This window comes from Neophocaena asiaeorientalis, unplaced genomic scaffold (assembly GCF_003031525.2).
Source record: "Neophocaena asiaeorientalis asiaeorientalis breed wild unplaced genomic scaffold, Neophocaena_asiaeorientalis_V1.1 scaffold389, whole genome shotgun sequence".
Classification (NCBI taxonomy): domain Eukaryota; kingdom Metazoa; phylum Chordata; class Mammalia; order Artiodactyla; family Phocoenidae; genus Neophocaena; species Neophocaena asiaeorientalis.
Genome location: NW_020172821.1, coordinates 1 through 110,052, shown reverse-complemented (window position 1 = coordinate 110,052; position 110,052 = coordinate 1). Strand labels below are relative to the sequence as shown.

Sequence of the window (110,052 nt, the reverse complement as noted above, 5' to 3'; positions counted from 1 at the left end):
ATCAGCTCGGTGTTTTGTGACCGCCTGAAGGGGTGGGATAGGGAGGGTGGGAGGGAGGTAGACGCAAGAGGGAAGAGATATGGGAACATATGTATATGTATAACTGATTCACTTTGTTATAGAGCAGAAACTAACACATCATTGTAAAGCAATTATACCCCAATAAAGATGTTAAAAATAAATAAATAAATAAAACAACAGCCCCATGACTATACTTGGTAGAGGAAAATACTAATGAGGCCTTTGCCTCACTTCCACCTTTAAATCATAATAAATGCATCTAATTTGTGGAACTTATGTCACAGCAATGACATAAATACAAGAGAGTCCTAAAGTGCGGTTTATAGATTTTCAGACTCAAAGTATAGGAAGAGAAAGTAGAAGGAGTTGGAAATGGAGGCTGAATTATTGTTTCCCATAATTCAGCTCTTTGGCTACTCAATATCCATGCACACTTCTACTTCTGCTTAAACTTCTAAACAATGTCAAGAGCAAAACCAGCCTGCTCCTGTCTAACATAATGCAATTATCCTTATTAATAAAAAGACATGCAAAATCTCTCACAAGAAAAGTACATCCAAATTCTCAAGAATCACTGCATCCATTCCTGGGTGATGTTCATTCCTCTTCTTGTTTAGTCACAATCCTGCCATCATATACTATAACCAGTGGACTAAATTATGAAGTTAACCACCAACAAGACACCCTACAAAGATAACGGAAGAGGGGAAGATAAAGGAAATTGGTTCAAGTAGTTAAATATAATACCCAAGACAAGGACTTGAGTGCCCATATTTATTTGGGAGGTGACCCCACAAAGGAGGAATAAAAGAATGGGGTGATTTAGACAGGAAAGATAGAAAGACAACAAAACCTCTATTACTGAGCCGGCACAGTTATCACTGTAGGCAACTGGGGCTGACCTCACTGGGAATCCTGAGGAAGAGATTGAATGCAATTATGAATTGCTCCTCATGGGTGGAGGTGGGCATTGATTCAACAACATCAATCCCTGATGGTAGAGAATTGCTCCTGGGCAATAACTCCTCTTCGTTTCTAGGCTGCCCTTTGCCTGGGATGAACAGATCCCCACAACTTCAGAGAAAGCCCTGAGCAGGAAAACAGAGAAACCCTTGAAGTCAGACACAGCATGCAAAGGAATCGTCCACCAGGGGAACTACTCAAAATAACTGCAACTAAAATCAGATTCAGCACCAAAGATGTCTGCTATAATATATAACACAGACAGGAAAAATATCTGAGTTGTTACTGCAGGTCTCATTTCTGCTACTAGTCATAAAACCATATTGATATTTATAATTTCCCTCTTCATTACACATTCTATGTTCCCTTTGCTCTCAGTTAGCACCTTAACTGATTTGGACTTTACCTGATAGGATGATCCGAACTAAGAACTAGTAAAATGCAGTTATTACGAGCATGGCTCTGGAATTATGTTACCTGGGTTTGAAGCCCAGCTCTGCCACTTATTAACTCTGTGAACTTTAGTCAAGTTATTTTAATCTCTCTGTGCCTCAGTACGCTCATCTGTAAAACAGAGATAATGAAAGTGTCCACACCATAGGATTATTGTGAGAATTAGATGAGTTGATATACGTGAAATGTGAAATGCTTAGAACAGTATATGACACATAGTTGATACTATGTAAGCACAAGCTGTTGTTTACTTCCCGAAAAGTCCTGCCTGTACTGGGTAGCTTAGTTTTCCATTAACCTTTATCACTGGCTTGGCACATAAGAGGCAACCCAGAGGATACCTTAGATTCCAGAAAAACTCTTTTGTTTTTTTTTTTTTTGGTCTCCTTGTACAGCAGCAACGCGATTTCTCCTTGATGATTGAGATCAATCATTCCAGTAATGTAGTGACACTTTATTTGCCAATAGTGAACAACTGGATACTGGATTGCTGTTGAAGATAAACCCAGTCTTCACTGCTCATGCCTAACAGCAGAAGAAACAGACATATGGCCTCTACCTCACCTCTACCTCTCAAATCTTGACCACACACATCTTGCAAGAACCAAGCTGTTTTTGATGTTTTCTTAAATATACTTATCAGTTAGCAATGACTTCTGAAATGTTTACAGGTACAAATATGTGATATCTTAGTTTTTTTTTTAATTTCAACAACAAAAAAAAGTGGAAGGGAATAGGTGAAACAAGACTGGCAAAATGCTGGTAATTGTTGAAGCTGAATGATGGATAGGTATGCATGGTTCACTCTACTAGTCTTTCTATTTTTGTAAATGTTTTAAAATGTCCATACGAAAAGTTTTATTTTAAACACATAGCCACAAAAAAAGGCTGAGAAATCTAATGTTTACCTTTCCAGGCTTTGCAAACCAGGAAGATACACTGGGAGGAAATCAAGTGTTAGGAAGGATGGAGATCAAGTGCTAAGCCATGCATGATGTTACCACATAAGTGAAACAAAAAAGAGTTGATACATAAATTAGAAAGCCCTTGTCCCACAATAGATTCCATCTGTCCAGTAACTGGAGGAATTATATCTGTGAAATAAATACAATGTCTCTCTACCTTGGATAGTGCTTAAGGTTATAACTTTTCCAGCACTAGCACAGTGTTTATTAGTAATAAACACAGGTGGTATCCATTGCAGGAGTTAAATTAAGCATTGATTCTTCTTGGTTTTGCTTTCAAAACCAATAAACTTTGGGAATGCCTTACTGTAGCCCTCTTTATATTAACCTCACTCTCATTGAGGAATAATAAGGAGTCTGTATTGAAAATGTCAAAAGGAAAAAATTAAGGGGAAAATTGCATAAGGAAGCTAGGTTTATTACCTACAGTTGTTCCATGTAAAATCTACATTGTATATTATTGCATTATTGTTCAAATACTGAAGTGCTTTTGAAAATTCTCCAAGCAGAAGTAAAAACAGAAGAGGTTGGACATTTAGGATGTAATGGACATCATTTAAAAGTGCTGTTGCTAAAAAGTAAGTAGATAAGTTCTTGAGAAATTTGGGCATATAGCATTAAGTGAATATAAAGATGATATTCTAAGCTCAAGAATGAATTAAAAGTCTCACTGAACTGCTGACAGTTTTGAAAAATATTGAAAAACTGTAGTAGCACAAAGACTTAAAAAGACAATTGATACAGTATCATCCTGTATCACACTGCATAAGCACTGTACCCTAATGTTTCTTACAACTATCCTCAGAGGCTCAACCCACTCGTCAGCAAAAATTAAATGGCAGAGTTATGGTGATATTATTACTGCTGCCTAGTTTTACAAAACACTCTTCAAGACATTTACTAATGCACTACCATGTGTTTTTATAAATAATTAAAAATCAAATAAATTCAGAACAGCTAAATAATTTAAACACTTGTCAAAATAAATCAGCTAAGAATATTCTGAGGTTTAATATATTTGATTTTCATACTTTGATTTATTTGTGTTCTCACTAAATCAGATAAAATAAAATAAAAAACAGTTAAACTTTCCATTCATATGTGCCAAATAACATTGCCTTTACTGTCCTGCAAAATGTATTTTTTGGAAAACCAATTTAAATGCATCAACAAAAAGGACTTTTAAAATTTGGGTGTATTTTCCATAAGTCTTGAGTGCCCCAAATTCAAATAGCAGCCCTATCTCTCCATTAGTACTGTCACATTTTCACAGACCATATGTCCTAATTTTGTCCTTGGAATCAAGACGTTAATATATGTATTAATACATATATGTATCCTTGGCATCAAGAAATTTGTAATTTATTGGAAAAACAAAGCATGCACATTAAAAGTTAAGCTCCAGGCTCAATCAGAAAAGACTTCCTGAAAAAAAAAAACCTCTTTTTCTGAGCTTTAAATTATGGTTAGGACTTTGGATAGGTGATGAGTAAGAAAGCATTTGAAATCAAGGTAAAAAATGGAGTATTATGTATAATCATGGAAGAATAAGCAGAAGGCCTTGCTGAAAGAGGGGATTTCATGATAAGGAACAAGATAAGAAAAGGAAAAAAAAGGTAGGTTGGGACCAAACTGTAAAAGGCCTTGAATTTAAGTCAAGTAGTTTCAGTTTCATTCTATAGATAGTTATTAAGAGGCTTTTTGAGCAGTAGGTTACCAAGAAGACTGCTCATGTAAGAATCCGTTAGAAAGAAAGAAAGGATTCTGAATGTAGCAGAGCCATTAGAAGGTAATTATTGTAGCACCACATTCAGTAACAAGCTCCACTTGAGTAGTGGTGGAAAGAATACAAAAGAAGGAACCAAAACAAGGCTCATGTCTAAAGAATCTATAGAACTTGGTGATTGCTTAGCAAGGAAGAGGAAGAGATAAAAGATGACCAGAAGGTTCTGAGAATGACTGAGAGAATGATGGTACTATTGACAGAGAAAGAGAAATCTGGACAAGTCAGTTTGTGAAGTAGACAATGAGTTTGATTTTCAAGCATGTTGTACTTCAAGGAACAGCTAAGTTTCCAGGGAGTCATATCTAGGCTGTTTAAGATACACAGAAAAGACAATACTGGAGAAATATTCTTATGCCTAGAAGTGGTAGCTGAAACAATTAAGCTAAATGAAATTCCCTGAAGATGACAATGTATATAGAGAAAAACAGAACTAACCTAGCAAATGCCCTCACTTAGGGGATGGAAAGAGGGAGAGAGGTCATTTGTGGAGACCATTTGTGACATTTAATGGATGTCAGTGCAGGAAACCAAAATATGTAACATAAATGAGGATAATGATTAGTATTTTGGAAGTTCATCTCTCAGTATTATTCAAGCAAATATAAGATATTGAAAATGTACTAAAGAATAATGAAAAGGCAAGAATGACACCAAAGCTCATTTTCATAAACTTTGCCAATAGAAATTATATCGAGACAAATATTGCAATGTTTTCAAATTAAATGTATATTGCTTATTTAAGTGAGGTGAAGGTTAATAACGTATTTGTATACAAATATTGAATAAATAAAATAATGAATACAAAATTTCTAGAAAGGAAAAGATGAAATTACCCATAGTAATGAGATATTGATGTTTAGGAAATAAATCACCTGTACTAGCTACTTGAGTCAATTAACTAATTGGGTTTTTTAAAAAATAAATTGACCATGTTGATTGAATTCATATATTTGGCTAATTGTTTTAGAATCATGTGGTCCGGAGGTGGAGTCAAGGTGGTGGTGTAGGAAGACATGGATTTAACGTCTTCCCACAACTAGGGCGCCTGCTGGGCACTGGTGGGGGACTCTGATGCCCAAGGGGACAGGAGGAACCCCAAAGTGAACCAGTAGGATGTAGGGGGACTGAGGGGGGCGGAGAAGTGGAAGCCAGACAGGATTGGTGCCCCTGAGGCCAGGGAGATCAGGAGCAACAGGCGGGAGAGACTCTCTGGGAAGAGCAGGAGAGGAGCAGAGGACAATCGCCTGGCCCAGTTGGGCTGGGAAGACTGCTGAACTCCCAAGCCAGTTACTCCCCTCCAAAGCCCCATCCAGGCCACATGGGTCCTGGGGGCATAGGAGGGAGGTTGGAGAGATTGGGAGAGGCAGGCAGGAGGAGCCATGCAGGAGGAGCAGGAGAGGAGAGGAGGGATCACAGGTGAGGTGCCCTGCCCAATCAGACCAGGGGTAGGGGGCACACCTGGGTCACTTCTGTTCCTTGAGCCTAAGTCCCACCCCCCACAACCCCCAGGACCCTTTCAAGAACTGTGGGTCCTGAGCATTGGCCCCACCCACCACCCAAACCTCACCCTCGCTTAAGCCCCGTCCTCCACAGCCAAGGCCTCCGCCACCCCCCCCTTTTTTTACTATTGCTATACTAATGTACATTCCGGTTGTTGGTTCGTCTATATTTTTATTTTTATATTCTTCCTAACATATCTGTTAGTTTCCTAGTCTAATTTTATTTTTTACTGTGTTATTGTTCTTTTTTTTTTCTTTCTTTTTTTGCCACCACAGGCAGTTTGTGGGATCTTGATTCATAAGCCAGGGGTCAGGCAGAAGCTCCTGCAGTGGGAGCTCACAGTCCGAACCACTGGACTAACAGAGAACCTCAGACCCCAGGGAATATTCATCAGAGTAGGATCTCACAGAGTTCCTCATCTCAGCACCAAGACCCAACTCTACCCAGTAGCCTACAAACTCCAGCGTTAGAAGCCTCAGACCAAACAACCAGTAAGACAGAAACACAATCCCACTCATAAAAATAAAAAGAGAAATGGTAGTTAAAAAATGGGCATAAGGCCTAAATAGACATTTCACCAAGGAAGACATACAGATGGCCAAGAGGCACATGAAAAGATGCTCAACATCACTAATTATTAGAGAAATGCAAATCAAAACTAAAATGAAGTATCACCTCACAGTTGCAGAATGGCCGTTATCAAAAAATCTAGAAACCATAAATGCTGGAAAGGGTGTGGTGAAAAGTGAACCCTCTTGCACTCTTGGTGGGAATGTAAATTGTTACAAGCACTATGGAAAACAGTATGGAGGTTCCTTAAAATACTAAAAATAGAACTAACCACATGACTCAGCAAACCCACTATTGGGCATCTACCCTGAGAAGACCATAATTCAAGAAGAGACATGTACTACAATGTTCATTGCAGCACTATTTAGAATAGCCAGGACATGGAACCAACCTAAATGTCCATCGACAGATGAATGGATAAAGAAGATGTGGCACATATATACAATGGAATATTACTCAGCCATAAAAAGAAACGAAATTGAGTTATTTGTAGTGAGTTGGATGGACCTAGAGTCTGTCATACAGAATGAAGTAAGTCAGAAAGAGAAAAACAAATACTGTATGCTAATGGATATATATAGAATCTAAAAAACAAAGAAAAAAATGGTACTGATGAACCTAGTTGCAGGGCAGGAATAAAGAGGTAAACATAGAAAATGGACTTGAGGACATGGGGTGTGAGGGCAAAGCTAGGGCGAAGTGAGAATAGCATTGACATATATACACTACCAAATGTAAAATAATTGGCTGGTGGGAAGCAGCAGCATAGCACAGGGAGATCAGCTTGGTGCTTTGTGACCACTTAGAGGTGTGGGATAGACAGGATGGAAGGGAGGCTCAAGAAGGAGAGGTTATGGGCACATGTGTATGCATATGGCTGATTCACTTTGTTATGCAACAGAAACTAACCCAGTATTGTGAAGAAATTATACTCCAATAAAAATCTATTAAAAAAAAAAGAATCATGAGGTCCTGTGGGCAAAGTCAAATATATTCAAATAAATGCTTAAATCCTAATTATTCACTGACACTTTAGAGATAATCCTCAAACCTACTCAGCTGTGGGTCCCTGAATTCCAACTGGGTTGATCTTATTTAGACTTTATGTCAAGCAATAAAGTAATGTTAAGAAATAATTACCTTGTAAAAGCATAAGACTATTGTTGATAAATTTTTATGGAAGCACCAAATTATTGGAAGAATTTAGAGAGGTTGATATTAAAACCAGGAAGCAGTTTGGCAAAATTGTATGAATTTAGGAGTCAGGCAAACTTAGATCCAGACAGAGTATTTGGAGGATTATGTGAATAGGTATACTTACATTAAAAGTGCTTAGTGTTGTTACTGAACTCAGGTCCAGCTGCTCACCACTCAAAAATCAATACTTGAGAGGCAAGTGTTCGTAGAAACAGAAAACATTGCTTTTAATCAGAAAGCCAACAATCTGGGGAGAAGGTAGACTTGTGCCCCAAACCAACTCCGAAGATTCTGCTCGGCTATGTAAGTTTTTAAAGGGGAAAGAGGAAGTAATCTCAGTTAATCACTGAGATAGTGAATCAGACTGGTCACTATCTCCCACTGTGTGCAGGCTTGCCAACTCTTTGTGATCTTTCTTAGATGCTGTCTTATTCACACAGTTTGTTCACAAGATTATTGAAGGGGAAGCTGGGGAAGAGATCTCGTCAAATGCTAATTACTTATTCTTCATTTCTATTTCTTTGATCTAAGGAAAGAAACAACAGGTTAGGTAAGGTATTATGTGATCAAAAGATTTGAGAGGTATGCTTAGGCCGGAGATGAGTAGTGTGTGGCAGTGCCTGATTTAAGGTTACTTACAATACAGCTTTGTTAAAGTGATAAGACAAAAGGGGCATCCTGCAGAGAGCTCTTTCCTGCAAAGAGCTCTTTCCTGCAAAGAGCTCTTTCCTACCCAAAGCTGCTTACATTATTGAATGATCAGTTAAGGAAATTCTGACTTCGATGCTCATAGGCAACAGAAGATACCAGATATATAAATCACCAATTAAAATAAAGTAAAATAAGTGATTACCATGTGTCAGAAACTGAGACCTAGAGAGGTATATAAATTTCCCAGTATCACACAGTTAACAAGTGATACACTCAAACCCAGATTTGCTGACTCCAGAATTTGAGCTCTTAAGGATAGATGTATACAGTCTCAAGATAGACTTGAATGGTGTTATAGAAGTAGAAAGGAAAAGGTTCTCAATGTAGGAAGGCAAGAGACCACACTACGAGGGTGAAAAGGGTTTGGGAATGACATTATTACAAAGAAGGTGATATAGGCAGCTTTTTAAAAAGTAAGAGTAGTCAAACAAGGAAATGGGGAGGACATTACAGGCAAAAAAAGAAGACAAACTGTGAACACACAAGGTGTGCCTAGCTCATAGAAGGCATGTGGAAACCCCAAGTCAAAAATGTCTAACACCTCTCATCAACCATCAACTTGGAGAAGGGTTTGTCTTCCCCAAAAGCACAATCCTAAATAAGGAGAAATCTAGGAAATGAAACAGGTCACCTACATTTTAATTAATTTATTTAATAGTTAAAGACTGAGTGCTTACTCTGTGCCAGGCACTTTCTAGTTATTGCATGTAAACAGCATGGAAGATGGAGTGGGGAAGTGAATAAATAAATAAATAAATTAGTTAAATAATAATACATAGGAAGAATATCAGACAGTTATAAGTGCAAGAGGTAGGAGAGAAGAAATGGGAAAGCAGGAATTGGTAATAACCTTAAACCTGAAATCAGAACTAAGTGTTAGCTTGGCTTTGCCACAGACTTGTGTTTTGTTCTTGGCTAAGCTACTCTCTCCTCTGGATCTTAGCTCTCATCAAATGAAAGTCATTTTGAAACATAGTGTATTGAACATATATGTTTTTTCTTGTTCTTCTTCAAAACTTCAGTGAGTGATATAGTAAAGAGGTTAACCACAAAAACAATGAAAAAACTTAAACCCACAAAGACAAAGAAAACAGAAGAAAAGACAACAGCAGACAAGGCTGCCAACCAAATATTTCAAGAAAAAAGTATTTCAACAAGTGGTAACTGACTTAACAGAATTCAGGAAGCTGCAAACTCAGTGTGGAAAGTCAGAGACCAAAATAAGTCACCAGGGAAAATAAAATGAAGGCAAAGGAAACAGGCTAAGCAGAGACCAAAAGAAAACTTTAAAAATAATAATGTCATCATAAAGATAATGAAATAATACATTCATAAAACAAGAACAGTATGCTGTAAAAAGGAAATAATCAGAAAGCAACAATAGCAAAAACCTCTTGGAAATTGAAGTATGAAAGCAAATTTTTTTAATTCAATAGAAAGACTGAAATATAAAGTTGAAGAAATCTACTAAGATGTAAAACAAAAATACACATCTCTGCAGCTGGCTGATCTCCCTATTGTACACATTCTCCCTAGGTGCAGTTTCGGGTAATCTTTCCTGGTCATGTTCTCCCTTGTTCTGGGGGCTTCCCCTGAGGGAGTTTTCTCTGAGGATTGGCTTGACCAGCACTGGAGAGTGGGTTTGGTTCCTAATGTGGTAGTCTCGCTGTGGAAGTCTTTGCTGATAGCTGGTCTAGGTACCATCTGATGTGTCTCAGGGGGGCCTGGTGTATTTCACAGGTATAATGCACAGCACTAGCAAGCAGTAGGGTCACCTGGCCTTCCTGTGGTTCGTGGGTTACTTGCCCTTTTGTGACATTTCTCTTCACCCTCACCACTTCCCCCCTAGATAGACAACCAAATACTTTTGCCTGGGTACTTGTAATAGCCTTCTAATAGCTATTCCTATTTCCATTTTGACTCCTGGTTTAGTCTCAACATAGTATAGCTCTAATAGACTTTAGTTTTTAGAGCACTATTAGATTTACAGAAAAATTAAGTAGAGGGAATTCCCAGTGGTTAGGAATTTGTGCTTCCCTTGCAGAAGCACGGGTTTGATCCCAGGTCAGGGAGCTAGGATCCCACAAGGTGCATGGTGTGGCCAAAAAACAAAAAAGCAAATCCACAAAATACAAAGAGATAGAAAATGGGAGATAAAAAATAAGAAATTCAGAAGATATATCCAAAAGATCTTATATCCAACCTATATGCATTTCAGGAAGAGAACAAAGAAATGGAGTGAAGGAAATTCTCAAAGAAAAAACAATTCCAAAAATAATCCTACCATTGAAAAGTGAGTATTCATAATGAAAGAGCCCACAGTGAAAGAAAAAGTCACATCACTGTAAAGTTTTATGAAATCAGACATAAAGAAAGGATCTGAAAACCTTCAGACAGGAAAAAAGCAAGTAGTTTCAAGACAAACAGTTAGGAATGAAAATGGCTTTAGACTTCTCAACTACAACTCTGGAATCTAGGAGACGATGCAAAAGTGTTTTCAAAATTCTGATGGAAAATTATTTCCAGCCATAAAGCACAATATCCAGGCAAACTATTAAGTAAATGTGAGGGTAAAATAAAAGCGTTTTTAGACTTGAAAGTTCTCAAAAATTTTTCTTGCTTTGCATCCTTTTTTGGGAAGCTGTTGGAGATTGTGATCCACCAAATCAAAAAGTTTATCAAGAAAGAAATAGAGGGACTTCCCTGGTGGCCCAGTCGTTAAGACTCTCCACTCCCAATGCAAGCAGCCCGGGTTCAATCCCTGGCCAGGGAAATAAATCCCGCATGCCACAACTAAGAGCCCCCCTGCCGCAGCCAAAAGAGCCCACACGCTGCAACGAAGATCCCGTCTGCCACAACTAAGACCTGGCACAGCCAAATAAATAAATAAATATAAAACAAACAAATAAGTAAACAATAGCATCACAGCCAATAAGAATTCAAAGAAAAATAGCAGCTCTCAGTTGCCTTAAAAAGAAAAAACAAAAGAGAAAGAAAGAGAGATATGGTATGGCTGACACAGTCGATTGGCTCACTAAATAACTTTTATAACCTCTTCCTAGTGTGCCTCTCTGGTTATATAGAAGTTAGAAAGCTAAAAATTACATTTACCCAATTCTCTTATAGCTAAGACTTTGGTTTTGTTCATCAGATGTATGCACAAAAGACTTGAATTTAGATCTGAGGGGAGAATAAGTATATAATATGTATGGCATCTGTTTTTGCTCGTGTGGATGTAGCAAGAGAGACAAGACTCTGAAGCCAACAGTTGTGGTGGCAGCAGCATCCTGATTCCTGGGTCGAAGCTAAGAATGTATGTTCCTGGGGACAACAGTTGTAGCCTGGCTTTCTGATTCCCCAGCATCTTGATTAGGACAGAATTGGCAGCACTCCAGTAGCCATCTTGTTCTGTGAGTCATCCTTTGGAAGTCCCACCTAGAGCTTGCTCCTCTAGCCCTCCGGGCAATTATTTTCACCCCTGAATTCCTGCATTAAATCATTTTCTGCTTAAAATAGCTGAGTGATTTCCATTACCTACCTGTACCCAAAAATACTGTAGGCAATAGACATTCAAGGATAGGAATCTGGGATCATATGACCTGAATTTATTAGAAAGGAGTTGGGGATGTGTTACAATTTGAAGATAGGATACTGAAAATCCAATCAGTGGCATGTTACTTAAATGATCACCTGTTGAACTGAAAGGAAGTATTTTTTGTAAGCACAGCTTTGGTGGAATGAGTCGCAAAAGCTATAACACAGTGTGATGTACATAATGAATACAAGAACTGAGAGGTTCAGGTTATTTTTGCTTCCCTGGGTCCCTTTAAATCCACTCTGTGGCACTAATTTCTGCCCCCGCAACTCTAGGTAAAACTCAGGCCAGTGCTTGGACTTTTCAGGCCATTCTTAGGTAATAAGAAGTCATTTTAGTCCCTTCAAGTCATACAACAACACTCAATTCAATAATAAAAATCTCCTGTCCCATGATTCAAAATTGTGACTTCTCCCCTACCCCCACCTCTGGCCTGTTGCCGTGAGAAGCCTGCAACTAAGGAAGAGAGAAAGGTAGTTTCTTCCCTCTACATTACCTAGTGTTTCTCCTCTTCTCTCATCTTGCCAAGCCTGGTTTTGGGTCACTCTAGGGTCTGAGGAAGAGGAATGGGAAACAGAAAAATTCATACCATTCTGTCATGGTGATGTGGTGTCACACTCCTTGGTCTCAGAGAAGGTCTTAAACCAACTCTTTTCTTCCCAGCACTTTGGTAGATTTTGGGGGTTCTTCATAAATCCCATATCACTAGAAAACTCACTTACAAGTCTTGTCATGGCTGCATGCACCTGTATTCTGACTGGTTGTTTGTTATTCCTTCTGTAGTCCACAGGCATCAAGTGGTACACATCCAAGGAGTCCTCTTGGATGGAATCTAAGACACTTCCATGCTGACCCTCACATATGCATGATTTCCTTCTTCTGGTCCATAGATAATTCATCCTTTTCCCCAGTGAAGTAGAGAAATGCAGGTTAGTCCCAACATATGAGCAACCTCTCCTTCACTCCTTCATTGGAACAGATAGCCAGCAAGGCCTTCACTCTTTAGATTTCTCATGTGGAGTTAAACATCTCCCTAAACTGTTAGGGGCACATACTGAACTCTATGAGTGGTCCTGCTCAGGCTCTTTCACTTGAGATGAGAGGCAGGCCTCCTTGGGGAGGGAAGAAGGAACTCACAGAATACTACCAGCTGTCCCCAAAATTCTGCTCTCAACTCCAGCAACCTATGACTTTTTGTGTTCTCTCTATAAGCAGAGGTTTATGAGTTGAACAACCAGTTTTGGGGGGTCTCTCAATTGAAATTTTTGTATTTTGGTCTGATGACTTACTTTGGAATATGTTCTCTGTTATACAGGGAACTCATTTGAAACTTCCATCGTATCTTGTTATACTTTGGCAAAAATAAAAATTTAAATGATGGGCTTTCACTAGACTAGATAATTCCTAAGGTCTCTTTTGACTCTAAAAACTGTATTTGTGTGGGTGGTGGGAGGAATATTTGAAGAGAAGAAGGAAATGCTAATGGGGATGGCACTGAGAAGAGGGGGAAAGGTGTGGTGCGATGTGGTCAGAGATGGGTGTAGCAACAGTATTTCCTGTTGACTCTCTCTGGAAGCCTTGGAGGACGAGGCTGAAAGGATGACCACATAAGAACAGTAGTTCAAAGAACTACTGGCCAGACACCATCAACTGAAGGGACCTGAAGAAGATCGTTTAGAAAGAGAAAAACCTTTCTTCTCCATTTTGAGATCCATACAATGTTACGGAAATACCGTTCAATATATTTTACTCTAGAGAGGATTATAATAGTGACTTTTCAATAATATACCAGATTTCTCTATCTTTAATAAAACTAAATGAGCACTCTTTTGCAGTAATTCCATGAGTGTATTATTGAAGAATGCAGGCTACATTCAGGTTGCCTATTCCTAATGAAATATTGCTTGATAGAAAATGTAGTAAAAGCTATATAATGTCTTAAGGAATAATCAAAGCCCAAGCATTTAGCTCTGATGAGGTGAATAGAGCCTGAACACTCTTTGGTAGACTTCCAATCAGAAATAACTGACATCTGAAAAGGCTTAGACTTGGAAGAGAGCCAATTATTTCTCCTTCTTCTCCCTCAATAATATTGAGTTCTGAGCATCGTAAAGCAAAATTTTCTAAATGCTTTAGGCTTGGGATTAGAGGAAAACATATTTCTATTCCCACAGTGCAGAAATTCCAATCAAATTGCTTTCTTTAATGATCTTGAAATTCTTTGTGATGATTTATACCCTGATCTTTGGGTCATTTAATTTCCAGTGATGGGAAAAGTGAGGTAAGGTAAAACTAGAGTGATCGATCATCAAGTTAGTCACTCTCAGCAAAATTGTCAATTTGAAGTTAAAATTGCATATCATTTATTTTTTTTAATTATTTATTTATTTATTTTTGGCTGCTTTGGGTCTGTTGCTGCGTGCAAGCCGTCTCTAGTTGCTGAGAGCGGGGGCTAGTCTTTGTTGCAGTGCACGGGCTTCTCATTGCAGTAGCTTGTTTTGAGGTGGAGCACGGGCTGTAGGTGCATGGGCTTCGGTAGTTGTGGAACATGGGCTCAGTAGTTGTGGCACGCAGGCTTAGTTGTTCTGCAGCGTGTGGGATCTTCCCAGATGAGGGCTCGAACCCGTGTCCCCTGCATTGGCAGGCGAATTCTTAACCACTGCACCACCAGGGAAGTCTGCATATCATTGATTTAATTTGCAACTCTTTGACTGCGGGTGAGGTTGGGTATTTTTTCAGTGCTTAACAGCCATTTATATCTCTTCATTTTTGAATTACCCATTCATTGGTAGAACTGGTCTTTTGATAAATCAGATAACAATTTCCAGTAGACAGCTATGTTCCTGTCCCTCTCTTTTTTTAATTTGTACTTTAATGATATACTGCTCTTGGATGAATAGATTATAGGCCCCTAGCCGTAAAACAAAACAAAACAAAAAGCTAACCTTCATCTTAAATGTGAATCACTTTTAGCTGTTTCTGATGTAACTGTTCTATTTTCAGACAAGAAATTCTTCTAAAAAGTCAACTGTTGTAAAAATATATTCTTACCTTTAAAAGACAGATGCCAGTGTTTTACTTGCTGATCAATTATAAACTTATACAAGTTAACTCATTGGATTGCCTCCATGTATATTCACTTTGAAAGGCTGAGAGAGGCGTTTAGTTTCATTTGATTTAAAATTTTTTTCAGGTTAAGTTCCTAAAGTCATGCTCCATTATACTGAACTTTGGGGCCTTGAAGACCCTGTCATCTATGTGCTAGAGTGAATTCCAAACAACTTCCTGAGGAGAATCTAGGCTCTATCCAAGAGTATTCCCCTGGTTTACCTCCATGCCTTCTAAGACTTTTCTGCTTTCAAAAGAGGTTGTCAATCCTATTTCCAGCCCAGTTGACTGTTAATATTTATGGCTCTAACTTTAACTACACTTTAGGTACCTGGTATTGAGAATAACACTGAATTCACAATACTTTTCCAAAGTGAGACAAATAATATTTATGGAAGATTGACTGAATTGTCTATTCCTCTAGTTTATGCTAAGATCTACCCCTAGGAAAGACCAAACTAGAAGAGAGCTGGATCTCAGCCTCTCATCATCTGTTCTTGCTGAATTAAGCTCAGACATGATGTCATTGGCCTACACCGAGTGTATTTATATAAAATAATCAAACTCACTGGCCTCTCAGTTCCTTGACCTCCTCATCTCCATTGACATTTTTCATCCACACCATAACCTGAGGTACCACTTTCCAAAGTCACATCCTGGATGTCATCACAAGAAACTGTACCACTTCCCAATTCACAAATTGAACATCTCAACCTCTTTGCTGTCCACCTAGCTCCTTTACTCAAGTAGCACACCACCACACTTTTCATCTCCTTAAGAGCACTTATCCATTGACACCACCACCACCACCACCATTTTCAATCTATCAAGGTTTTCTTGTCTTCACTTTCTTCCTTATGCACCTTAGGTACCATGGCCTAGGTTTATAATCACTCGTGTAATTTAAAAACACAAGGGCACATCTTTCTTTAGCTATAGCTTGATGCTGGAGATCAAACAATGACAAAAGAACTGTGTCCTTTCTGGGTTTAAGAGTCTCTGCCTCCTCCAGGTTTGTTCTACTCTCAGGCAGGCTCTCTACTCATGATGGCAAGGAGGCTGTACTCAATAGCTTCAAAACTCCAAATCTAACTGAAAAAGAGATTCTCTTTATTAATAGCTTTCACTAAAGTCCTGGGATTCACTAAGATTCACTCAGAGGATGCACATTCCACCCCTCCCTCTTCTGGCTTGCTACAATTTGGATATGATGGCTGGTGCTTAAGCCATTTTGGAGGTTAAAGCCAAATGTAGAGCATGGCAGTATAGCAATATAGACAGAATCTGGGTCCTTACTTTTGTAAAGCTGACCTAATAGTCCTGGACAGCCCAACTATATACTTCTTTTACACAAAAGAGAAATAAATTTCCACCATATTTAAGTCATTGTTATTTTGTTATTTTTCTTTTTTATGTCACTCACAGACTAATCTAATCCTCATCCATGCAAAGTGTATGGTGTTGAAATAGACCATGACATTTTAGGAGCCACATATAGTATAATAATGTAAGAGCAAATACAAAGAAGTAGGAAGTGAAGGACAATCCAATGGTGATCAAAGTATGTAATTTATATCATCCAAATAAATTTTAAATTTATTCTTTAAACAGTGTGTGTGTGTGTGTGTGTGTGTGTGTGTGTGTGTGTGTGTGTACATACAGAGGGGATATGAAATAGTTTGAGCTAGGCATAATATGATTAGATTATTGTATATGTTAGAAAGATTCTTTAAGTGATATGATGGACATTTTGGACATGGGCAAGATCAGAGGAATAGAACTTGTAGCAACTCTAGTGAGAGATAAGGATCAAACTCGGGGTAACAACATTGAGGATGGCAAAGAGGAGACAGATTTGAAAAATATATACAAGGCAGAATTGACCAAATTTGGTCAACCTGAATGACTTCTGAAGCATTAAAGGCAAATAAGCACTATTATAAGACTACAACCAGCTGATATAAGAGGTTCAAAATGAGCATTCCAGAGACATGGCATGAAAAAAAGCAGCTCTTCATATAGATTTTTCATTCGCCTCTCATGTATTTACTACTCACAAAAGTCCTGAGATTCACATGCATGTTGTGTCTGAATGAATGTGCCTAGTTTATTGAAGTGCACACATATTTAAATCGCTATTACATGTCAGTTATTATTTGGATCAGTTCTTCCTCTTTTAGCAGACAAGATGCCTTCAGTCTACTGCCTCAGGCATGCAAATGAACGATAACTTTGTCTTTCTACAACTCAACTTAGTCTTTATCTTGAGCTCCCATTCCACCTAATAGCCTAATGTAGTTATTTAGGATTTTTTTCCCCAGCCATTACAGATTTAAACTCTTGTCAATTCAGGATTTTTTTCTCCCTCCTCATTTTAGTTGAGGTCATTTAAACTCCTGGAGGTTTATATGAGCTCTTTGTATTGTAGGTGGGGATTGGAATTGGTCATTGGTCTAACTGAGAGACAACAAAGGTCTTCACTAATGCAATGACTGTAGTCTGATCTTTTAAGTATAAAGTAGTACATAGAGGAAATTCTACCACTCGGATGCCCTTCACTGCAAATATAACAAAATTAAAATAATGCCAAAAGCTAGAAAATTATTATTTTCTAAAAGTTAGAAAATTATGATTACATTTTAAAAGTGTAAATTGACTTCTGATTCACTTTATTTATTATTTATTTATTTATTTATTTTTGGCTGCGTTGAGTCTTCGTTGCTGCGTGGTGGCTTTCTCTAGCTGCAGCCAGCGGAGGCTACTCTTCATTGCGGTGCCTGGGCTTCTCATTGCAGTGGCTTCTCTTGTTGCAGAGCACGGGTTCTAGGCATGAGGGCTTCAGTAGTTGTGGCTTGCGGGCTCTAGGGCGCGGGCTCAGTAGTTGTGGTGCACGGGCTTAGTTGTTCGGCAGCACGTGGGATCTTCCCAGCCCAGGGCTCGAACCCATGTCACCTGCATTGGCAGGCGGATTCTTAACCACTGCGCCACCAGGGAAGCCCCCTAATTCACTTTAGATGGACTGTCTTATTCAGAAAATAATTGTAAAGACAAAATAATTTTTTTAAAGTGTTGAGAATGGCAGGAACATACTTTCCAAGGAGACTTCTAATTTTATGCAATTATTCCTATCCACTCTATTCATATTCTGGAAAAGCTCTATTTGACTCAAGCAGTCTCTTTAGATAGTTAAAGGAGAGTTAAATGAGACTAGTTAACCAGTTCAAATCAGAACTTTAGTTCCAGTTTAATCAGTCCCTGATTGTGAGGATCAGGATATTGAGGATACTGAAGATCTTAATCACTTCATATGTACTCCTCAGTAGTCTATCTCATGACTTCCTAGTGGAACCACTAGGAAAATATCAAGTTTTGACATCAAATTTAATCATTTATCAAATTAATCCTTGGAAAAGATTATGAAACATTCAATTCATAAATACAAAATTGTAACTGGTAACACTCTGTCTCTACTCTCCATACCTAGAACTTTTTTCTTTAATTCCCATCCAAAGCCTTCTATCTTCATGTCTGAAATCAAATATCATTATCTATTTAAAGGTCCTTTTCAGTTATCCTGATTTTGTCATTTTGAAACCTTAAATTTATTAACAGGTATGTATCAACTGTCTACTATATTCATGGTACTGTGCCAGGCACTGGGATACTGCTGTGAATAAAACAATCCCCACCCCCAAAATCCCTATACTCATGGAGCTTGCATTCTTTTGTGAGATGCAGACAAGATAAATAATTCCATATTATGTTACAAGGTGATAAGTACTATGGAGAAAAATAAAGCAGACAGGTAGTTTTACGTATTGGAGGGAAGGAAAGCTTCATGGAAATATTTTAGTGAAAATTGAATGAAGTAAAGGAGCAAGCCATTCAAGGCAAAGGCGAAGAGCTGTTCCAGAGGGAATAGCAAGTGCAAAGGCTCTGCGGTGGCAGCCTGCCTTGCATGTTTGAGAAATACCAAGGAAGCCAGTATGTTTGTTGTGGAGGTATTAAAAGGATGGTAGAAGATAAGGGCTAAGAGGTAAGGAAAGACCAAGGACTTCGATGTTTGCTGTGAGTTAAGAAGCCATTTAGAGGTTCTTGAGCAAAGAAGTTACATGATCTGACTTAAATTTTTACAAGATCATTCTAGCTGCTAGGTTAAAAATAGCCATGGCAAGCCCTAGTTAGACACTATTATAATAATCCAGACAAGATATAATGGTAGTTTGGATCATGGTGGCAGAAGTGGAGGTGGTGAGAGATGGTTAGAATCTGAATATATTTTGAATATACAGCCTATCGAATTTGCTAGTGGAATACCTATGGGGGAAATAAGAAAGAGTGGAATCAGACTGAGATTTTTGAACTGAGCAACTAAAAGAATGATGCTTCCATTTACTTAGGTGGTGAAGACTGAGGGAGGAACAAAATTTTTGTTGTTGTTTTCTCACTTGTAAATCATAGCACCCATATATAGGTTTAATGTAGCAAACACAAAGACTGCATGGAGAATTTCTGAGCATTTTAAGAGAATCTTGAAGCCAGAAGATGATTAAAGATCACCTAGCTTTTGAAATTTTTTACTTTGATCCAAAAGAAAGAAATTTTACATCTTGACCCAGCGCACACAAGTATGAACACACACACACACATATCACTGAAAGTAAATTTCATGAAACAAACATCCTTAATATGTATGATGTACTCTGGTGTTTTGTTTTGTTTTGAATTCTGGTAGTTTCCCACCAAATTGATTTTACAACCCCTAGCTTGAAAAACACTGATGCAGCTCAACCCTTCTAGTGTCCAGATGAGGAAACAGAGACCCAGAGAGAGTAAGTGATTTATAAAAAGTCCCCCAAAATTAGTGGCAACACTGGGACCAGAACACAGGTCTCTTGACTCCTGGTTAATAAGCAACAGAGTGCCTCCTTTCCAGCACTTCCCATATTCTCTCTTTAAAAATATATATATATAAGCAGAATGTCCTGAGTAGCAACTTAAGTAGCTTTCTTAAACTAAATGTGCCCTACCTACCTGCCTTATTTTCTAAGCTTAAACTTCTACAAATACAAACATAACAAAGTATTTTTATTAAAGTATTAAATTATTTGTATTCAGCTTACATAATTCAAATATACTTGAAATTAAAGTTATTCAGGGATTATTCAAAGGCAAATTTTAGTAATGATAAAATTAATCAATTCTAGTTCATCATGAAGCTCATCAGATTGTGTGCACACTACATATGTATAGAAGTTCAAGTTCATGAGAATTATGGTTAACAATTAATTTTCACTCAATGAGCATTTATAGAGTACTACTATGTGCTAGTTGTGTGGGTGCTGGGGAAATAACAATGAATTAATAAGTCCCTCTGGTCTTAAGGAACTTACAATCTAGCAAGAAATAGTCAAACCAATAGCCATAATTCAATGAGATATTTTATAGAAGATATGAGATATCATACAAATACAGAGTATGCTTTGTGTACCTGCTTTAGGAACACAGATGAGAAAGAAACTGATTCTCTTGAAGGCATAAAAGGTTTAGAAAGACTACAAAGGTGCCTTGCTCTGGGCCTTGGAAGATAAATAGAAATTTGCTGACCATATTTTCATGTAGTGAAAAAAGATATAAGGAGAGGAGAGAATAGCATGAAAAAAAACAACTAGTATAACATGAATAGCATGTCATGTAGAGATTATGATTGTTCATACATGACATGATTAGGTATTTAGACTTTATCCTAGGATGAACGAGTCATCGAAGGTGTTTAATACAGTAATTTTGGAAGCAATGTAGACACAAAATAGGAGACTGCTGTGGGTTGAATTGTATCCCCCCTCCAAAAGATAAGTTGTGAAGTCCTAACTTCCAGTACTTTAGAAGTGCCTTATTTGAAAGCAGTCTTTGCAGATGATCAAATTAAGATGAGGCCATTCAGGTGGGCTCTAATTCAATATGACTAGTGTCCTCATAAAAAAGGAGAAATTTGGACACAGGCACAGACATGTACAGAGGGAAGACTATGTGAAGAGACACAGGAAAAATGCCATGTGAAGGTGGATAACTGGAGTGATACATCTATAGTCCAAGTAACTCCAAGGATTGCCAGTAAACCACCAGAATCTAAGAAAGAAGCATGGAACACAGTCTTGCTCACAGACCTCAGAAGGAACCAACCCTACTGATACCTTGATTTTGGACTTCTAGCCTCCAGAATTATAAGCCAATAAATTTCTGTTATTTTAGGCCACTCCTTTTGTGGTACATTTTTACAGCAGGCCTAGGAAACTAATACAGAGGCTATTGAGTAGTATAGTCTAAAGTGATAAGAGAATGAACAAAGACAGTGATAGTGGGAAATCAGAAATGTCATAAATCTACAAGATATTGTTGAAGTAAAAGCCACAAGATTTAATGATTGGCAGAATACGCCAAAGGGGAAGGAAGAGTCCAAGCTGGATGAAGCTTTTATTGGGTCTTTTTTTTTTAATTTATTTATTTAATTTATTTATTTTTGGCTGCGTTGGGTCTTCGTTGCTGCGCACAGGCTTTCTCTAGTTGCGGCGAGCGGGGGCTACTGTTTGTTGTGGTGCGCAGGCTTCTCATTGCAGTGGCTTCTCTTGTTGCAGAGCACGGGCTCTAGGTGCACAGGCTTCAGTAGTTGTGGCTCACAGGCTCTAGAGCCCAGGCTCAGTAGTTGTGGCACACGGGCTTAGTTGCTCCGCGGCATGTGGGATCTTCCTGGACCAGGGTTCAAACCCATGTCCCCAGCATTGGCAGGCAGATTCTCAACCACTGCGCCACCAGGGAATCCCTTTTATTGGGTCTTAATCAACTGAATGTAGTGTCTAAACTTCCTTAGTGTCCTCATTAGATCTCTCCTGAGGTCAGGGACCTTATAAAAAGTCCCATGCCTTTTCCCTTGGCTAATGATATCTAACCAAGCCTTACTTCTGACCTCTCATTCACATCTTTCTTTGGGATGGATTCTGCAGTTTTCATTCTGTTACCTTATAGCTATATCTGCTCCTCTACTCATTTCTTTTAAGAGGCTTCAGTTGACCTTCCTAAGTTCTTTTCCATTTTAGTTTTGCTCTGGATACTATCTCTTAGATTATCATTAGTTCTCTATTCTGCCACCTTTAGACCAATTCCACCTCTCCCCTTTATACAACACAAACCCCCAGCCTCCAGATTCAGCACCACAAGCTTTCACATGTCTAAGGAACTGTGATAGATACTAATGCCATTAACCAAACTATAAAACACAGGGAAAGAAAATGGCAAGAAAGCCACTGAGTTCACCTCTACTCAGTACTCTGTAATGCCCTATATGGGAAAAGAATCCAAAAAAGAGTGGATATGTGTATATGTATAACTGACTCACTTTGCTATACACCTGAAACTAACAGCATTGTAAATCAACTATACTCCAATAAAAAAAATTTTTTTTAATTAAAAAAAAAAGCCACTGAGGGACTTCCCTGGCAGTCCAGTGGTTAAGACTTCACTTTCCAGTGCAGGGGTTGCAGGTTCAATCCCTGGCCAGGGAGCTAAGATCCCACATGCCTCACTGCCAAAAAACCAAAACATAAAACAGAAGCAATATTGTAACAAATTCAATAAAGACTTTAAAAATGGTCCACATCAAAAAAAAAAGCCACTGAGTTCATTATTGGACATTATAAAGAATATACTTTTGACACAAAGGGAAGCCATTGACCCATCTTTTCTCCAGGATTGCTAATATCCCACATGCCCCATCCAAAACGATTGACCTGCTGCATGTTCCTGTTCCCCTGGCCATATGTCTTTGGTATGAACACCTTTTCTGAACTGGGTCAAATAAATTGTTGTCTACAGAAAAATGGAAATTGGTTTCCATATGTGTCTAGATATCTAACTTGGAAACTGAAGCAACTATAGTCTTGCATATGGACTAAGCAGCAGGGAAAGCTGGTTTGCAGAGAGAAAATGACTAAGCAGATGTCAGAAAGAAATAAATATGAGAGAGACAGAGACACATGCTGCCTGGGTTCCTTAGAGCTTTCCCTTTCCCGGTTCCAGCTGATACCAGCTGCATCCCAGCCTGTGGATTCTGTGAAAATACCTCTGTATCCTTATGATAAGTGCACTCATCTTTTACATTACCCTAACTAAAGCTTTTTTCAAAGAATCCTAACCAACACAGTTGTGTCGAGTCTGAAATGTGTATCTAACACCTAAGAGGAGAGGTAGTTGGAAATATGAGTTTGAATACAGAGCAAACTCAAATTTACCCAAATTTACCCAAATCATATGGATGGAGGACATATGATTTGGGTAAGGGAGTAACTGGAGTAGACAAGGTCATGAGAAACAGCTCAAAGTGAAGAAAAAGAAGGGGAGAGTTACGGATCTCTTAAGAACTTTAATATATAAGATATGGATCACAGGAAGAGAAGTCAGTGAAGAAAGTTAAAAAGAACAGGAAAATAGGAGAGAATGCTTTTGTAGAAACCAAGAAATAAAAGTATTTAGGTTATACTTATAGAAAATTCCATCACCAGTGACTTAAGCAGGTACTGATTTACTTGCCTCAAACAACAAGATGTCCAGAGCTGGTACCACAGATCAAGTCCATCAGGGACTCGGGTTGTTCCTCTCTCTCCTATCACCATCTTTAGCATCTAGTCTTCACCTCTATGGTCACAAGATGGCTGTTACACCATCCAGGTAGGAAGGAAAAAGAAAGGAGACAAGGTGATGGGCAATAAGAGAGCCGGTCACTTATCAGAAAAACAGAAGCTTTACTAGAAGCACTACTTCTAGTAATGCTTCTGACCAACTCTAGTAGAGTTGGTGAGAAGTCTGTCATTTGGCCGTTCCTAACTGGAGGAGGACTGGAATAAAGAGGACTGTGGTTTTAAGAGTTGGGTCAGCTAATCAGCTTTCATCCAAAGAGTTTAAACAACAAAAGCTACTGAGAGGTCAAGAAGAATAACTAAAGATAGATGATGGGGTGGGGGAGGAGCAGATTTGGTAGTTAGAAAGTCCCTAGCAACATTATCAAAAGCAATGTCAGGGGTGTATTAGGCATGGAGAGGGCTGAAGACTAACTGGTGGGTTAGAAATGAGAATAGAGGGTTCTTTTTTAATGTTTGAAAAGGAAAATAATGGAAAAAGCAAAAATCTAAAGGAGAGGCATAATGGAGAGATGTTTTGCTTAGTTTCAGGATTGTGGATACTCGAGTATGTCCATTGGCTGAGCAGTACAAACTATTAGCAAGGAGGAGATTTGAGGTATGAATGGTATGAAATAAAGATCACTGTTAGAAAAAAGTTTTAAAAAGATGGGTGTCAGGGGATTAAACACATCCTTCAAAACAATACCTCTTCCTCCAAAACAAGAAAGGAAGGATGAATAACAAAAGTGTAAGTTTGCATGTGGGCATGAAAAAAAGTGGAATTGTTAAAATTCTACTTTGGCAAAAACACACTTTAGAACCATTTAACTTTTTTTTTTTTTTTTTTTTTTTTTTTTGCGGTACGCGAGCCTCTCACTGTTGTGGCCTTTCCCGTTTCAGAGCACAGGCTCCGAACGCGCAAGCTCAGCGACCATGGCTAACGGGCCCAGCCGCTCCGCGGCATGTAGGATCTTTCCGGACCGGGGCACGAACCCGTATCCCCTGCATCGGCAGGCAGACTCTCAACCACTGCGCCACAAAGAAGCCCAAAACTGTTTAACTTTTAAAAGACAAATCTTGAACTCACTATTAACCAGTCAGAAGAGAGGCATGAGAAAGGAGTCGATCTCGCCAGAATTCAACTGTGCTTTATTCAGATCCCTGACCAGGCATAAACTAAGGAGAGACCACTTCAGGATTTTTCCGGCATGTATAACGGAGACGGAAGCTCCCATTCTTCCGAGAAGAAAGGGAGGTTTTATGAACATCTCAACATTTCATTTCCTTTCCTCTCCTTCCCCTCGCTGAAGGGTCCTAGAGACAATGGCGGCGATTGGCATTTTTCTCACTCTTCCGTAGTACTGAAAGCTGTGAGGAAGAAATGGTGGTGGCAGGAGCAATGGCCAAAGCCCTTGCTAGAAGCATCCAGAACTTTCTCTGCACATTTATTTCGATTCTGCTCTCAACTCCTTCACATTAGAACGCCTTGGAGGTGGCAATCAACAAGGCTAGAGAGCAGAAAGCCGCCAACAGAAATCTGGTTAAATAACGGTGGTCACAGAACTGGTCAAATCGATAAAAGAGGAAACCACAACAGTGACCCAGGTTACGGCCCCCGCGTTTTCCAAAATTAGAGCCGGAATCGGACAAGCCCGCCCTGACGCCCGTAAGAAAATGATTCTCACTTTTCACTGGCTGACCCTCCAAGAGTTGAGACCTTGCTTCACTTTCATTGGTTGCTGCTGCTGTCACGTCCTTTCACCACACCCACTTTCCCGTCGGCGCCCAGTGAGCTTTGGGGGAAAGTGATTTACAGAGGTCGGGGGCGGGAGTCCGCAAGCAACTAGACTATTTCCCTCCTCCCCTCCCCACGGCCCCTGCTCTTTTTTTGGGAGACTCCACAGTGGGCAAGTCGTGCCTCCTGCACCGCTTCACTCAGGGCCGCTTTCCCGGGCTGCGCTCCCCAGCCTGCGACCCCACCGTCGGCGTGGACTTCTTCTCCCGCCTGCTGGAGATCGAGCCGGGCAAGAGGATCAAGCTGCAGCTCTGGGACACGGCGGGACAGGAGCGGGTCAGGTAGGGCCGCCGGCGCCGGGACCCCAGGGACCGCGCCGCCCCTTCCATCCGCCTGGGGCACCTTCCCCAAGCGTCGGCCGCACAGGCCAGTGTCGGGAGAAGCTCTGGCCCTTCCCTCTCGAAAGTGCAAACACTCCATTCTCGCTTCCCCTTTGCCCCTCCTCTTCCAGAGACGACTTCCTCCTCCGCAGTTTCTCACTTCTTTCTTTGGATCCCATTTCCTGCGACCCCTTTCTGTCTTTCCTTTTCCCGCCCGAGCCCAGGTCACCCTCACTAGCCCCCTCTTCCGCAGCTCTCTACCCCTGCTAGTATTTTTATCCCCAACTCTTCGGCTCCCCTGCTGCCTTCTCCCCAAACTCAGTGTCCCTCGCTGTACACACCCTGACCTGACCACCCTCCTCCAAGCTCCCGTTTTTCTCCCCTGACGGAGCAGCTTCCCATCTACGCGGCCCAGGAGAACTGCATAGAAGCGTTCCCAGATTCATGATTGATCCATTTAGCTTCACAGCAAGCAGTGCTCCAACCCCGATTACTGCATGAGCTCATTGGGCATCGTTCAGAGGGAGATGATGAATGCGGTAATGGTCTGAACACCTCACAGCACCGAATGTGGTCATCAGAAATACTGGGCCAGGACCCGTGGGAATGTGTCTTGTACAGCAACTAGGTGTAACATCAGGGACACAGGCACAGCAGAGGAGTTTTTTGTTGTTTTTAAGGGTTGAGTTGTCTTTAGAAGTTTGTCATCATTGGTGCTTTGGTGAAGAAAAGAGAGATGTACATACTGAGATTTGTTAGGAACTTTTCCTTTATTTTATTTATAATAGGTACTTAACGTTCCAGAGTGATAATAGATCAGAAAATACTTTTCTGCATAGAGAAGGAGGGATCCAAAACTAAACGTAAATTGTATGCATTTCCTAGATATTTAAGATTTAACCAGATATGAAGCACATTTTAAATTTCTAGGATTCAAGGAATTTAGAGGAAAGTAGGGACCTGATATATTGTAGTGTTTGGGGCTTTTTTAAGGTTGCATTATCAACTGGAACTCATTAAAGCAAGCATTTTGTAGTCTTCAGCAAGTAGTCTGTTGGTGAAATAGAGTACTTATTGACCGGATTTCCCAAACATGGCTTCCCCTCACCCCAGCCAGCATCCATTCTGAATGAGATGAGTCTACTTCTGTGAGAATGTTCCAACACTTTAAAGTTTTGGCTTCCATTCCCAGCTATGACACTGATTCATAGAGATAAGTGAACTGCTTAGCTTGCTTATACCATAGTTTTACAATGTGTAAAGTGGAAAGATAGTAAGGCCAGCCCTTTAGAGAAGTGTTAAAGGTTATTGATTTGAATTGTACAATACCTAGAATTCCATGAAGAAGATTTTTTTTCAGGAAGCCTCCTTTAAAATAATTTTTCAGGGCTTCCCTGGTGGCGCAGTGGTTGAGAGTCAGCCTGCCGATGCAGGGGACACGGGTTCGTGCCCTGTCCGGGAGGATCCCACATGCCGCGGAGCGGCTGCGCCCGTGAGCCATGGCCGCTGAGCCTGCACGTCAGGAGCCTGTGCTCCGCAACGGGAGAGGCCACAACAGTGAGAGGCCCACGTACCAAAAAAAAAAAAAAAAAATGTTTTTCAAACTCTGATTCCTCATCTGTAAAATGGAGTCATTATGATCTCTAAGATTCGTTGCAGTTTTACCATTATAAGGTAGACTGCAAATTCATTCACTTGTGATCTCAATCAGAGATGAACTTTAAGATATTTCATGGTCAGAAAAAAACATTTACTAATAGCTCTTGCTCTACCCTCTAAAGTGAAAATAATAAAAACGTGTTCTTTATACCTTAAACTTCTAGCAACTACTGATAATTGCAGCTACAAGAAACATAGGTAGTAAAATCTTCTTGTGTTTAAAATTCTTTCCTTAAAAACTTATTGACAAGAAAGTAAGGATGATTAATTTGATTTTAAAGACCTTTTCTGTTAAATACATCATTTTTTTATTGCCTTTAAGAAGAATGTAAATTGATTTTATATACACTATTAAAACCAGACAGTAACTCTCTCATAATAATGCAAGGACATTTAGGGAATGTTTACTGACAATGAGTCATACTTTATTTTGCTTGGCTCTTTACCAAAGATGTATTCCTAAATACATACATATTTCAGTACCTGCCTCCAAATACTTGCTTTTCTCTCATTTAGCAGAATGTTTCTCCATAAAATTGCATTTAAAACAATTAATGTTAAATCATTCTGTACCTTCCTCTAAGAAAATACAGATACTTATTTTGAGTAAGTACATTTGTTTCATAGAAAGGTACTATATATAGTTCATGAATATATAGTTCTGTCATTAGTTATAATTATACCATTAGGAATTTGAGGAAAACATTCTATTTGGAGGTTTATTGGTGATTAGATATAAACTAACAAAAAGAAACCTACTTTAGACAGTTCAGGATATAGCTTAAAAGCATAAACAAATATGTTACAGAACAACAAAATAGTGAGCTGATGATTATGACCATAAGTAGCCTTAGTTATCTTTTTTTTACCCAGCTTTATTGAGGTATAATTAACAAATAAAGCCTTAGTTTTCGAAGTTCAGATAATACATGCTAGTAGTCAATAACTACTTACAAAAAATAAAAAGGAACAAAATCAAAGTGAAGAGGGTTTAGAAAAATGATGAATATGTGAGCATCTGTAAATTGTAACTTAACACTCAATTGTTAAGTTTTTATTATTAACACTATGTTTTAGTCAGGATAAATGTTAAATTGCTGTATTAAGGATACTTAAAATTACAGTGCCTTCATTAACAATAGTTTATTTCTCTCTTGTGTAACAGTCTCAAGGTAAGTAGTCCAAGTTGTTGGAGTGGCCTGCTCCAGGCCATCATTCAAGTACCTTCTCTCTTAGTTTTCTGCCATCCCTAGGACATTATCTTCTTCTGTGTGAACAAAGCTGGGTTGCAGGCACACTGTGTGCCACTTCCAGGGGAGGTGAAAGTAAAGATCTAAATCAAGTAATGTTTCTTCTAAGCAAGTGAGGCCAGTGTGGTGCAGATCACTTCAGCTCTCAATTCAGTGAAGAGAAATTAGTTACAAGGCCACACTTACACGGGGCTACCATGTGCCTAGGAAAAAGGGAAGATGGATTTGGCACTGGGCATTGGGGGGAAACTAGCAGTCACCACTTTTATTTTTTAATCATCATAGTGGAAGAAGTTTAGCAGGAAAGGAAACAAGAATATTGCTTAACAGCATTAATAAGATAAATAAGTACAAATAAGGCTAGAAGTATAGACAGCAAATGTAAGACTGTAAGAATATAAATTTTGAATTTTTCCCATGAAAAGCACTTAAAGCAATATGAAGATAAAATGAGATAAAGAAAAAGCAACATTAGCTATAGGGATAGAAAACCTGAAGCTTCAAGCCAGATTTGGCCTTTTATTTCGTGTTGTCTGGCCTTGGGGGTATTACAGTTACAGCCACTGGTTGTAAAGTTCAGAGAATAATGTCCTCCTAGTGTAGTTCTTCTCAAAGCGTGTTCTGCAGAACACTCATACCTTCTGATTCTTTTTAAAGGATGGGTTCTGTAATCAAATAAGCTTGGAAATCCCTATATTCCATTTCTCTCTTAGAAATTCATATCAAAGACTCCAAGAAGTATTGAGCAAAGAAACCTGTTTAACTTTGATTAAACTAGCATTTCCACCATTTATTTGAGGGGCTATTCTTAAAACATGAAAATCTATGATAACTAGTGTTCTTAGTAGTATAATTTGGGGAAAGCTCCCTTGATGAGTTGCTTTAGTCACATTCTTTGAGCAGAACCAACTAAACTTTTGAAGTTTGGAGCAATGGAAAACGTGCAGACATTAGTTAACCAGCTAATGGGCTGGTTACAGCTAAAGGGCTGTAAGCAGTAATTGCTATAAAAGGGACAGTCTCCCCTGCCCCCCTAAAAATCTGAAGGTGACCTGTAACTAATACCACTTAACATCCTGGGCCTCTCCCTAACTCTCTGCCTGCCTCTTCATCTCTTTTCCTCTAGCTCCTCTTCTACTGTGTATCTTTCTCTTCCTTATGTGTCTCTTCCTTATGTGTCTTACCCTTCCTTAAACTTCTTTATATTTTTCCTTTATCCCTTTCATCTATCAGTCCCTACTCATAGTTTCCTCCCACCTTCTGTCTTTTCCTCTACTTCCTTTTTTTTTTTTTTTTTGCGGTACGCGGGCCTCTCACTGTTGTGGCCTCTCTCGTTGCGCAGCACAGGCTCCGGACTCGCAGACTCAGCGGCCATGGCTCACGGGCCCAGCTGCTGCGGCGGCATGTGGGATCCTCCCGGACCGGGGCACGAACCCATGTCCCCTAGCATCGGCAGGCGGACTCTCAATGACTGCGCCACCAGAGAAGCCCCTCTCCTTCCTTTTTATTTTAATGTGTCTTGTATGCTCTCATTTCTTTTTAACTTATTCTCCTTATTTACCCTCTGCCTCCCTTTTGTCTCTGTTTTCTTCTCTTCCCCTTCAAAACATTCATATGAAGTAAATGTTTAAAACTGGTTTAATTTATGTTCTCCGTTCATAATTTTAGAAGTAAGCAACATGAACATTTTATATTTCTCCTTAAGGTATCTTTTAAGATTCCTAAACTAAATAGGTTTTGTTTTTTGTTTTTTTTTTAAAGGACCCTTACTTGATCCCCACTCTCCTTACTGTGGTTCATGATCTTCAATAGAAAAAGATTTTCTGATAGTGGATTGGTGGGTTCATATTGCATAGGTAACAGAGCAGAGATTGTCCACAACTAAGTCCCATAATCATTGCAGTCTACTGTAGTTCCAAGTTATTAGAAACAATAGAAAGCTAGACTATATTTGTATTGAGTAATCTGATAATATACTGTCTTGGTTAAAATTATTTGTGTTTTAAGTAACAGAAATATAACCAAATTAGTCTGGATATAAGGCATAAATTATAAATGATACAGGTCTCATGAGAGACAAAAATCTCACTGAACATACAAGTGTCTGAAAATATGGAAGCTCTAATAACAAGAGTTTGTGGATTTTCTCTCTAGCCTATTTCCATTATCCAATGCTGTCAGCTCCCAACTGTCTCAGTCTCTGAGGCTCTTATTCAAATTCTTGAAAGAAAAAATCTCATTGGCTATTTGATTGGCCAGTGAATCAGCTCCCCCAGGGTCCAGTTATTAAGATAATATATACATAAAACACAAAGGGATTATAATACAAATATCCCAGGAATGCATTATGGGTCATCCAATGCAAATTAATCCGTAAGGGTCTACTTTTTGGGAAAGAGAAATTCACAGAAGAAGGAAGTGAGCAGTCACCCCAAAAAGTGTCTACTTTATGGAGTTTCAGAGTAAAACTATATGTAAGAAGGAGCCAGCATCATTTCTAACAAGTGTAGCAGAATGTGGAAAAATGACCTGTGTAGCCAAATGTATTTTTATATGATAAAAGTTATTTTCACTGTCCACTCAGAGCATTCAGACCATTTTGAGTGATTGTATAGTCAGTACAGTTAAGAAGCTAGCCAGTAATTTCAAAAACCTGTGACTATTTTTCTTAATTTCTTTTTTCTTCAATGAATCAATTGATTTCGCATGTATAACCACAGCCTCAATGACATATTGCTATATGCAGGTGATTATACATTCTGACTATTTAGTAACTAAATACTGTAAATATAGTAGACTAAATATTGTATTCCAATGTTTGAAGGCCCTAGGCCAGCAGCAGGCAAAATTGTAAAGTAGGTAAAACTCATTCTAGGGGACTTTGGGGCTTTCCTACTTTTCTTTCCTTCTGTTTTTGGATAGTAGGACCTTGACCTATCCTTCACTTCTGTTTTCCCTCACATCTCAGTTGAAAAGCCATCCCTTACTACTCCATCTTAGCTTCAGAGAGAGAAGTAGCTAGATGACCAAGAGACACAAAATTATTAAAACTTAATAAGGGTTCTGACAGGAGTATTTCTATTCTAAAAGAGGATGACCACCTAGGAGGTAACACCTCATCTTGAAGTAACATTTCCCTGTTGGCAGAGTTATGGATCTATAGCTGATGGGTGTCGGAGTTTCCTCTCATCATGCTGCATTGATGACCACCTATTCTGACACATTGGCTCCACATTTAGCTTTCAAAGAAAGGGCTAGAAAAAAAAATTAGAGATAATGTTGCTAGTACATGAATCACTCAGTAAAGTTTTCACATGAAGAAAAGTGCTTTGCTCAGTCTGAGAGAAAGAGAGAGAGAAGAAATTTCTAGCCATTGTCAGTCAGTTTGGTTAGCATACAAAGATTTCTTAACAACTTAGCCTCCATAGCCATGTTAAAGTTTAAAGAGCAACTTCTTGGAATGATCTGAGAATGTTTATCTTGGTGTTTTAAGAGCCAGTTATTCTTATCCTAGCTGAGTTAGAAGGGAATCTGCATTCTATCAGTCTGCTCTGTCAAGCAGTGAAAAAGAAAGGTGGGGCTTCCCTGGTGGCACAGTGGTTGAGAGTCCACCTGCCGATGCAGAACCCCGGTCCGGGAAGATCCCACATGCCGCGGAGTGGCTGGGCCCGTGAGCCATGGCCGCTGAGCCTGTGCATCCAGAGCCTGTGCTCCGCAATGGGAGAGGCCACAACAGTGAGAGGCCCGCGTTCCGCAAAAAAAAAAAAGAAAGGTGAACCACTCAACTAATACTGAGGTATACACACACACACACACACACACACACACACACACACACACACACCCCAGAGAACATCAGATTTTACTTTTTAAGATATTTTCATTCTTTCTAAAGTGAAATACCTACAAAGCCTGTACTTTATGATACTAATATATCTGCCTCCAAATGTCAGTAACTTTTAATCAATTCTGACAATATATAATTCAGGGAAATTCATTTAAAAATTATTACCCCACACAATCTACCTAGCTTATCAAGAAACAAATATTATTAAAACCCATTGTTTTCTGGAAAGAATCACTTTGTGTAATGAAGTACTGTTCTGACCTGTAGGAGTTCCAGAACAGAGGTCCAATATGTTTTAAATTGAAAAGTATATTTTTAGTTTAAGCTGTGAAAGAGTTTCAAAATACAGATAGTAGTTCTGTATACAAGCATGACTGAGTAAATGTCGATGGCTCGCTGGCATATTATTTTATTTTGGTTTAGAATCTTAGTGTTCTTTTAAACATTCTTAAAACGTACTGAAGTTTTTTTCTATTTCCTTCCTATGGTGATAATTCATTTTTCATTTAGGAACAATATGCTAAATAAAATTATTTTATTACTGGCAGTAAGTCCTTAAGACCATCCACTGATATCAATAGCTAGGATATAAAGAAACCATCAAAAATATCTCAATGCCAAAAAAATGTTGAGGTAAGGGAGCAGAGACTTCTCTCGTAGGTTTATTTCTACTTCACTGGTATAGTTAGTGCATCAGGGTCACCTGAGAAAGGTCTTTATCAAGCCATGCCCCAAAATTCATCAGTGACTTTTCTTGGCAAAATGTTATCCTTCTCTATGCCTATTCTTTCCTCTGCTTTTTGTATAATTGGTCAAAATCGCTGCTTAAATTATCTTCCTGTACTAGGAATGTTAAAAGTGGTTTTTCTTCTGATTCTTTAGGCTTTCCAAATGTATTTCCATCTCGTAGGACTTAGTGTGATATGGCTTCAAATGGATAAGGCTGAAGAACAGCCTTAAATCACAGACTCCTGCCTCAGAAATACAAAAGAATAGTGTGTGGCCCAAACTGAACCCTCTTCTCTAAGAAGAGATCAAGAGAGAATACTGCAAATGGGAGTTAGATACTAAGAACTTCCTGGCTATAACAGAAGGCATTATAAAGAAAGATTATAGATTCTCAAATTCTAGGCATTGCCCATCATTTTTCTTTAAAGTAGCATTTTTCAAAGTAATAGGTGTAATTTGAGTAAAAGTTTCCTTGATCAAATAGTTTTGGAAGTGCTGGGTTGTTGCCAGATTTCTCAGAGCTTTTAATATACTAATATCCTAATATACTTTGTAAACACCCAAGACAGATATGGTATTTCCTAACCCAGAGTCCTTTTACATAGAGTGTTTTAGGAACCAACAGATGGAAAGGTTAGAGCACTTTAGAAGCCAATACTTCAAAGAAAAATTGTAGGCAATTCCTTAAATTTTAGGAGTATATTTGAGAACCTCTCATGGTTTCTTCTCTCATATGATTCTCTGTCTCTTTTGCTGGTGCTTCTGAATGACTCCGTCAGGTCTCCCTTTTAAAACACTTGGTTACTATATTTTAGGGCAAGATCTAATCAGATCAATAAGACTCTAGAGAATCCCTTGGTTTTTGTCCCCTCATTCAAAATTAAAAGGTTTCTCCTCTTGCCTGACTTCTAGGCACTTGTCACAGTTTTACACAGATCATGCAATATCATTAGTACTTGTTTTAAGGGCTACAGAAAGGCTATGGGATTAGGAAATCAAAAGTTAATGAAGCAAATATGAGGTGAAATTTAAGACATATATGATAGGACAGATGGACAGACTCTAAAAAGAGAATTAAAAGTGGATAAGAAGGTATAACTAATTGTATAGGAGAGGACTATTGGAGACGAGGAAAATTAGTGAGAGATGAATTGAAAACAGAATCCAAGAAAGCGAGGGGGGAGAAGACACATGAAAGAAGCTACAGAGATCAACATTCTGGCCATTTTGATACAACCATAGGACTGGGAAGAAACAGATGGATGGATCTGGTACAACAGTCCCCCTTTTTAAAAAAAAAAAAATTATTTATTTATTTATTTACTTTGGCTGCACTGGGTCTTAGTTGCGGCACACAGGATCTTCGTTGGGGCATGTGGGCTTCTTAGTTTCGGCATGCGGACTCCTATTTGCGGGATGCGGACTTCTTAGTTGTAGTGTGCGGGCTTCTTAGTTGTGGCATGTGGACTTCTTAGTTACAGCATGTGGACTTCTTAGTTGTCGCATGCAGACTTCTTAGTTGCAGCATGCAAACTCTTAGTTGCAGCATGCGAATTCTTAGTTGCGGCATGCATGCAGGATCTAGTTCCCCGACCAGAGATTGAACCCCAGCCCCCTGCATTGGGAGCATGGAGTCTTTTTTTTAAATAAATTTATTTATTTGTTTTATATTTGGCTGTGCTGGGTCTTCATGGCTGCATGTGAGCGTTCTCTAGTTGCGGTGATGGGGTCTATTCTTTGTTGTGGTGTGCGGGCTTCTTATTGCAGTGGCTTCTCTTGTTGCAGAGCACAGGCTCTAGGCACAAGGGCTTCAGTAGTTGTGGCACGCAGGCTCAGTAGTTGCGGCTCATGCGCTCTAGAGTGCAGGCTCTATAGTTGTGGCGCACAGGCTTAGTTACTCTGCAGCATGTGGGATCTTCCCGGACCAGGGCTTGAACTTGTATCCCCTACATTGGCAGGCAGATTCTTAACCACTGTGCTGCCAGGGAAGTCCGGGAGCTTGCAGTCTTACCCACTGGACTACCAGGGAAGTCCCAACAGTCTCATTTGTAAAATGATAGAATTAATGTCCAGAGAGTCTTTGACTTGCCCCAGGCCTTATCATTTGTTAGTGGTTTGCATAAGAGCCTAATTCTCTTAACTCTGTTCAGTGCTCTTTCTGCTGCATCAGGCCTCCTGGCATGGTTGAAAAGAGTTTTACTGGCACATTGTGTAGTTTCTATCCTGAAAAATATTCTGTTTGCATACAACCCCACCCCCACTCCCATCTCTGTAGATCCAAATTAATTACTGTGTCTGCTCAAACCATTATTTTTCGGCTATATTCAGAAACAAAAGGAGAAATAGCTTTACACAATAGAAGCGGTACTGATAACTGACAGCAAACACTTGTGGCTGCAATGACAATCAATTCTCCCCTTCCTGCAGTACTCAGTGACTGCACTGCTACACTTAGTAACAGGAATGAACCCAGCCCGCTGCAGTGGAGAAATTTATATGAAGTCTTTTGCCTTGTTAGACAAGGAGAGATGTTGGGTATTAGGCAAAGCTACAAGCAAATACTGCCTATGGTGTCGTAAAGTTACAAAAGAACTGTGAAGTAGTTTTCCTTTTTTTTCTAGAGAAACTGAAATCAATCAGGATTATGATTTATGTGTGGAAATCTATGCATTTGTTTAGATTAACTGTATACCAGGCACTAGATGCAAAAATAGATATAAAAATAAATATGATATAGTCTCACATTCAAGGTCCATGCTGTCTCTATACTGGGTAGAGTACAGACTATATTGCTATAACAGAGACTGACCAAATATATTACCTTAAATAATACAGAACTTTGTTTCTCTCTCCCCATGTTAATAGTCCAGAGTGAGCAGTTCTGGACTATCCAGGTGGCTGTGCCTCAACATCAGTTTCCAGGGTTTTCTAGTCATTGCCATTTCCTAACAAGCAAGAAGGAGAAAGAGGAAGCCTAGGGCAAATGGCATCTTCAAGAAGATGAACGTCAGACTGCACACATAACTTATCATGTCCCATCGATCCAAACTTAGTGATATGCCAAAACTAACTGTAAGAAAGCTGGGGAATATAGTTTCTATATGAGTTGCTATGTACAAGCTAAAACTCATGGAATTCTATTACTAAAGGAAGACAGGGAGAATAGACACTGGGGGACAATTAGAGATCTTTCTCACAGACTCACAGCAAAGAAAGATAATAAATAATTGGAATAAAGGCTAGTAAGTACTAAAATAAGTTCTGGTGGCAGAACAAAGGGAGGAATTGTCATCTGTGTGTAGGGTTAGGGCTAGTTTCAGAGGATGTATCAGAAACAACGTGGTCCTTGACGCTGGGACATGAAGGATATGTCAGTAGTAAGAGAAATAACAATAGGAAATAATAACAATTAAAAAAGAAGTAACTTCCAGTAATGATAGCAGATTGAACACCTATGCCTATTTTAGCTTTTTTTCCTGAAACCTCACTAAAGTGACAATAGTTTTGTTTTTTAACCATAAATCCTAGCAAGGAGACAACAGGAAAAAAATTTTGGAAGTAAGAAAGCAGATGGAGGAATGGTAAATGAATTAGCAGATTAAAGAAAATGGGCTTCTAAGCTAGGGGTGGAAAAAGCTAAAGACCAAACCAGTATATATCATTGAATCCCCTAAAGATTCAGGAAATGGTGACACCAGATACTTCTGAAGTGGGAATGCTAAAATAAGGATCATTGATTGTCAGTCTGTTTAAGAAAGACTGGATCCTCACATCCCCTCCACCATTCCACACACCAGGTGACTTCCTCTCCCCACACATTAGCAAAAAACTAGAAATTTATTCTTTGAAAAGAGTTAAACATAGAGTCTCTTACTGGAAGCATCAGGCGTAATTGAGGTTGGGGTCCCTTATTAAAAGTAAGGGCTTTAAGTGAATGTATGCATGTTGTATGCTAAGACTGTCTAGCCCTCTTCCCCATCTTAGCTCCCAGAATGCTAGTAATCAGACCTTCACCCTTCAAACAGGACATTGGTGAAATCATTTCTGACAAATCTGACCAGGCCAAGAAGAAAGACTTAAAAGGCCAACATTAGAGTTTCCTCAACTAAATGATCCAGCCTGATCATCTTATGAGTGAGGCTTTTAGTCTCAATGAAAGATTACAAGAAATACTAGGAAATCTGTAACATGAAACCTAGAGACCAAAATAAACAGAAACCAAAAGCAACCAGAAAAACAAAGTTAATAAGGGAGAAGGGAATGTTTAAAAAAACAACCCCCCCAAAAAAAACCCTGTCCTTAATCTTCTCAGAGGGATAGTGGGCAAGTATTTAAATCATAAAAGAAGAACAAGATACTATTTTTTCAAAAGAATATTCTGAGAACAAAAGAGCTTTTGGAAACACAATAGGAAAAAATAAAAAAATATAAAGTTGGGGAAATCTCTCAAAAAGTAGGACAAAAAGACAAAGACTTAGAAAATAGGAAATATATATACATTTTTAAATTAGAGGACTAGTCCAAAAGGTTCAATAAAAAAGTAACAGGCATTCCAGAAAAATGGAGCAGAAAAAACAGAGGGGAGAAATCATCAGTGAAGCAATTCAAAAAAATTTCCTAGATGTAGGGAGGGACCTGAGTTTTCAGATTGGAAGGGTCCAGCACAATAGATGAAAGTAGACACATTCTAAGGGACATCATCGTGGAATTCTAAACACTGGGGCCACAGAGAAGTTCCTACAAACTTCTGGGGTGGGGTGGGGGAGGGACATGTATAAAAGGTCACATAAAAAAGATCTGGAATCAGATTGACTTCAGCCTTCCTGAAAACAACAGTTGAAGCTAGAAGGCAATGGAGAGACTTCAAAATTCTGAAAGAATTTTGTATCTGACCAAACTGTCATTCAACTGTAAAAGCAGAATAAAAACATGCAAGACTTCAAAATATTACCTCATGCATCTTTTTTGTCCCCTCATGAATCTTTTTTAGGAAGCTACTTGAGGATGTGCTCTATATACACACACATAGACACAGACAAACACATAATGTGCATAAAAGAATAAACCAAGAATGAAGACATGGGCTCTGAGGAACAGGAGATTTACCCCTGAAGAAAAGCAAAGGAAATGCCCAAGAAAATGGTGAAGGGAGATCATAGGATGCTCCCTCTGCCACAGATACCAAGGACAACCAGGCCCGATTGGAGCAGGGCAGAAGATTGTAAGAGAGACCTCCTCAGGAAGATGAAATTGACAGAAAAGCTAACAGGAATGAACTTTTTAAAAAATGGCAACTGGCAGAGTTTGGGGTTAGGTTATTAAGGACTACTTGGAAAATTTAGCAAAAAGAAAAAGAAAGGAATAAAAAGATGTGGTAGAGAGTGCTAACTCATATCTGATGCTGTTTTTCTTCTGGACACACAGGAGGAATATATTTCCCTTCCCTCTTGCACTTAGAATCATTTGACTAATTCTAACTAGTGAATTTGAGCAGAACTCACATGTGGTAGTTTTAAAATACAGCCCAGGTTTTTTAACGTTCTTCCTATCAAGAGGTGGGTTGTTTCTTACTATAGCATGGCCTGGCCTATCTTGATTAATATGCAAGATAATTATTAACTCTAAGGAAAAGAAATCAGTTTATTCCAGGGCTCAGCATTGAAAAGTATACATGGTCAGAATAACACAAATGCCAAGAAATGATCTTCCTAAAATTATGATATAACAGTACAGTTTTGGCAAGTTTGGGGAATGGGAAAAATAAGAATATGTGGTAAGTGCACAGGTAACTGATGAAAACACAAACTTAGAAAAAGAATGAAAAAGAAGGACAGTCTATTCAAATGACTTGAAAATAAAAGCTGCATAATTTCAGACATAGAATGAAATGAGAAAAGGATAAACACCAGTATAAATTATAAATGTGGAGAGATATACAAATCACATGAAATGAAGCAATATTGAGAAAGTTGTATGGAAACAGAAGTCACAAAAATGGTAGGAGGATTATAACCCAAGAAAAAATGTTCTTTAATTATGTTAAATCACATAATGTATTATGTTGTATGGAAAATAAAATAATCATGAGAAGCTGGTCATCATCTCATTTTTGTTCTGCAAAAGGATGCCAGAAAGTGTCAGAATAAGTGCTAAAATCTTTTATACATTTTCTGGTACCATACCAAATAGCAAATAAGCATCCTTCATTATCACCTTACAGACAAATAGTGAAGCTAGAAACATTTCTCATTAATTTCTAAATTATTTGGATTTTCACATTAACTTGTTCTGCCTTCCAGAATCCACTACAAAATACAATTTGAATTACTACCAATTTAAATACAGTAGTTCTTTAGAAAAAGTGGATGGTTTCACCTTTATATTTACAGTGTGCACTGTTATTCAGCCCACTTCTCTTTTTGTTATTTAGCTCATTTCATGAATCCCTACTATAAATATCCAAAGGAGATAAGCTTTTTTGTATTTCCCTCTGTTATTCTCCCATTTGCTTAGCATTTGCATGCTGCCTGGGTACAGTCTTACAGAGTCTGAACTTATTAATTCAGTTGTTTATTTATTTACAACTCTCAGTAGGCCTCATGCATGCCCAATTCTGTTTTAGACACTAGGGATACAGCGTTCTGAAAAAAGTGACAAAAATTCTTGCTCTCATAGAGCTTATCTTCTAATGGGGGGAGATGAGCTATAACCAAATAAGTTGGAAAAATTATATAGGACGTTAGAATGTGTTAACTATAGAGGAAAATAGAAGATAAAAGGTGAATAGAGCATGCTGGGGGTGATAACAAGGCCTCACTATCATAAAATGATGACCTGTGGTAAAAGAAAAATAAAAGATGGTCACAGGGGAATTGATTCACGTATTCAAAGACAGAATACGGCCATTAGGCCCTGTCAGTATTAGATATAGCCTCCACAACCACAGACTTGATTTTTGATGGAAAGACCCTGGAATTACACATAGAGAATTTTAATGTTTGTATGTATGAAAAAAGATATTCTAAGTTATAAGCCCCAAGTTTCAGAAGGCAAAGGCAGGGACTGTTAGAGTCAGTAATAATACAAGGAGCGGGGAGACTTGTGTTTTAGTTTCTCGAAAGCAGTTCTAAGGGCCCGGATTACAAGGCAAGTGAATCAGGTAAATAAAGCATCAACACAGTGACTATTCCCAGAAGGGCAGTAGGAATGTAATGTCATGGTGAAAAAAGGCACTCATAAGGCTAATGCATTCATAGGCTGCTTGCTGCCAGCAGCCTTTGTCATCAAAGTACTTCCATCTTCTAAATACCTATTTGGCAATTGGCAAAGCCACAAGAAGGGCATTTCCAGTGGACCATCTGGCTCATTTTACCCAGGTAAGTCAGCAAGTGCTCTATATTTTGTTGCTTTTTTATGAGACCAGTGCACATCCTATAAAGTTCATAATAATAACATCTAAGATCCCATTCACATTTTTTGGTTGCATTGCCCATATATTAAGTAATTCTTTATAAAATGTAAGCCAATTCAGTGCTCTCAATTTCACTTATCTATATATTATTTCAGGAAAAAAAATTAGAAAAATTAAACAGTTTAAAATGTTTACATAAACAAGGCAACCATTTTTCTTTTCTATTCTAAAGCGAATATACATGTAAGAATAAACTTTGAGATGAATGGATAAAGAAAATGTGTTATATACATACAGTTGAAAATTATTCAGCCATAAAAAAGGAAGGAAATCCTGTCATATGCTACAACATGGATGGATCTTGGGGATGTTATGCTAAGTGAAATTGAGACAGGAGGGAAGTGGGCACACACTTTAAAGATCACAACCTTTAAAAGAATGACATTGGCTATACAACATAAACTGGCTAGATCCAACCTAGGCCCAGGATGGCAGAAGATTTGACTTCCAGTAGACCTTGAGCCTCATTATATGCTCATTGTAATGCCTTAGCATGCTAAACAACACACCCACAGGTGCCATGACAGTTCCGAGGCTGACCATAAAAGGCCAAAAAGTGGGCAGTGGTCCAATTCTTGGAAATCCCTGCCGCTTCCCCAAAAGAGTTGGAATAATCCTCCAACTCGTTAGGCTATGCAATTACCCAACCCATAAAAACGAACCACTCCGTATTTCAGGGCCTTGTGCCTTTTGAGATGGCCCACACCCTGCCTATATAGTGTGTATCTCCCAGAATAAACTTGCTTTCACTTTACTATGGCTCGCTCTTGAATTCTTTCCTGCACAAAGCCAAGGACCCTTACTTGGTGGCCTGTCCCAGGGACTCACCTGAGACCTGGGACAGGACTGTCCTCTCGCTCCCCATTTTCCTGCAACAAAATAAGCCGATCACAGAGGGACAAATACTGCATGATTTCACTTATATGAGGTAACTACAGTAGTCAGACTCAGAAGCAGAAAGTAGAATGGTGGCTGCTTGGGGCTGGGGGGAGGGTAGGAAATGAGTTGCTGATCAATGGGAATGGGAGTATCAGTCATGCAGAATGAAAAAGTTCTAGAGATCTGTGGTACAACATTGTGCTTATAGTTAATAATACTGTATACTTAAAAATTGTTCAGAGGGTAAATCTCATCTGTTTTTTACCAAAAATTTTTTAAATGAAGGAATTTTGGCTTCATAAAGCTATGTTGAAATTTATAAAATGTTTGCAACTTTGTTTGTATCATTCTTTTCCTACAAAATATCTGTAGCCTCTATCAATCAGGTCTTTGGTTGCCAGCAACAAAACCAACTTGAGGACATTAATCAAAAACGAAAGTTACTGGAAGCATGTCTGCGTGCCAGAGACTTGACAGGATAGCTGGAGGCACCAGGCATGAAATGAACCAAAAAATCCCAGAAGTTCTGGGCAGCAAGGACTGCAGGAGGCCAGTGTGGTCCCCATTGATACTGTTGCCCCTTTTTTGCCTGTTCACCCACTGCCATAAGAAGCCCCAAATGGACAATTGGCAGTCTCAGCTACTAATTCAATAGAAGCATCACGAGGTTCTCTAGTGAAAGCATTTCTCCCTTGGATACTAAAACCTTTATATCAGCAGAGTTCAGAGTCACAGGAATTAGAAGCAACAAAAAATTTTAGTGACTCATTAAGTGTAATTGCAAGAGGTACCATCACGCCACTTTTACCCTTTGTTTCCCATACCAGAGCATCTATTCATGGGGAAAAAAACACCACCTATTGTATTACTCACTAGCTTAGAACGTATACATCCTGAAGAATCATGCTAAAATCTTACAGGGTGTCAACTCCTGGACATGAGCATAACTAAATCTTTTTTTTTTAATTGAAGTATAGTTGATATACAATGTTGTGTTAGTTTCAGGAGTACAGCAAGGTGATTCAGTTTTATATATATGTATATATTCTTTTTCAGATTCTTTTCCATTAGAGGTTATTGTAATACATATTGAATATAGTTCCCTGTGCTATACAGTAGGTCCTTGTTGTTTATATATTATATATATATGTGTGTGTGTGTATCTGTTAACATAACTGAATCTTAATAACCCATTCCAGAGTTTTATAGGTATATGCCTCTAGGTGATAGTGACATAAGATCAACAAATCCTATGGCATCAGCCCATTTCTTCCTCTGTTAACTGAAACCTTTGGTCTATAGCAAAGTGTGGGATACCATGACTTTGTAAAAGGTATTCCATAAGTTCATGGATGGTGGTGCTAGCATGGCTTGAGTCCACGTTAAATGTCTATTACAGTGAGGACATATCAGTGTCTCCTCTGTGATGGTTTTCCCAGAGTAAGGTACCATATCCAAGGTGTCAGTAACTGCTGGAAAATTGGGTATTAAGCAGTGACGGTTGAGGCAAGAGAAAGTCTCTGCTCAGCCCAGTCCCAGCCTCCTACCATGATTACTGTGAGTCCAAACTGGGATAAAAATACTGACTGATGACTATAGAACAGAACATTTTGTTTCACCAATTATTAGGAACTCTTTCAAAGAGGGGGCTTTTGGTGAGTATTCACATAGGATACAGTATTTGCATACTCAAGACCCACCCACACATGCCAAACCTCCTTAGTATCAGTCTTCTGATTTTGTTTTTTCCAACATGCCAAACCCTTAGCCTCTGCTCGTGTATTGGTGTAAATCCTTAACCTTCATCTCGCCATCTCTTCCTCTGGAAAAAGTACCACTAAAAGTTCCACAAATGGAAGGATTTCTCTTTTTCACTATTGAGTGGAGTAGACTGATGCCAGCATATTATTTAGAGCCATCTGTAAGGCAGACTTGAATTATTTTTCCCCTTTAACTATAGGGAAATCCACATAAGGCCATAGGTTGTGAGGATGCTGCAGAAGTAGACATGCTGGGTGTGTGAGCCTTGTTACTCTGGGTCCCCTCAGGTCCCACCCCTATTCCTGCCTATATATATGACTTCTGCTTGATAAAGTTCCCGCCTGGTGAATCAGAGAACATATTTCTTGATGAGCACTCAGATTGCACAGTCATCTGATGTTCAGGTGTCTAGTCTCAAAGCCAGGTTTTAAGCCAAGAAACATTTCTCAAAAGTGTAATAGCTCATGACAAAGAGGACATGTCTGTATTCTAAAATGTCACACCTGTAATTGTCCAGTGGAACTTTTCCCAGGCTTTCTTTAAATCATTTATTCATTCAGTGAGACTTTCAAAGTCCAGAAGGAAATAGATACAAAATAACATGCAAAAGATGTTGTTGCTTATAAAGAATTGTTACTCATCATTCTTTACAACTCTTGGATTCTTTACAGGGAGGCCTATCTACCTTGTTCTTTTAGGGTCTGTTCCCTGCCTCCTTAAAATACCTTCAAGACCTTCTGAAGACCTAAGTGTCTCGACCCAAGAGAGGAAGTTCCAGAGAAAGATAGATGTTCCCTCATCATCTCTGTAAGACCTGCCTTTCAAGTTCCATTTTTCAGTCTTGAAGGCCTGTCTCTTCCCCTAAATAACTGACAGCAGGGATGCCCAGTTGTTTTAGGGGAAACCCTGCCTTTTAGGACAACTAATTATGAATCTGAAGGCTAACCATTATCAGAATTCTAAATCTAATATCCAGACACAAACTTGAGATCAAATTATTATATAGAAAAAGGCAGATGTCCTATTAAGACCTTTTATTCCGATTAATTATTAATAAGGGCTGTTTTATAGAATATGTTACATATACTTTGCTATAATTTTATTCTATAGAATGATTTGGCAACTGTGTTCCAAATGTTTTCAAAATTAAATACAAAGTGCTAGAAAATATGGTATTTCCTACATGCCTCTGCCTAATAGACAAACATTTCAATGTTGAATTTTTAAACACAAAAGCATGTTGTTTTAAATTATACTAATGGTAAATTAATTGCAGGGGGTGGGTGGTAATGCAGACTTGGTGCTGAGTAAATGAAAGCTTTCAGTCTAATAACAGCCTTAATTAGGTTTCTCTTAAGACACTGCACATCTGTCTAAATTCACACATATATAGATGAGTAGCAAAACAATAACAAATTAATTATCCCTCAAAATTAAAAAAACAGCAACAACTTAAATGAACTGCATTATTTGTAGCCTGCCAGTGATAGTGGGAGATTTTTTCTTACTGTCAACAACTGTACGGTACAGTAGTCCTTGAGAGAGGTTGTTTTTTTAAGTAGTCACTTGAGAACTTCTCTACCATGAATTCTGAGGAGAAGGGGAAGCAGGAGATATGGAAACTTTCTTCAACAAGTAGTACTTGTGGTATCAGGTTACTGAACTGAGCTGTGATTTCAGCAATAAGGATAAAGAAGGTATGTAAAAGTTGGAGAGTACCAAATAACACACTGGCCCTCCACAAAGATCTTTGGTGCCTCAGGCAAGTAACAGATGAACTTGCTTAAGGATGATCTCAATGCTTAAGATCACTGACAACTTGGGATAATTCCCTGGCGGTCCACTGGTTAGGACTCTGCAATTCCACTGCAGGGGGCCCCGGGTTTGATCCCTGGTCAGGGAACTAAGACCCCGCAAGCCACGCGGCGCGACCTAAAAAAACAAGATCACTGACAACTTGGAAGCTGAGACACGTATGTGATTTCTGGCTAATACAACATTTAACACTTTCCCTCTCTGATAAGATTAATTAATCCAATATAGCAAATATTAAATTATATCCATCACTTGCCAGGAAGTTTTAGATACATAGAATATGTTTAACCCTCAATGAGCTTTGAATTGAGTAGGAGACATACCAACAAACCCAATCAGCACATTATGAAAATTGATATAATGGCGGTATGCCAAAGGTTCAATGGAATTATAAGAGAGAGAAGTGCCTAAGAGAGGTAGAGGGGGAGAAGACAGTGACAGGGAAGGCTTCTTATATGACAGGATTTTTGAACTGACTCAAAGAAGAAATAGGAGTTTGCTGGCAAAAAAAAAGGGTAGAAGACATTCTAGGTAGAGAAGACAACATATGTAAAGGCAAAAATATAAAACAATATAGCCTTGGCCCCTTGCCTCATGATTCAGTCAGGAAACAAATGGCACACTTGAAAGGTTAACTGAAAAGAGTTTAATGAAGTGACTTTCCAGAAATGCAGGCAAGGTCAAGGGCACCAACAAAGGATGGTGATGCATTCAGTAATAGCAACAGTGGGAAGACATTAACGACCTGGCCAGAAGGGGCAAGGAAAGGAAATGAGATTGCCAGAACCTGGTGAAAGCCATAGCCATGGGAGAGGGGCTACCCAACAGGAACCTTGATCAGAAGAGCCTAGATCGTTAGAGGCAAACAATCATAAGTACGCACATCTCAGATTCATATCCCACGTCTGAACAATTTCCTGTTTCTTGAATAGGTATAGCCCAGGATGAAACCTGTAACTGACATAACAAGTTTGCCCTTGTTTCTTCTTCCTTAACTGACATAAAGAGGAGCCTGTTGATTTAAATGATACGGAGAGATTCTTAAGATCTGGTCTGCTGTGTAACCTCTGCCCCACACCAAATCTTTTTGTGTGCCTACTTTTAACCACAGTAATGTAATAATTATTCTATCAGATATTTTAAAATAAAAACAAGTAATTCTGAGTGTGAGATGACATGTAAGTGCTTATTTGTCTATTTTTAAATATCTAATGTCAGTGGATGAAACTGGCTTGCATATTAGTTTCATAGAATTTTTTTGTTCACTTTGACACTTCATATTTGACTTATAAACTCTAGTTAAATCACATTAATTACAACCTTTTTTTCTATTTATTTTTCAGATCAATAACTCGATCTTATTACCGCAACTCGGTTGGTGGATTTTTAGTATTTGACATTACTAACCGACGATCTTTCGAACATGTGAAAGATTGGCTAGAAGAAGCAAAAATGCATGTACAGCCATTTCAGATTGTATTTCTGCTAGTGGGACATAAATGTGATTTAGCTTCACAACGTCAAGTTACAAGGGAAGAAGCTGAAAGACTGTCAGCAGACTGTGGTATGAAGTATATAGAAACCTCAGCAAAAGATGCTACAAATGTTGAGGAATCCTTCACTATCTTGACAAGAGACATATATGAGCTTATTAAAAGGGGAGAAATTTGTATTCAGGATGGCTGGGAAGGGGTTAGAAGTGGTTTCGTTCCAAATACTGTGCATTCTTCTGAGGAAGCAGTAAAACCCAGGAAAGAGTGCTTCTGCTGACTTCATACATGCCAAAGAACTAAGAACAGATTGGGTGTCATTTCAGGATAAATACCAACATTAACAACAGAATGATGTGATGAAAGCATTTTTAAAAGTTATAAACCCATGCTAACACTATTTTGTAAGGTATTTGATTCAGAGCAATATGGTTACTTGTTAAACTACCAGATTGGTATTTTGCTAAATTATCAAGCAAAGCAGACGACTTTTTCTGGAAACTGGAGTACCTACATAATTGCCTCCATTCTCACTTTGTTAGCATATAACTGACCATAATATGTCAATATTACTCATTTTTCTTGACAGTTTGAAATGGATGTTTTGTGCATATATAATCTGATTGAAAAGATTTTACCAGGAATTACATTCTCTAGTGTTAATTAATTAATATTAAATAGCAAAGTGGATTTAAACATGCACTGTTTACTTACAAAGTAAACAATCACAGAGTTATTAACTAGGCCTAAAATAACAATTCCTTGTTTAAGGTACCAGGTTTTTAACCATTCTCTGAAATATTTATTCTCCCTTAATTTTGCCTGAACATGAGAAGATAAGTTTTATATTAATTTTTGTTCTCTGATTTATTGCTCCTGAAAATTTTATGTTTTATAATGATATCTAAGGATCCAAGCAAAAGGTTTTATTGCAAATATTTGTAAAAATAAAAATGAAGGATCATTATCAGCAAATGTTTTGTTGTTATAGTATACTGTCCTTATTTAGACAAGAAAAACTTAGTCATTTTGTCCAGATTTTCAAATGTGTTGGTATAAAGCTAGCATAGTATTCTTTTGTAATTAAAAAAAAAATTCTCTCTGTTTTATAGCTAGTCCCATCTCTATCATATTTGCCAAATATTGCTTATTTTACTGGTCTTTCTAAAAGAACGTTTTGGTTTTATTTGTCAAGTTTACTGCTTTTCTCCTCTATTTTTGACTTTTCTCTTGATTAATTTTGTCCTTCCACTCTTTTGGATTTACCTTGTTCTTTTTCTATGTCTACTGTCCATTTCCTGTAGCTTCAAGAGCCATTTTCAACAATTCAACGAGCTCTGCTGGTTGTGTCATGGTCACTTCATCATATGCCGTTAAAACTTAATCTCATACACTGGGTGAAGACTCAGCAGTCTTATTTTGCTTTCAAAATTGTTCTATGGCCTTAGATCCTTCTTCTTCTCCTAAATTACCACTATCATCAGGGAAAATTCTACTGGGCCTCGTGCTGCTTATAAGGCTTGCCTTTCCTGCAGTTTCATAATAAAAGAAAAAACATTTCCACCCTTTTTTTTTGATGTTGATCGAAAATTTAGCAACACTTCTTTCCACCGTATTCAAATCCCGAAATATAAGCAAGCCTTCATGCATACGGGCCCACTGAAATGTCATAATCTTAAACTATGTATGACCTTGAACAATGTCCTTTCCAAATACTCTATGCTCCCCCTTTCTTCCTAGGTGTTCAGACTTTTTCATTCTTACAACATCTTTTACACATGGTCAATTTGTGTCATAAGCTCTTCCTCCCTTCCACTTCTGAGTATATAACCAAAGGAAACATCATCATTATTTGAAGAGATATCTGTACTCCCATGTTCATTGTAGCATTATTCACAAGAGCCAAGGTATGGAAACAATCTAAGTGTCCATAGTAGATTATTGGATAAGGGAAATATGGTATATATATGCAATGGAATATTCTTCAACCTTAAAAAAGAAGAAAATCCTATCATTTAAGACAACATGGATAAAACTGGAGGACAGTATGCTAAGTGAAATAAGACAAAGACAAATAGTGCATGATGTCACTTATATGTGGACTCTAAAAAAATAACTAAATAAATCAACTCTTCTTCCCTGGACATTTTCCTCAGCAGAAGCTAGCAGCCTCTACTATGAGTCTCATCTTTTTTTTATTGTTTGTACCAGATCACAACCCCAGGGAACCTATGTATTTACGGATGTATATCTATATTATAGCGTACTGTTGTTCGTTTTCTTTGCAATTCATTCCTTCCACTTTTGGCATTAGAACCTCATTTTTCCTTTGGAGAAGTCCTTGTGATTCAGGTAGGCGGTGTGTCTCCTCCCAAGGCTGTGTGACTTGGGCCTGGCTAGACACAGTGTTTTACATATACTCCATATGTCTTATGTACTTATTTCTCTGTTTTCCATGCTTTTCCCTCGAAATTTTAGTGTAGTTATTTTTTAATTGACATTTGTAATACTTTCTTTTGTTTGACTAAGGTACTGTTAAACTGATCTTCTGAGTGCTTAATTTCAGCTTTTTTAATTCTAGAATTTTCCTTTGGTAGCATTTCACAGATAATTTTTGCTTAAACTGCATATGTTGTCCTTTTTGAATACATTAATCATAATTTTAAATAATAGTTTCATTGAGATATAATTTTCCATATTATTTAAAGTGTACAATTTAATGTGTTATGCATCTACCACCACAATCAATTGTAAAACTTTCATCCACCCCCCCCAAAGAAAAACAATCTAAGTCACTCACTCCCCCACTTCTCCAAACCCTAGGCAGCCACTAATATACTTTGTCTCTACAGATTTGCCTAATCTGGACATTGCATACAAATGGAATCATACAATTACTTAGCATGTTTTCAAGGTTCATCCATGTTGTAGCATGTATCAGTACTTGATTTCTTTTTATGGCTGAATAATATTCCATGGTATGGATATTACTGTGTTTCATTTATCCATTCACAGTAAATGGCCATTTGGGTTAGTTCCAATTTGGGGCTCTTAAGAATAATGCTGCTGTGGTTGGATTTACGTGCAAGTTTTGTATGCAGGTCTAGATTTGTTTTTTAAATTTACAGACTATTTTGGAGCAGTTTCTGGTTTACAGAAAAATTAAGAAGAAAGAAGAGAGTTCTCATACCTCCTTACCTCTCTACCCAGTTTCCCCTATTACTAACATCTTAAATTAGCTTAATATATTTGTTATAATTAATGAACCAATATTGATACATTATTACTAACTAATGTGCATGCTTTACTTTAGACTTCACTCTTTGTTTTGTACATTATATGATTTTTGACATTATATGATTTTTGAAATTTGACAATAACCTGTATCTACCATTACAGAACCATACACAGGAATTTCTCTGCCATTAAAATTCTGAGCTTCACCCATCCTTTTCTCCCTCCCCACAACCTCTGGCAACCACTGATCTTTTGATTGTCTCCACACTTTGCCTTTTCCTAAATTTCAAATAGCTGCAGTCATATAATATGCATGTAGCCTTTGCAGATTGGCTTTTTTTCACTTAGCAATATGCATTTAAGCTTCTTCCATGTCTTTTCATGGCTTCATAGCCTTTTCTTTTTATTGCTGAATGCTATTCCTTTGTACGGATATACCATAGTTTGTTTATCCATTCACCTACTGAAAAACATCTTGGTTGATTTCAAGTTTTGGCAATTATGCAAGAAACTGTTATAAACATCCATGTGCAAGTTTTTATGTGGACATAACTTTTCAGTTCCTATGGGTAAATACCAAAGAGCATGATTACTAGATCACTGTATGGTAAAAGTACGTTTAGTTTTGTAAGAAAGTGCCAAGTATCCCGCTAGCTACAAATGAGAATTCCGATTGTTCTGCATCATCACCAACTTCGATATTTCAGTTTTCGGATTTTAGCCATTTGAATAGGTGTGTAGTGGTATCTCATTATTGTTCTAATTTAAAATTCACTGATGACATGGAATGTGTAGCATCTTTTCATACGCTTATTTGCCATGTGTATATTTTCTTTGTTTAATCATAGTTGTTTTGTTGTTTTTTAGTTTTGTTTTGTTTTTTGTTTTTTTGTGATACTCGGGCTTCTCACTTGTGGCCTCTCCCATTGCGGAGCGCAGGCTCAGCGGCCATGGCTCACGGGCCTAGTCACTCCGCGGCATGTGGGATCTTCCTGGATCAGGGCATGAACCCGTGTCCCCTGCATCGGCAGGCAGACTCTCAACCACTGTGCCACCAGGGAAGCCCTTGTTGTTTTTTTAACCAAGGCCTGCTAACTCTTGTCCTCCTGTGTCTATTTATATTGTCTTTTTTCTTTCTTTCTTTTTTTTTTTTTTTTGAGCCTTTGATCATTTCATCTTTTTCCTGGTATGTCAAATTATTTTTTATATTAAAATTGGGTTCAACTTATTTTAGGAACCTATAAAGATACCTCCACATTCTGGATGTTGTTATCTTTCTCTTGAAAAGATTTACTTTTGCCCATGGCAGACAGTTACCATAGGGACTGGTAACCTTAGTCCATTCTCAGTTTGAGCTCTTTCAAAGCTGTTTTTCAGTCTGTGTGAAGGTTGGTCTATTTCTGTCTTGTCCTTCCTCTATGGGTGTTGCCCTTTGGGATTACCATGTGAATGTTTGGATTCTCCCTATTCCCAACTACGCTTGTATTTGTTAGGCTTTAAATGTAATGGTTCCTGCAGCCCTTTGAGACTAAAGATACACTTAGCTTGTCCTTTCATTAGTTGTTGCCTTTAGCTTGAGCTCTTGCCGTTTGGCTTCTGTGGTTAGTCTTTTGATCTCCTTGGCTTTTCAGCTCCTAGGCTGTAAGATTTGAATCAGCAAATGCCCCAAGGAGAAAAGCTGCACCAAATGTCTAGCTTGTGTTTTTGTTTCCCTTCTCTCCAGAACTTGGCCCACATGTCTTGGTATCTCTCTAACATTCTGATGCCAGTGAACAGGTGTTTTCTTACTTTATCCAGGTTTTCTAAAATTTCTTTAGACTTCAACTGATCTTATGTTATTACTGAACTATCATCTCAATTACCCCTAGGAAGAAAATTTACAATTTTATGTTTTATTCTTTTATTTTCTGTATTACCTCAGTTTCTGTAGAGACCTTTTACCTGATTGTTCAGTCTAGTTCTTGTGTTACCAGTAAGATGGAGATAAGGTGGAGGCTAAGAATATTGGCAACAAATCACTGATAAATGGTATGTCTTGTCCTTTTTGTTTTTCCTCTCCTTATTTACTTTGGCAGCCTACATTTGCCTTTCTTCATTTAACCCAGTTGCCCAAATAAGGAACCCACTCTGGCAAAGACCTGACTTTACTCTCATAAATGTCTGCATATTAGGATTAGCTAGGTGATGAACACCATGCCAAAGTTCTTTGTGTGAGACTTTTGCAAACTTTTGTTAGCCCTTTAGTTTGCCTCTTGCCAACACTGCTCAGATTATTAAGGTTTTCTAAGTTTCTGTAGGTCAAACCTCTCTACCTGCATACCAGATGAGCCCTTCTCTCTTTCCTGAGCTCATTTGTGGGAGGTTAGCCCTCGGTTTTTCTTTTTCCCCATCCAATAATAATTGTTCATGAATTCCAAAAAGCCCTCAAAGTACCTGTCGTCCCTTTCTCTCTTCTCTTTTTTATCAACACTGTTAAGTATTAACCATATATTTGCATACCTCTTTCTTACTTACAATGGAATATTGGAAGGCTCGATCATTAAGTGTGAGCCCCACCAAACTAGGACTCATACAACACTCTCCTCCAGGCCTAAACTTATGATATCCACTGTTTTTTTTATAATATCTTATATGTATCTAAATTTGTAATGATTTAGTTAATTCCTGAGTTATGTGACAATAAGGAATCAGTCAAATTAGCGTGACAGAAGTGCAGCTTAGCTCTAGGGACCAGAATCAAGGACCACAAAAACCTGTTAACCAATAAGTTTCACTTACACTTTATGTTTAACAAGTGCTGAGGGTGAATGGGAAGTGAGGGAAAAGGAGTTTAACTCCATATCACAGAAACTTGCACTAAAATGAAGAGGAAAATGACCGAGTTCCTGGTTCAAGTCACTATAATGAGCTTAAATAAACAATAACAGCACATAAGAAAAACAAACACTATATGATAGGAACAATGGATAATTAATTACCAGATCAGGGAGGACAGATTATACTTGCTATGGGATTTCATTAAAGAAGGATTCCAAAAAGCACTGGCTTCTTCTGAGAAGACTTCTTAGAACAGGTAGCATTTAAATTGAGTCTTGAACAAGTATATAGGAAGGAGAGCAGAGGGTAGGGAACAGGCCTTCCGGGCAGGGAACAGGCACAGTGTCAGGAATGGCACAGAGGGCTTATGGAATAGGGAACAAAACTGGCTGAACACAAGAGTGCTACGTGTTGGGGAATATGGGGGAAAGGCTGGCTGAGGTGGGTTAAATGAAACATAATTAGACAGAAGAGAAAGTAGGTGGAAAGACACATGGAAGAATGTGGAAAGCCCCTGAAGATGGAGGTCAGCATAATAATATTAAGAAATCAGTGGTTCTTTGACACTATATGAATGTCTAGGTTTAAAAAATCAGGGAAACACAATAAAAGAATAAACTACTGATATAATGGTATGTGCCCAAATGCCAGATACCAAAGAATACACACTGTGTGTTTCCATGTATGTCGTATATGGTGATAGTGGTCAGTTTAGGAGTTGCCCTGGGGGAGTATGGAACAGAAAGAAGTAACAGAGAACATTGTAGGGTGTTAGAAATATTTTATAATATCTTGACCTGGTGTTGGATACATGGGTGCATAGAGATGTAAAAATTCAGTTATTAGCAACGCAATTGGTGTTTATTGTTTGTATGCATACATTAAAAAAAACTCCAGTACGTTAATTAGGCTGTCAGTTTTATGAAGTAAATTTTGATCAAGGAATAGCCAAGGTAGTAATGCAGTAATAAGTTATAAATGTGCTCACTGTGCTCTAGAATGTCACGATTGGAATACAAGAAATATGTGTAGGAAAAAAGACAAATATTCAATACTGATGGTTGAATGAGCTGAATAAATTAGATGACTCGCCTTTCAGTTTAAGAAGTTTGCCAGTGTTTGGATACCTTTGAACAAAGAAAAAATGGAAATAAAAATTTTATTAAGCATATGCTATGTATCAATTCCTGACTTATATTTTGACACATATAAACATGGGAAATATTGCACCTTGTAACTGAGACAATGAAGATGAGCGAGGTACCTGGTTTTGACACTAGAGGCTGAGAAAACAATCAGCTTATAATCTAAGAAGTTTGAAGTCAGAGGAAAAGAATCAAGAGGAAATAGTGGTAAGTGCCAGGAGCTCCTGGAAACTACATAAGAGATGAAGACCCCAGAATTGTTGAGCTTTCTAAGAGGTCCAATGACTCAAGTAAAAACAGAAGGCTTAAAACTGAAACCTGGGGATATATGTATACATATAGCTGATTCACTTTGTTATACAGCAGAAACTAACACAACACTTTAAAGCAATTATACTCCAATAAAGATGTAAAAAAGAAAAACAAAAACTGAATCCTGCAAAGTAACAATTGTTAGGACAAATGGTAAAGAATTATAAGAAAAATAATCACATGCCTGTCCCAACACAGAAATATCCTAAGCTCCATCTCAGCATTTCTCCGATTGGCCTTTCACAAAATACAGTCCCATCAGCTGAATATAGGTTTGTCAAGTAAGTGTGACTAAGACTGAATTTAAAAAATTAAATCAATTCCTTCCTCCAAAACTTTTCAGAGTATATAATGTAACAAAGTGAAACTTCAATTTCATGTCGGGATATAGAGTACGGCTCTTCCCAAATGCTTTTGTCTTGTAACTACATTAACATCATCTAAAACCAGTGTTCCTCAGGACAGAGATTGTGAAACTCTGCTCTCATCATGTAAGATAACAAGTCTTTCTCAAAATCCATTCTTCCTTCTGCCCTTTCTCATGTTGTCCCTGCCACCTGGAAGGTCCTCCTAAGCTCCACCTGCCAAAACCCTACCCATCTTTTAGGATCCAAGAGATAATAAAAGGCTTACATTACTAAAAGGCAGAGAAAGAAATCCCTTCCTAGCGATCTACATTTCCTTCCTAGGGAAAAGAAAAATTGTAAAGTATACCACAGTGACCTTAAATCTATGAATGTAACTGTGCTGTGTTACTTTGAGTTCTGTAAAAGTCAATGTGCTACAATATATATGTATATGAATGTTTGATCTCTTACAAGTAGAACTTGCTGATAACTTTCATCATGAGGGAGGTTAATGATTAAGGGAGCCATCGTGTGTGGCTCAGCCCTTATACACAGGGAATATTAAAATTGGAAAGGTCCCTAGATATTAGCAAATCTATCCATCTCATATTCTAAGTAAGGAAACTGAGACCTTCATAGATTGGATATTTAAATTAACAAAGAATAAGGAAATAAGATATTGGCAGATCTATCTTTTAGATTAAGAATTTTGAGATTTTTATAGAATACTGGGACATTATGTCCACTGATATTGAGACAATGTGTTTCTTAGTCATCATTTTCTATTGCAGTGACCAAGCGAGGTGGTAGTAAGTAGTTGTACAAGGGCAAAAAGAAAACTTTAGAAACTCCCAATTTATATACACAAGGAAATCCATCATTCATGTTATTTAAGCTAACTGGATGCAGTTTATCAGCTACATTGAGGAATGGTGAAGTGAAGTGTCTATACAATTAACATGTTGGTTTGTGTCATGAGCTCCCTGTTGTTCAAGTGAGTTAATGGTTAGCACTCAACTAGGCACTTAAAGTCCATTATAAAACTGGACTAAATGTTTATCTGTGGCATCTTTATTCTTCTTTGGTGACCTTAGGCAGAATTAGCTCTCTTATGTTTTGATAAATTCAAGTATTAAACAGGGCTAAGGTTTCACAAGTTCTTTTGCCTAGACATGGGGGTAAGGAGGACCAATGAGCTGGAGTACTTCTAGATTTAAGAATGGTCAAATTGAGGAAGAAGAGTCTTATGCCAGAGGTGAAAGAAGACTAATTATAATTACCTATTTTTAAAAATTCCAACCCTTTTCAATGTTCTAAAATGATCATGAAGTACATGGGTATGCTAGGAAGTAAGGGAGTCAACCAAGAATATTCTGTAAGAGTTTGTGGATGGCAATAAAGTGGCAAGGAAGATAGAGAACATACTAGAAAAGGTTTCGGTTGGCCATAATAATGAAGTCAGAAGGAGAAGAAGAAGAATAACAGATGCAATGGGAAAGAGAAAGCAAGAATAGAGAAGCAAAAGGGAAAGTAGAAAAATGAGACAAATTTGGAGAAGGAAATGAGGGAGAAAACTGGGTGAAAGAAAGAGGGAAGCACTGATGGTAGACCAGATGACACTCAAAAATTAACACGATGCACATTTAAGATGTGCCAACAATGGCCACGGTCATTACCCTCAAATAATTGACAGTATGTGTTTCAAAGACATTTATAAATAGAAAATGCCATTAAACTAAGTGCCAGTGTAAAAGTATTCATGGAATTGTATGGGAGAATAAAACATCCCCCGTCAAAGAACCAAGGGCAAATCTTGAAGCACCCAGTAAAAGCCAATTCAAACAAAAAAGCTTTTCCACTTAAACTTGAAAAAGTTAAGTTCCCAAGAGACCCCCTACATCAAACACCGAAGCTCATTTGGCAGTAATAACATTCACCGAACAACAAGGAATCTGGGGCTCCCCTGGTGGCGCAGTGGTTGAGAGTCCACCTGCCAATGCAGGGGACATGGGTTCGTGCCCCGGTCCAGGAAGATCCTACATGCCGCGGAGCAGCTAGGCCCGTGAGCCATAGCCACTGAGCCTGCGCGTCCGGAGCCTGTGCTGCACAACGGGAGAGGCCACAACAGTGAGAGGCCCGTGTACCACAAAAAAAAAAAAAAAAAAAAAAAAAAAAAAAACAAAAAAAAAAAGTTTTTTAAAAAAAAAAAAAAAAAAAAAAAAAAAAATCAGCTAATAAGTGTCTTTCCTGTTTGAAAGAAGGGGGTGGGAAGTGGGCAGAAGACCTGATAGGACAGATAAAAAGAAAAGGAAAAGGAAAATAAAAGTTTCCAGTTTGACAATCAAGCTGTCTTCTGCATCCATTTCATCTCAAGACCACCAAGCCAATGTGGAGGCTTTTTCCTCCTTTCCTTTTCTTTTCATGAGACTGATCACAACCAGCACTGCAGTGTCCATAGAATTAAGGAATGCTGTTGCCTACATGTGTGAATGAGCTGTGAGTAAAGTACTGAAGTAGAGGAGACCTAAATGGAAACGTCCTCATGAATGTCCATGTGGCTGAGCAGGAAGGTAACCTGTCACAGATGTGCTAAAGAATAGTTGGGTTTTATTTTATTTACTTTTCCCTGGACTGTGTTGAATGACTATCATCTACAAGTTCAGACTACTTTCTGCTGAGGATTAATGCACTGGGAGAGCTGTGAGAAAAATGAATAATAGAGCTGTCTTTTTCTTGCCCAGTTCACCTTACTTTCCCAAACTCGAAGTTTTTCCCTCTTTCTCCTTTTTATTGTAGTAAAATGAACATAACACAAAATTCACAATTTTGATCATTTTACAACTCACTGTACCATTCAGTGGAATTTAGCACTGCCACAATGTTGTGCAACTATCACCACTGTCCAACTACAAAACATTTTCATCACCGCAAAAGGAAACCTACACCCATTTTAAGCAGTCATTCCCTATTTCCCTCTCTTCCAAACCCCTGGCAACCACTAATATATAATATTTTCTGTTTCTATGGATTTGCCACTGCTGGAGATTTCATACAAATGGAACAATACAATATGAGGCCTTTCATGTCTGACTTCTTTCACTTACTTGCATCCACAATGTAGCATGTATCAGTAATCCATTCACTTTTATGGCTGAATTCCCTGATCCTGTTTTCTTCATACTGTTTGAATACAAACTTAAAAATATGTTGAGAATGAAGCTCTGTTTTAACGGCACATCTATTAGGCCAATTCTTTAAAGAAGGTGAAAATGGAGAGATTGTTGTGAAATGATAGTCGTTGAGAAGCCTCAGCCAATTTGATAATGGAAAGTTTGGGAAATGTTGCAAAAAATTATCTGCTTTATATTAAAAGCTTTTTAAACCAGGATTCAGGAGGTCGTCTTTTTCTTGCAGGTAACGTAAATGAGTCAGAAGAAAATAACTGCCCTTTAAAACAGATTTTGAAAGGATTCTATTTATTCTTAATAGACAAATGGGAGTACAGGTTGTTCATATCCAATATGGACTCCCTGTCCAAACACTGTTTATCATTCTAGCCACCACTATCGAATTATATTTCTTGAGAGTAATGCAGCTTAATTCCTGCCTATTACTTTTTTAAATTCATCTATTAAATCCATTAATACAGTATAAACAAGAGAAGTTCATGTTTCAGTGCAGTTCAAATATCAGGTATAAAGAACCCCCCAGTAAGGAAAAGAATCCTATATTTTTTGCCAGAATGTGGTCAGCTCTGGGGAGCTTTGCTAGCTGAAAAACACTTTTATTGTTAAAAGGATAGAACTTGTTAAGAGAGATGAGAACCAAAACATTTTAAGTACTTGTATGTGTTTAGAACAGTGCTAGGCTATCCCATACACTGTATCAGTCAAGGCTCACTATTTTACATATCTGAAAAGCGAAGTTAAAAGTGTTGTAGTAACTTACTAAAAGGCACAGAACCAGTAAATTCGAGCAAGAATTCAATCCCCAAACTGTCACACTGAACTTTGAGCTAATACTTGAGATTAATAAAAATAGCACTAAATTAAAAGTTCAGAGATATTTTTTATTTCATACTCTTTCACTAACGCTCTTTGGAAATCAATCATTTCATTTATATGGGCCTTAGTTTTCACAACTATTATAGTTGCAAGCTTGACTAGATGATCTCTACGTAGTCTTCCAGTTCTAAACTGTTCCACTAACTTGGATTCCTAAAATAATGCCCTTGCAATATATGCATGCTGCCACCAAGTAACGGAAGAGAGTACTAGTTCCCTTTTTATCCCTAGTGGGGAGTGCATTTTGACATCAGACATCCGTCAATCGTACAGCCTGTTAATATAACTATAACAAAATAATCTGGTATTATTTCCTGTAAAGCAGAAGCTTTACATTGTGTCTGTGAATCGTATCAGAATCACCTGTAGGTTTTTAAACATAGAGGAAATGCAGAACCCATTGAAAGAGAATCTTCAGAGACGGGACTTGGGCATCTGGATTTTTGGGCTCTCATCATTTGTGCATTTTATTTTTTGCCTATGTACAATATTTGTCACATCCTCTTGAATTTTAACAATTTCTTTTTGTTTTAAAATTTTAGAATATTCCATAATCTTCATGGACGTTTCATAAGGCATTATCTGTTATGTTTATTCAATCTTGTGCTTCTCCTGGTTAAGACTTCTTATTTTCTTTCTTTCTCTTTCTTTCTTTCTTTCTTTCTTTCTTTCTTTCTTTCTTTCTTTCTTTCTTTCTCTCTTTCTTTCTTTTTGGGCCCTGCCTCATGGCTTGCAGCTTCTTAGTTCCTGACCAGGGATTGAACCCCAGGCCCCAAGCAGTGAAAGCGCCGAGTCCTAACCACTGAACCACCAGGGAATTCCCAAGACTTCTTTTTTAAATGACTTTTTTTCCCATTCTAATTCATTCCTGGGATCACTTTCATGTTTGAGCATTAAGCCAACCTTGCATTACTAGAATACAGCCACTTTGATTGTGATATATTACTCTTTTGCATACCATGGATACAGTTTGTGCTTTTGTTTACACATTTTGCATGCATGTTCAAAGGAGAAACTGGCCTGTGATTCTACTCTTGTAATATTCTTTTTAGTTTTCCTCTGAAGCTTATGTTGGGCTTATAAAAATTTGGAGCAATATATTCTTTTCTGTTTCCCGGAAGATTTTTATGTAAGATTACCGCTATTTCTCCCCTAAATATTTGGAAGAACTTACTTGGAGAGCCATTTATCCCTGGAAATCATTTTATGTAAAGGTACTTAAGTATACAAACAACTTTCTGAGTAGATATAGATTTTTTAGATATTTTTTCTTCTTGGATTAGTCTTGTTAGGTTGCATGTTTTAAGAATGTGTAATTTTGGATAAATTTTCAAATTTATAAACATAAAATTATCATAATTTTAACAGCTTTATTGGGATGTAATTTACATACCATAATTTCAACACTTTAATGTATACAATTCAGTGGTTCTTAGTGTAACCACTAAAAGACGTGTGTAACCATCACAACAATCCAATTGTAGATTTTTGTCCCCCCACAAAAAAATCCACTAAACATTAACAAGGTTTTTTCATTCTCCTCAACCCTCTCAGCCCTAGGCAACCACTCATCTCCTTTCTGTCTCTACAGATTTGCTATTCTGGGCATTTCATATAAATGGGACCATATAATATGTGATCTTTTGTGAGTGGCTGCTTTTACTTTACATAATGCTTTCATGGTTCATCCATGTTGTAACATGGATCAATATTTCATTCCTTTTTATAGCTGAATGCTATTCTATTGTACGGGTATTCCACATTTCGTTTATTCATTTGTCAGATTGACATTTGAATTTTTTCCACCTTTTGTTTTTAGAAATATGCTTCTGTGAGCATTCACGTACAAGCCTTTGTGCAGACAGAAGTTTTTATTTCTCTTAGGTATATATTTAGTAGTGAAACTGCTGGGTCATAGGGTAACTCTATGTGTAACACTTGGAGGGACTGTCAAGCTGTTTTGTAAAATGGCCACACCATTTGATATTCCCACCGCAATGTATGTGGGTTTCAATCTCTTGTCTTATAGCCTAGCATGTCATCTATGCTGGAAAACGTTTCACATGTAGTTGAGAAGGATGAGTATTTTACTGTTCGGTTGAGTGCTCTGTAGACATTTATTAGGTCTTGATAATTCATAGTGTTGTCCAATTCTTCTAAATCCTTATTGATCTTCTGCCTAATTGTTCTATCCATAATTGACCGTGGAGCACTGAAGCCTCTACCTAATGTGGAATTATCTATTTCTTCCTTCAATTCTTCATGTATTTTGGTATTTTCTTCTTCATGTATTTTGGTTTTATCTTATTCAGGGCACATATAATTTTTGTGTCTTCCCTTTTTTATCATAAAATGTCCCTTTTCATATCTAGTAATTTTTTGTTTGTTTTAAAGTCTATTTTTTCTGGTATTAGTAGAGCCACTTCAGCATTCTTATGGTTGCTATTTGCATGATGTATGTTTTTTCATCCTTTTACTTTGTTCACATTAGACCTTTGAATCCAAGGAGTGTCTCCTGTAGAAAACATTTTTTTAAACCCAGTTTGACAATATATGCCTTTTGATTGTATTGTTTAATTCATTACATTTAGTTTTTATTATTGATATGGTAGAATTTATTTATGTCTAACATTTTACCTTTGATTTTCTACATGTCTCATTTTTTTTTGTTACTATTGTTGTTCCTCCATTTTCCTTTTATATTAAGTGGATATTTTCTACTGTAACATTTAATTCCTTTAATGATTTTTAACCACATTTTCTGAGTAATGGCTGCTCTAGGGATTATGTAATACATCTCACAATCTCTTCAGCTTTATACTAGCTTTATTCCAGTGAGAAACAGAAACTGTACTTTTATAGAGCTGTATTACTTTCCTTCTTTTTTGTTTTTATTACATTTATATATGTTACATACTTAACAAAATATTATTATAATTATTACTTCACACAAGCTTATCTTTTAAAGGAGCTTAGAGAAGAAAGTAGAGCAAATAAATATTCATAGAGTTTGTTGGGTTAATCTATTTATTTACCATTTATGGCTCTCTTTCTGTCTTTCTGCGGATTCAAGTTATCATGCAGTGTCATTTTTATTCTAATACAGCTTTGTTCTCACTGCCTTCTTTGTGCCATATCATCAAATATATGATATTTCTTTATGTTATATACAGGGCAATCCAAATATAGTAATATTGTTTATGCACTTACTTTTTAAATTAGTTAAGAGGTGAAATCACCTAAAGCTAGCATCACAGTTCTCCAGGAATGTTCTGTAGAATGCTGATGTTAATGATGAATATGTGAATCCTAAATCTTTCATTTGTATTGACCTTATCATCATTAACTCTTCTCCCAACAATGCCATAACTAGAGTTGACTTCTAAAGTGTACCTTCCTCTTTTCCCATAGAAATTGTCCCACAATTTCAAAAAGTGCTCAAAGGTGAAAAAGTGCACACAACGTTTATCACGTTTGCAAATGCCAATGAAAATGCTAAGGTAACACTGTCCAAAATGCAATATTCTTCTGTGAGAGCACCCAACTTTAAACAAGTACACATATTCTAAATACAACTTAGATCTGTGACATGTTTTGACCAATGAAGTCTGAGCAGACATGATGGCCTTAAATGAGCAGCAGAGGGCTTAAATGGGCTTGTGCGGTTGGTCTCACCTCTTATGTTTCACTGAATTTTATGAGAAGACAGGGCCTGGGAGTTGTGGCCTCACAGTTGGGCTCCAGAGGAAGATGTGTGGGACAGACCTCAAACTGACCCAAAACACAGAGCAAAAGCAGCCATCTAGAGGTCTAAAAGAAAGCCACTGCAGCTAGCCCATAGGTCCAAGAAAAACAAATTCTTGTTTATGTAACTGAGTTTTGGGGCAATTTGTTCCAAAGCATTATCACAGCAAGAGCTGACTAATACAACATCCTCCAAAGCTTTGTTATGTACATGGCTGCCACCATGCCTATATGTAAGGCAACTGTGTACTCAAATTTTGAGAATTCTTGAACTGTTGGTGCCTCTCCAACACAATGTACATGGCTAAAGTTTCCCCAAATAACGTCACTAATATACCACAAAGATCTCTCTAAACTTTTATTAAATGTAATGCAAAGTTCTTTCTATTCATTTTCTGCTTCTACGTAGTTAAAATGCTTTTTATGAATCTAAAGGGTGGAAAATTTGAACGAAACATCTTTGTGGATAGATGTTATTCACAAAGGAAAATTAAAAGCAAAATAGGCATTTCACTGAGTATAGAGCACTGATGCCCCTAGTGCCTCTAAATGTCAAGTGGACAAAGGCACTTAATAAATATTGAATCCTGCTCTCTCCACTTGAGAGGGAGAGCAAGCTATTCTAAAGTGGTGGAAGGATGCTCTTAGCAGCTATTTGCAACACTCTTTGAGCTTGGACACTGTGTAGCTACGAAGAAACCTTTTGTCTAAGGAAACAAACTAAAGAAACTTGAGAGTGGAAAGAGAAAGAATGAGAGAATAAATACCCTTCTCATGGTGACTCATTCACTTATTCATTCATTTACCAAACATTTACTATGTGTATAATACTATGCTAAGAACTTCACAGAACACAGAGATGTACCCCTGTTCTCAGGGAGGTTAGATACCACAGAGGGAGATAAGATGTAGATGCCTTATGGCAGTTCCACATACGTCTTGTTAAACTGTTTACAAGTTAAGGGGAGAGAAGGGATCCATACCTTGCTTGGATTCTCAGTGAAGTTTTCCCAGAGAAAACTGGGAAGATAGATTGACTAGGAAAAAAAACCTAACGTCATAGGTAGATATGAAAGGGAGCAAAAATGCAGAGACAATTAGACCCAGTTATTTCCTAAAAAGTCTAGAAAGTGAAAATAAAGTCAAATTATGGAGGGACTTGAAGGTCAGTCTTAAGAGTCTGGCTGTATTGTGATGACAAGGGGTGTCATGGATGGTGTGGAAGAGGGCAATGGCATAATCCAAGAACCTTGGGAGGTGTAATAGAGGTTGTAGGGAGTAACATAGGAAGACATGCTATTCTCCGAAGCAATCATCGTAACCCAGGTGTAAAATAATAAATGGTAGAATCGGAGTAATGGCAACACAGATTGAAGGGAGGAGTAAAGAGACACTATAAAGAAAAACTGTCAGGACTTGGTCATTGACTGGATACATTCATTTCTCCATTTAACAAAGGTTATCAGTAACTTTGCTAGCTGCTGGGGATGCAAGAGTAAGCAAAACAGACATGATCTCTTTCTTACGGACCATATGGTAAACACCTATCTAAAACTGAATGTGAAATGTAATGAAGGCTATAAGCGAGAGGTACCTGGTGTTATGTGAGCTACGGTAGGGGGATGTGATGAGTTGAGTAGGTAAGGGGATACTTTTTTGACAAAGTGACACAGGAGAAGAGATGAGAAGGATGAGGAGGCATTAATCAGTTGCAAACTAAACAGAAGGACATTTCATGCAGAGGGCCAGCATGGGCAATGTGCCGTTTTAAGTATGCAGGCCTGAAAGGAGGCCACTGTGGGCTGGATGATTGAGGAAGGAGGTGTAAGACAAGGCTGCAGAGATCATGCTCCATCATGCCAAGGGGATACCCTGCCCTGCAGACTAGTGCACCCAGAGTGCCAGTGCACAACAAGATAAGAAGCTTGCTCTAGAATGCAAGTCAACACCCTGCTTCGTTCATCAAGAAAGTCTTGCCTGTTAAACCAAACAGTATATCTAGTGGACATATGATTTACATTGTGAAGCAAGCACCTTATCTTACAGAATGGCAACAGTTCTCCACCGGCAGCCAGGCTGTGACTCCACATTTTAGACCACTGTAAAGAGGTGTGTCTTTATCCTAAGAGCAATGGACAGTCACAGAAGGATTTGAAGAGGAGGTGGTGGTGCCTGCATCATGGAACATGGATTGGAAGGCAGCCAGAGTCAGCAGAAAGATGACGAGGAAGTGTGTGTCTGAACCCTTACTTTCCTAGTGAAAGAAGTGGTATCCTCTTCAGGTGAGAGAGCAAGGACACAGAACATAGTCTAGTGGGACATGAAAAGAGTGGAGAAAGAGTCATTGTTAACAGCCGTAAGTAAGGGAGTAGAAAAAAGAAATGGGCACCACATGTCAGTTAAAATAAGACAAAAAAGAAATGGGCACCACATGTCAGTTAAAATAAGACAGCCTATGTTGTTGACATAGCTCTGTGACTGTATCTAACAAAACGCATTGCTCTGAAAGCAGGTCCAGAGAAGACGAATGTTAGAGATGAGCAAAAAACATCTCCACTGAGCTTCTATGGGAAGGTAAAATGGCTTGGCAGTCTAGGTATAATGTTGTCATGATGGACCAGCAGTCAAGTACAGGGAATCAGAGATAAAATGATAAACTGTATTCTAGTCAAACTTACACTCACCAGAGCCTGGAAGGAGGAGAGCCCGTGTCTTGTACTGCCCAATAGCCATGTCCCTCCCAGGTCAGGTACCTGCAGTGAAGCCCAGGCATCTTGTCTTGGGCCAGGCATGCACCTGGCTTGTCAGAGGGTCCCAGAGGTGCTGTGGGGAGGCAGCTTTTGCTCACCATGTTCAGGGAAGCTAGAACACACCAGATAATGAAAGGAGAACCAAAGTCACTATTAAGACATAATTCAATGTAAGGAGGGAAGAGATGATCAGGCAAGCCTTGAGTGCCAGACAGAAAATAGGGAAGCTCAAGGAAAGCACATTTTATGTTAATCTGTTACATGATTAATTAATATGATAAAGCTTCCCTGAGCTTCATCTGTGGGCAGTAGCCACAAGGTGCTAGTAATGACTTATATGGAGAATAGACGAGAAAGTTCCAGGAGTCATTAATCAGCACTTCCTCTGTACCAACACTGTGCTAGGCATAGGGAATATAAGGATGAATGAGACACGGTGCCTGCCTTCAAAAGGCTTAGAGTCTATGGAAGGAAAACTATCTAAAAGGATGCTTATCGCTGGAGACAGTAAGTATTATGATACAGGGATGTCAGGGAGTAGAGTAGTGAGGCACAAAAGAAGCAGGGGAGGAGAGATGAGGGTTAGGGAAAGAAGGGCTCCTAGGGAAGCTGGCCCCCAACCTGAGACTGGGAAAGAAGCAGATGTCAGCTTACTGAAGAGCAAGCAGAAGAGGAGGGTCTTAAGTAAAGAAGCAGCATCTGTAAAGGCCCAGGCAGGAATGATAGAACATCAAAAACTACAAGCTGGTCCACATGTCTAGAGAAGACATTCAGGAAGGAATGCAGCCAGAAGGCAGACAAAAGAGGTAGTCCAATCGTGAAGGAGCTCATATGCCAAGCTGAGGAACACAGATCTGATGCTGAGGACAATGAGAAATATGCAGCTTTCCAGGAGGCAGTTTGATATATGGAGACAACTATCTTTTTTAGAAGACATCACCCTGGAGGCGGGAAGTTAAGCCTGAACAGGAAATAAGATCACCCAGAGAAACTGTGAAATGTCCAAAGGGGTGGACGCTGAGGATGGGAAACTAAAGAACACCTACATTGAAACTGGGTAAGCAATAGACACCCAAGAGTGAGACTGAGAAGAAGGAAGTAGAGAGGGATAAAAACAATAACTTACTTGATGGAAAACACAGAAGAGGGAGCTTTAAGAAGACAGGAGACAACTACATTAAGTGATGCTGGAGACTAAAACAAATGGATATAGCAACACAGAAATCATACTCAGAAGGATTACCACTCTCACCACTTACATTCAACATAGTTTTGGAGGTCCTAGCTGCAGCAATCAGAGAAGAAAAAGAAGTAAAAGGAATCCAAATTGGAAAGGAAGAAGTAAAACTGTCCCTATTTGCAGATGACATGATACTACTCAAAGAAAATCCCAAAGAGCCACCAGAAAACTACTAGAGCTCATCAATGAATTTGGTAAAGTTGCAGAATACAAAATTAATACTTAGAAATCTGTTGAATTTCTATACACTAACAATGAACTATCAGAAAGAGAAATTAAGGAAACAATCCCACTTACCATTGCATCAAAAACAATAAAACACCTAGGAATAAACCTACCTAAGGAGGCAAAAGACCTGAACTCCAAAAACTATAAGACACTAATAAAAAAAATTGAAGGTAACACAAACAGATGGAAAGATATTCCATGTTCTTGGATTGGAAGAATCAATATTGTTAACATGAACGTACTTCCCAAGGCAATCTATAGATTCAATGCAATCCTTATCAAAATGCCAATGGCATTTTTCACAGAACTAGAACAAAAAATTTTTTGAATTTGTATGGAAGCACCAAAGACCCTGAATAGCCAAAACAATCTTGAGAAAGAACAGAGCTGGAGGAACCATGCTCTGGTTTCAGACTATACTACAAAGTTACAGTTATCAAAACAGTATGGTCCTGGCACAAAAACAGACATATAGATCAATGGAACAGGATAGAAAGCCCAGAAATAAACCCACACACTTATGCCAATATATGACAAAGAGGGCAAAATTATGCAATGAAGAAAAGACAGTCTCTTCAATAAGTGGTGCTGGGAAAACTGGACAGCTACACATACAAGAATGAAATTAGAACATTCTCTAACACCATATACAAAAATAAACTCAAAATGGATTAAAGAGCTAAATGTAGGACTGGGTACGATAAAACTCCTAGAAGATAACATAGGCAGAACACTCTTTGATATAAATCACAGCAATACTTTTTTGGATCCATCTCCTCAAGTAAAGGAAATGAAAGCAAAAATAAACAAGTGGGACCTAATTAAAGTTAAAAGCTTTTGCAAGCAAAGGAAATTATCAACAAAATGAAAAGACAACCTACTGAATAGGAGAAAATATTTGCAATGGATAGGATCAATAAGGGATTAATATCCAACATATATAAACAGCTCATAAAACTCAACATCAAAAAAACTAACAACCCAATTAAAAAATGGGCAGAAGAACTGAATCGACATTTTTCCAAAGTGGAAATGCAGATGGCCAACAGGCACATGAAAAGATGCTCAACACTGCTAATCATCAGGGAAATGTAAATCAAAACTACACTGAGGTATCACCTTACTCCTGTCAGAATGGCTATCATCAAGAAGAGCACAAACAACAAATGTGGGCAAGGATGTAAAGAAAAGGGAACCCTGGTACAGTGTTGGTGGGAATGTAAGTTGGTGTAGCCACTGTGGAAAACAGTATGGAGGGTTCTCAAAAAACTAAAAATAGAACTACCACATGACCCCTCAAGTCCACTCCTGGGTATATATCCGAAAAAAACAAAAACACTAATTTGAAAAGATACATGCACCCCAATGTTCGCAGCAGCAGTATTTACAATTGCCAAGATATGGAAGCAACCTAAGTTTCATCAAGAGATGAACGGATAAAGAAAATGTGGTACATGTAACCAATGGCATACTACGCAGCCATAAAAAAGAATGAAATTTTGCCACTTGCAGCGACATAGACAGACTTGGAAGGCATTATGCTAAGTGAAATAAGTCAAAGAAAAACAAATACTGTAGGATATCACCTATATATGGAATCTAAAAAATACAACAAACTACTGAATATAATAAAAAAGGAGACTCACAGATACAGACAACAAACTAATGGTTGCCAGTGTGGAGGGGGAGGAGGGGGCAATACAGGGGTGGGGAAGTGAGAGATGTAAACTACTGGGTATATGATAGGCTCAAGGATGTATTGTAGAACACAGGGAATATAGCCAAAATTTTGCAATAAATGTAAAGTAACCTTTAAAAATTATATAAAATTTTTTTCAAACAGAAATCATACTGATAATTGGAAACAATTTAAATGTCCATCAACAGGAAAATACACATATAAATTATTGTATTTCCCTACATGGGAATCCTACATAGCAAGGAAAGTATATGAACTACACAGATCTTTAGGTGTCAGCATGGATGAACCGAGCAAAGATAACACTAAATAAAGCAAGTAACAAGAGAAAACGTAGTAGAATACTATATGCTGTTTAAGAATACTTTAAAATGTTGCCTAAATATAAAGACATCCATGGCAGTGATGGAGACCAAGTTCAGAAGAGTGGTTACCCAGGGTCAGCTAGGGAGTAGCTGTGTTTGGGAAAGTTGTCACACCAGGCTCTTCGACAGGAATGGTAATGGTTCACTTCACACGCTGGCTGGAGGACGGAGGAGTGTCTGCGATATTATAATGTGACCACGCTGCATGTAAAAGCCATTGCTGACCACATCTAGGGGATCTGATGCGGGGGAGCTGGTAGTGGGTGGAGGCATCCAGAAGGTGGCGGTAGAAGAGGAACGTTGTACATGTAACGCCTAAGGCCTGACCAGAGGACGACCATTGTTCTAGAAACTGGATACAAGTCCAACTTCCACGGCCAACGTTAAAAGACAAACTGAGGCATATTTAAAATTTTAAGTGTTTATTTGAGCAAAAATAGATTCAATTCAGGCACCACCAAAGCGGAAGTGGTGAGGAGCACTCCAGCCACAGGAGCTGCAGAGATTTTTATTTTAAAAGGGCAGAAGCAAAGCAAGGAAATGACTGACTTGCTATAGCTTTAAAGCCTAGTTGGTGGTTTGTGACTGGTTGTCCTCAGCGGTGTTCGTCACCCTGAGGCGTTGACAGGCTTAGATTTTGGTTGGTTTACGTAGGTGGCTGCATCACTAGAGCTACCACAGGCTAACGGCCTCCTTGCAGGGTTAACTTACTAACACCAGTCGTCTGAGTCCTTCCTCTTACTCAGTCACTTCACTTCCTATGCCTCAGTTTCTCTTCTGTAAAGTGGATATTCAGTAGTAAATTCTCTGTGGAGGTGTCAGTACAAAACAAAGTGATTATTAGTAACCACGATCATGTCCTGAATGCATGGAACACGTCACCATTTGCCAACCACCGTGTCAAGTCAGTAGAAACTACAGAAATTAAGAGCTCTCCGCAGAAATTCACACAGCCGTGCACCAGGTAACGGACCACAGGCAGACGTTCACTCAACTTTTCACGTGTCCCTCACAGAGTGCACGCTCTCTCCTGGGCGGGGCGAGCACAGACACTTATCGGGAGTTTAACTACTTTTAAAATGCGCTGATACAACCATGTCTCACTTTTGTTTGGATGAGTCAGCAAACGCTTTTTGGAAACCCCAAATTCTCCACACCTCCTACCTGTCGCACCGCCCTAGTCTCGGAGCTCCCGCCCCTGCTCCTCAGGCCGCGTCCCCTTGGGAGGCGGGGCTGCGTGGTGACGCACGGCGGGTTCGCTGATGTCCTCGAGCCCCGCCCCCACGGGGCCGCACGCAGGCTTCAATTTCAGCCCGGCGGCGTGGAGGCAGTTGAGGTCTGCGTCAACTGCAGAAGTTACGGGCTGGAGGCGGAGCTGGAGCGCGGCATCAAGGGGCGGGCCTAGCTGGGGCCGGTGGAACTGCGTCTTCTGGCTGCGACGCCGTTCCTGCGCATGCTGCTGGGCCGCAGCCGCCGGGCGGTGGGCGCCCAAGGGGCTGGGAGGCGAGCCGTGGCCCCCAGGCAGATGTAGGCATCGTATCCACAGCCAGGCCGCCTTCGGGCCATGATCACTCGGTGAAGCTGCGCCGCGACAGCGCGGTCAACTTCTTCTGGCGCTGTGAGGACCTGTGCGCGTTGCAGGATTCGGTGCCTCTGCCCGCCGTGCGCGCCTCCGTGCGGGAGAGCCTGCTGGACTTCAACGCCGACAGCCTCCGCGGGGTTGACTGGGTGCCGCTCCTGAGCACCGTCTGCCCCTGATCTGTATCCAGAGCTTCTTCCAACCACGACTTGGCGACACAGGTTTGTAGTTCCCGCTTCCGTGGTCTCTCGTGTGGGCGCTGTGAAGCGGGGTTTTAGATGGTGCAAGGTGGAGGGTGGGCACTAGAACCGGCGACCAGTGCCCGGGTTTGCGTGCACTAGACGGGGCGTGCGGCCTAGGACTCCTACCAGCTCCGTGACCCCGGCCGAGTGCCCTAAAGCTTCTAGGTCTCAGTGTTGTCATCTGTATCATGGGCTTAACAGGACCCGCTGTCTGTGGCGGTTGCATGGACTCACTGTTAATGCTTGTAGACTCTACAATGTAGAACACTTAGCACAGTTTGGAGCATCGTTAATTGTTCCACAGATGTTACCTGGTCTGTTGAATGACTGTTTGGTACAGACCAAAGCGATTAGGAAATTGATATATCCCAGCTTCATTTCCTTTCCGTTAAAACAGGGCTCGGGAAGAAAAATCTTTTTTTCAATAGTCGTATCATATAGTGGAAAGAGCACCGGTGTGAAGGCAGCTTAGGGTTTAAATTCCAGGGTTTATGCTCTCTGTGGCCTGGGCAGGTTACTTTTGCACTACAATCCCCACACTTGTAAAATGACATTAAAAACCACTCTTTCTGTGGGTTCTTAGAATTAATTAAGCAGGTTATGTGTGTAAAGTATCCTGGCACTTGAATGAGTTGTCAGAACCAAGGGCTGCTGGAGACGATGCTTCTGCCCTAGGTAATCTCCCCTAGGAGGGCGAGATTACCTAGGGCAGAAGCATCGTCTCCAGCAGGTAAGATGCGGCAGGTAAACACAAGCACAGTAGTCAGTGCTCTGGAAGAAGTGAGTTCTGGTGCTACAGAGCACAGAATCTTTTTTTTTTTCATTTAATTTTTATTTTATCTTGGAGTATAGTTGATTTACAATATTGTGTTAGTTTCAGGTGTACAGAAAAGTGATTCACTTATACATATATCCATTCTTTTTCAGATTCTTTTCCCGTACAGGTTATTACAGGATACGCAGTAGAGTTCCCTGTGTTATGCAGTAGGTCCTTGTTGATTATCTTTTTTATATATAGTTGTGTGTATATGTTAATCCCAAACTCCTAATTTATCCCCCCCCCCCACCTTTCCCCTTTGCAGAGCACAGAATCTTGGAAGGGAAAGGTCAGGGTAGGCTTCTTGGAGGAGGTGCCATCCTTTCTAAGGATATGTAGAAGCTCCTGGGGTGGCAGGAGGGAGCAGTGTGTGTCAAAGTTTGAGAAATTGTAGGAAAATATGGCAAAACTGAGGTACAAAACTGGAACTCAGGTTTTGGGACAGAAATGAGAGTTGATACTGGAAACCTAGTGGGGACAAACAGAAAGGGGCCTTGTTTGTCATGTCAGAACTTTGGATGTTTATCCTGAAGGCTGTGGGAAACACCAAAGAACAGTGAAATGGAATTCTGGTTTAGAGGCTCACTCGGACCTCCATGTGCAAGGCAGTTGATTGGGTGCAGGGTGAATTGTAATCTAAGTGTCACACTTAAGTTATAAAAGGTGGGACTGGATTTTGCAGATCTGAGAGAGAATGGGTGAGGCCTGGTGACCAGTTAGAAAAGGGAGGGCAGCAAGCGTGGGTGACAGTTTACAGCTGCATCTTTTTGTGAGATACAGAGCACAGTAGAAAGGGAATGGGGGTGGCGAGAGGATCTTACTTCATCTTCAGTGCTTTAGAGGGGCCTGATAGACAGGTCTGGACCCAAGGTACAGATCTGGGCTTTTGGGGAGGACAGGTGTTTGAAGGCATGGTAGAGACTTAGGTTATCCACAAGAAGGTCCAAAGAATCATAGATCTGAGAGTTTTTTAAGTGGGTATATTTGAGGACGTTTATAAGGTGAGAGAAAGTAGCCAGCAGAGGAAGGTTGTGAAGATCTAGGAGAGGAAACGATTGTTCATTTGTTTTCAAAAAGCTGAATACTGGGCTTCCCTGGTGGCGCAGTGGTTGAGAGTCCGCATGCCGATGCAGGGGACGCGGGTTCATGCCCCAGTCCGGGAGGATCCCACATGCCGCGGAGCGGCTGGGCCCGTGACCCGTGGCCGCTGGGCCTGCGCGTCCGGAGCCTGTGCTCCGCAACGGGAGAGGCCGCAACAGTGAGAGGCCCGCGTACCACCCAAAAAAAAAAAAAAAAGCTGAATACTTATTGTGTGCCTGGCCCTTTTCTAGGATCTGGGGTTCACACCATCTGTTACCTCTTCTGCAAGGACAGTTCAACTCATCCCCTGGTGAAGAGAAGTCAGATTATTCTTTGCATCCCATTCAGGTGTAAGAACTGTTCTGTATCTCTGAAGGGACTTGACTTAACCAGAGTAATAAGTTAGAAATCAAAAGAAATTAGAGCTGGAAGGGGCCTTAAAGGCCACTGTACTTAATTTTGCCTAATGTTTTACATTGAATGTAAGAAAAATTTATTGCAGAGCCCATTCTCTTCAGAGTTCCTTCACTGAACCTTCTTTATGTCTTGCATCCAGTGGGTCTAGCTTGTGATTTTGACCTCCTCCTAAATTTGCTTCTTCATCCATATTACATTTTGCCTGGCAGAAACTATGGCAGAAGCTCCTGGGTGGTTTCACAGCTCCTGGGGTCAGTTCCTCTAAGTTCATCTGCCTACTCGGGTTGAGTGATCTGCTAACATAAAAAGGTACGCCTAAAATAATGCTGCTAATGGCTTGCCCACACAGAGTTAGTGTATACTAGCCGCCCAGCGTGTGCTCTGCACGGAGGCGTGAGTCTGAACTGTGCTTGGCCCAGCCTCATGGGGCTTTTTGGCCCTGAGGAAGGGGAGCTTTTTGTGATCACTCCCTTTATCTAATTGGTCCTTCAGCAGTGGGGCACCTTTTTCTAATCAGCGGAGGCACCCTTACTCAGCCAGTGGTAGCCCCAGGCCTCATCACCTGTGGGATACAAGCCATGCTCTCTCCCAGGCTTGCTTCGGCCAACATCTCTATTTTCATTTATGTCTCTTCTCACACTTGGACCCCTGGCCTTTAGTCATCCCCACCTGCAGTATTTACAGTGCGCAGCAGTTGTTAGGCTTGAGTGTCTTTGCACAGGTGCTCCCTCTGCAGTTAAGGCACCTCCTCCAACTCTGCGTAGTCTCATCTTTCTATATTGTACTTCAGGGTTATCATGAAGCCGTCACTTAATATAACTTTTTAACTCCATAGAAACCTCTGTGCATAAAGGTTATGGTTCTTTATCTCATGTGATTGAAATGTTTAGTTTATACATGTCCCTCCTTAATGAAGGTGTTAAGAGCAGGAGTCGTTTCTAATCCTTAGCAGAGCAGATGCTTTTTTTTTTTTAGATGCTTTTTAATGATGATAAAATGTATGGTTTAAATCACTCATTTTACAATAATTTTGCTTTAGGTTCTGACAGAAATAAAGTTTACAGAAGTCGTGTTCCTGCGCTAAGAAATAAAGATGTGACCTTCCAGTTGTGTAAAGCTCTTAAATGCTGTGTAAGTGTGTCGGGTGCGCTAAGGAACCTGGAGCTAAGTGGGCTAGTTCTGAGAGAGAGAGGGACTTAACTGTGTTAACAAAGGTAAGCCTCCACTGTGTCCTGCCAACATTTGATAGTTGCTTTTGGGGCAAACTAAACCAGTAAAATTTTAAACTCTTCCTCCACATTAAAGGGATTGAATAGATTGGCCACTTTGGTGCACCTGTGTCCTGCGAATTGTCCAATTGGAGTTGGAGGTTTAGAAAGTGAGGTCCAATCTTGTTTAAGTCTCTTCCCATCAGGCTGGTTTCATGATTTCCTACACACCATGTTACTTCCTGTCTACCTTTTCTTGGTGTTGTTCATGCCTGGATTGTCTCCTATACCTGCTCAAACCTTGGTCCATTCTCACTTGTACCATGAAAGTTTGTCATGCTGGATACTGTCACAACTAATTTTACTTAAGTTTGTGCTAAGCCACAAACCACTCATTTTGTATATTTTTGGGTTTTTTGTGTTCGTCTATATTTTTATGGTTTCTCTTCAAGAAGTATTATGGGAAGGGAAATTGCAAGATGTAAAGAGCAAAAAAGTCATCATCCTCTTTTTGGGGTCCTGAAACATTAGTGTGTGTTCCCTGTGTCCAGTAGTGGTCTGGAGGGGTCAGGAAGCCTGCCTTTCAATTTGAGGGAACAGAGGGTTTGAGGTCCTCTCTCTTATATCGCTCTAGTATACTGCATAGCACCTAATAAAATACTGGGTTTATAGTTGACGTTTAAATCGCTGATTGATAATCAAGATTGGGGTGTATCTTTGGAAATGAAAATAGGAAGAATCTTATGCTTTTTCTTTTTATCTTTTTTTTCCTATATCTGAAAAGGTATGTAGTACTTTGCTGAGTGGTTGGGAATAAAGTTTGCAGTATTCAGTGTATTCAGTTTTAGTATCTAAATAGAATTAATCTCTTGCTGTAAACTGGAATAACACTTTGTTACTGACAAGTTTTAGAATGCATCTGTTCGTCAATTACCTGTTTGGGAAGATTGTAATTAATGATTTTAAGAATGTGGCTATAAACCTCCAATTGACTGAAGAAAAGCAAATAAGTCAAGATTGACAAATGTATAGGCTCTTCATCTTATTGTGTGTGTGGTTTTTTTTTTTCCCGTTAGTTATTTGTCAAGGTATAAAGAATTCTGTCACACTTAAGTAAACTTCACGGGGTGTAATCTGACATGGCAGGGAGCAGATCACATGGCCTAGATCTTAAAGGTGATTTTATGTTTAAACTTTCATGAAGACATATGTGATTGAAGCACATTAATATATTGATACAGATGGCAGTTAATTTTTGTCTTTTGATACATGTGAGTGCAGCTTTCATTTTGCTAAAAGAATATGACCAGTTTTCAGTTTGGGATTCTACCATTTAGTAAAGATAGTACACTTAATTTTAGAAATAAGAGATTTAATATATAATACATAATAATACTTTTATGTATTTTTAGTTACTGAAAACATTTATTGTAATGCTGTGAAGAAACTATGCCGTTATAGTCTTCAAGACTTAAATGAATCAAGTGTTTATTAGCTGCTGTAGTTTTTAAACTAATAAAAATCAGTACATCAGCAACTTGTAAATATAATTTTTAAAATAATGCCTTAACAACTTTACAGTGGTTATAATTACTATATTTCAGCCTAACGTTATTTAATAATTTGACATGAAGCCTTTTTAATAGTTTGCTGGTGCAGATCAGAGATAGGTAAACTATGGCTGGTGGGCCAGATCTAGCCTGTTGCCTGGTTTTGTAAAGAAAGTTTTTTTGGAACATAGTCGCACCCATTGTTTACATGGTAGTTATGGCTACTTTCACCCTATGCCGGTGGGGTAGAGTAGTTGCAACAGAAACTGTATAGCCCACAAATCTGGAAATGTTTAAATTTAGATTTTAAAAATTGAAAAATTCTTTGAACCTATACAGGGCAAGTCCATTGACCCCTGAGGTAGAAAACAGTCAAGAACTTGGGTGCCGAAGCCAAATGGCCTAGGTTCAAATTCCCTTTCTCCCATTTCATAGCTAGTGACCAGGGCAAATCACTTAACCTCTATGCCTCATTATGAGGTTTAAATGAACTCATTTGTATAAATAGTGCTTGGCACATACTAAGCACTGTGTAAGTGATTGCTGTTGATTCTGCTTGGAGCTTTTATAAGTTATTGTTAATAGAAAAATGACACTAATGATTTTCCTTTTAGAGTGTCAAAGGCACTTTGAGTCTTTTATTTTTTCAAGAATGTAATAAGACTTTTTTCATTTACAGTCAGTGTTCCCTGTTACCAAAATTTACTTTATGAATATAAAGAATTGAATGTCTTTAAGACAGTACTTGTGCTTAGATGTCAAACCATTATCTTCCCAAGGCACATCAAACTGGCTCTGCATAGTCCAGGCCTCTAAAGCTTGTGTGCATACCCTAGGTAGCATGTGAAATCCATTTTGTAAATATAGTTTTTAAAATAATGCTTGGGACTTCCCTGGCGGTCCAGCAGTTAAGACTATGCACTCCCAATGCAGGGGGCTTGGGTTCGATCCCTGCTGAAGGAACTAGATGCCACATGCATGCCATAACTAAGAGCCCACATGCCACAACTAAAAGGTCCGGCATGCAGCAACTAAAGACCCGGCACAGCCAAACAAACAAACAAATAAATAAATAAATAATTTTTTAAAAAAAATAAGTAAAATAAAATAATGCCTTAGGAGTTAGGAAAAGAAAATATTAGAACATTTTTACCTTTGTATTATTTTTTAAAAATCTGTGTAGTTTATAATGTACATAAATTATATGTATGGAACTTTGTGTATATGATTTGTTAATAAATAAGATGCATATTAAAAAGTTTTCTTATGGTTTGCGCAGTCAGGTGTTTGGAGGCCATTGGAGGACAGAATGATGAAATCAGCAAAGATAGAATTTAGAACCAATTCCCTGACTTAGAACATAATGAAAATAATTCATAGACTGCAATTGAGTTGTCCAACTTTACATAAGTGTTCAAAAACAGGACATCCAGTGGCTAGAATCTAATCACTGACTGACTAGAATCTGGGTCACTGGACTCGAAAAACCAGAACTGACTGTTTAATTTCTCAGGTTGATGCTCCTGGTTTTATGAATATAAAGAATGGAATGTCTTTAAGACAGTACTTGTGCTTAGATGTCAAACCATTATCTTCCCAAGGCACATCAAACTGGCTTTGCCTAGTCCAGGCCTCTGAAGTTTGTGTGCATACCCTAGGTAGCATGTGAGATCCAGTTTGTAAATATAGTTTTTAAAATAATGCTTGGGACTTCCCTGGCGGTCCAGCAGTTAAGACTATGCACTCCCAATGCAGGGGGCTTGGGTTCGATCCCTGCTGAAGGAACTAGATGCCACATGCATGCCATAACTAAGAGCCCACATGCCACAACTAAAAGGTCCGGCATGCAGCAACTAAAGACCCGGCACAGCCAAACAAACAAACAAATAAATAAATAAATAATTTTTTAAAAAAAATAAGTAAAATAAAATAATGCCTTAGGAGTTAGGAAAAGAAAATATTAGAACATTTTTACCTTTGTATTATTTTTTAAAAATCTGTGTAGTTTATAATGTACATAAATTATATGTATGGAACTTTGTGTATATGATTTGTTAATAAATAAGATGCATATTAAAAAGTTTTCTTATGTTTTGCCCAGTCAGGTGTTTGGAGGCCATTGGAGGACAGAATGATGAAATCAGCAAAGATAGAATTTAGAACCAATTCCCTGACTTAGAACATAATGAAAATAATTCATAGACTGCAATTGAGTTGTCCAACTTTACATAAGTGTTCAAAAACAGGACATCCAGTGGCTAGAATCTAATCACTGACTGACTAGAATCTGGGTCACTGGACTCGAAAAACCAGAACTGACTGTTTAATTTCTCAGGTTGATGCTCCTGGCATATATGCTTGATATGTGTGTGTGTAAATCTCTGACATAATAAGCCATACTCAGTAGGCACACCCTGTTTCCTTATTCAAGCATCTTAATTTCATCCCATTAAATCTTTGAAATATCAGACTATCAGAAGGCACGAAGAAACCTGGGCTGAGAGTCTTCTTTCCAGGAGACCTGATCTTGACTGTATGGCTGGTTTGAGGCGCATCACTCTGAACTGCAAACACGCTCATTGGTGACCTGGGTGCAAGTGCTTTTGCAGAATCTCTTAGTGAGGAATTATGCCTTAGAGGTAAATTCTAAAATTGAAAATATTGAATTTTTAATATGATGTATGCTTAGCTTTTGGCATGATACTGTTGTGATAGGAATTATTTTAAACCTGATTTTTCTGATAGCTTTTATGTTGCTTTTAAACTTTCTCTAAGAGTTGCATATATTCTTTACAGAAAATACAGAGTAACAAGAGAACAATTACCTATAATCTTAATACCCAGACATAATCACTGTTCATTTTGGTGTATATACTTTCAGTCTTTTTTTTTCTATAAATATATTTGTACACTTAGGGATTACAAAAATAGAATTGTAGTATACTTGCTATTTCATATTCCTGCTTTTTTCACTTAATGATATATCATGTAGTATTCCATCGTATTGATGTCCCATAGTTTAATCAATTCTTTGCAATTAGATTTAGACAGTTTATTTTTCCCTGTCAGAAACAATGTGAATACATTCTGTATACATCTCTGTGTCCATCGGGATTACTTCTGTAGAATAAGGTACTAGAAGTGGAATGACTAAGTGTGACATATTTTTAAGACTTCATACACATTGCCAAATTACCACCCAGAAATGCTATGCCAATTTGTAGTCCACCCCAACAGTGGATGTGAAGCCTGCCTCTCACAAACACTGGCTTGTAGCACTTTTAAAAACTGTAAAACTACAAAAATGAGTACCTCTCCCTTTTTTTTTTTTTTTTTTTTTTACCTCTCCCTTTTTTATGCAAGTAGGATTACTCCAAATTTCGTAACTTCTTTCAGTTAATTTAGTATGAGCATCTTAGCAAGTCAGTAAATTTGCATCTACTGCATCATTTTTTGTGACTGTTCAGTGTTCCATTATATGAAAATGCCACAGTACACATAGCTTATCCATTCTTGTATATAAGCTATGTCCAGTTTTTCAGTTACAAATAGTACTCTGATATATATCCTTACCTATATCTCTATTTCTTTTGGTTAAATTCTTAGAAAGAGAGTCGTTGGATCAAAAGGGTATAGACTTTTTTTTTTTTTGGTACGTGGGCCTCTCACCGCTGTGGCCTCTCCTGTTGCGAAGCACAGGCTCCGGACGCACAGGCTCAGCGGCCATGGCCCACGGGCCCAGCCGCTCCACGGTATGTGGGATCTTCCCGGACCGGGGCACGAACCCACGTCCCCTGCATCGGCAGGCGGACTCTCAACCACTGCGCCACCAGGGAAGCCCGGGTATAGACTTTTTAAAGGCTTTTATTACAGAGTCTTGGCTTAATCTGATAGGAGAATAACCACATGTTGTTTTGTTTTGTATTCCTTTGATTTACTGGTGAGGTTTACTGGCTGTTTGTATTAATTTGGCTAGTTGGTTAATTATACCCTGTGTCCATTCTTCTGTAGTGAGAGTTTGTAAGGGTTGTATCATAGCCTGTCAGATCCATATGTCTGACTTTCTGTTTCCATGTGTCGTGGAGTGTTGAAAGACTCCAGTTATTTTAATGTGATGGTCCACACAACACTTTAAAAAAAAGACTCATGGTAGTTTCCTTTCATGTAATATTTTTTAATACCTGTGCTTTCGTGATGATCCCTTTTGTTTAAATGAGTGTTGCTCAACCCCAGAACTACTAGAATTCATGATCATTTGTTCTGATTTTTGTCTGACCTTTTACGGAGAGAGTTCCTGACCATCATACTTTCATGATAGGTTTTTAGTATGTATTCTCTATTCACACATTCTTCGAATTTATTATTATTTGTATCCTCTTAGACTTGTCTTTTTTGTTCTAAAACTAACAGTTATTACATTTCTTCTATTTTTGTTTTCCCCTTTTAACTAGTTTCATGTGTGATTTGGAGCTCAATATCACGATCAAAAGAATGCAGTGCATTTCTGAGCTCCACCAGTTTTTGCTTGTAAGGTTTACACTGCCACTGCTGCCATTGCTAGTTATGAACTGAGATTCATTTTGTGATGTTTTTTGCTCATAGGTTGTATACAGTAATTCTTCAGTTCTGTAATTGTAAAATATGTTGGATGATTTATTGGTACTAAAGGCAGGGTTATCATTGCACATCCAAGAAGAGGTTTTTTAATTGGATTATGCATTATGTGTGTGCATATATGTTTCTGTTTTTTTCCATACCCAAAATTACAAACCTGCCATGACTGGTCTTGTGCAGGACTCTTCCACACGTGAGAAAATGAGAGTTGTCTCTATGTTAAATCTGTATAGAGTTAGCAAGTGACCTTTTGTGTTTTATCAACAGCACTTGATCTGCAGCAGTGTGACCTCACCAATGAAGGAGCGAAGGCTTTACTAAAGACCCTTGAAACCAAATAGAGCTCTGCTCATTCTGGATATAAGAAAAAATCCACTTGTTGGTATGCGGTCACTTTTTTAAATTGATAAACACATAGCAAAACAAAAAGAATTTGTTCACATATTGACAATTTTTAAAACTTAATGTGTTTAACTTTCCTCATCGTATACAATTGTCCCTTGAACAACTTGGGGGTTAGGGGTGCAGACCCCTACGCAGTTGAAAATCTGGGTATAAGTTTATCGTCAGTGGATTCAACCAACCTTGGATCGTGTAGGACGATAGTACATATTTACTGAAAAATATCCGTGTGTCAGTGGACCCGCGAGGGTCAAACCCATGTTGTTCAAGCATCAACTGTACTTTTCTAATGTTGCACTCCCTTATGTTTTTAGCAGATAATGTACTAATTAAAGTGAGTTATACTTGTAAATTGTTCTTATCTCTACTCTGAATAGAGGTGAACCTAGACACTAAGCCTGCTTCCACCAAGAGCATTATTTCCTTCTTGTGCAACCTCTGAATTTTTGCAAGGAATACTTTATTCATTTGTCAGTTTCACAAGTAATTTTTTTAATACCTTCTGTGTGCCAGATACGGGTTTAGGCACTAGGGATAAAGCAGTGAACCAGATAGACAAAAGTCTTGCCCTCATGGAGCTTACATTCTAATGAAGTAGTTCAGATAGAAATGAGTAAAGAGATAAGTAATATAATTTTAGACAGTAGGAAGTGCAAAAATACCTTAATGTAAGGAGCGTGAGGAGGGGCAGGTAGGACTCCATTGGATAAGTTTGTTAGGGGACAGCTTCACTGGAGAAGTGGCATTTGAATGGAGACCTGAATGAAGAGAGGAGCGAGCCATGGAAGAACTGGGGTAAGCACATTCCAGGACAAGGAGGCAATGCGTATGCAGTCATGTAGGTGGGTGGAGTATTTAAGGGAAAGCAAGGAGGCCAACATGGCCAGAGTACTGAGTGAAGAAGAGTGTGGTATGACATGAGGTCAAGGAGCTAGCCAGGGGTCTGCTTTTGTAAAGTCTTGAAGGCCGGAGTAAAGATGTGGATTATTCTAAACGAGTAGAAGGTTTTGAAGTGGAAAAAGGCATGATCCAAATAGTATCTCAATAAGGTGACCTGGTATAGAGAATAGACTTGGGGGGATAAAGAAGAGAAACAGGGAGACCAGTTAGGAGACTCTCACAGTGGTCCAAATAAAGAGATGTTTATGGACTAGCTTAGGTTGGACCAAGTGAAAAGCAGTTTAATTCAGGTTGTGTTTTGAGGGTGTAGCTAACAAGACTTACAGATAGATTAGATGTGGGGTATGAAGGAAATAGTAACAAGGAGACAAGTCGTTGATGATTATGTGTGCAACTGGGTGGTATCACTTAGAAGGGGGCTGATGGGGAGCAGCTTTTGAGGGAATATCAGGACTTCGGTTTGTTATCTTGGATGCCCTTTAGGTATCTAAGTGTCTGGACAGTGCTCAGACTATACTTTCTATCCAAAGGTGTCCAAAGCCTCTTTAGATGCAAAATGTTTAAAGTTGACCTTTGCTGCCGCCAAAATAGTAGCCACTGGGGCAGTCTGCAAGGTGGCATCTTAGGTTTCTGAGGAAGAAATTAGAATACACAAAGGGGGAAATAAGTGTATAATTACATAATGTAGATTTCATATTTAATTTTATGGGAAAAGCAGTAATTAGTTGGCTTTTGGTTTTAAATGGAAATAGCCACTCATTGGGAAATAATTACTCTAACTTCAATTTATTTTACTCTAGATCATTCTGTGATAAAAGCAGTTATCAAAAAAGTCCTCCAGATGGAAGGAGTGCCAAGTCAAAGGTATATAACTTGTTTTAGTTCTTTCGGAAGAATTTCTCTTTAATGGCTTGTTTTTTTTTCTTTCTTAAAAGAATATTATCAAGGTACTTTCTGCCATCTTAAAACTAAGTTTTTAGTCACATGAAATGGCTTTTCTGTTTTTGAAAATGTTGTGTGATGCTTTAGTTTAGGTTCCCAGAAATGCAGATTGAAAACCTTTATTAACTTAAAGTATCTTAATTTCCAATGAAGATCAAACCCTCATAGATTACCTGTGACTTAAATGGCATATTTATTATTTCTCTCTCAGTACCTGTGGATAACTTCTCCATCGGTGAAGGAAACATCTAAAGCTGCTAGACAGAAAAAGAGAACTATAATTTTGGGAAGTGGTCGAAAAGGAAAAGCTACTATTAGAATTGGTAACTTTTTCTTTTTTTTAATGCTACTAGAACTTATACCCCTTGTGTTTTCCGATGTGCTAAAATTAAAATAGCCTTAACAGTTAATTATTTCCTTAATGGTAGCTGTTAATATTATTTGTGGTTCTTATGGAACACACCTAGGATGTTCCTGACACATAGTGTTTAATATGTATTAGATATTAATGATATTAATTTTAATATGATAAAGCTGTTGAAGTGATCAAATCCATATCTGAGGTCACCTTTTCTCACTTTCATGGGGGTCCAGGCCTTAGGAAAGAGAGGGAAGCATGTGATGTGTCTAGTGACAACCCCAAAATAAAATTAAATATGCAGAGCCCTTGGCGCTTTACAGATAATAATACATTTTATTATCTTCACAACCCTGTGAACAGACAGTGTTTTACAGCAGCGCAGACAGGTTAGGGTCATGTGCAGCGGGGAAGTGGGATCAGGCAGGATAAGAACATGGGGAGAGTCGGGGAACTGGTTCCAGAGCCTTTAGTAAGGAGACAATAAAAATCACAGATGATAATGACTGTTTTTTCAAAATGCAGGAATCAGTGGAAAAACTAGAAATGATCATGTTCAGAATTGTGATCGGTTATGTCTAAATATGTAAAAGTCAGTTACTTTCCCATTCTCCAGAAATAACAAAAAACAAGGAAAGATCCCATACGCAGTAGTCACAAAAATTAGTAAATATCTAGAAGTCAGTTCAGTGTTCACCTGAAAAAGTTAGTGCAGAAGGATAGATGAAACATTTTAAACATATATGTTAACATTAATAAAATGTAATGTTAACATATGAACTATAACATATAAAGCCACTGGCAGGGGGAAAGACAGATTGGTGGAAAAGTCCAGCAACTGGTCCATGTTTACTTGAGAATTGCATTTTAAATTAGACAATTTTAAAGTCTTACCTGACTTTTTGTCTAATTGACTGATTGAAGCATTGATAATTCATTTAAACAGAAATTAGATATTTGCATCACAGCATACACAGACCCTCCACAGTCTGCAGTCCTGCCCCCAGCCAGGCACCCAGCACCCCAGGTGCTGCAGAGAACTTGCTGGGGTCCCCCATGCCTTGGCAGAGACAGTTCTCTGCCAGATGCCCTTCCTTCGTCTCCCCTGTCCTGACCCCTCCCACCTCCCTTCCTCTGAAACCTTCAACCTTCTCTCTGGCAGAGTTACTTGCTCAGCTCTGTGCTTCCACAGCGCTTGTCCCGTGGAATTTGAATTCCCTCCACAGCCGTCTTGCTAGGTTGGGAGCAGCCAATTCCCCTTCATCTTTTTCTTCCTTCCCTCAGCCCCACAACAGGGACACTCTCGTGCACCGTGCAAATTTAATCTTCAGTTTCTACTTGTTACGACATTGTTGCTGTCATGGTACCACCTACGTTCACAGTAGTATGGATAAATGTGGGGGGGATGACTGTAAATACAGATTCTTTGTAAATCCGGGTTTCTAATTCTTCCCCTTTTTAATATTTTTCCCCTTAAATCACATGTCCTTTTTGCTGCTCCAGCTCTATAATTGGACTGCCGCCTGGGGAACCTGAGGCAGCAGAATATCAAAGAGGGCAGACACTAAATTTTTAATGTAAATGTCAACCAGGATACCTACTACCTGTACAAAGGGAGTCCCAGAATTCAGGCTCAAAGCCTATTACCAGATACTTGGTTTCCCTGCTTGTGTCTCTTCTGTCTGTCAATGTGCACTTGACTCCTATCAACTTTAACAGGAATTATGTGTGTGCCCTGAGGGGCGAGCATAGCTTTTAATGGGGACTTCCTCACACTGCTTTTCTTTGTTGTTTACTTTTAATGAATCCCACCCTGTAGAAGTGGAAGAATAAAACAAGATGTGCTTGAGAAAATGGAGAGAGTTATTACATATTTTCCTTGTAATCCAGAATAGCATGTCAGCTCTTCTTCTGTTTGTCTCCTTTGGTTGTCAGTGGAAGATAATTTTGGCTTGCTTACTTTCCAAATCAGAAACTGAAGTCCAATACTAACGTATCCTAGATGAAACTTGACCCATTCATTTTTGAGAGTCTGTATGAGCCCTGTGCAAGGTGCTGAGAATAAAAAGACAAATTTATTGACTTCAATAGATATTTACATAGCATTGAATGTGTTCCAGATGCTGTTCTGAATTTTATCAGTTATCTACTTTTGCATCATAGAACACTTCAAGACAGTGACTTAAAACCACAGCCATTTCTTTTGCTCAGGATTCTTTTCAGTCAGCAGGTCAGGCTGGGCTCAGTGGGGTGTGGTTTTTTCTGCTGGTCTCATCTGAGATCACTTATTCAACCAAAGTCATCTGGTGATCCACCTAGAGTCTAAATGGCCCCCCTCATCTGTCTGGCAGCTGGTGATGGCTGTGGGCTGGGCCTGTTATTTCCAGCAGGCTAGCTCGGGCTTGCTTACATGGCAGTGATGTTTTAAGAGGGCAGGTATAGAAGCTGCATACCCCTTGAGGCCTCAGCTTGGAAGTTGCACAGCGTCACTCTTGTTGCAGTCTCTTGGTCAAAGCAAGTCCACAAGGCCAGCCCAGATTCAAAAGGTGTGGAGCACTACAACCCACCTCTTGCTGGGAGGGCTGCAGAGAATTTGTGGCCATTTAGTCCTCATATCAGAGAGGCACAACAGAGAGGTTTAGTAACCTGTTCAAGGTCACACAGCTTGTGTTTTAAGTGCTTTGAAAGCTGCTGCTCATTATTTTTAAATCTTACAGCCACTATTTGGACCAACTTATTTTTTTTCTCTGCAGCCTTGTAGAGAAAAGGTCATTCACATTGCTGTGTGACTGCCATGGGTTGGAAGTTTCATATATGTTGTACCACTGAACTATCATAACTAGTATGAAATGGAGATATTATTATTATTCCCAATGTTCAGATGAGGAAACTGAAACTTTTGGAAATTAAGTATGAGTCATATAAGAGAATGTTAACTCACTGTTCCATATGCAAGAGTGGTCTCCCTAAGTAAATTATAAATGTCCTGGCACAGATCTTTTTTTTAATCTCTTGTTTGCATCTGGAAAATGGTTTTTAAAACTTTTCTTTGTTAATGGCAGTTGCACATTGCAGAAAAATAGCTGGAACAAAAGACATGTTTTTCAGATGTCCAGTGGAGCCCCCAATAGAAGCAGGATGAATATTCCATTCCGCATTGGCAACACCAAAGGAGATAATGCTTTAGAAAAAAGATTTCTCGACAGAGCTCTTGAACTCAATATCATCTCCCTGAAAGGGCATAGGTGGTGAGTACTTGTCCCATCCAGAAGCTTGTCAGAGAATTGGTTTAGTTTTCAGACGCTGAAGGAGACACATCTAGGAGCCTGCCCATCCTGGAGTAGCAGTTATTATAACTAGTTGGGAAAGACCATTTGTTACGGGAGTTCTCCTGCTGCTGCTTACAGACCCCTTAGCACGATTCCACGGCCGAGAGCATGGTGGGGCCACACCTTCTAGGAGCTTTGGTCAAAATTTCCTTTGAAAATCTGCTCTGACAGCACAAAGGGTGCCATCCCAGGTCTGGTGCAGCTGGCACAAGCCTGTTCAGTGTAAGAACAGACACTGTTGCTCCCCCAAACATCAGAGAGAGTAGTTAATTCTGTGAGCTCCATGAAAGATGTACGTTCTCACGCATGAGAATAGCTGCCCGCTCCCTGCCCCATGCACAGCAGGCTCATCGAAGAGTTGAGCTAACCTAGGTTCCATGTGAGCGTGACGGTCCTTCACTGCGTTGGAAAGGAATTTTCTAATGACTGAGATGTGTGACGCTCCTGGCCACCTGCGGGGGCTTTCAGGTGGGAGGGTGGACATGATGACCTCAGGTGCCGTGACTCTCGCAGGAACTGGTGACGGGAAGGAGGGTCATCTTGATGCTCAACCAGATGCTCCTGTTCTTAACGACTGCATTGGTGGTTCTTCTGGGTCCGTGGGAGTCATTTGGGCCTCTCTGTATAATGCTGTCACCATCGAAGATGTCCAGAAGCTGGCAGCCTTCATGAAGCATTTTTTGGAGATGCACCAGCTATGAGCACATCCTAACCAATATACACTCTGCCCTTGAACAATGTACAAAATTGAAAGTCACTTGGGCATGACTAAAGAAACACAGTATTTTTCTCGAATGAACATGCTTATGATAGATTTTCTTCTTTTTTCAGAGAACAGCAAAACATCCACAGCTATCCCAAGCTGTTGAAACTTAACCTTAATTCTGACTTGAACTGGAAGCTTTTAAAAAGTCTTCTCTTGCTTTTCTACCAAATTCCAGCTACTGTTGTCTTTGCTGCTACTTTTTCTGCCTAGATCTCATATTCAAAGCTGCCTGTGGGTTTAATTATATGCAAATTGCAGGTTATTATTTTTAGAGACACACAGACACACAGCATGGAGGGTGGGTGGGGTCCTCTAGGTGCTGAATTTTGATCCTTTGCAAGATGACAGCAGTGGGGTCTTCTGGATTCTTTCTTTATACGGTTATTCTCATAAAGCGATAAAAGTGACATACTATATGTTTATCTAGCAAGGTCTGTTTTTAATACCAAATACTTTATATCTGTATGCATTTATATCTCTGTGCCTTTATATTTCTAATAATACGGTTCTTGTTGGTATATGTTGAGACTTTGAGAATTTGTTAGGATCCCTGACCTTGTGCATTAGAGTGTTACGTTCTCAACAATTGTGTGCCTCCCCTTCCCCCTCCCCTTTCCCTTTTTAAGCTGCTTCACAAGATTTGGAGGCTTCCTGATTCACCTTTATTTTCCTTTCAGTGGGTAGAAGAATGGTTGATTGATTGGTTGGTTGGTTTTGTTTTTCAGTTATGCTGTCAAACTAAAAATCTGTGTTAACTTCCCTTACCATTTGTTCACGTGACTGTTCTCTTTATGGTGTTTGACCAGTGATGCTGTGAGTTCGGGAAGATCTTTGCTGAAGAGTCTTTTCCCCTATTGCTCATCCACTGTCAGTGTTTTATGTTGACCGTGTGAAGGACATTAAAGTCCTAAAACATCTAAGCCTTTGTCAGTGAATTTCTTTTCATGCTTTTTAGACAGATTGTTCTTTTAAAAACTTTATTTTGGGAAAACTTGAGTCTAAAAATAGCATCTGTGAAGGGTATTTTGTTCAAAAATGTGTAAGACTTGAGTCCTGTACATCCATGTTTTTAATGATTCAGCATACTGGTAGCTTTCTGTTGGCTTTTGGAATGGCCGTTATCAACAAACCACCTTACAACACAGCTCACGGTATAAAGTTGTATGAACTTTGTCCCACTTAGGCTGGAAACATGCCACTAGGACAGTTTTGAGCTATCTTCGTGTTTCATTGGATTGTGTAATGAGGACTATACTGATCTTTCGTCCCAGCTCTGCACCAATTAGTTGAGTTAGTTGGGTTTCCTGCTTAGGGCTAAGCCTTGCCAGTCTTGGTTCTCTCATCTGTAAAAAGGAGGATTGAAATAACTCCCCCACTTATCTCAGGGATGTTTGAAGAGCTTAAAACGAGGGCTCAATGCAGGATGTGACTGTTTAAACACAGTAAATTTCTTTTTGTTTTTTGGGGGTTTTTTTTGCGGTACGCAGGCCTCTCACTGTTGTGGCCTCTTCCGTTGCGGAGCACAGGCTCTGGACTTGCAGGCTTAGCGGCCATGGCTCACGGGTCCAGCCGCTCTGCAGCATGTGGGATCTTCCCGGACCGGGGCACGAACCCGTGTCCCCTGCATCAGCAGGCAGACTCTCAACCACTGCACCACCAGGGAAGCCCTCACAGTAAATGTTTAAACAGCAAAAGCCGGCCAGTCTATATACGCCATCCAAGTGTTCACATATAATAGTGCTCAGAGTCTATTTTGCCTCCTTCCTCATCCATTCATAGGATGGTTACAAGTCCCTGTGGTTTGTACCGGCCCCAAATCTCTTGAATCTCCGCTTATTTCCATTCTCATTGCCACAGCCAGCTCTGTCAGCCCTCAGTGGATCATTTCAGCAGCCTCATCTGCCCCCACCTTCCCCTACCAGCACAGCCAGCTGGACGATCACTTCCCCTTCATGCTCCTCCTTGGTTCATAAAAAAGCCCAGGCTTCTTAGCCTAATGGTCACAGCTTTGTGGTGTCTGGTCCGGCTTCTTCTTTCTTGTGTTTCTGGTTCTTGGAATGTGGCATGCATATATTCCCATGCTATGTCTGGTAAGCCTGGAGTTCCTGCCCCCGCTCAGCAAGACTGACGTTCCTTCAAGACACCTGCCAACCTCCTGACCTTGTTTGTGTCTCCTGCATTGGAAGGATGCACTTTTCCTTTGTTCTTATAAGCGTGACCCTTTTATCCCATCACAGCACCTCCATTCTGTGTTTTCCTGTGCTGAGGGTGTCTGCTTACGTGCCTTCCCCATCAGAGCAAGGAACAAGCCCTGTTTCTCCACTTCCATCACCTTGCATCCTGCCTTGCCCTTAGGAGGAGCTCAACGACTATCTGTTTAATGAATGGAAAGGCAGGGCTTCCTGAATTTCACAAACAGCCTGCAGTAAAGGCAGAGGTACAATCTCACATACGTGGATGTTTTAACTTTTCAAAAGCTTACTATGTAATTTCATTTTTTACTAAACTTTAAAATCTTGGAGGGCTCCCAGACTCTTCTTTGCTTATGTGTGAAAGTGTTTGGAAAACGGTGAGCAACTGTGTTCATACCAGGACGAAGGGTAGTCACTGTTGTCTGGAGCACAGATTGCTGGAAGATACTCATTGAGCGAAAACCTTGACCTTTGAATGTCTCAAGTGAGTGAACGGACGCCAGTCTGCTGACCACGTGGAGAGAGGGGAAGGGGAGATAAGGTTGCAGGTCCCGGGTCAACAGGCTGTGGCAGCCACAACTGGCCAGTCTTTAAGGTTAAAAGCAAGGTGGACAGACAGTTGTCTTTCAGCCCTTGGGAAATCTGTGTAAAGCTTGGTGACCTCATGTTCCTTTGTATCCTCCAGAGTGTCCTTCTTTCAAGCTGATTTTGACTATTTTTCTCTTTCAAAATTTGACAACACATAATCATGTTAATACCACCTAAGTGAGAAAAAACAGATTTGTTCCCATGTTGCTTATGTTTACCTCCACACACTGCTTCATCCCCAGCACTGTGGCTCTGTTCTTTGCCTGCACAAGAAACAAAATTGTTCTGTTCATCTAAATATCTAATGCTGTCTTGTCACAACTTAGCAGATGCTGGAAGGTTTGGCAAGCCCTTAGGTGAACTATGTGATGTAACAAATAATTAGTCCCTTTTTTCCCTTTAGAGCTTAAGGAACCACTAAGACCCCATAAAATGGACAAGACCCATTGATAGATGTCCAGCCCTGCTGAAGGCCCTTGTAGGTCTGGCCTTGTATCACTCTGGGATTAATGTTTGTTGTATCGTGTTCTTTGGAAGGAAAATAAAATGAGGAAGAATTTTCTCACATTTGATCAGACTGAACATAATTAAAAAGTGAAATGCTACTGAGTCTGCAAAGAAGTCAATCACTTTAATTGCAAAGAAGATTCCCTGCCTCTGTTAGTAATTGGGCTCTTGGTAATTTAGAATCAGAATCCATGATAGTTTATGATAAATTGGCTCCTTTTGGGCTAAAGAAGGTAAGTTCTAATTACCCCTGGATTATTCCAGAGTGGGTGGAAAAGCTTGATCAAGGAGAGGGAGAGAGCTGGGAAAGCTAGCAGTGAGCAAAGATTTCTTGAATTTCTTTTAAGAAGCTTAAGAATAAAATAGTTCATTTGTTGTGACAAAAACAAGAACCTGTAGTATTTGAAATCCCAGAGCAAATTGGATTTTCTAAGAAAATAGGGAACTGGGCATATTAGAAAAAAGTCCTATAGTTACGTTACAGAAATTGGCCTTGCTTACTTGTTAGCATACGAGAATATTGACCGCCTTGGGCCTCACTTGGGGAAAAGTATGGAATTCATACTTTGAGCATTTAAATGTATAAGTAATTGGCACTAAGTTTAAGGCAGTCCAAAATGTTTTATTCAAATGAAAGCATAATTTAAGTTAGTAGAAATGTACTCAGGGTCCTAATGAATGAATATACTGACCCAATCCCTGTTGGTATCCTAGCCTTTGTCTCTCTTCAGATTGCCTAACAATACCTGAAGAATAGGCTGGATTTTAGGCTAATGCACTTATTTTGAATGGTGTGTGTTGATTTTATATATCTATATAGATGTAGATATATAGTTATAGATATAATTTCAAACTTAAAAGCTGTAAGATTAGTACAAAGAACTCTTGTATATGCTTTACCTAGATTCACCAATTATTAATATTTAGCTTTATTTGCTTTGGCATTCACTGTCTCTCCATATACACATGTTTTTTTCTCCTGAACCCCTTAAGGGTAAGGAGACCTTGTGCCCTTTTCCCTCTAAATAGTGATTACTTCCTAAGTGAAACAACATTTTCTTACCAAACCACAGCACAGTGGTCTAAGACAAATTTAACAATGATACTGTTGACTGATCTACTGTCCATATTCAAATTTTGCCACTTGTTCCAGTAACATCCTTAATGGCTAATTTTTTCAGCCCAGGAACCTGTCTACAGTCACGCGTTGCACTTAGTTCTCGTGTCACTTTGGTCTAAATATGAAATAACTCTTCAGCCTCTTTGTTCATCATATTATTGAGAGTTTGTGAAGAGTATAGGCTGGTTGTTGTGTAGAATGATCCTCGGTCTGGGTTTGTCCTCTGTTTCCTCATGGTTGTTTCATGTTATGTGCTTTTGATGGGGTTCCACAGAGGTGACGGTGTGTCTCTCTGTGCATCCTTACAGGAGCCACGTAATGGTCATCTGTCTCATTAGTATCTTGGTTAAGGTGGTGCCCACGAAGTTTCTCCACTGTCAAGTTATTATTTGTCCCTTTGTAGTTAATAAGTAATTTATGGAGAGATATTTTGAGACTCAAAGTATTCTGTTCTTCATCAAACATTTGAATTACATATCTGGTTCATAGAACTGGTAATTCAGGTGGATTTATTTGATGGAGAAGGTGAAGTGATTCTTAATGCTTATTTTCCACTAGTATTTTTACAAGCCATTCTTCTCTCTCCCAAAGGAAAAAAAAATCCTAAAATATAAGCAGCAGAGGTGTGCAGAACAGTTCATTGAGAAGTTAAAAGGCAACCATTGGAGGATATATATTCCAGGAGCCCTGAGAGTAACAAACATTTTGAGAATGTGAACAGTATGGGCAAGCGTGCTTTATGGTGAATGAGGGAAGGAGGAAAAGAATCCCCTGATCCATATATAGCGACCAACTTGTAGACTTTTCCTTCCCTGTCTAGTCAACTTTGTTTATTTCTCAATAGTTTTAGAAGTACAGCCCTTTGGCCACACAGACCTTTAATCTAATAACCAGATCATGAACTACAGAGCCTGATTATGCTTTGAAAGATGTGATATATATAACAACCTAAAGTTAAAGTTGCTTCTAATGATTCTAGCCTAGCAGAAGAGCCCCCAAGAGAAAAGTAAAATCTTGGCTTCCATCTAGCCAGGTGAAAAGCCATAGGCATCCCGAGAAATGAAACTTGAAGTTGAAACGTAAGAAATGAAGTTGAAACGTAAGAAATGTTACAGGTCATTCTGGGGGAAAAAAATAATGATCTTATCCAGCACAGTAAAAAGCAGACAGAGGCTGAATCATTCTTTCCTGTTCCCTTCCCCCAGTTTAAAACCATAGTTTCTTTAGGTTGAAAGTCCAGAGATTGAAGCAGAAATCTTTAGGAGTTCTTAGGAAATGACAGGTGAGCAGGTTAATAACCTCAGGTAGCACCTATTCTGCTGTAAAACACACCGGGGAAAATGCTCCTGAATTTCTGATGCATTTAAATCTAGGTCAGTCTAACATATTTTTTAAAGAACTATGTTCAAATTAAGGCTCCAGCTGATGTTACCCAGTCGCCTCCCCCATGAAGCCATCCCCAGTTCTCCCAATGGCATATTGTTCAAGATATGGTGTCTTCCATGAGCAAGGTTCTTGTGGATACAGGGGCAAGACATATCAGTTAGGATTTTGTTGGTCACAATAGATAGAAAACTTGGTCCAAACTGGCTAAAGCAAATATATATATATATAGGTTGATGTAACTGAAAAGTCCAAAGACAAGGGCCATCCCAGGTCTGGTTTACTCCAGAGGCCCATGGTGTGTATTCTTTGGAGCCACCTTTCTAGGACTCTGTGCCTTTGTCCTCCTTCATGTCATGCTTCATGATAACCACATTGGTGACATTGCATCTTCAGAACAGGTCCGTAGCTCTGCTTTCCCCGCCAGAGTGTCCAGCCTCACTCTGCTTGGGCTGCCTTAGGTCAGGTTCTCATTCCTGTGCCAATGAGTAGGACCCGGAGGAAGGGACCTGCTACCTAGCTGGAATGCAGCTCAAACCTGCTACCTGTATTGCTGGAATACAATACATGCTTGGAGCCGGGTAGGTGGCCAATCCCACCTAAACCCTATGGAAGCCTATGCAGTTTGCCAGATAAGTCCTGCTTTCTGTTGCCCTTATGGAGCTTACAGCTTAATCAGGGAGGCAGACAAACAAATAAGCAAATGGATACAAGATATGAAGTAAAGAACAGAGCTGTGAGACTGTCAGGGGGACACAGTCCAGACAGAGAAGTGGGAAGTGACATTTGAGTTGAGATCCGAATGGTCGAGCAGGAGTTAATCAAGAAAAGAGGTTAGGGAAAGACAAAAGGCAAGTGAGCATTTGGGGGGACATTTATCCCTTTACTTTCTCTTAGGAGAGTTGGTGTGTGATGCTCAAAATATTGAACAACTAGTATGGTACCCTAGAGAGGGCAAAATTACAAGTGGCCAAAGGAGGATGACTACAGGAAAGCACCAGCTCACCGTAGGTGGCCACAGATGAGTGGCCCACTGCTGGGGTCTGAGGCCACAGGGCTAGGGCTGGGGCAAAGGCTGTTAACCAACTAGGATGGAAGTAGTAGATAAGTATATAAATAACTGGTATGCCTTGTACCTGCTGGTGCTGGATTTCAACCTGAGTGTAACCCGTTCTTCTGGGCCTTCTTTCCACTATTTACTGACCACCAAACCTTCCCTATGCAATATTCAATAAACGTTGACTAAACATATAGATGACTATATTGATAGCATGGGAAAATTATCTACATTCATGCCTGATTGATAATTGATAGAAGATTTCGCCGCAGAGCAAATTAGCAAATGCTTCCCTAGATTCCGCAGAGCATCTCAGACATTGATTTTCAACTAGAGGCTTCTGGGATTTGAATCAGCATCTGCCTAAGGTTTGCAAGTTGAGGGGAATCTCAGCCTGGAGACACATGTTGATTCCACAGTGGAGTGTTGGAAGCCCGCACAGAGTAATAAACTTACAGTTGTGTTTTGTTTGAACCACTTAATACTTATTAACTTAATGGGCACGTTAAAAAAAAATCATGAGATGAAGCACTAACATCTTGATTCCTGTCTTTCCTTGAAGGGGGAGAAAATTTGGGCGTGCATATCAGCATGGAGGTTTGTCTGCAGCCAGTAGAGGCTGCCTCTTTAGATGGTATGCTCTAATTTGCCTTTCTTCCACCTTTCTCACTTTTTTCATATTTGTTACATACTTGCCCTTGGGTACCGGGTCTGAAAATAGCAAGATTTAAGCTTTCTATTAGGAAACCATCGCAAGGTAAAAAGAGTACGATGATCCTTGGCATCACCCTTCTGGCCTTTTCCACTGTTTTAACCCCAGCAGCAGGAGCATAAACTTTCCAGCTGTGTGAAGGACTCACAACTGAGTCAGAGCAGTCCCCAAACCAACTGAAGTTAGTCTGTTAGCTTTGTGCAGGCTGAAAGCTTTAAATAATCATTTCCAGTTGTACCTTCTTGTCATTTCCCTTTAGTGTACAGTTCCCACCTCCATATTCTTCTCTTACACCCTGAGAGCCTGGCCCAGACCTAACCTAGGAGGCTCCACTTGGGTGAGTAATTGTCATTAGCCTCCTTTTAGTCTCTTAAGCATCTCTCCTGTTTAGGGCTGAAGTCTAGTTCTATATGATTTCAAGTAAAAACTCCCATCCGCAAGTCACTGATCCATTCATCCAACAACCTTACCTATTTATTTAGCAAAATGGGGAATCATATTGACAAAATCATTATCCTTAAGCAATTTGGAGCCTAGTAGGGAAATTAAAATGTCAACATGCAATTGTCATACTCTGGGACAAGGGCCTATCAGGTAGAGTTGCAGATAAAATACAGGACACCCGGTTAAACTTGGCATGGTTTATTTGTTAAATCTGATAACCCTACCACCGGGGAAAGTGTTGGGTGCAAGGGAACACACGTGAGAAGGACCAGGGAAGTCTTCCTAGAAGCACTGCCTTTGAGGCCAACACGAGAGGGTTTAAGTCAGAAGAGGTGGAGGATAGGGGATAGCTCTGTGAAGACAGAGAATAGCATGTGTGAAGGCCCTGACTTGAGATCCGCCCCAGGAAATTCAGGGGCCTGAGGTTCAGGATGTGGGAATGTGGAGGGTGGAGGAGTATGTCAGGGGAACTGAGACTGGAGACGCGATGAAGTCCTACCATGGAATGTGGACTGGATCCTAAGCACAAGAGGCCAGCCGTTGTAGGACTTGAAGCCGCAGAGTGACGTAAGATACGCATTTGAGAAAAATCCTTCTGGCTGGAGTGTAGTGACTGATTAGAAGAGGGAGTCTGGAGACAGGAGAAGGCAGAGCGGTGCTTGCTGCAGTAACGATAGTGGGTGATAGCGGTGGCTGTGAGGAAGAGAGAGGAATGGATGAGCTACTTAGAGGATGGATGGGTAGATGTGGGAGATGAGGGAAGAGAAAGGTCGTGTATGAAGGTGGTTCCACTCAGCGGGACAGGAGAGGCAGGGAGAAGTGGGTACTGCAGTGCCATTTGCCTGTTTGCCTCAGACTGGCTCCCTGCCTTTCCACTGCTCTGCTCCGCGTCACAGGGCTGATCCTGCAAACCCCATCGCCCAGACTTCCTCGCCAACTCTTTTCCAGGTAGGTTCAGCCAATGGAAAGCATTGGCCAGAGGTTGGAGGGCAGGGGGATGGGAGAAGCCAACGGATTTTTCCCTCGCCCTCCGCTCTCTCTTCGGGCAGCTGCAGCAGGGCTGGGGGCCGCTTTGCTCTGAGTGGCTGCCCCACCAGGAAGCCACTCCCTCTGTGCCTCCAGCTCCTGCCTGGCAGCTGTGGCAACACCACTTCCTTCTTTGCCCCCCAGCCCAGCAGTGGGGCGGGTGTGGTTTTACTCTGCTGTGACTCTCTGGGATGTCTCACCATCCCATTTGGCCTTTTAGCTTTTTCATCACCATATGAAATTTGTCGTATTGAACTGCCTGTCATGGGCTGTTTTTCTGAGTGGACATTCAGTAATACGGACGTGTTGGATTTGAGGTGCCTTATGAGACATTTAAATGGAGACGTTTAACAGGAAGTCGTATTTTGATTGAAAGGTGCAGAGAGTGGTCTTAGATGGAGACAGACTTAGCTGGTAATGGAAACTAGGGGAGAGGATGAGGTCCTTCAGGGAGATGGCATAGAGGATGAAGAGCAGAGAGCCTAATACAGAGCCCTGAGAAACCCCAAGGAGGATCAGCTCAGCAAGAGACTGGGAGGGTGCTGAGAGACAGAAAACTGTTAGGAGCGTTGGGTGACGCAGAAACCAAGGGAGGAGGTTTTCAAGACAGAGACATTTGTTTATAAGATGTAACTTACAAGATATAAGATATAACATATCTTATATAAGTTATATCTTATAACAAGTTATAAGATATAACTCGGCTTGGCGGTCACATAGATATGGATTGAGAAGTAGTCCCCTGGACTTGTCAATGGAGAAATCATCGGGGGCTTCAAGGAGATCAGTTTCATGAGAGTAGTGGGGCAGAAACCAGATCGCAGTGTAGATGGGAGGGGAGCAAGGGGGTAAGTCAAGAAATTGATGGCAAAGGGAAAGAAGGGAGGGGTGGATAGAAGGACAGGAGAATAGAATGGAGGAGGGCATTTCCTTGTGGCTCTTTAACTCTGGCTGGGAGGAGCCAACAGAGAAGGAGAGTGTGAAGATGTAGGAAGAGAGAATGGCATCCCGAGCCCAAGGAGGACCGGCCGCTGTCTTCAGCTCCCACCAGCTGGATGTTCCCTTTCTCTAGCTTTACACGTAGGCTGTGGAAGTTGCCCCTTGCCTCCTTGGATCAGCTGCCCTTGATTCGTTCATCATTTTCTTATTTCTCAGCACATCTGGGTCATACATTATGTGAAGACAAACAAATCACTACTGATGGTTAAATTTCTTGAAAAATCCCCCAGGCAGGTACCATTTTGGACAACTACATATTGTTTCTCAAAAAACCGAAGTAGGGGCTTCCCTGGTGGCGCAGTGGTTGAGAGTCCGCCTGCCGATGCAGGGGACACGGGTTTGTGCCCCGGTCCGGGAAGATCCCACATGCCGCGGAGCGGCTGGGCCCGTGAGCCATGGCCGCTGAGCCTGCGCGTCCGGAGCCTGTGCTCCGCAACGAGAGAGGCCACAACAGTGAGAGGCCCGCGTACCATAAAAAAAAAAAAAAAAGCCTAATTAGCCCATTTTTCCTCATTGGGAGAGATTGCTGTTTCTTGGAGAATCCGATGAAGAGGGTGACTCACACTTAGGAATAATGTTGCTTGAAAAGTGCAAAAGGTGAGGTAGTTTGGCTGTGAGGGGCCTCTGAGGCCTGAGAGATGGCAGACTCACAGCTCCCATTTCCCTCTGACCCTGGGCTATGAGCTCATCAAATGAGATGGTAAATAAAGTCACTGACATGGTTTAAATGATAATTTTGTTCTCTTTTTCATTCAGAGCAAATTTACTGGAATTTGTATACAACATATGGATGAAATATCCATACGATGGGCCTTGACTATATCCTCATAATTCCCCTTTCCTTTTCTATATCTGGCCCCTTTAGCTCTGCAGACTTAACCCCACACCATCAATCCACCCAGTCGGTCCACTGAGCGTCTCTTCCTCCTTCGCATCTGGTCGTTGTCGTCACCTTGCTCTCCACTACCGCCTCCTGCAGTAGCTGTTAGGTCCAGGGAGGTTGGTTCACGGTGAGGAAGTAACTGTCAACTCCATGGACAGGTGGAAGTGACTTGGCAGCCGGAATGAGCCCACCCTGAGTTAATTATACCAGTGAGGATCAAGGAGGACGGGGATGCAGCTGGTCTGCAGAGCCCCCGGCAGTTCTGAGACACATGCTCCTGGATCCACACGTTGCTCCATATCCAGCCTTGCCTTTCTTTGTTCTCTCTCTTGACTCCATCCAGGTTTCTGCTCTCCTTGTCCCTTTGGGGAGGGAGGTCAGTACCAGCCCAGGTGTAGTCCCCAAATGCTTCCGGCTTCCAGTCCCTACGTAGGCTCGTATATCCACTTGCTTGGGTTGCTCTGGCATTCATGATAACAAGTTGAGTGGTTTCTGCCCTGGGCTATCTTTTCTGGCATCCTTCCTTGCTGAAATGTCAGAGGAGGCCATTGAGAGGGCATGACCACCAGTTGACCTGAGAGCTGGACCCGGGCAATCAGAGACTCCTCACCCCCTCCCCTGACCTTGGAATGTGCATTCTGCCCACCATTCCCACAGTGGAAACCATTTTCAAAAACTCAGCCTTGAGAGAGTAATGTGTTATTGAGACCGTGTGGACAGTATATGTGACTGAACCCTGTTAAGGTCTCTGTGTAAACTCAAGATTCTGGGGGGTGGGTGCTGAGATCTATTCGTCTTTCAGCTGACCAAGGCAAACCTTGTAAGCAGGTTCCCTTGCTTGTTAAAACTGCCACTAACTAGTCTAGAGTGAGCTGCCTCTTTCTTCAGTCTCTCGTTGCCCTCTGTGTATAGGGGCCAGTTTTCACACCAGCAGATAATCTTAATGCTTTGTTTTCTTCCAAGTATGTACAAATCAAATAATGCTTTTGTGATGAAAATTATACAACATTATACAGAGAACCAAACATATACTTTCTGTTACATCTTTGATGTACTAGTTAGTGTTAAATTGACATGTTTCTTCACCCGTGTTCTTTGGACTGTTTTTTTCGTTCATGTCTGTTTTTCTAAAGATGATTTTCTAGTAATTTATACAAATATGTGAATCTGGATAAACTAATATATTTTACTCTCAATTTCAGGTTGCATCCTTTGCTCTCCAACAATCACTGGAGTGCTGTTTTCAATATGTCCACCCAGGGATTCAAAATAACAAAAATGCTTTTGAAAAATAATGTCATAGGTTGACAGAGTGGTTTATAAATTATAGCATACGCTTATGCTCTTAATTCTTCCTCAAAACCCTGCTTATCGTGGCTGGAATTGCTGCTACACCTGTGGGGTCAGCTGGGGGCTGGCTGTAGCCGGGCCGGGGGCCTGACTGGGCCACTTGCCTCTTATGCCCCAGCTAGTAACTGGGGCTTGTGCTCATGGGGGTAGCAGGGCTCCGAGAGGGAGAGTAGAAGCATCGTGGGACCTAGCTCTGAACTGGCACACCATCGTTTCTGCTGCCTTCTATTGGCCATGACAAGTCACCTAACTTCAAAGGGTGGGGAAATCAACTCTGCCTCTTGATAGGAGAAGTTGGAATGTCACATTGCAAAGAGTGAGGACACAAGGAGTCAACCTGGAGCCATTTTTGCAATTTGGGATGACGCTTGGTGCCTTCCTCAAGGAGGTCGTCCAAAACCATTTTTCAAACATCCCAGGTTCCTATAAATCTCCACCTCTGGTTTGGCGGCCCCTAAAAATTCCCTGTCAGTTTTGGTGAGGGGTCACTTGGTGACGGTGTTGTCTTTCGAAATGAGTAGTTCTGTTATCGACATTACATTGCTCCCCATACATTATTTGTAAGGTTTCCCTGTTTGTATGTGCAAAATATTTCTGTGTATATTTTGAGAAATAAATTGTACAGGCTCTTTTATTCTTTCACACACCCTAGAGATGTTATAGAGGCAGTAAAAGTGTCCAAATTTTTGAGAAATTAGAACAATCAAGAGTTACCTGTATGGAATGCTGTTAGCGATGGCAATTCCCGCTACAGTACCTTTCATCTGAGACACTTAGGGTGTGTTAACAGATTAAAAGTAGTAAAAGACGCTGATGGAGAGAATTTTCATTATCTTGTGCTCTGAAAACATGGATTTTCATTGGTTTGAATGGGCCTGAAAATGCATTTTTATTACTAGGGGCATAGAAGCCTCTAGCGGTATTCTTAATAAAGCAAGGTGAGTAAGCAATCATCTGATTAAATGGGACCTAATGAAACTTAAAAGCTTTTGCACAGCAAAGGAAACCATAAACAAGACCAAAAGACAACCCTCAGAATGGGAGAAAATATTTGCAAATGAAGCATCTGTGGCCTTTTTAGAACCTAAGCTTCTAGGGCACAGAGCACTTCATCTTGACGTAGGACTGAGCAAATGCATGGAGAGGTTCTCAAAAATAGGCATTAAATTCTAAGTCCAGAAGGGGCCTTGAGATGCCCTCTCTTTACTCCTTGGTAGAACTGTTTTAGCCAGCCCAAGAAAAGATTTTTTTCTTTAAATCTCAAAACTCAGAGATTCCACACTAAGAACTTACTTCTCATATTGCCTTGTGGTCTGCTGTGGGCATCTGTCAAATGGTGTGAACTCTGCATGGGGACACTGGCCTACCCTCCAGGCCCATGGTTTGGGCTGCTGTGGTGCCATGCTGTGCTCAGGGGCCTTCTTCTTTGGAGATCTGGGCTCCAGTGAGCCTTGGTCATGTTCTTTTATGGAACCTTGAGTGCTTGACCACTCTGACCCTCAGTCTCATTTGCAGGTTCTGGGGAGGATTAAATGAGCTCATGTGATGTCCAAGTGACTGAGACAGATAGGCTCGGGATGAATCTTTGCTTCATTTTAATTAGCTACGGAGAAGAGGATGACCCTAGGGATGAGCTACTTGGACTCCAGCTTGGTGCCTCTCCAACTTTAATATGGGTATGCCTCTCCTGTGGATCTTGTTAAATGCAGGCTGGTATTCAGTAGTTCTGGGTGGGGCCTGGATTCTGTGCTTGTAACAAGCTCCTAGGTGACGGTGACGCTGAGAGCAAGGGTCCAGCTCCTGCCTTTCCCCCTTCTTTCTGGAAGAGCAGGACGTTGGCTTTCCAGTGGGAGAAAACATCCGCAACATGACTACTAGTAACCAGCTTCCCTCACAGGCAAGGGACCTGTACCACTGCTCCCAACCATTTTGTCTGAGGCGCAGCAAGCCAAAACACTGAGATAATGAGGTTTGCAGCAAAGAGGAGGTTTATTCACAAGGCAGCCAAGCGAGGAAGTGACGTGAGAATAGGTCTCAAATCCTCCTCCCCAAAGGGGGTTGGGGTACCTATGGGATAAAGAATAAAGAAGCAGGGCAGTATGAGGCATGGGGAGCATGAGGAAAGGTGATTGGAAAAAGGTGTGCTCATCATTGTTCTGAGCTGGCAACTAGGCTACAGGGCTCAGCACATTCTCAGGCTGGAGTTTTCAGCCCTCTGATGGCAGAAGATCAAAAGGCACTTGCCCAGGTGGAAGATCGGTGGTTCTCTCCAGTCTTAACCAGCTCAGCCTAACTAGACACAGCTGATTCCAAGTTCCTGAACAATACCGGGGCAAACATCTTATTGCTTATGCTACATGTTACTTGGAGGACGTGCAAGTGTTCAAGCTACCTTGATGAGTGAAGACAGGATTTCACTAATCATTACACATGGTTTCACCTCCAGGACAACAGAAGAGACCTGTAGGCTGAGTCTGGCTCCTGGCACCTGGAATTGGAGGCAGATGGTTTAAAAACGGGCTCTCCCACCCTCTGTGTGATCTTGGGTAGATAGACTATTGAATCTTCCTGTGTCTATTTCTCCACCAGCAGCATGGGGACACTCAGAGTCCCTCTCTTTGGGGCTGTTATGGGGGTTCAGTGAGATATAGATGCATGCACAGGCACATGGGAGACACCCAGTGTGTGTTACCTTCGTGCTTATCTTTATTAGGAGACCAGTATTGTTAGAAGATTTCTGGTTTGGACAACAAATTAGATAGGTGGTCATTACCCCTGTGTGTCACTGAAAGGGGGACATCTGTAGTGTTAAGTTTAAGTGGATTTTTCTCTTGCTCACCATTGGTAGGTTAAAAATCAACAATAGTTTAGTTTGCTTCATGTTTATGTCAGTATAGCCTTTTGTCCTCTGGAGTTCAATTTCCTTCTCTTCCTCTCCCTCCTCCCTTCCAACAGTGCCTAATACATAGTAAGTACAATATGCCTCAAGGTGTTTTTAAGCTCTCAGTCACACAATCAATAGAAGCCTCTCCAATATAGACTAGCTGCTCTCTGCACTGAATCCCCTATTACCTTCCTTCTTGGTTTATTGCCTCATTTTGCTCGATTATTTCTATAAATAGCTTAAGATGTAGCACAGGAGGGAAATTTTTCAAATTTCTTTGTGTACAAAATATCTTATTCAGCCTCCACTTATGACTGATAGTTTGACTGGATACAAACCCCTAGGGTGAAAATTATGAGCCTGAAAAACTTTGGAGGCATCTTTCTAACACCTTCCAGGATTCGTGCTGCTGATGACAACTATGATAAAGTCAGATTTTAACTCTTTTATTTTAGGTGACCAGTATTTTTCTCTCTGGAATGGATGTATCCTCTCAGTATTTTATTCTATTTTATTTTATTTTTTCAGTATTTTAAAACTTCACAATGAAGGGTGCCTAGGTATGAGCCTGTTTTTGTTCATCTTGCTCAAAACTTGAGTAGCTCTTTTAAATCTGAGGCCTGATGTCTACTTTCAGCTGTGGGGAATTTTCTTGCCCTTTGACAGCTTCCCTCCATTTTTTGTCTGCGTCTGGAGTTTCTAATAGTAACATGTTGGATCTCCCAAATGCAGCCTCTCTAACATATTTCTATCACATTTTCCATTGTGTCTTTCTTTTTTATATACTGAGAAATTTTTAAATTCCTACTGAATTTATTTCAGCAACCATATTTTCATTTCCAAGAGACCTCTCTTGTTTCTGACCATTCTCTTTTTAATTAACACCCTAGTCTTATTTTATAGTTGCTAGCTCTTTTTAAACCTCTCTCAGGATACTAATTAGGGTTTTTCTTAAATTATTTTGTTCCCTAGATTGTCTCTAGTTCTACTAGGATATGTTTTCACTCTTTTTCCCCCTCTCTCATGTTGTAAGCTTTTACTCAAGTATCAGGCAAATGACAGTTATTTTCTATTTAAGAATGAGCGCAGAAAGCTCCCTGAAGTCAACGATTGATTGGTTTCTTATGCAGGAAGAAGCGGGGAGTACCTGTAATAGGATCCCCCCGCCAACACTCTTTTCTAGGGTGTAAAAACTCACATTAACTGCCCTAGTTCTCCCCAGTTTCATTGTTTTCAAAATGAAATCATCTCATTTCAGGAGCGTGAGGGCGGGGCTGGGAGTCCACTCCTCTAAACACAACCCTTCAATGAGCTCCCCTATTTCAGTCACACTTTTAACTAACTCCACCCTCTCTCCTACATGCACATCTGAGCATGGGAATACTTCTGCAGGTGGAGTCAGAATCCTCCTCAGTTGCAGGCGGTCCCTGTGCATATTCTAGGTGATGCTTTTCCTCTGTTCTACTGCTTCAGTTTCACTCTCTTCCACTTGTCTCCGTCTTTCAAAACTATGTTGAAATCTCTTGATTGTTGTGGGCTTATATACTTAAACACTTTGATACCATCATTGTAGTGTATTGTCAAAATGGAGAAGAGCCGCAAGGGTTCTCAGTGCATTCTGAATCTGCTATTCTGTGGTCCCAGTGTTTAAACTTCTTGGTCTTCCCCAGTGTCTATCACTGGTTTTAGAAATACAATCTCCTGGTCTCCTTGTGAGGGAAATGAATACAACACATCTAAAGTGACAAGGAATGGGGGTTAGATGCTCTGGGGTCTTGTCGTACTCTGCTACTTACCAATAAACCACTTACGTACTACAAATTGGAGATGCTCATTTACAAAACGAAAGGGGGTAACTCGAACTGTAGATTTCTCCTACTCTAACATTTCATAATTTTCTAAGTTCTTAAATTTTCTCTATATTATCATTAATTTTAATTAAAAAAATAAAAATTTCACTTTCTCTTTTGAAAATCAAATAGTAATTTCCATAATCCTACAATAATGGGGTAATTAGTTCTGAAACCTGTCACATTTCATGCTTCATACGAAAAGAAAATCATATTGAATAATTTTAAAATTACCGACATGTTTTTATTTTTATTTCTTAGAGTTCAAATGTCCACCATTCACCTTGGTCTAAGCTTAAGGAACCATTCAACAGGATACAATGCAGATGGAAGGAGAAAACAGAACCCTCACACAAGCTGTGCAGGTTTTCAATCAGGCTTCCATTTGAAAAATAATCTTCTCTATAGCTTTAAAGTGATAACTTTGTACCGGCAATGCTTCTTGTTTCAAACTGATTTTCTCTGGCTCTTCCTGAACACTTTCTGAGGAATCATCGACCTCTTTGATTTCTGAGGAGGAAGGACTCTCTACTGTCACAGTCAGGAAATTCAGGTGGACCTGAGTGTCTGAAGAAGAAGATAGGAAACCACAGAGTTGTTACACTAAAGTGCAAAGAAAGAAGACAAGATTGTACAAAAGATAACACAAGCCAGATACCAAATATCCAAATATTAGAGGACGTTTAACAAAAGTGATCTGAGGTATCATTATTTATAAATGTCTTTCACTGCTTCTTAGTCTAAAACAGGCAATGACTAAGTAAAATTACAGTAACTTATTTATGCTGTGGTCTACTGTACAGACCTCTGTTGTACATGGTTAGGATTAGTAATGGGAATTGCCCATATTATTTTATGAAGTTTCTTTCACAGAAGCCAAGTGAAGATCCAAGGTAAACATTTTTTCTCAGATCAACTTTACACTGCAAATGAAAATTTTACTCTTCACCATCAGACAAAAACAGTCTGGAAGAAAATGTAGTTTTTCGGAGGAAAATACATCAGTAAAGGGACTGATGAATAAGCAGAAAGTCAACATATCTAAGCTGTGAATAATAGACGTTAGAATTTTTAAAAATAAATAACATACACATACACAACTAAAACTGACCCATCAAAAATTTCATCTTCTCATCACCCTTAAGCCAAAACTAGGGTAACAGTAATACAATTCTCTCGTCAAGCTTCACTGCCACTGCAATGTTGTTCCATAGGACATTTCCAGACATTTAAAAGCTGACCTGGCCACAACCCCACAAAAGTCTACAGATCGTAAAGAAGTGTGCTGGGATTATATAACCACACAGAAGACAAGTCACTAGGACATCATTTTGACAACAAACAGCAAACCCTGCAGCAAGGGAAATTCTAGCAGGAGAACGAGGCGCACACCCCTCCCTCTGGGCATGCAAGGGCAGGACTGACACCCAAGATGCTCTTCTCTCAATCTCAGCAGTGGTGCCTTTCACAGAGCAACTATGCAGTCTCCCAAGACCATTGCGGGGCTTCCCTGGTGGCGCAGTGGTTGGAATCCGCCTGCCAGTGCAGGGGACACGGGTTCGTGCCCCGGTCTGGGGGGATCCCACATGCCGCAGAGTTGCTGGGCCTGTGCGCCACAGCTGCTGAGCCTGAGCTCTAGGGCCTTCGGGCCACAGCTACTGAAGCCCGCGTGCCTGGAGCCTGTGCTCCGCGGCAGGAGGCCACCGCAGTGAGAAGCCTGCACACAGCAATGAAGACCCAACGCAGCCATAAATAAATTAATTTTTTTTAAAGTCAAATTAATATGGGATTTGTTACTCTTCTAAATAATAAAGAACACTGACAAGAAATATCACAGTGCTGATTGCTATTATCATCTTTTCACTTTCCATTATAGTTGTTTATATTTTCATGGGATTTCACTGAAGTTATCAAGGTTTTTTAATAGTCAAATTAAAAAAGAAAATCCCTTGAAATGCCAATACAAAGAAAAATGAGTCAGAACATGAAAAATGTTTTAGACAAGTTGACAACATACATTCTTTGCTCATTTCTCTTTTTGAGACAAGTTCCATCTTATTCACAGCCACAAGTACAATAGACTGAATAAAATACAACTCTATCACTCTATGATGATCAAAAAGAAAAGACAAGCTGGTTCCAGAAAATTCCTCTATTTATTCCTAGTATCTTGTTGCATCTGGCAAAAAAAGCATTTTGAAATATTCTCTAAATTTTGTATTTTATTTTATAATAATTTGCTTGTTTATCTCAATCTAAATATTAAAAATGCATGAGAAACATTTTAACATTTGGCATTTGACTATCCCTATCTATTTCCTTTGCCTCCTATGCTGATCTTTTAGGATATACTGCACATACCACTCTCATACTCCCCAGAATCTACAGCCTCATACACATGCAAAATAGCTTGTGGGGATGTGTTAACATACACTTGGTTGAGGCAGGAAGGCTGTAGAATACATAGTTTTTACACCTCAACATTTTAAGTGTTTTTAGAAAGTAACCCTAGTTTGAGTGCAAGTTCCATCGATTTATCAAATGCATTTCAGGTATACCTAGGTATGTCCAGTAAAATGGTAAGGCTATATTACTGGGAGACTACTTACAAGAGCAAGTGAAAAGAAATCAGTGAATGAATGTATTAAAACCAAGAGTCACATATAATAGGTCAATCAAATAGAATGGCGATCCCAGAAACATATCGACACATATAAGGACAACTGACTTTTCAACAGAGGTGCAAAGCCAATTTAGAGGAGAAAGGATAGTCTTCTTGACAAATGGTGCTGGAAGCATGTAGTACACGGATATTGTGCCTAGATAGCCATATGCAAAAGTATGAACTTTGATCCCTACTTCACACCATATAAAGAATTAACTAAATATAGATCAAAACATAAATCTCTAAAACTTGGACAAAATTTTTTGACCTTGGATTAAGCAAAGATTTCCTAGAGATGACATCAAAAACGAGATCCATAAAAGAAAAAAAGTGATAAATTGGGTTTCATCATTGGAATCCATTATTAATAAAAGAAAAGCCACAGGTTGGAAGAAAATATTTACAAGTTATATACCTGAAAAGACTTGTGTCTATAACACATATAGAACTCTCAAAACTCAGTAATTAGAAAATTCAAAAAAATTAACAACATGGGTAAAAATATTTAAAAAGAGATCCTGCCAAGGAGGTGTATGGATGCAAATAAGCACATGAAGTTCCTCAGTGTAATCCATTATTAGGTAAATGATAATTAAAGCCGCAGGAGATACCACTACACACCTATTGAATGGCTAAAATTAGAAAAGTCCAACCACACCAAGTATTGGTGAGGCAGTGTAGGAACTGGAAGTCTTTTACACTGCTAGTGGGAAGGAAAATGGTACAGTCACTTCAGAAAACAGTTTGGCTGTTTCTTTATAAGTTGAACATACACCGACCGTATGATCCAGCCTTTCTGCACCTAGATATTTATGCAAGAAGAATGAAAGCATATGTTCATACAAAGACTTGTACATGGATCATCATAGCATGTTTATTTTTAATAGAATTGTAACAACCTCGAGCACCCATCAACAGGAGAATGAATAAACATACTGTGGTATACTCATACAGTGAAACACTACTAAGCAAAACAAAGTAATAAACTATTGATACCCACAGAAATATGAATTACTCTCAAAATAATTACATTGAGTGAAAGAAGCCAGACAAAAGAGTCCTCGCTGTGTGAATCCGTTTATATAAATTTCTAGAAAGATGCAAACACATCTATAACTATAGAAAGCGTATCAGTGGTCACCTGGGTATGTGGAGGGGTTGAATGTGAGGGGAAAAAAAGGGGCTTTATGAATGAGGCATAAAAACACTTGAAAGTGATGGATATGTTCCTTTTCTTGATTGTGTTGGCAGTTCTATGGGTATATGCATATTTCAGAACTTAAGTTGTGTTCTTTAAGTATGTGCAGTTTACTGTGTGTCAGTTATATTTTAAGAGAGACGTTATTAAAAGGCTAAGAACAGCCATTTGTCTCAACAAATAAATGTAGCAAAGAACAGAAAAGTCAAGTACAGTATGATATCTGTCCATTGAATTTTATTTCCCTCAAAAAATATATCCCAGTTCTTAAAAGAGATGGGACTCAATAAAAGGTAAAAAAAAAAACCGGCAAAGCCATCAGCAGGGTGAGCTCCAGCCAATTTTCAATTGTGAGACACTAGGTGGACGGTGCAGACATGCTAGGATGTTTGTTCTTCCTGCCCAATATTTTAGAGAGGATATTAAACACCCCCATTAAATGCCTGCAAGTGATGGCCAGAGTGGAGTTTGGAGAATGATGGCTGTGATCTTTAATATGGTTGTGCCTTTGTAAAGAGTCTCACTCAGAATTTCCAGGGTAATTTTGGAGTCAACTTTTTTTTGTTTTTCGGATGATATATATGTCTAACTCACCTCAAGAATATATCCACGTACACTTAAAGTTAGGCACCAACTGGTGCAAATTTCTGTGGTTATTTCCTGACCTAACATTTTAGTTTCTTTTTGTTCCTTGATTGTAGTTAAGCTTCATCTTGCCTCAGGGCCGTTGTATTTGCTGTTCCCATGTTTTGGAAATATTATTTCCAGAAAATTTTTCCATAAGTGATTCCTTTCTATTCTTTGGCATTCATCTCTTAAAGATATTTTTTCCTTGATTGTCCTGCTAGCCTAACTTAGTCCCAATTTATCAGATTACCTTCTTTCACAGAAAAATAATAAAAACAAATATTATCTTTGGTGTCTCTTTGTATTTAGATGAACTTCTTCCAAAAGGACTCAAGCCCCACAGTGACAGAGGTTGTTACCTTTCTTATCCCTTATTCTGTGTCTTAGAACTGTGTCTGGCATGTAGTAATCACTCCAGGTCTGTTGACTGTGTAAAGAATATATGAGTAGATGAACAGATTTGGAGTTATTTGAGGTCGCTCTTGATGATGGCTGGTGTTGGTGATTAAATTAAAATTGTAGGTTTTAGAGTTGGAAGTGATCTTGCTGAGCCTCACAGCTACGGCAAAACTCTGCTTAGTGTAGCATCCCTGACAGAAGATCAAGTCTGAGCTTGAATAACTGTATATGAAAGACCCTAACCAGGACACCCTCCTAGCTTTCTTCCAGCAGATCACAACCTTCCATGGGAGTTTGCTCCCTATTATTCAGCTGTAATTAGGAGAAAATGGTTTGATTTACCCAGAATCATCTTCTCTCAGTCTCCTTGTTTTAGTTCCTAGAGAATAGACAGGACAAAGTTTCCTCTAAATTACATCCTTTGGGTTTGCATTCCTTCTTGTAACAAAATAAGCACCATGCTATGGCAAAATTCCCCTTGATTGTCTGCCACTTGTTGCTACATTCCTTGTTAGTGTTTAGAAATAATTTGTCTTAATGTTCCACATTATAATTGATGGAGTACAGAAATAAAAGAGATCTCGGGGTTATGTCAGAAGCAATCAGACAGATATTTTAACTTACCCTTTTAATGTATTTCATGCTGACACTGTGAGGAATTGAGCAGTATAGTCACCACGTTATTGCCATTGCTGAAAAAATGTATTCATGGTGAAATTTATGTTAACTTTGAAAGCTTTAGCTCATGGAGGAATTGTAAGCTACACCTTAGAGCTCTGAGCATTTCTCAGAAAGTTGTGATACCAAACACCTCTGCCTTTTCTTGTATTTCTGTTATGTTCAACTACTTCACAAAAAGCATTCGTCATATTCCTGAAATAATGATGGGCATAGTTGAGATTCTTTTGGGTCCTAAGGGACCAACATGTGTGCATAATAGTGTCGAGTTACACAAAGCCTGGATGTTTGGCTACAGACTGAAAGCCTCATGGAGTCGTTTTTTCACATCTGTTCACCAGTGTGTATGAATGGGAGAAAACCAAAGTTCTCGTTTGCTCGAACAAGGGGAGCCACACTCCTTTTCCTTTTGCTGTGACAAACAAGTAAAGAGGTGTAAAATATCTGAAAAGAGCCTCTTAGGGTTTGGTAGAACAAGCCTCTTAGGGGTTGGTAGAACACTTAAATGGGATGTGGAGAATATACAAGAAAAAGAAAAGCAAGTGAGTACTGCTGGCAAACATTTTCAAGGACAGCTAACAAAATAATAATAGTAGTAACAACAAGAGTAAGATTGATTTTAAAAGACTGAAGAGTGGATTCTTTTGGGTCCCACTCTACATGTATTAACTCTACATGTATTAACTCCAGGCCACAGCTCTGTAAAATGGGTGAGGTTATTAACCCCTTGTTTTTCAAACAGGAAGTGAAACACAAAGAAGTAACACTCCTGAAGTCCCAC

At 39.5% G+C, this 110,052-nt stretch overlaps 1 protein-coding gene and 1 pseudogene across 1 annotated transcript; both read left to right on the top strand.

Moving 5' to 3' along the window:
- The first annotated feature begins 24,749 nt into the window (after positions 1 to 24,749).
- RAB39A (RAB39A, member RAS oncogene family) lies at positions 24,750 to 47,577 on the top strand. Its single transcript, XM_024741870.1, has 3 exons — positions 24,750 to 24,911; positions 25,358 to 25,617; positions 46,411 to 47,577. The coding sequence occupies exons 1-3, from the start codon at positions 24,750 to 24,752 to the stop codon at positions 46,835 to 46,837; spliced, it is 849 nt and encodes a 282-aa protein (XP_024597638.1). The 3' UTR covers positions 46,838 to 47,577.
- Positions 47,578 to 56,957: 9,380 nt separating this feature from the next.
- Positions 56,958 to 88,195, top strand: LOC112397615 (centrosomal protein of 78 kDa-like; annotated as a pseudogene).
- Positions 88,196 to 110,052: the final 21,857 nt, after the last annotated feature.

Bases quoted from the DNA above. Each gene is read 5' to 3' on its own strand.
- RAB39A (XM_024741870.1), top strand. From the start codon at position 24,750: ATGTATAACGGAGACGGAAGCTCCCATTCTTCCGAGAAGAAAGGGAGG. The intron at 24,912-25,357 runs GTGAGGAAGAAA...AGTGATTTACAG, and splicing joins CTTCCGTAGTACTGAAAGCT to AGGTCGGGGGCGGGAGTCCG. The intron at 25,618-46,410 runs GTAGGGCCGCCG...TTTATTTTTCAG, and splicing joins GCGGGACAGGAGCGGGTCAG to ATCAATAACTCGATCTTATT.